The sequence below is a fragment of the Dermochelys coriacea genome, chromosome 9 (assembly GCF_009764565.3).
Source record: "Dermochelys coriacea isolate rDerCor1 chromosome 9, rDerCor1.pri.v4, whole genome shotgun sequence".
NCBI classification, from domain to species: Eukaryota; Metazoa; Chordata; order Testudines; family Dermochelyidae; genus Dermochelys; species Dermochelys coriacea.
The window spans coordinates 80,995,704-81,139,882 of record NC_050076.1 but is presented as its reverse complement, the minus strand read 5'-3'; the positions used below and the strand labels follow the sequence as shown (position 1 = coordinate 81,139,882).

At 43.5% G+C, this 144,179-nt stretch overlaps 2 protein-coding genes and 3 long non-coding RNA genes across 9 annotated transcripts; 2 read left to right on the top strand and 3 right to left on the bottom strand.

The window, feature by feature from the left end:
- Positions 1–7,783: 7,783 nt before the first annotated feature.
- On the bottom strand, positions 7,784–9,595 carry LOC119860989. The gene is made up of 3 exons (XR_006274173.1): positions 9,543–9,595; positions 8,988–9,291; positions 7,784–8,761 (listed from the first exon to the last, which is right to left on the bottom strand). It is a non-coding gene; the product is annotated as an uncharacterized LOC119860989 (long non-coding RNA).
- Positions 9,596–33,357: 23,762 nt separating this feature from the next.
- On the bottom strand, positions 33,358–83,893 carry LOC119860977 (heat shock factor protein 3-like). Of its 4 annotated transcripts, none has more exons than XM_038415246.2 (17): positions 83,661–83,893; positions 80,992–81,100; positions 78,410–78,537; positions 76,294–76,418; positions 75,312–75,387; positions 73,901–73,962; positions 72,985–73,066; positions 72,602–72,729; positions 65,748–65,996; positions 62,282–62,387; positions 61,095–61,160; positions 59,680–59,743; positions 42,611–42,967; positions 41,552–41,833; positions 40,488–40,601; positions 37,347–37,368; positions 33,358–35,680 (listed from the first exon to the last, which is right to left on the bottom strand). In XM_038415246.2, exons 1-17 carry the CDS (start codon positions 83,886–83,888, stop codon positions 35,467–35,469), a joined length of 2,412 nt encoding a protein of 803 aa, XP_038271174.2. In that variant the 5' UTR covers positions 83,889–83,893; the 3' UTR covers positions 33,358–35,466. The 4 variants fall into 4 exon arrangements, with proteins under 4 accessions (XP_038271174.2, XP_038271176.2, XP_038271175.2 ...); XM_038415248.2 differs by having other exon boundaries at positions 42,773–42,967; XM_038415247.2 differs by lacking the exon at positions 40,488–40,601.
- On the top strand, positions 49,820–51,004 carry LOC122455953. The gene is made up of 2 exons (XR_006274495.1): positions 49,820–50,599; positions 50,774–51,004. It is a non-coding gene; the product is annotated as an uncharacterized LOC122455953 (long non-coding RNA).
- A 3,374-nt stretch (positions 83,894–87,267) lies between the features above and the next one.
- On the top strand, positions 87,268–119,408 carry HEPH (hephaestin). Of its 2 annotated transcripts, none has more exons than XM_043493075.1 (21): positions 87,268–87,606; positions 90,085–90,299; positions 93,613–93,857; positions 94,681–94,893; positions 95,592–95,771; positions 96,211–96,465; positions 97,112–97,280; positions 98,533–98,672; positions 99,789–99,920; positions 100,597–100,808; positions 102,587–102,737; positions 103,207–103,419; positions 104,354–104,567; positions 105,223–105,362; positions 106,137–106,268; positions 108,027–108,133; positions 109,515–109,734; positions 110,913–111,052; positions 111,473–111,635; positions 113,341–113,373; positions 117,167–119,408. In XM_043493075.1, exons 2-21 carry the CDS (start codon positions 90,124–90,126, stop codon positions 117,409–117,411), a joined length of 3,480 nt encoding a protein of 1,159 aa, XP_043349010.1. In that variant the 5' UTR covers positions 87,268–87,606; positions 90,085–90,123; the 3' UTR covers positions 117,412–119,408. The 2 variants fall into 2 exon arrangements, with proteins under 2 accessions (XP_043349010.1, XP_038271169.1); XM_038415241.2 differs by lacking the exon at positions 87,268–87,606 and adding an exon at positions 88,268–88,714.
- LOC122455952 lies at positions 89,341–100,886 on the bottom strand. The gene is made up of 5 exons (XR_006274494.1): positions 100,703–100,886; positions 97,419–97,523; positions 96,241–96,458; positions 89,577–90,227; positions 89,341–89,474 (listed from the first exon to the last, which is right to left on the bottom strand). It is a non-coding gene; the product is annotated as an uncharacterized LOC122455952 (long non-coding RNA).
- Positions 119,409–144,179: the final 24,771 nt, after the last annotated feature.

Sequence of the window (144,179 nt, the reverse complement as noted above, 5' to 3'; positions counted from 1 at the left end):
CTTAAGGAACTAAACTCAGCAGCAGCTGTTTCTTGTGCCTCCACCACACTCTTCTCTGATCTACACTTTTCTTCAGGAATGTGCATGGTTACATCCATTTGAGATGGAGATATGGATGCTGCAGTAGCTGCCAGGTCACCTGCACTCTGACTAACTGGAAGATCAGGCATCTCCTCACCACTCACATCTTCACTGGGGCTAGAAGGCTCACCGTGAACATTTGTGTCTATGTATCTCAGGAGAGCTCCTTCCTGCTTAGATATAAAAGCTTCTTTTGCTTTCTTTCTTTTTCTGAATGCTGCCCCAGAGGGGCGTTTTTTTCTTTCACTCATGACTGCTGTTCTGTGCCAGCTATAGTGGCTCTCAACACTCCATTGAAGGGGACAAATAAGCAGGCTGGTAGCAGGACCTGAGTGAGGGAAGATATCACCGTCTTAAGGGCCTAACTGGCTCCTACTACTTTAGCTGACTGTCTGTTTTCCTCAAGTAGGTTCAGGGAAGCAGCAGGAAACAGAATGCTCCCTGAGGCCTAGTCTACACTACGAGTTTATGTCGGATTTAGCAGCATTACATCGAATTAACCCTGCACCCGTCCACACAACGAACCCATTTTTTTTTTACATAAAGGGCTCTTAAAAACGATTGCTGTACTCCTCCCCAATGAGGGGATTAGCGCTGAAATCGACATCACTGTTTCGAATTAGGGTTAGTGTGGATGCAATTTGAAGATATTGGTCTCCGGGAGCTATCCCACAGTGCACCATTGTGACCGCTCTGGACAGCACTCTGCACTCGGATGCACTGGCCAGGTGTACAGGAAAAGCCCCAGGAACTTTTGAATCTCATTTCCTGTTTGGCTAGGTGAGCTCATCAGCACAGGTGATCATGCAGAGCTCATCAGCACAGGTAACCATGCAGTCCCAGAATCAAAAAAGAGCTCCAGCTGAACAGGAGGTACGGGATCTGATCACTGTATGGGGAGAGGAATCCGTGCTATCAGAACTACGTTCCAAAAGATGAAATGCCAAAACATTTCAAAAAATCTCTGAAGCCATAAGGGACAGAGGCTACAGCAGGGTCGCAACACAGTGCCGTGTAAAACTTAAGGAGCTCAGACAAGCGTACCAGAAAAACCAAAGTATCAAACGGACACTCCGGGATAGAGCACCAGACATGCTGCTTCTACACTGAGCTGCATGCAATTCTAAGGGGGGGGCCCCGCCACCACTACCCCACCCCTGTCCATGGATGGGGTACTCTCCACCATGCCTGAGGATTTTGAGGACAGGGAAGATGAGGAGGAGGAGGAGGAGCTTGAGCATAGCACACAGCACACTGTTCTCCCTGACAGCCAGGATCTTTTTATCACCTTGACTGAAATACCCTCTGAAACGAACCAAGTCAGAGAAGGGACCTCTGGTGAGTGTACCTTTTAAAATATAACACATGTTATAAAAGCAAGCGTTTTTTTAATGACAGGTTTCAGAGTAGCAGCCGTGTTAGTCTGTATTCGCAAAAAGAAAAGGAGTACTTGTGGCACCTTAGAGACTAACAAATTTATTTGAGCATGAATATCATGAATTATCGTGAGCTACACTTCCGATGAAGTGAGCTGTAGCTCATGAAAGCTTATGCTTAAATAAATATGTTCATTTTTTTAATGATTAATTAGCCCTGAGGACTTGGGATGCATTCGTGGCCAGTACAGCTACTGGAAAAATCTGTTAACGTGTCTGGGGATGGACTGGAAATCCTCTAGGGACATCTCCATGAAGGTCTCCTGAAGGTACTCTAAAAGCCTTTGCAGAAGGTTTCTGGGGAGAGCAGCCTTATTCTGTCCTCCATGGTAGGACACTTTACCACGCCACGCTAGTAGCAAGTAATTTGGTATCATTGCATGACAAAGCCTGGCAGCGTATGGTCCCAGTGTTTGCTGGCATTCAAGCAACATCCGTTCTTTATCTCTCTGTGTTATCCTCAGGAGAGTGATATCATTCATGGTAATCTGCTTGAAATAGGGGAATTTAATTAAGGGGACATTCAGAGGTGGCAGTTCCTACTGGCCTGTTTGCCTTTGGCTGAAAGAAATCCTCCCCACAGTTAGCCACATGGTTGGGGGTGGGGGGCATTGGAGCTAAGCTGTTCGCATTTGGCTAGCAGGGATCTTCCCTGATACCAGCCACGCAGTATGGGGAGGGGTAAAGTGATCATCCCAGATAATTGGATGTGGGGGGGTTAGTTTAGTTTCTGCTGCTGTACGTAGACAGGAAAACTGCAGCACTAAATGGCCAACTCAATGGGCTTTGCTTGGTATGGGAGAGGAGAGCGCTGCTGTTATGAAAGTTGCAGAAGCCAAAAGACTATGGCTTACCATGGCTGCCTGCAAGCCGAATTCTGTTGCCCAGCACTGCATGTGTGATCTCTAACACCAAAGCCACAGGCACTCAATATAAGATGCAAAATGCGACCTTGTACCAAAATCACATGTGCTACGTAATGTGAATAGTGTTGTTCACCATGAAAGAGTATAGCCATTGTTCTGTAAAATGTATCTTTTTAAATACTTCACTCCCTTTTTTTTCCTCCAGCAGCTGCAAATGTTTCAAGCCTCCCTCCTCTGTCCCAAAGGCTATCTCAGATAAGGCGGCGAAAAAACGCACGCACGATGAAATGTTTTCTGAGCTCATGCAGTCGTCCGGCACTGACAGAGCTCAGTAGAATGTGTGGAGGGACACAATAGCAGAGTACAGGAAAGCGGCCGATGAACGTGAGGAGAGGTGGCGGCAGGAAGATCAGAGGAGACATGATGCAATGTTGGGGCTACTGCGGGATCAAACGGACATGCTCTGGCATCTGGTGGAGGTTCAGGAATGGCAGCAGGATCACAGACTGCTGCTGCAGCCCCTGTTTAACCGCCCTCCCACCTCCCCAAGTTCCATAGCCTCCTCACCCAGACCCCCAAGAAAGTGGGGAGGGGGAAGCTCCGGGCACCCAACCACTCCACCCCAGTGGACAGCCCAAGCAACAGAAGGCCGTCATTCAACAAGTTTTGAAGTGGCCTTTTCCTTCCCTCCTACCCTCCTCCCACACCCCACCCGGCTACCTTGTGAATTATCTCCCTATTTTTATAATCAATTAATAAAGAATGCACGTTTTTTAAATGATAGTGACTTTATTTCCTTTGCAAGCAAGCTGTGATTGAAAGGAGGAGGGCGGGTGGCTTATAGGGAATTTAGAGGCAACCAAAGGGGTGGGTTTTCATCAAGGAGAAACAAACAGAAGTGTCACACAGTACCCTGGCCAGTCATGAAACTGGTTTTCAAAGCTTCTCTGATGCGCAGTGCTTCCTGCTGTGCTCTTCTGGTGTCTCGCTGTGCATATTCAGTGGCCAGGTGATTTGCCTCAACCTCCCACCCCGCCATAAATGTCTCCCCCTTACTCTCACAGAGATTGTGAAGCACACAACAAGCAGCAATAACAATGGGAATATTGGTTTCACTGAGGTCTGAGTGAGTCAGTAAACTGCGCCAGTGACCCTTTAAATGTCCGAATGCACACTCTACCACCCTTCTGCACCTGCTCAGCCTATAGTTGAATAGCTCCTTACTACTGTCCAAAGTGCCTGTGTACAGCTTCATGAGCCAGGGCATTAAGGGGTAGGCTGGGTCCCCAAGGATAACTACAGGCATTTCAACATCCCTAACAGTTATTTTCTGGCCTGGGAAGTAAATCCCTTCCTACAGCCATTTAAACAGACCAGAGTTCCTGAAGATGCGAGCGTCATGAACCTTTCCTGGCCATCCCACATTGATGTTAGTGAAATGTCCCTTGTGATCCACCAGTGCTTGCAGCATCATTGAAAAGTACCCCTTGCGGTTTATGTACTGGCTGTCCTGGTGGTCTGGTCCCAAGATAGGGATATGCATTCCATCTATAGCCCCACCACAGTTAGGGAATCCCATTGCAGCAATGCCATCTACTATGACCTCCACATTTCCCAGAGTCACTACCTTTGATAGCAGCAGCTCAATGATTGAATTGGCTACTTGCATCACAGCAACCCCCACAGTAGATTTGCCCACTCCAAATTGATTCCCGACTGACCGGTAGCTGCCTGGCATCGCAAGCTTCTACAGGGCTATTGCCAGTTGCTTGTTAACTGTGAGGGCTGCTCTCATCTTGGTATTCTTGCACTTCAAGGCAGGAGAAAGCAAGTCACAAAGTTCCATGAAAGTGCCCTTATGCATGTGAAAGTTTCGGAGCCACTGGGAATCATCCCAAACCTGCAACACTATGTGGTCCCATCACTCTGTGCTTGTTTCCGGAGCCCAGAATTGGCATTCCATGGCATGAGTCTGCCCCATTAACACTATGATCTCCAAATTGCTGGGGACCGCGGTTTTAGAGAAATCTGTGTTCATGTCCTCATCACCGCGCTGCCGTCGCCTCCTCACCTGGTTTTTCAGGTGCTGGCTCTGCATAAACTTCACGATAATGTACGAGGTGTTTACAATGCTGCAGTGAGCTGAACGGGCTCCATGCTGGCCGTGCTATGGTGTCTGCTCGGGCAATCCAGGGAAAAGGGTGTGAAATGATTGTCTGCCGTTGCAGTCATGGAGGGAGGGAGGGTTGACTGATGACATTTACCCATAACCACCCACAGTCATTTTTGGCCCCATCAGGCATTGGGAGCCCAGAATTCCAATGGGCAGCGGGGACTGCGGAAACTGTGGGATAACTACCCACAGTGCACCGCTCAGAATGTCGATGCTTGCCATGGTACTGTGGATGCACACTGCCAAATTAATGTGCTTAGTGTGCACTCGACTTTATACAATCTGTTCCCAAAAATCAACTTCTCTAAAATCGGAGTACTTTTGTATTGGAGACATGGCCTGAGAAGCTGGTGTAATCAGACCAGGCTCCTGGGGGTGCTAGGGAGGTACATAAGAGGATCCTCCTTTCTCTCCCTGCAGCTCCCGCTGCTTTCTGTTATTCCCTCTCACCTCTTCTCCTGCCAGCCTGTTATGTCTCTTGTGCCCCCCTTCATCCAGCACAGCACTCCACCATCTCTGTGCATCTAGAGCAGAGAGCCTACATATGCTCCAGCAGCAGACACCATTTTCTACACCCTGGGTCCTAATGGTACCTCCCCTCCCCCCCCCCCCCGTCTGGCACCTGAGGCAGCCAACTCAGTTCACCTCATGGTAAGGCCAGCTCTGCTTGGGGGTTAAAGCAAGTTGCTGGCAGCTATCTAAGAGCATTGTGAGCCAGCCTCATGCCCGGTCTCTGGTCACCTGCTGAAGCAGATTTGTCTGCCCTGGAAACAGGTGTTTTTTTTCAGAGTCCAGCAGATGCCCTATCAGCCACTGCATCAGGTGCTGGGATCACAGCGATTCTTTGGAAGCACCATGGGGCCTAGCTCCTATTCTGGAGAGCACTGTTTAATCAGATACAAAGCATTCTGGGATGCAGAGGTGGCGGGTAGGGTGCAGATGACTGAATGTGGGGTCATGTTCTGAAAAAGAATGAAAAATGCTGATGAAAAGGACATTTGATTTGTGTTTCTAGCTCTCTGCTCTGGACTTACTCATACTTGGGTGTGTTCCCCCACCGCTAAGTACATCATGAGCTAGAATTCAGGGAAGTTCTATCTGTTCCTTTCCTCTTCTCTTGTGACATGTCTATGCTGAAAAGAGAAGACTACGACTTTTGGCTCCACATTATTGCTGCTGGGGAAGGAAAGAGACTTGTACTCTTAATGAGGCAATTGTGGGTTTTAGTGACCCACTCCCCACAGAGCTGGGGAATTTTAGAAAACCGTGCCTTGTATTGTTAGTAAATAGCAGAAATGATTGCCCAGAGAAAGCTGAAATTCACCAGCCTCCCAACCAGATGCCACTGTTGTGACTACAGTTATAGATACCTGCAGCTATAATAGAGAGGGAAGGATTTCTACAGCATCCAAACTTCTTTTTTGTTTTAACTAAAATCAAATTACAAAGTAACTACACAGTCATTTGAACCTAACATTCCAAGATTCCTTAATATTTGCAGGCAGAGCCAATCATTAGTTTCTGATGTTCAAATTCACGCAGCATCTCAGATTGTCTTGGTACATTAATATTTTTAGGACGAAGGTCCCACTCAAGATAGTAATTCCATCATGCTAGGTGCTGTACAAACATATACATATATTCTTTGGGAAGATTTATGACAGGTTCCCCATTCCATTAATAGGTATTTTGGTCACACTATAGTAAGGGTACATTTATAAATAGGTTAATAAATGATTAATAGATGTTCTTACCATGTTACAAACAGGAGTAATATGTGCTATAACCGGCTATAAACACATCAGGAAAAGGTATTACAGATGATTAGAAATCATGGCTATGGACAATCTATTATTATTGTTGGTCACTATAACAAATGATGAACCATTTATTAACACATCTTTTAATAATTTATTATGCCTTTATAAGCTATTTATAAATGTGCCCTTAATATAAAGTGTGATCAGCACCATCCTGTCCTACTACTTGGGACAATTGCAGGGGTAAAGACAGTACCCTCAGTTCTTGTCTAGGGGGAGAGGGCTCAATAATCTGCACCCTCCTGGCTTGCCTGAATGGAAAGAGAGCAGAGAACAATAGCCATCTATCATCCAACCCTTCCACTCCTTAGGCAATCTCTCACTGATTACATTAGGGATGTTTGGGGTCTACAGGGAATTCAGGATAATACCCTGCTGTACACAAAACCAGAAGCTGCTGGAGAACATTGGCCCTTTTCAGTTGGGGTTAGAGGGTTAACTAAAGTGTAATGTACCATAATTCAGACCCTGCCACCAATTGTCTGCCTAGTGTCATTATTAAGTGGTCTTCACTAAAGCTGAGCTCAGACTGGTCACTGAAAATACTGTGAACTGCAAACAATGGATCATTCCCGCTCAGCACAGGATGGCGAGAGACAATGGGACATTTTTCTTAGCTGAAAATCAGCCATTTGGTGAAAGTAGCTGAGGCCCAACCCTCTCATTTTGATCACCTGGAGGAATGTGCTTGTTCAGAAGCACCACACCTGGACCATTGCATTTCGTTTAATTTAATGATATGTGGAGTTCACTTTAAAACTTGACTCTTCAGTGCACTGGGTCCCAGAGGAAGGAGCTGTGTATATAGCATGGTATGGTGTAGATGAGCTTGTGCGAGGTTCCAGACTGATGGCCCTGGAGACTGAAATCCTCTGTGCATCTACGGAAAATAAATATTTTAGACAGCTGCACTTCAGCATTCTCTCACACTCAGAGGTGAAAGTGGACCGGGACAGTGAACTGGTAAGAAGTAGCCGCTGGTACTGGCCCGTACACAGCCGATGTGAAAGCACTGCCACGCTTTTATCAAAGTTTTTTATCTTACTTTCACCCCTGCTCACACTGCACCCAGGCCAGTGTGCCTAAAGCCTGACTTAGAGGGATAGCTGCACAACCCGTTCCCTTCTAAACCTCTCTACTGAATGAACTGAACTATAGTGGTGGTTTTTAATCACACAGACAATGGCTTGCTACCAACTGGACCACTTGAAATAGAGTCACAAAGCAATAACTCTATATCTGAATTATCAGTCCACATCTTCAAAGCAAACCAGCACACACACATTCAAAAGATGAGTCTGGGAGCCTAAAGTCATAATTTTGCTAGACACAAACAATGATAGACTGAAGAGAGACACTGGATTTATGGCTTATTACAACAGTCTATAACCTACTAACAATCCCTCCCAGCTGCTTCCCCCCTCCCTTTCCTCCCTGTGACTGGAGGAGTATTAACAAGCCATTGCACCTTGAATGATCCCTTGAAATATGCGTTAACTACTTACACTAAACAATCTGTTCTATCTTGTAGTTAGCTGTGACTCTGAGTAAGTTTCCTAGACCTGTGTAAGCTCATAAGCTTGTCTCTTTCACCAACAAAAGTTGGTTCAATAAAAGATATTACCTCACCCACTTTGTCTCTCTAATATCCTGGGACCGACACAGCTACAACAGCACTGCATATAACATCTGCATTTCAGTCATTTCCAACTCAACGGGAATCAAAATGCTGTTATCTGGGGGAAGCTTGCTGCACCACGTCTGCCTCGTAACAGGATTTCATTCGCATTAGGCCTCAGATGAGGAGTTGAGCCTCTTGTTGCTTTGGAGGATTTCTGCCCACTGATCCCAATTATCAAACGGGCTAGCTCTTTTCCATATCTCTTTGGAGCAGTGGGCGTTGTCTGGGATTCTTCGCTCAGTGTCCCCTCGGTTCCCTTTTATTGAACCTCTATTCTCACTCTCCATTTTCATGTTCATCGCTGTGTCTTTGTGGCCCCTCCCCATTCCTGAAGGGGGTGCCATTGCTGCTGCTGTTGTGATGGTGCACCTTCACAGAGGTCAAATAGGTTCTTTTAAAAAATAATAATAGGTCTGCAGCTTGGCCCAGAGTGACTCTAGAAAATGGGACACTAACTGGAGTTGCAAAGACATGAGCATGCAACACCTTCCTGTAAGCTTTCAACACTCCAGAAATTATCATGTGGCAATACATTACCCAGTCATGATTTTCAGTTGCCCTCTGGAAAATCCTGCAGTCTGATTGTGTTTTGCAATATCACTGTCATGTATAATTTTGTCCCTTACATGTCCACCATGCAAATAATTCACCATTAATAGCTTCATAGAGTTTTAAGGCCAGAAGGGATAATATAGTCTGATCTCCTGTATATCATAAAAAGAAAAGGAGTACTTGTGGCACCTTAGAGACTAACAAATTTATTAGAGCATAAGCTTTCGTGAGCTACAGCTCACTTCATCGGATGCATCCGATGAAGTGAGCTGTAGCTCACGAAAGCTTATGCTCTAATAAATTTGTTAGTCTCTAAGGTGCCACAAGTACTCCTTTTCTTTTTGCGAATACAGACTAACACGGCTGCTACTCTGAAACCTGTATATCATAGTGTGACATACCGGGGCACAATCCAGATTAAGGAGTAGCTGCATCACCCCTGCCCTGTAACCTGGGGTACCCTTTACAATGCCCTGCTGCTATAGCCTCTAGCCTGGAATGCTCACAAACAGCCTCCAGCATGTAAGTCACTCCCAACTATGTCTGTGTGTGCTGCAGCCAGCCAGCCACACCTTGGCTCTTACCAGTCTTGGTTATGCTGCAGGGTGACCCCAACGTCCACCTCATCCTTCATCCTGGATCTTCCCCCAGAAATGTAAGTCCTGTATTGCCCAGTACTCTCCTGGACAGTACAAATATATTTAGTGTGTTATTCCTTTAAGGGAATAATATGTCAGCGTATTATTTTAAAATAGCTATTCAGATATTTCAATTTAAACACACAGGATTAGATAAAACAATACAACTACAAAGAGACTGATTTTAAGCGAGTCCAAGTAATAAAAGTCAGAAATGCTTACAAGAAAAATAAAGATAAAACTCTTTCTGGTGCCTGACTTAAATTATATTAGAGTCAAAGAGAAATTCTCTCACCACATGCTTTCAGCAGTCTTACTGACCAAATTCTTTAGGTCAGGACCCCACTCCCAGAGTCCATCAGCTGCTTCCTTTGTCTTTTCAGGTGCAGAGAATGCAATGAGCGGAGGGAACAGGGAGGGAGGGAGAGAGAGAGTCCTGTCCACTCTTTGAGAAGTATTTCCAGCTGGGAGCAAGGTAACAGGTAGTCTGTGTGGAAGGAAACTCCATGCTGTTTCTTTTCCAAGATGTAGATTTTTGCCCCTGACCCCTTTCCTGCCAAAGAATGGCCACTTAGCAGGTAATAGTCCATCAGCCTTGTTTACACCTGGCTAAGGCATCAGCTTGCCCTTTGTTTCTGAGGAACTGGTTTGACCACTCCCCAGGTTTATCTGGAAAACATATGTTTAGTCATGATCTCAGCTTGTTTATAACTGCACAGATAATGCTGCTATGTGCATTTTGCTATGTTATTACTGATCATCAAATTATGAGGTATTTAAATGATACCTCACAAGGCATACCGAACACAGGGGTATATTCTGTCACATTTCCCTCTTTACAAAGCTGCAGAAGGGTTAGCCACTGGCTGACCTGGAGACACCAGGTCAAGACCCTCTTTCCTGGGTAGGGCATTTGCCACCATGTTTTTTTCCCTCCTTTATATACACAATTTCCATATTAAACTCCTGTAAGCACCTAATCCAGTGTCTGACACAGTGGTACACAGTTCAAACATCTTTTCAAAATCTGGACTGGCTAGAATAGGCTTTTTAGACAAGATTTTTTTACCTTATCAAAACCCTCTTGCCATGCCTTTGTCCATACAGCTTGGGGTTTTCTTACATAGATCTGTGCTTGCAGATACAATGTCACTGAACTGACACACAAACCTTCTGTAATAATTTACCAGATCTATGAAAGATTGGACCTGTTTTTTTGGATGGGGATATAGGCCATTTTACAATGGCTTCAACTTACCAGCAATCAGGGGATATTTGACCTTCCCCTACCCAGTGTCCCAAATAAGGAACTCTGGATGATCCAATTTTACATTTGGAGGCTTTTATAGATAGGCCTGCCTCTTTGAGCTTCAACAGCACAATTTTAAAGTATTTTTTGTGATCAGTCCAAGTATTGCTAAACTCTCCGATGTTGTTGACTTACGCTTTTGCGAAGTTCTGCAAACCATTTAACACTTGGTGGACCAGCCTTTGAAAGGTGGCTCCTGCATTAATTAACCCAAATGGTAACATTGTGAATTCAGATATTTCGTTTTGCTTAAAATGCCGAGCATATCATCAATTCTAGTTATGGGATAGACATCTGGTACAGTGACAGCATTAACAAATTTATTAGAGCATAAGCTTTCGTGAGCTACAGCTCACTTCATCGGATGCATTTGGTGGAAAAAACAGAGGAGAGATTTATATACACACACACAGAGAACATGAAATGTGTGTATATAAATCTCTCGTTTCAGAGTAGCAGCCGTGTTAGTCTGTATTCTCAAAAAGAAAAGGAGTACTTGTGGCACCTTAGAGACTAACAAATTTATTAGAGCATAAGCTTTCGTGAGCTACAGCTCACTTCATCGGATGCATTTGGTGGAAAAAACAGAGTAGAGATTTATATACACACACACAGAGAACATGAAACAATGGGTTTATCATACACACTGTAAGGAGAGTGATCACTTAAGATAAGCCATCACCAACAGCAGGGGGGGGAAGGAGGAAAACCTTTCATGGTGACAAGCAGGTAGGCTAATTCCAGCAGTTAACAAGAATATCAGAGGAACAGTGGGGGGTGGGGTGGGAGGGAGAAATACCATGGGGAAATAGTTTTACTTTGTGTAATGACTCATCCATTCCCAGTCTCTATTCAAGCCTAAGTTAATTGTATCCAGTTTGCAAATTAATTCCAATTCAGCAGTCTCTCGTTGCAGTCTGTTTTTGAAGCTTTTTTGTTGAAGTATAGCCACTCTTAGGTCTGTGATCGAGTGACCAGAGAGATTGAAGTGTTCTCCAACTGGTTTTTGAATGTTATAATTCTTGACGTCTGATTTGTGTCCATTCATTCTTTTACGTAGAGACTGTCCAGTTTGGCCAATGTACATGGCAGAGGGGCATTGCTGGCACATGATGGCATATATCACATTGGTAGATGCGCAGGTGAAGGAGCCTCTGATAGTGTGGCTGATGTGATTAGGCCCTATGATGGTATCCCCTGAATAGATATGTGGACAGAGTTGGCAACGGGCTTTGTTGCAAGGATAGGTTCCTGGGTTAGTGGCTCTGTTGTGTGGTGTGTGGTTGCTGGTGAGTATTTGCTTCAGATTGGGGGGCTGTCTGTAAGCAAGGACTGGTCTGTCTCCCAAGATCTGAGAGAGCGATGGCTCGTCCTTCAGGATAGGTTGTAGATCCTTGATGATGCGTTGGAGGGGTTTTAGTTGGGGGCTGAAGGTGATGGCTAGTGGCGTTCTGTTGTTTTCTTTGTTGGGCCTGTCCTGTAGTAGGTGACTTCTGGGTACTCTTCTGGCTCTGTCAATCTGTTTCTTCACTTCAGCAGGTGGGTACTGTAGTTGTAGGAATGCATGATAGAGATCTTGTAGGTGTTTGTCTCTGTCTGAGGGGTTGGAGCAAATGCGGTTATATCGTAGCGCTTGGCTGTAGACAATGGATCGAGTGGTATGATCTGGATGAAAGCTAGAGGCATGTAGGTAGGAATAGCGGTCAGTAGGTTTCCGATATAGGGTGGTGTTTATGTGACCATCGCTTATTAGCACCGTAGTGTCCAGGAAGTGGATCTCTTGTGTGGACTGGTCCAGGCTGAGGTTGATGGTGGGATGGAAATTGTTGAAATCATGGTGGAATTCCTCAAGAGCTTCTTTTCCATGGGTCCAGATGATGAAGATGTCATCAATGTAGCGCAAGTAGAGTAGGGGCATTAGGGAACGAGAGCTGAGGAAGCGTTGTTCTAAGTCAGCCATAAAAATGTTGGCATACTGTGGGGCCATGCGGGTACCCATCGCAGTGCCGCTGATTTGAAGGTATACATTGTCACCAAATGTGAAATAGTTATGGGTCAGGACAAAGTCACAAAGTTCTGCCACCAGGTTAGCCGTGACAGTATCGGGGATACTGTTCCTGACGGCTTGTAGTCCATCTTTGTGTGGAATGTTGGTGTAGAGGGCTTCTACATCCATAGTGGCTAGGATGGTGTTTTTAGGAAGATCACCAATGGACTGTAGTTTCCTCAGGAAATCGGTGGTGTCTCGAAGATAGCTGGGAGTGCTGGCAGGCATTGGCACCCTGACAGCAGGATTGTCTGGCTATGTAGACTCCCTCCTCAGGCCCTTCGTTACCAGCACTCCCAGCTATCTTCGAGACACCACCGATTTCCTGAGGAAACTACAGTCCATTGGTGATCTTCCTAAAAACACCATCCTAGCCACTATGGATGTAGAAGCCCTCTACACCAACATTCCACACAAAGATGGACTACAAGCCGTCAGGAACAGTATCCCCGATACTGTCACGGCTAACCTGGTGGCAGAACTTTGTGACTTTGTCCTGACCCATAACTATTTCACATTTGGTGACAATGTATACCTTCAAATCAGCGGCACTGCGATGGGTACCCGCATGGCCCCACAGTATGCCAACATTTTTATGGCTGACTTAGAACAACGCTTCCTCAGCTCTCGTTCCCTAATGCCCCTACTCTACTTGCGCTACATTGATGACATCTTCATCATCTGGACCCATGGAAAAGAAGCTCTTGAGGAATTCCACCATGATTTCAACAATTTCCATCCCACCATCAACCTCAGCCTGGACCAGTCCACACAAGAGATCCACTTCCTGGACACTACGGTGCTAATAAGCGATGGTCACATAAACACCACCCTATATCGGAAACCTACTGACCGCTATTCCTACCTACATGCCTCTAGCTTTCATCCAGATCATACCACTCGATCCATTGTCTACAGCCAAGCGCTACGATATAACCGCATTTGCTCCAACCCCTCAGACAGAGACAAACACCTACAAGATCTCTATCATGCATTCCTACAACTACAGTACCCACCTGCTGAAGTGAAGAAACAGATTGACAGAGCCAGAAGAGTACCCAGAAGTCACCTACTACAGGACAGGCCCAACAAAGAAAACAACAGAACGCCACTAGCCATCACCTTCAGCCCCCAACTAAAACCCCTCCAACGCATCATCAAGGATCTACAACCTATCCTGAAGGACGAGCCATCGCTCTCTCAGATCTTGGGAGACAGACCAGTCCTTGCTTACAGACAGCCCCCCAATCTGAAGCAAATACTCACCAGCAACCACACACCACACAACAGAGCCACTAACCCAGGAACCTATCCTTGCAACAAAGCCCGTTGCCAACTCTGTCCACATATCTATTCAGGGGATACCATCATAGGGCCTAATCACATCAGCCACACTATCAGAGGCTCCTTCACCTGCGCATCTACCAATGTGATATATGCCATCATGTGCCAGCAATGCCCCTCTGCCATGTACATTGGCCAAACTGGACAGTCTCTACGTAAAAGAATGAATGGACACAAATCAGACGTCAAGAATTATAACATTCAAAAACCAGTTGGAGAACACTTCAATCTCTCTGGTCACTCGATCACAGACCTAAGAGTGGCTATACTTCAACAAAAAAGCTTCAAAAACAGACTGCAACGAGAGACTGCTGAATTGGAATTAATTTGCAAACTGGATACAATTAACTTAGGCTTGAATAGAGACTGGGAATGGATGAGTCATTACACAAAGTAAAACTATTTCCCCATGGTATTTCTCCCTCCCACCCCACCCCCCACTGTTCCTCTGATATTCTTGTTAACTGCTGGAATTAGCCTACCTGCTTGTCACCATGAAAGGTTTTCCTCCTTCCCCCCCCTGCTGTTGGTGATGGCTTATCTTAAGTGATCACTCTCCTTACAGTGTGTATGATAAACCCATTGTTTCATGTTCTCTGTGTGTGTGTATATAAATCTCTACTCTGTTTTTTCCACCAAATGCATCCGATGAAGTGAGCTGTAGCTCACGAAAGCTTATGCTCTAATAAATTTGTTAGTCTCTAAGGTGCCACAAGTACTCCTTTTTTTTATAAATCTCTCCTCTGTTTTTTCCACCAAATGCATCCGATGAAGTGAGCTGTAGCTCACGAAAGCTTATGCTCTAATAAATTTGTTAGTCTCTAAGGTGCCACCGGTACTCCTTTTCTTTTTGCGAATACAGACTAACACGGCTGCTACTCTGAAACCAGTGACAGCATTGAGTTTTCTATACTCAACACAAAACCTTACCATGTTGTCTTTCTTAGGTACCAAGACCACAGGTGACACCCAAGAGCTGTCAGACTCTTTAAATTACTCCCAGTTCTAACACTCTTTCTATTTCTATATGAATTTGTTCCTGCACCTTGCCAATGGCTCTGTAGAGTCTGCTGGCAGGCAGCTGTGGTCCTTCTGTAATGATTTTCAGTCAGCAAGTGTGTCTTCCCTGGCTTGTTAGGGAAAACACCTCTTTGTGTTCTTGCAGCACTGACAACAGCTCTGCCCTTTCAGATGGAGTTAAGGCACTGCAGATATCAATGCTTTCCAGAGTTGAGTCAGTTTGGCATTCAGCCATGAACTCAAAGAGGCAACATGCCTCCATTTCCCCTTCTGCACAGCAGATGATAACCCTGTTATCCCTGCTGTGATAAACTTTAAGCCTGTTTACATGTACTGGGTGTGGGACAGCATTACCATGAGACTTTTTAACATGATATGTATCTTCAACTACCTCTATCACCTCAAGAAGTCCTTCCCAAGAATTTTGCATTTTTTTCCACAGGGCTTACTACCATTACTAAAAAGAAAAGGAGTACTTGTGGCACCTTAGAGACTAACAAATTTATTAGAGCATAAGCTTTCGTGAGCTACAGCTCACTTCATCGGATTATGCTCTAATAAATTTGTTAGTCTCTAAGGTGCCACAAGTACTCCTTTTCTTTTTGCGAATACAGACTAACATGGCTGCTACTCTGATACCATTACTAAGTCTCTTATTTCAAAAGAGCATTTGCAAGTATGTTTATCAAACTACACCTTTTCTTTGGACTGACATCTTTGGGGTTAGTTTATCTCTTCTTTCTTTTCTGAACCTTTGTACATATTCAGTTACTGGCTCTCCCTCTGCCTCAGAAGTTGCATGTCACAGGCTGAGAACAGGAGAGACCAAGATGCCACCAATGCCCACGGCACTGCAATGGCAGGGAATTGATTAGACGAGACATTCCCAGATGACACCAGCATGCAAACCATGCCTCATGCTGCTGAGGAAGACTAATAAACCCTAGAGTCCCTGCAAATCTGATCTGGGAGAAAAATCCTCTGACCCCAGATCTGGAGGTCAGTACAATCCTGAGCATGTGAGGAAGACCTACAAGCCAGGCATCTGGAAAGAGGACTCTCTAATCCACCCTATACGGTGTTCTGTCTCCTGCTGTGGCCAATCTCTGATACTTCAGAGGAAGGTGGAAATGAACCAATCCCAAGACATGTAGCCAACTGAGCATTGGGGGGAAAATTTCCTTCCTGACCACTTACTAGTGACTGGCTGAAGCCCTGAAGCATTAGATTTGATGATAGACATTATCTTAATGAATACCTGCAAGTGTTATAAGTATGCTGAAGGCAATGCAAGTGGTTCCATTCTCCACTTGGCCCCTGAAGGCAGAGGATGAACAGGAGGATTCAGATTCACAGGTTCCAGGCCCAGAAAGGACAGCCACAACCATCCAGTCTGCCAGCCACCCCCTCCTTCCCAACCACACAGAGGCCATTGAATTTCCCCAGAAGCTGGATTAAGTCATATGTTTTTAAAAGATATCAATGCTTGGAGTCTTTGACATGAGAGAAGGTAAGTCCACCACCTCACCTGCACAAGAACAAATCCGCACAGACACACCCCTGGAGCCCCGACCTGGGGTATTCTATCTGCTACCCAAGATCCATAAACCTGGAAATCCTGGACGCCCCATCATCTCAGGCATTGGCACTCTGACAGCAGGATTGACTGGCTATGTAGACTACCTCCTCAGGCCCTATGTTACCAGCACCCCCAGCTATCTTTGAGACACCACTGACTTCCTGAGGAAACTACAATCCATCGGTGATCTTCCTAAAAACACCATCCTAGCCACTATGGATGTAGAAGCCCTCTACACCAACATTCCACACAAAGATGGACTACAAGCTGTCAGGAACAGTATCCCCGATAATGTCACGGCTAACCTGGTGGCTGAACTTTGTGACTTTGTCCTCACCCATAACTATTTCACATTTGGGGACAATGTATACTTTCAAATCAGCGGCACTGCGATGGGTACCTGCATGGCCCCACAGTATGCCAACATTTTTATGGCTGACTTAGAACAACGCTTCCTCAGCTCTCGTCCCCTAATGCCCCTACTCTACTTGCGCTACATTGATGGTATCTTCATCATCTGGACCCATGGAAAAGAAGCTCTTGAGGAATTCCACCATGATTTCAACAATTTCCATCCTACCATCAACCTCAGCCTGGATCAGTCCACACAAGAGATCCACTTCCTGGACACTACGGTGCTAATAAGCGATGGTCACATAAACACCACCCTATATCGGAAACCTACTGACCGCTATTCCTACCTACATGCCTCTAGCTTTCATCCAGATCACACCACATGATCCATTGTCTACAGCTAAGCTCTACAATATAACCTCATTTGCTCCAGCCCCTCAGACAGAGACAAACACCTACAAGATCTTTATCCTGCATTCTTACAACTACAATACGCACCTGCTGAAGTGAAGAAACAGATTGACAGAGCCAGAAGAGTACCCAGAAATCACCTACTACAGGACAGGCCCAACAAAGAAAATAACAGAACGCCACTAGCCATCACCTTCAGCCCCCAACTAAAACCTCTCCAACGCATCATCAAGGATCTACAACCTATCCTGAAGGATGACCCATCACTCTCACAGATCTTGGGAGACAGGCCAGTCCTTGCTTACAGACAGCCCCCCAACCTGAAGCAAATACTCACCAGCAACCACACACCACACAACAGAACCACGAACCCAGGAACCTATCCTTGCAACAAAGCCCGTTGCCAACTCTGTCCACATATCTATTCAGGGGATACCATCATAGGGCCTAATCACATCAGCCACACTATCAGAGGCTCCTTCACCTGCGCATCTACCAATGTGATATATGCCATCATGTGCCAGCAATGCCCCTCTGCCATGTACATTGGTCAAACTGGACAGTCTCTACGTAAAAGAATAAATGGACACAAATCAGATGTCAAGAATTATAACATTCAAAAACCAGTCGGAGAACACTTCAATCTCTCCGGTCACTCGATTACAGACCCGAGAGTGGCTATCCTTCAACAAAAAAACTTCAAAAACAGACTCCAACGAGAGACTGCTGAATTGGAATTAATTTGCAAACTGGATACAATTAACTTAGGCTTGAATAGAGACTGGGAGTGGATGGGTCATTACACAAAGTAAAACTATTTCCCCATGTTATTTCTCCCCCCCCACCCCACCCCCCACTGTTCCTCAGATGTTCTCGTTAACTGCTGGAAACGGCCCACCTTGATTATCACCACAAAAGGTGATTTCCTCCTTCCCCGCCTCCTTCCTGCTGGTAATAGCTCATCTTAAGTGATCACTCTCTTTACACTGTGTATGATAAAACCCATTGTTTCATGTTCTCTCTGTGTGTATATAAATCTCCCCACTGTATTTTCCACCGAATGCATCCGATGAAGTGAGCTGTAGCTCACGAAAGCTTATGCTCAAATAAATTTGTTAGTCTCTAAGGTGCCACAAGTCCTCCTTTTCTTTTTTCCAATACAGACTAACATGGCTGCTACTCTGAAACACCTCACCTGGTAAGTGTTGAGATTCCCTCCGAGACCTTTTTCCACTGGACTTCTCAAGAACTCACTTGTACTCCAGACTTTGTTACTCTGATATCTTTATTTGGCATACAGCAATACTATGCTGAGATGGTCAGACTCAAATGCAAAGGGTGGATGCAGGGTACATCACAGCTCCAAAGTTACACAGAAACCCTCTCCCTTTGCAGGTCTTATTGCACTTACTATACATTGCATCTTATTGCACTTATTGCACATTGCATCACACCTTTTGGATTGGTTGCTTTGCAAGAACCAATCCCTGTGCAGCATGTCCTGTCCACCCATTGTCCACACTCATTCTTAACTTATCTTGTCCATTGTTATCTTGTTTGTAGTAAATGGTTCCCTCTTATCTAAGCTGACTCAGACTTTCAGTCTTTTAGCCTACTGACCTATTTACTTATCTGCGTTGCATAAATGTTCTGTTTTCAGCCTAATGATCTGTTTCCCTCCCTAATTCTATCTTCCAAGAAGTGCTCCCCACATCTGTTACTCACTCATGACAGGCCTCAGCTACACTAAACTTTTCCAATGTTTAATTAGCCCCAAAACTAGGAAATTATGTCTTATTTTAAGGTTGAATTTATCTAACTTCATCTTCCACACATTGGATCTTGTTATGCCTTTGAAACATGACCCCTGCTCCGCAATCAAATGTCTCTTCTATGTGTTTTTTCCACCAAATGCATCCGATGAAGTGAGCTGTAGCTCACGAAAGCTTATGCTCTAATAAATTTGTTAGTCTCTAAGGTGCCACAAGTACTTCTTTTCTTTTTGCTAACACACAGTGATCAAGTCACCTCTCAACCTTCTCTTCAGCAACCTGAATAGACTGAGCTCCTTCAACCTCATATCAAAGGCTTGTTTTCTAGCCCGGGGATCATTTTTTGCCTCTCCTTTGAACTCTCTCCAGTATTTCCTCAGCCTTCCAGAAGTGTGGACATCAGAACTGGAGATAGTATTCTAGTAGTGATCTTACTAATGTTGTATACAGATGCAAGATCACATCCCTACTTCTACTTGATATTCCCCTTTTAAAATATCCAAGGATCTCAGATTTATCCTTTTTGACACAGCATTACACTAAGAGTTAACAGTGAGGTGATTATCTATAATGACCCTATAGTCCTTTTCTGAATCACTTTTTTCCAAAATAGTCTCTCATTGTGTAGGTATAACCTGCATCCTTGGAACCCAGATGTATTACCTAGCATGTGACTGTATTAAAACACATTTTGTTGGATTGTGATCAGTTAACCAGGTGATTCAGATCCCTCTGAAATAGTAATCCATCCTCCTCCTTATTCACTACCTCACTAATCTTTGTGTATATATACTATCTCACACAGTTGCCTTTATCAACCAGACCTGTAATACTATCCTGTTTGACAAGACCTACCTTGCATGAAACTATGCTGACTAGCATTAATTATATATGTATGTTTTTGACCTTCCTTATTGCTTTAAAATCAGATAGCTAATATTTTGCATCTGCTGGAAGTTGCAAAAATGAAGTGGGTCCTATCCATCTCCACAAAATGATCCTCTCTTCTATCAGGTGCAAAATGTCTTGTCAGTGCACTAGCTCCCATCACACACTGGTCCCATCACACCAGCTAAGTCTGTTGCAACAGTTTTTTGATGCTCTGCTGTATTCCATCAGTAGGAGCAGATGTAGCATTGCCTTTTCCCTTTCAAAAATATCAAGTGTCAAAATATCCTATGCGAAAGATCACCCTCAACACTTGGGTTACACCTAAACATCCAGCACATGCATGATAATACTCTGCAGGGGAAGTTAACCTTCTTTATACTCTTAGACGTCTTGGAACATTCCCTCAGGCTGAGCTATTTGCACATGCACCTTCTTGCATGCAGAATAATGAAAGGCATGACAAACGTGCTGATTTTACAGACCTAGAATTTAATTACTTCATTTCATGTTCCTCCTTTGCTACCCAACCTACCCACATCCGGAGCATGCTGGTGCCAGCAAGCCTGCACATTTCCAAGACCACATCACCAATAAAAACACTGTCAGCATTTTCTGTTTCCATTTTAAAACCTAGGTTTCGTAGCTCTAGATTTTTAAAACCGTTCTCAAGAAAAGAAATGAAACTTGGAGGGGAAAAAAGTGAAGGAACTGGATCTAAAATATGATGGGGAACAATGCTTAACCACACTGCTGCAGCCAGATACATTCATTCTTCAAAAGAGATCAGTAGCTGGAAGTGCAGATATTGAAATCAAACCTGTTCAGACTGGAAATGATGCAAGAACAACCACATTTCCTGACATATGTGATTGGTTTGAAATTGCATTAGAACTGCTGGGTCTGCACTATATTGCTGCTCCCAGCAAAATCCAGACATAGCAAAGATATGTGAAAAATTAAAAAGCAAACTAAAACAAACAAACCCAAGTATTTTCAAAACCCAAGAAATTGGCTCTATTCAGCTACTCCTAAACATCAGCCAGGGGCACTGCATATCCAACAAGTAGCAATTAAAGAGATACAAATGTGAAAGAAAAGGAGTACTTGTGGCACCTTAGAGACTAACAAATTTAGTCTCACATCTAAAGGACAGTTACAAAAGTATTGGAATAATTAGCATTTTGAAGGTACTCACCTGTTAGAATATAGATATTCAGGCCTGCCTGTAAAGGTCTATACTTTAAGAACTTAGGTGTAATTTATCACTTAGCTAATTATAGAGGTATAAAACAAAGAATCAAAATCACGGTCTCACGGTCCACCTGTGTATGGGCCTTCTCTCACTAGGATAGTCTGAAGCCTTGTTCTTAGGCTAAGGTCTTTGGCTAAGCAGCAGGGACAGCCGTATGGTCACATCCTCACATTCCAAACCAGTCACATTGAAATAAGGTGCTATTGGGCTGTTAGGAGGACAATCCTGTCCTGATAATGCCCATCACCACCAGAGAAAGAAACAGATCTTAAGAAAGCATCCTGTCTGGCAAGAAATCACTTATCAATGGTTCTGGCTGTGAAACCCTCATTTCTGTATTGTTTTATCTTTATGGCCCCCACTTTTCTATTGTTAATCTATCTGGTTCTCTAATTGTTTCTGTCTGCTGCATAATTCATTTTGCTAGCTGTAAATTAATTAGGGTAGTGGGATATAATTGGTTAGAGAATTATGTTACAATATGTTAGGATTGCAAAAAGAAAAGGAGTACTTGTGGCACCTTAGAGACTAACAAATTTATTTATCTCTAAGGTGCCACAAGTACTCCTTTTCTTTTTGCGAATACAAACTAACATGGCTGCTACTCTGAAACCTGTCATTATGTTAGGATTGGTTAGTTAAATTTCAGCAAAATGATTGGTTAATCTATAGCTGCAAATATAACTATATAAACTGGGGTCAAACAGGAAGTGGAAGGGGAAATTGGAATCATGCTTGCTGAGGGTGGGGGACATTGGAATAGGGACCAGGGACACAGGCAAGACTCTGTGGCATCAGAGCTAGGAAAGGGGTCAGATAAGGTGTCTAAGACAAGGTTATGGTTTGCTGGTTATGATTATGTTATCTGTGTGCAGGTATCATTTTTGTATTTAAAGTTATAAGTATTGGCTCTATACTGTCTGTATTTCAAACTTGTGCTATGCTTCTGGGTGACACTCCAGACAATTTGGTATCAGCACTGCCTAGCCTGCTTGATGGCTGATTAAGGACCATCAGCTATACAACTGATCCACTGAAAGAAGGAAGATACACCTTTGACTCAGTAAGACATGCAGGGACATGCCTATGGACAGAACTCTAAGGATTTTTTATGCCATGTGCTGGAATGCTTGTCTTTGGAACCAAGAAAGAAAGGCCACATGACAAGAGACTATAAAAGGCTGCTGCAGTTCCTCCATCTTGTCTTCAATCCTGCTTCTTACTTCTGGAGGGACTTTGCTACAAACTGAAGCTCTGAACAAAGGAATGTTGAATGACCCGTCCCAGCTGTGGATGTACTCCAAAGGCTTGATTTGAACCTGCAGTTTATTCTATCACTGCTACAAGCCTGAACCAAGAATTTTGCCATTACTATATGTAATTGATTCCATTTAACCAATTCTAGCTCTCATCTATATTTCTTTCTTTTATGAATAAACCTTTAGATTTTAGATTCTAAAGGGTTGGCAATAACATGATTTGTGGGTAAGATCTAACTTGTATATTGACCTGGGTCTGGGACTTGGCCCTTTGGGATTGGGAGTACCTTTTTTCTTTTACTGGAGTATTGGTTTTCATAACCATTCATCCCCATAATGAGTGGCACCGGTGGTGATACTGGGAAACTGGAGTGTCCACAGGAATTGCTTGTGTGACTTATGGTTAGCCAGTGGGGTAAAACCAAAGTCCTCTCTATTTGGCTGGTTTGGTTTGCCTTAATAGTAAAGGAACTCCAGCTTTGGGCTGTAACTGCCCTGCTCTAAGCAATTTGTCCTGAATTGACACTCCCAGAAGTGTCCCACGAAGGGCAGCATCATTACAGGGGCACACAGGGTAAATGCTCTGCGGCATCAGAGCTGGGAAGGGGGGACATGGGGTAAATGCTCTGTGGCATCAGAGCTGAGAAGGGAACACTGGGGAACAGACTCTATCAGCGTATAGAGACAAGCCTGACTGGTGTGAAAGGCCTCAGAATGTGCTTGCTTGGAAACTTAACCCCACTAAACATCACATTGTTTGCACTTTCTGGTCTTTTGCTGCTTGCTGTCTGCGTGACAAAAACCAGGGAAGTGAGAGGGTTGAAGGAAAGCCCTCTAACATCTTGATGCCATGACTTGGATACATCACATTGGATAGGTGAGTGGCATCCAGGTAAGTGTCCCTCCCCAACAGTCCGTGCAGCTGCTTGGAGGGGGTTATGGCGGACTCTCATAATGGTAATTGTGGGTCCTTGCAAGCTGGGGTAATGGTCTTTTTGGATAAGTGGATAGGAAAGAATCAGGCCCCATGCCAGGCATAGGGGTCAACCTGGGATGAGATTAAGGAGGAACTGGGAGCTGTGTTAGGGGACCCAGAGGGATGGGGGCTGGCTGAGAAGCCCACCCTCCTGGGTAAATGGGTAGCAGAAGGAGGTTCGTGCCCATGGGGACAGGATGCCTTCCAGGGAAAGAAGGCCCTTAAGTCTGCTTGTAAGGGGTTTGAAGTAAAGGCAGTATTGTGGGAAGCTGCCAGTAATCTTTCAAGTTTGGTGCTACTCCAGCGAATGCTACGGGAGGATTATAAATCAGCATTTGGGGTGGTTAAAGATGATTTGGCACAATAGGGTTTGGAGTCAAAAGCAGAGTTAACAAACCACCTTAAGAGACAGGAGCTGGGACTTGGTCCTAGGGGAGTGGAGGGAAAAAAAAAAGTTTCAAGGTGAAAAACAGCAGGGTTTGCAGGAGCAGATAACAACCCCCACTCTTCTCCCAGAGCCAGGATAAAAACCTGGGGGTAAGGGTTCCCAAGTGTTTAAACTTAAGGAGCCCTACCCTTTGCTCAGAGCTAACCATGTCCTTTTCTTCTCCTCCTCCTCCGTTTGCTTAATTTGCTGCTGTTAGCCTGTACTTTAAAATAACTTCATTGGGTTAATTGGTTGCTTTCCACAACACCCCCCTCTCTCACACTTTTGGTTTTGTGGAAGTTTTAATGGAGGGCACTTTAGATATTTCGGTGAAATGTTTGTTCATTTTTGGAAATTTTTTTTTTTTTTTTTGGAAGTCTACTGGATTCTGCTGAAATGTTTAGAGTAAAAGATCCAGGGGTGACCCTGGAGATAAAAGGTTTTTACTGCCTTTTTGAACAATCCCAAGGTAAAGACAGCCCAGGGTAAAAGGCAGTTGTTTGCAGAAATTAATACTACCGTGTGTGTGTGTGTGTGTGTGTGTGTGTGTGTGTGTGTAATTTGGAGGGAAGTAAATGGTTGGGAGTTGTGGAAATGTTAAAAGGTAACGGCTGTGAAGATATTAAAGAGTAACAGTTGCAGTGTTATAAGAAGGAAGTTTCTCGTTTGATGATAAAACCTAGTTATGTAAATGTAATTATTTGTGCAACACGGTATAGTCACATTGGGTTGAATCGTGGTAGTTAAACAAATTACACAAGCAGGTAAGGTGGCTTCTACCACCACCAGGGCCATCCTTAGGCATATGCGTAGGCATAGGTGCGTAAGGCACCTGAAAATTTGGGGCATCCCTGGGTCTTGCTGTCCACCAGCCCATCTCTTCCTATCCCTGTTCTGACTCTTCCTGCAGGCTCCCACAGCTGGCTGCAGTAGCCTGGTGAGTCTTCCTCTGGAGGGGATCTAGTAACTTAAAAGTGCAAAAGCCTTCCAGCCTGCCAGACCTATTAGCACAACACTGAAACTGTTAAAGAGCCATTCAAGTGGTAGTGAAGCCATTTAACAGGCATTTGCCAACCCCCAGGTATATACTGTCAAGACCTTCATTTAAAATTTGTTTTTAAAATATTTCAGTAGAACACTGCTGAAGATTATAAAATCACATCTCTAAAAAAATCCTTGCATAGATTTTTAGATGCATAATCTGAGTATTCATCTTTAGCCTTAAATGCTTGGATCTTCAGACATATAGGTTTTTTTTTTTTAAATAAATCCTTCAAAAGACCACTCTTATCTAAAATATGCATTTTAATTGTAATTACTATAGTACAAAAAAATTGCTCCCAAAGTCTTCCTGTCCTTTCGGTCCATCCCTTTCTCCCTTCAACCCCCCCAATTGAAGAGAGCCTTTAAAGGGACAACACCCCTATCCTTCCAGATAGGGCAACTGTTTGTTCAGCTTTCTTTACTTCTATTTGATGAAGTAGCTTTAAGAGAACCCTCCAGCAAAATCAGTACCTTAGTAAGACATAAAATCCTTTGTTATGCCTAAAATCTTTGGAAACGTTTTTTAATGTTGGTGAAATTTCATAAACATGTCTATTGTTATGGAGATCACACAATGTAAATTAGTGTTCCCTTTTTCTAAAAGCAATGAACATTGTTATGAACACAGTAAACCTCTGTGACTGATTAATTTGAAATAATGTCTTTGTTTCAGTGAGTTAGATATGTAGTAATCTTGAATGATTACTTTATGAAGGCTTAAGAGTACATTTAAAATATAAAATCAGCTTAGAAATACCAATTAAGAAAATGTAAAACAGAGAAGAGCTGCATCATGTATTCCATAATATTTAATGTTGTATTCAGCAGGACAGCTGACTTGCCCTTAGTAGAAAGTTTTTGCAAATAAATCTCTGACAAACTTCAGAATATATAAAAACCTGTGACTGACATTTTTTTATTCCCAAGTTTAGTGCTTTTAATTGGGTACCTTCTGCATGTCCAGTCTTCACCAGCTGGCATGCAATGGAAAATATGCTCTATTCTCTTTTGGGGGAAAAAAACCACTCTTCTGCAATTTCTTTATAGTTATTTGCTTAATTTGGGTTCAGAGATTGACTTGGAGGGGGAGGGAAGAGAGGAGGGGGACAGTGGGGAGGGGATGGGGCCTGGAGCAGAGCATGGGTGGCATATGGGCGGGGTCACAGGTGGGCTGGGGAGCTAGCCTCCCCAAGTAGCAGCTTCACCCATTGACCATGACCACAGGTAAGAGGGGATTGGCTCCCGCACAGCCAGTGTGTACTGCAGCCTCCTTAGGCAGGGGTCGTATTCACAGAGCCGAATGCGTGGGCACCGCACATTCTGTATGAGGGAGAGGGCATGGGGGTCTCTGCGGGGAACTGTGACTCTCTGCCACTGTGAGGTGGGCTGGGTGGCTCAGTATCCTTGCTGCCTCGTCCTGCTCCCACCAGGCTGCAAGCCTGGGCTGCCTTCGGACATAGGGGCACCAGTTTAACAGTGCATAGGGCCCCATAAATCCTAAGAACAGCCCTGACCACTACTATGTTTTTGTCCCCAGGAGCCTTTAGAGCTATTCTGTGGGAAAATGGGCCCTTTTCCCACAGAAATAGTCTGTAAAGGACTGCTGCAGGCAGCCAGATACTCTGATCTATATTATTGGATATTAGGAAAAACTTTTTCACTAAGAGGGTGGTGAAACACTGGAATGCGTTACCTAGGGAGGTGGTAGAATCTCCTTCCTTAGAGGTTTTTAAGGTCAGGCTTGACAAAGCCCTGGCTAGGATGATTTAACTGGGACTTGGTCCTGCTTTGAGCAGGGGGTTTGGACTAGATGACCTTCTGGGGTCCCTTCCAACCCTGATATTCTATGATTCTATGATTTGACCACAGGACGAATTATCAAAATCACTAAAGGAATGTAAGGGGTTTCCATTAAAACTTGACTGTCTCCGATTGTATGTACAAGATGGGAATGTAATCTGGGTACAGTTGTGTAAAAAATAATAGAAGCAGTGCAAGGGGTGTTGAGTAAGAGAATTTTTGCGTGTGAATCTTTTTGTGTAGTTATGTGAGGTTTTAAGGACTAAACCAATACTCGTGGCTTGTAAAATCCTGTTTATAGGTTTAAGATGAATTGGTTTTTGTTTGTTTTTTCTTTATTTAAAAGAAAAAAAAATGGCACTAAATCTATTTGAATCTCTCATTCAAAGTTGCAAAACTGACAGACACTTTTTGCCAGACACAGGTAACTAGTGGTGTTTGGTTTTGGTATTTAACATTTAACCCTTAAGGTACCTCAATGTCTAATATGTTTTTAAACAAAGACCAAAGTCGTGGCTGTGGTGGGAGGTGGCCGGGGCCAAGGGATGAGGGAGACATTTAGGATCTTTTTTCCTGTGAGGGCACACAAAAAAAAGTGAAGGAAAAGGGGAGGAATGAAGGGAACACTGAGCCTTGGGGTGGCTCTGGGTGATCGGACTGTCACTTTGCTGGGGGTGCATGAGAACTCTGGCCACAGGGGAGACAATTTCACCTTGTGTGAAAATTGATGTGGCTAATATAATGTTGTAGAGTTGAACTGTGGAGGGGATATGCATTTTCCCAGAACATGTGCAGTGTATATTGTAGAAGAAATGCAAACAAAACATGCTACTTAATTAAAATCCTATTAGGGCTCCAAAAGGAGCCACAATAGGTTGTATTTTCTTTTTCAGATGGCTGTGTGTTTTAGAGGCAGGAGTTAAAAGTGAAAAGTAATCAGAACTCTGGTGGAAGTTAATTGTGTCCCTTTTAAGGCAGAGTCTCTGAGCTGCTAATAGCTTTGGATCCAAAAGCAAGCCAGAAAGGTAATTTGCATCCACACAGAGGCTAGGCGATAGGGGAAGAAGAGCACTGCCCATAAATGGCAGTTCAAAGGAGTTGCAAATAATAAATATACCTGGTCAACAAACAAGCTACTTGTAAGCAAGAAGACTCAAATTGTGGCCCTCCAGGAAGGGGAGGTAGGAAAACAAGTCAAGCCTGAAAATAAGTATTCTTGTGTGTCTGTCTGTCTGCACAGTACTAAAATAGATTGATAGATACTAAGGTCAGAAGGGACCATTCTGATCATCTAGTCCGACCTCCTGCACAACGCAGGCCACAGAAACTCACCCACCCACCCACTCCTACGAGAAACCTCACCTATGTCTGAGCTATTGAAGTCCTCAAATCGTGGTTTAAAGACTTCAAGGAGCAGAGAAGCCTCCTTCAAGTGACCCATGCCCCATGCTACAGAGGAAGGCAAAAAACCTCCAGGGCCTCTCCAACCTGCCCTGGAGGAAAATTCCTTCCCGACCCCAAATAGGGCGATCAGCTAAACCCTGAGCATATGGGCAAGATTCACCAGCCAGTTACTACAGAAAATTCTTTCCTGGGTAACTCAGATCCCATCCATCTAATATCCCATCTCAGGAGATTAGGCCTATTTACCCTGCATGTTGAAAGATCAATTAATTACCAAAATCACATTATCCCATCATACCATCTCCTCCATAAACTTATCGAGTAGAATCTTAAAGCCAGATCTTTTGCCCCTACTGCTTCCCTTGGAAGGCTATTCCAAAACTTCACTCCTCTGATGGCTAGAAATCTTCGTCTAATTTCAAGTCTAAACTTCCTAGTGTTCAGTTTATACCCATTTGTTCTTGCGTCCACATTGGTGCTGAGTTTAAATAATTCCTCTCCCTCTCCTGTGTTTATCCCTCTGATATATTTATAGAGGGCAATCATATCTCCCCTCAACCTTCTTTTAGTTAGGCTAAACAAGCCAAGCTCCTTAAGTCTCCTTTCATAAGACAAGTTTTCCGTTCCTCGGATCATCCTAGTAGCCCTTCTCTGTACCTGTTCCAGTTTGAATTCATCCTTTTTAAACATGGGAGACCAGAACTGCACACAATATTCTAGGTGAGGTCTCACCAGTGCCTTGTATAATGGTACTAAAACCTCCTTATCCCTACTGGAAATGACTCTCCTGATACATCCCAAAACTGCATTAGCTTTTTTCACAGCCATATCACATTGGCAGCTCATAATCATCCTATGATCAACCAATACACCAAGGTCCTTCTCCTCTTCCGTTACTTCTAACTGATGTGTCCCCAACTTATAACTAAAATTCTTGTTATTAATCCCTAAATGCATAACCTTACACTTCTCACTATTAAATTTCATCCTATTACTATTTACAGTTTACAAGGTCATCTAGATCCTCCTGTATAATATCCCGATCCTTCTCCGAATTGGCAATACCTCCCAGCTTTGTATCATCTGCAAACTTTATTAGCACACTCCCACTTTTTGTGCCAAGGTCAGTAATAAAAAGATTAAATAAGATTGGGCCCAAAACTGATCCCTGAGGAGCTCCACTGGTAACCTCCCTCCAGCCTGACAGTTTGCCTTTCAGTAGGACCTGTTGCAGTCTCCCCTTTAACCAATTCCTTATCCACCTTTTGATGTTCATATTGATCCCCATCTTCTCCAATTTAACCAATAATTCCCCAAAAACTGAAGACAGATTCAAAAGGAGTCTGCTTACATACACGACACCCTGACCTTGTAATTCACAAAACCCCAAGCCTATGCAAAGATTTCAAGAGGGTAATGAATACACTGGCTTCAAAGACAATTTGTCTAAATAAAAGGCATGGTATAACAAGATACTTATAAACTCCTGTTGGTAATAGATTTGATGTTAATGTTGTTAGTTCATATGGCAGTAATGCTTCTCATCTGTTACCTGTGAATAAACTTAAAGCTAGGCACAACAGAAAAATCATTACAAACATGGTCTGTTGTACAAGAGGGGAAACCTGAAATACACCACCTCATGAATAAACAGTGGGATAATTCACTAGCCTATGGAACAAAACAAGGAAAGTAGGGAGGTAATTCTTCTGTTTTTTCCTCCAGTCAGCAAGATTTGGAAGGGGTATTTTTAGGCAATAATCTGTCCCCATCCAGTGGGCTGGGAAATGTTCCTTTTGTTTTTCAGACATTCTACAAGCAAGCTGGTGGAAGAATAACCCAGAGCACCATATGTTGACTGTTGTGATGAAGATTGTGTTGTGTATTTGTCTTATTACCATTATTTTGGTGGATAGTGTTCAAGGAGGGCTAACACATATAGCAGGAAAGGTCAATGCATGGTATGACCTGCCTGGGAAGCACTGTCTACCCAAACTGGGCAATCAAGTGCAAATAAAAAGGCACAAAATGGGGGTTAAGAAAGAGGACATATAAATTGTTGCATCCATATTACAGGTGAATCTACAAAGGGGAATCCAAGGATTCCATGGCCTGGAATGGAACAATCATTGTTGCTAATCACAATTGTAAACCCTGCCTAGATCCCCCGATGTGAAGTGGCAAAAGGAGGGAACAGGTGGACTGCTACTCCCCCCCAGGTTGTGGTAATAAGGCAGATAAGGACCTTAAGGATATACCCATAGAAAATTGTACCACTGATCCCCCCCATGGGAATTTGGCAGTGTTGGTATGTGGTATACTGATTGGAAGGGGGAGGGGTCCTAACCCTGTGGAGAATATCAAATTTATCAGGAAATAATTGCATGGTATTCCGTAGGATACAGCGTGAATGACAGTGGGAAACACAATCATCTGAACATGTGGTTTCTCACAGAGGGCCCAAAAAACATATACTCTCTGGTCTCCTGGGGTGTTTGGGTTATGGGGTCCCGCAGTTAGGGTGTGATGTTACCATGTGTATTGGTACCTCCACAGAGGAAAATCCCTGAACGTGCAGTTGTTATGTACACATCACACTAGGCATACAGTCTCCCCCTGAGACGCTGGGTATGACAATTTAACCACTTTGCAGAATGTAACCCTATAGGTAATATGGATGTCAAGCTGGAAGAATCCTGATCTAGCTGGCCACAGCTTGGAGCCAGAAATACTTCCTGACAGGTGAATGTGTGGGAGGGGTGCAACCAGCACTTTTCAGCATCTTTCTAGTCTATTACCTGGGTGGTACACCCCAAAGAATGGTGGGCGGACCAGGTACATCCCAACTGCAGTACATACAGAGAAGGGTTGAAGCAGCAATTTAATTGGTGGGTGAGGGGACTTACATGGAATCATTGCTGGAAAAGGCATTTGTGGGCAGCAGGAAATACAGGGTTGGGTGTAAGAAATCTGGGGGATCGTTGGGTAACTAAGTAGTTGATAAGCCAAAATGTGAAATTGCAGCAGCAAATCAATGAGCTACTGACACAAAAGCTGACTGCAATCGCAATGGGATGGGAAAGGGTGGCAAAAGTGAACCTGCGGCTAACTCAATTGGCAGGAAACCTCATGACATGGGTGGAGGATGGCTTCAAAAGGCTAATTTGGGAGGGGGAGGTGTGTACGGGGATACAAAATGCTCAACTCTAGGGCTAGCACTTGTGTAATAGTTACTGAGGCACCTTGGAATTGGACAGCTACTAAGGTGGTCCCCATGAGCCCTATGGCAATAATGAGAAAGGGAGGAGCTTGCGGGGAACCACTGGGAGATAGATGGGGAGGATGGAATGGTGTAAAATGGACAATGATTCAGTTAAGTAATTGTTTGTCCAGAGCAAATATTTGAATGTGCCCCTCCTCAATGGCCATGGACAGGCAGAATTAATGGCCTGTTGCAAATAGGGGCCATTTGGGGTGATTGGGATGTTTGCTGGGAGTGTACACAACACTTGGGGACATACGTGCACCAGCATCTGGAACAATTATGCACATTTACACACTGCCATTGGGACTTCGGTGCACAAATGGATCTGTGGAACTCTTTGCTGTGGACAATCGAACCAGTGCATACTACCCAATTTCATACCAACTGGTCGAGCTGGTTTGGACAAAACCCCATATTTCTGTGAATATCCAGTGGACTCATGATATGGACAAAACCATGCGAAGACTGCAGGAGCAGCTAACTGCAACTGGACACATTTAAAATATATTTTCCAAAAGGGTGTTAAAATTTTTAACCCTGTCAAAGGAGGAGAAGCAGTGGTTTTGGTGGTGGCCAGGATGTTGCACTATATTACAGTGAGCAGGACTCTTGGTGTTGCTCTGGATTATATCATAGTATTGTTAAGTACACTTGTGTTACGTTGTATATGGAAACAGTCAAGATGGGCACAACCCTCTAAAGAAAGGCCACTAATTATAACCTACAAATAATGTGGTAAGCCCCCCTCCAGTGTACTAGACAACCCGGACTCAACCTTCTTGGGCCCATTATAATGGGAAGCGTGGAACACTAATTGCAAGAGGTGTGGTATGCCCATATGAGAGAAGGTGTAGGACATTGTAATACACACAAGGGGCAGTGGAACAGATGGAACATCGACACCTTCTATCTTGATGCCTGGCCCTATTAGGAAATGTGTCGCCATATGTCCTATGCTTTTCCAGGGTCAGGGATACCTGGGCAGGAGGATCCCAAAAGAAAAAAAAAAAGGGTGGAGTGTTAAGACTATAGATATTCAGGCCTGCCTGTAAAGGCCTATACTTTAAGAACTTAGGTGTAGTTTTTATCACTTAGCTAGTTATAGAGGTATAAAACAAAGAATCAAAATCACAATCCACCTGTGTATGGGTCTTCTCTCACTAGGATAGTCTCAGGTTTCAGAGTAGCAGCCGTGTTAGTCTGTATTCGCAAAAAGAAATGCATCCGATGAAGTGAGCTGTAGCTCACGAAAGCTTATGCTCTAATAAATTTGTTAGTCTCTAAGGTGCCACAAGTACTCCTTTTCTTTTTAGGATAGTCTGAAGCCTTGTTCTTAGGCTAAGGTCTTTGGCTAAGCAGCAGGGACAGCCGTATGGTCACATCCTCACATTCCAAACCAGTCACATTGAAATAAGGTGCTATTGGGCTGTTAGGAATACAAACCTGTCCTGATAATGCCCATCACCATCAGATAAAGAAACAGATCTTAAGAAAGCAAGAATTCACTTATCAATGTTTCTGGCTGTGAAACCCACATTTCTGTATTGTTTTATGTGTATGGCCCCTACTTTTCTATTGTTAATCTGTCTGGTTCTCTAATTGTTTCTGTCTGCTGTATAACTAATTTTGCTAGGTGTAAATTAATTAGGGTAGGGGGATATAATTGATTAGAGAATTATGTTACAATAGGTTAGGATTGGTTAGTTAAATTTCAGTAAAATGATTGGTAAGGTATAGCTGAGAATATGACTATATAAACTGGGGTCAAACAGGAAACGGAAGGGGAAATTGGAATCTTGCTTGCTAAGTGGGGGGAAGAACGGGGAACAGGGACACAGGCAAGGCTCTGTGGCATTGGAGCCGAGAAGGGGGACACGGGGTAAATGTTCTGCGGCATTAGAGCTGGGAACAGACTCTATCGGCATATAGAGACAAGCTCAACTGGTGTGAAGGATGTGCTTGCTTCAGAATGTGCTTGCTTGGAAACTAACCCCAATAAACATCGCATTGTTTGTGCTTCGGACTACTGGTCTTTTGCTACTTGCTGTCTATGTGACAAGAAACAGGGAAGTGAGAGGGTTGAGGGAAAGCCCTCTAACATCACCCTCTAGGGAAAACAGTCTCCGCTCTTTAGTCAAGGCTTTGACAACAGAAGGAGATACAAGCCAGGTTCAAACCAGTTGGAGCTGCAATTACTGTATTTGAAAATGATGCACCTGGTGTCAAGTCAGTTGCCACTGGACTATGTGAAACAGTTCAGTTTAAGCCTATCAAGAAAGTACCTTGGCTCCTTGATTAGGCAATTTCATGGTTCAGGGCATTTCAAGAGTTGGGAATGCAAGTTAACTACAAACAATACCAAGTAAGTGATTTCAGAGTAGCTCCACAGGAAAGAATGGTAATTTTATAAACATGGAATTAGTTCTTTGCCCATCTCCAGCTAGGCCCCAGCTGCTTTGCATCAGTACTGCAGCTACAGGATATTGTTGGTTTAAAGACTATGGGCCACATCTAGTTCTTGCACAAGCAAGTTACATGTTTGAATTCAATAGGATAGTGCTAGGTTATACCAGGAGCTAAAAGTGTCTTTCTATAGCTGACCCCAGAGAGTGGCCAGTAGGAGAATACAGGAGGGTTGTTTCAGTGCTCTAGGGAAAGATATTTTTGAAAGAAACACCACCATTGTTTTTTTAATATCCAACATGTGAACTGGTTTAAAAGGTACAGAACACATTTTTACAGGTGAAAATATAGTCTTGTAATTACAATCTTCAGGAAGGGATTTAGGAATAGATGACATCCGCTAAGGACAAAGTTCTGCCCAAAGATATGCAAATTCCCTAACAGGGAGGGCCCGGATAAAACTGAGAGCAGAATCAGGCCCAACATCAGACTGTGGGCTTGTGAACAGGAGTGGGTGGAAGAGAGGCAGCTACAGAATAATTTTGAGTTAATGAAAATCACCATGTGGTTCTTTCATATTTGTCCCAAGCAAACCAAGGCTGAGCTCAAGCTTTGTAACTACAGCGGGGAGGAAAGAAACTGCTCGGTCCTCAGATGAGTGCAGTTGCTAGATGTCTCCCATTGCCTGCTGGGCTTCTCAATTCCCCACCTATGGAGGACATATGACCTGTGTATATGCTGTGTGCACACTATACCAAAACAGGTGCCACGTGCATGGGAAATCAGCTTTATACAGAATGGAAAGTTTTTCTTAACAGAACACTTAAGAGCTGTGGCAAGGGAGGGTTGTTAGCATATGATTCCATGCTAAAAATATTGTTTTGCCTAGGAAAACACTATATTAAAGCCTAAGGGCAAAGCAAAGAGCAGGAAAAAAAAAAGTTACAGTAGGAGATGCCAATACTCCTCACCCCAGACTTATCTTCCATCTTTTCCAAATGTTAAAAATGCAATTCTAGCAGGAGACAAAAAGGAAGGGACGCTTTGAAGGAATAGATCCCAAGTTGCAATTTGAGATACCATATGATTGGATAGCGAACTAGCAGCCAAATTTTACTACAGAATACATACAGATTTCCTCTTGCAGTATGGTATAAAGACTATTTGAGATATGGTATAAAAACTATGACAGAGCAAGATACGGATATAGAGTTTGTTCCTTTCTGCTGGTCCCTTCAGTACTAGGCAGTTCTTATTTTGGCCTTGCTCTCAGGTTCTCTTTTCCCCTGAACTCTCCTCGCATTATTAAAAAGGACCTTCCATTGTCTGTGCTGAATGTTAGACCTGGGGGGGAGGGGGGAGAACCAAACACACACACACACACACACACACACACACACACACACACACACTTACTTTTCACTTTGTATCATTCCTGGATAGTTTACAGCAGGAAGCTAATCTTAGGAAGTTTTCATGCAAGTTCTCAAGCATGAAAAACCAGAGGGTGATGCAATTGCCCTTCAACAATTAAACAACAGAGCTTAATATTTTTATGAGAAGAAGATGGAAAGGATGAAGGGTTTCCCTTCTTGAATGGTGACCATTCATTCTCTAGAGCCCTATCTTCTGCACTGCTGCTGGTGTGTAAATGCTGGTTTTCTATGGAACATCCCCCAGTTCATATTCAGACGCTGTTGCTTTCACAAGAGTCGCATAGTCATTGTTTTTCATTGTGCCAATTCTCTCATATTCATTCTCTTTCACAGGCTGTGATGTATAGTTGTTTTCACCTCTAGATTTTGCTTCCTCATACGTGCACTTGTCATTAACTCCTAAACAAGTCTCTCCTCTTGTGTGGTTCTTGGAGTTAGAACTGAAACAAAAAGTTGAATATTAATGGGAAGAAAGAGCCAGGGAGACTCATCACCCGGTTTCAAGATCCTGGGCAATGGTCCCTCTAATTTTTCCTATCCATGTGTGGAATGAATTTTGTTATGTTCACTAATATGGAGGTGATGTGTGCTGGGGGTGGCTGAGGGGTTCAGTGTATGGGAGGGGGCTCAGGGATGAGGGGTTTGGGGTGCAGGCTGCCCTGGGGTGGGAGGGGGGGCAGAGAGAGGGAGAGAGGACTCCCCCCAGCCCTCTCTCCCTGCAGCAGCCTCTGGGCTGGGGTTGAGCGTCTCTCCCTGCCACAGCGGCTGCGAGGCTGGGGGAGTCCTCTCTCCCAGTTGCAGCCCCAGAGCTGGGCGGGAGAGGCATGTCTCCTTGCCGTGCCGCAGCCCCAGGGCTGGGGGAGTTAAGTGTGCAGCCTTTGGTGGCCTCCTGTGCGGCCACACACCTTAGTGAGAATTTAGGTCCTGGGCCTGATTTTAGTCTGCATTGCACCAGCATAAACCTGGAGTCATTCCACTAATGTCAGTGGAGTGACACTGAAATTACAGCAGGGTAGCAGAGATCAGACTTTGGTCCTCTGCTTTTAAATGACAGTTGAATATTAGCTATGGAACAACAAGACCCTGGATACTAACCCAAGCACATTATCAGAGGCTGAAAAAGTTGTATTAAAAGGAAAAGCAACAATAAGAGAGAGACAAAATCTGCTAAGTTTGGAACCAAATTCACTGCTGATGTTATGACACCGACCTCAGTGGGGCTATGCCAGCTGGAGATTTGGGCCTTAGAAAATAAAGGACAGAATAAATAGTGGACAAATTGCAACACAAGGGCCAAGTACAGCTGATAAAGTTCTCCAAGGTAGCATGTGGCTGGCCCCATTTTTTTTTTTTTACAATGAAGGTGCAACCAACGAAGAGAAGTCCCAGCATGCAGTGAACAACGTTGATCAGAGTTAGACCTTATTTTAACATACTGCTGTACAAATCTCACTTGGACAAATTTCATTGGCAGGATACCACACTGCAACATACACTCTTATGATCACTTTCAGTGGCATCTGGATAAGTAGCTCCCACATTACATATTGTTTTATTGTCAGGATCTTTAAATTGACAGCGTGGCTTGTGTATGTGTGTTAGTAAATGGACTAGTAGGACACAGGGATTCAAATTTAGGATTAGGATGGTTCCAGGAAGAAATACCAGGAAGTAATGAAGGAGGTTCAGCAAAGGACAGTTTTGGATGAACATCAGGAAATGGTTCTCAACTGGGAGATCCATTCAACTGGGATACTATCCCAAGGGAAGAGCTAGAAATTCCTGTTCTTTAGATTCTGGACAAAACACTGGGAATTCACTACAGAGGACAATCGTGCACTGGTCTCTTTGGTGAAGGAACAGAGGATCCAATAGGTCTTTTCCAGTTCCAATTTTGGTGATTCTAAGATATTCACAAACATTTCTATCGCTATCCCCTGTGTAAATATCTAATGCTGTCAATCACAAATACCATTAATACCCCGTCCTCCTGTATAACCAAAGAGGACATTCATTCTTCACTTGGCAAATAGCTTTCCTGCCCCAGAAATCAATATTACAACCCCAGAAGTTCTTTCAGCATGACAGATGAAGAATCTTACTCACCATGTTACTTCATTCGGATTATCTGAAAACAAGAAAAATAAATATTTTGTAGTTTTAGTCTTCCAAGTGGAAATCAGATTTTTATTTTTAAAATCTTATCATTGAAAGATGTAATAATAATTGGCCCTTACATTACACAGTATGTTTTTATAACACTGTACAATTAGAAACTAGTGCGTCCATTGCAGGATCCTGTTTGGTTAGTGTTGTTCTCATTTTACTCATTGCAAAACCAAGGCACAAAGTGGTTGAGAGAGACTTGCCAAAACCGGGAATAGAAACAGCCTTGTGTTCAGTCCATTACATCTTGCTGCCCCTCCCTGGATGATGGTTCTACATAAGAATGGCTGTGAAGGGTCAGACCAATGGTACATTTTAGCCCAGCATCCTGTCTTCCAACAATGGCCAATGCCAGGTGCTTCAGAGGGAATGAACAGGAGAAGCAATCATCGAGTGATCTAATTCTTTTTTGAGCCATGTGACAGTGATAATTTCCAAAAGGCATCTGTCACTGAAGTGCCTTATGCTGCAATGAATGCAGAAATGTTCATTTCAGCTGGATGAACGCTGGATGTATTAGGCCTGTCCAGCTAGCGAGTAAACACTAAAGTTGATTCAACCAGAATGAAAAATTAAAATTGCAAAATTAGCACCAAGTTTACAAAGTGATTCAATTACATTTATCTGTGAACATACTGCAATGACAAAATATATCCATGACATCCAAACTAGTAATATGTAGATACTTGATGCTTTGAAAAAAAAAAAAAAAGTCAGTTTTACAAAACTGAAAACAATCACAAATCAGCTGGGTGGAAGTATTTAAACAGAAAAGTGTGAATGATAATTGGGAACAATTTAAGATGCCCAATAAGCTACAATTGCACCATTTAACACTGGGGGAAGCAGATAATAACGAATAAAAATAAACAGCTAAGAACTGTAGAAAATTGATTAAGGAAGCAAAAGAAATGTATGCCCAGCAGAGTTAAGAACAATAAGGAGTTTTTATTTACAAACAAGGAACAAAAGGAATCCAGACAATAGTATTGGTCTACTATTAGATGAAAATGGAAGTATGGTCAATAATAATGCGGGGGGAAAAAGGAATAGTGTCCAATAATAACTAATAGAATAATAAACTACTTATGCTAAACAATCTGTTCGACCTTGTATTTAGTTGTGACTCTCTCAGTTAATTTCCCACACGTGAAGATTTTTGCAACATTAGAGTGTCACAGTTAAATACAAGGTAGAACAGATTGTGTAGCATGAGTAGTTAACACATATTTCAAGGGATCAGATCTGTGTAGCTTGAAAGCTTGTCTCTCTCAGTAACAGAAGTTGATCCATTAAAAGATATTACCTCACCAGCTTGTCCCCCAGAATTGTTGGCATTTGACTAGAGGCAGCTGTAGGGGTTAGGTGGTTTTCTCTTCTCTCTGCCATGTGCTCAGTGACAAGCTTTCTTGCTGCTTTATAAAACTCTCTCTCTCTCCCTTTATTTTTACTCTTTCTGTAACAGGCTAAGAGACTTGCTTTTCTCAGCTGTTTTCTCTCACTTTGTGTCTTGTTTATCTTCTCTAATATACATGCTCTATTCTTTATTTCAAAAGACATACTTTGAAAAAAGTGTGAAAAATAATTGTAACCTAAATGCATAAACAATATTTTCTAAAAACTAATATTTAATACCTTTATTTAAAAAAAAAAAAAAGGATAAAATAAATTTCTCTGAAAAGACCTCAGCATATTTAAGGGACTTTCTTTTTTGCAGTTTTAAAACACTCTTGACATTTTTCCTTTATCACTGTCATAATCTAAGTTATTTTGTAAATTATCTAAAAATGCCTATAGAAGTATTTCTTTAAAACGTGAGTAAAATACCCATTTTCTTCTAACCTTAACGCGTAAAACTCACACAAACAGCCCTAAAGTTCCCCATGAAAAAAAAAAATTCAAAATGGCCAATTGCACCAAAAGCACACATAACCCAATAGGAGACTGGGGCAGAATGTAAACCAAAAAAGGGGCGTGGAAACTGGTCAGAGTTATGTTGTGAGAAACGCTAAAGAGTGCTTAACTATGTAGATCTGCATTATCCCAACACTGGGGCGATATTTGATCTGGGAGTTTATTATACATTTAGGGGAAAATATGGGTCCAGATCTGATTTTCATGTCTGTTCAAATGCGGGGTTTGGGCCTTTCTCCAGAGTGATGCAATTCATTGCCTGCTCATGTCCTGCTCAGTTCTTGGTTGCCCGGTGACTGCTTTGCACCAGCTATGCTAGTACAATATGGCTGCCCGGAATACCCCCAGCACAGACGGCTTTCTTTGGCAGATGCTGAGCTCTCTCTCTGCCCTGTCATATTTGCTCACCACCCATGGAAGGAGTTGTGACGAATCTGCTAAGCAGGAAACTACCTGTTCCCATCAACCACCTCCCCACCACACTTCATCTTCCGCAGGCCAGGCAGGAGAAGGGGGCAGAATTCTATTGAAAGAATGGACCAAGGAAGTTCTCTGGCCCTTCTTTGGAAGCAGTGGTGGCATGGCCAGTAGCAGCAGCGAAGCCTGAGGCAGAGGGAAACCTCCAGGAACTATGTACGGAAGAGGCTGCACAGAACCCAGGAAACCACATGTGGAACAGGGGATGACTTGAAGCAGGAATTAATTCAGAGAAGTTCTATGGCCTGTTTTCTGCAGGAGGGCCAAGGCTAGATGATTACAGTGGTCCCTTCAGTCATCTACTCTTTCTACAATCAATAGGAACTGTACTGAGATGTCAATTGGAAGCAACTTTTACAGAATGAAACCATGTTGACTTCCCAGCAAACATCTCTGGGGCACACAGCTGCAAGAAGTGCATTCACGCTATTGGAATGGATAGATAAAATACTGTAGTTCAGCGCTCAAAGAAAATGAGACTAGCACAGTGGATTATGATTACACTGTCAGTTCCTGTTCTTGATAAGATATGCCTACCCCTTAGCATTCCATTTCAAGAAGTGATCTAGATTGACTTATTTTCTTTCATTGCACTGTAGCAATGTTTTTATTTGGCTCCTCTCCAGAAATCTTCAGAAACAAAAAAAGTCAGCCTGTTCACCCGGAGAGTCCCCAGCATATCCCACTCACCCTTCTTGGTCTCTCTCTTACATAAGACGATCGCAATGACAACAAACACCACAGCCACAGAGAGCACAACAATCAGGATGATGATATAGAGGGGCAGGCTGGTCCCCTGGTACCCTAGATCAAAACAGCACATGGTGAGGTTTCAAATAAGGAAGCAATTGTGCTCTGCTGGGCTCCCCAACATACTGAATTCTCACAAACCATGGGAGTTATGGAAGCAGGAATTTTGCTCCTGATGACTTCATGACCAACCACATGAAACTACGGAAATCCATGACTCCTCTAGGCATGTCCTTCCAAGTGTTAGGACAGCTGCCATCCCATGGAGCCTGCAACCAAGTAGCCCAACGGCACAAGGTCATGCTTCACAGGAGAGCAGAGGAAAGGGGTGTAGCAGCTAGAACCACATAGGGCAGCAGAGGTCATTTCCAGCAAGTTCCATCAACCTGAGGACTAACTTCTAAAATGGCAGCAAGTGGACGTGTCACATTCAACCCACCCTTCTCCATCATTCACGCAGAACTGCAATGAAACCACCACTTCACTTCCTGTCTCCCAATTGCTTCCAATTCAGCACTAAGCAGGCCTCACCTCCTTCTGATACCATGGTGTGCACCTTGGTCTCAGAGCAGGGCACCATGGTTGCTGGTTTTGTGAGGTCTAAGAGAGAAGTGACAAATGTGTCAGATTCTTCCACCCCTTCACTTGCGAATTTATAAATTGGATAAATGCAAAAGTTGTGAGCTCCCATGTCTTATAGAGCACTTCTCATCTGTAGATCTCAAAGGACATGACAAAGAGAATACCTGTTATCTCCAGGAGTAAACTGAGGCACAGGAAGTGGACTTGCCTAAGATCAGCAAGCTGGCAAGTGGCAGAGCTGGAGGACTGAACGTTTTTATGACCCTAGCCAGTGATCAGCTGTGTCCTAACTAGGAAGGCTGAGAGTGAGAGCTAGCGAATGTCACTATGTGGTTTACATTCATTCTTAAACCTGCTAAGCCATTTGTCTCATTATCACCCAGCGTCTCAGAGATCACCAAGCACTAATTTGGGGCACTTACCCCTCACAGTCAGCTCCACTGCATCACTCTGCTGTAGGACTTGTGAGCTTGCTCTGTTTTCTGCTTCACAGTAATATTTCCCCGTGTCAGACGTTTGCAGAGAATCAAACAGGAGTACGGAGTGATTGCTCACAGACACTGTGTTTCCTCCTGGCTCTCCCTTGAACCATCGGTAGATGATGGGTGGGGACCCATTGGCAGAGCAAGTCAGGGTTGTCCTAGCCCCTTTTGGTACAGTGAATCCCAGAGCGCCTGGTCTGATGATGGGTTTGGTCACTGCAACTGAAAGACAGAGGGAAAAGGGATTTGGGTCTAAATTGTCCTGAAGTTGCAGGGTATTTGATCTGGGAATATGGTCATCATAGAGAAAGGTGCAGCAGTCAGACTTCCCTGAATTCCAGGGCTGTTCACCCTTCTACAGAATGAATTCATTCATTACCTGCTTATATAATCCCCTTCTATACAGAGTTTCTGAGCTCCATTCATGGTTTCCTTGTTACTGCTTTGCACCAGCTATGTCAGCACAATGTGGCCACTGCAGGGAATACCCCCTCACCACAGGCTGTCACTGTCAGAGGCAGAGCCACTTTTCTGTCCCTCCATAAGCCTTCCACACCAAATGCAAAGATAGAGTTCTGGGGTGCGTTGGGGATGTTCTTGAGTATGTAGCTGGGGCAATCCTGTACTCCAACTCTTCTGTAACTTCTGCAAGGCCCATAGATATGTTCAGCAATGAGTCACCTTAAAGTAGTTGTGAAGGCTGTTCTAAGTAGCACTAGTGGCCAAGCCACACCCCAAAATCAATGTTGCAGGCCTGAATCCCATCCTTTGGTTCATTTCCCTCTAATTAGGGCGGGGCTAGTGTCAGTGTAGTGAAGCCAACACATGGCACTCGAGAATCCATGGGAAATGCTGGCCTCAACCCTGTGGATGTGGGGAATCAGTGTGGAGTGGAAGTCCCTCTGCATAACCCCATCCGAACCAGATCTAAAGCCAGCTCGGGCAAGTGCTTTATGAGTGAGAAATGCCAAGTAAATCACGTTTTATTATTGGATTTACCTTTAATGACATTAACTGTAGTGGTTCTCTCCCTTGTTAGCAGGCTCTTGTCCTGGGCTCTCCAGGTGACTTTGCAAGTGTAGTGTCCACTGTCTGAGACTTCAAGCTTCTCAATTTCAAGAGACACATCCCCTGGCGTGCTATTTGGCACGCTGACCCTACCTCTGTACTGTGACAACAGGATGTGATCGCCAGAGCTATCCCTTCGAAAGATGGTGGAAGGGCTTTGATCTCGTTCCAGGGTCCAAATGACTGTTTGCTGCACAAAGTCCTGGGAAGGCACATAGACACATGGCAAGGTGATGGAACTCTTCCATGTCCCTTCAATGTCATAGGTGCCAGTGAGTTCCAGGATGGCTGTAGAGAGGGAACAGGAGATGAGGGGTAGAAATAAAAGAACAGAGGAGAGAATGTCAGTAAGACCAAACAGTGCTAGAGGCACATCCAGGTGGAGTCCACTAAGCTGCAAGCACAGACAGTTGTTCTTGACAAATACTACGGCTCGATTTCTCTAGTCACACCTAGTGGATAGGGTACTGGCTTAGGATGTGGGAGAACTGGCTTCAGTTCCCTGCTCCACCGTGGAATTCATGTGTGACCTTGGGCAAGCCCTTATTATTTCTGTGACTCAGTTCCCCCTCTGCGAGATGCAGATAACGCCACTTTGCTGTCTCACAGGAGTGTGGTGAGGAAACATACATGAAAAGATTGTGAAGTGCTTTGAGCTCTACTCATGAAGAGGAATTATGGTTATTGCCTCTCGGATCCTGTCATAACTTAATGTGGCTGCTTAGAAAGTTCCCCCCCCCCTTCCTTAAAGTACCCCACAGAGCAGAAAGATGTTCAGAGGCTGATGCACACCAAGGCATGTTGTCCTAATTAGTTCAAACACTAGTTATGCGTTCTCTTAAAACGTCACTGGCCTTTGGTCTGTGAACTGGAACAATGGATCCGAAGTTCCTTGAACTTTGGGGAGGTCCAGATCTGCATCTGATCTTCTTGGTTCATGGCTACCCTTATAAGACAAATCCCAACCAGAGCACTGGATCAGAACTATGGGCAGGTTTGCATTTGGAGCCACAATCCTTATCTCGAAATTCTGTGAAACTAGGCTCACTCTTCCAGTATATCAGAAGGCCGTCCAAATTTCAGCCTCATAAATTATCTGAACTGCTGAATCTCATTAGCAAATGACTTCAGAATTTTCCTCAAAGTCTAGCTTTTACTTTCATCCCCCTAGACCTCTTTTCTGAAAGCCTCCTGTTACTTTTAACTCCGTTTAAAATGGAACTCCAAGTAAGCAACTGAAATAGGAGCTCACATACATCTAAACTTTTACTTTTGCATCAGAAACCAGGACTGGTGCCTTACTTGACATCCTTTGCTAAAACATGGGAATAACTGGGTTTCCACACTCACCTTTCAAAGCAGTTTTCAACATTTTCCCCTTATCCTGTTTTCCAAGTTCGTTGTCATTCAGTGCAGATTTACTGATAAAGTGCTAGCACATTTCATTTGAAACTGCAGCACGATGTAAAATGACAGCTCAGATTCTGATCTCAATTACACAACTGTAAGATATTCTATTTACTTTTATGGAGATCAGAATCTGTTTGGAGGAGAGTTGTGTGTAGAGCCATAGCTAGCACTGTAATTACGACACCCACTAGTACAGGGGTGGGCAAACTATGGCCTGCGAGCTATTTTAAGCCAGCCCGCAGGCTGCACCAGCGGCTCAGCCCCACTCCAGACGGGGCACTTGGGTGGGGCTGCACCACACGGCTCAGCCCTGCTCCGGCCGGGGTGCTGGGTCAAGGGCTGTACCACGCTTGAGGCAAGTGCTGCCTGGAGCCTGCACCTCATAGCCTCTCCCTGCGCCAGCCCTGATCCCCCTCCTGCTCTCCAAACCCCTTGATCCCAGCCCAGAGCACCCTCCTGCACCTCAAACCTCTCATCCCCAACCCCACTCCAGAGCCTGCACCGCCATCCAGAACCTGCACCCCTGCCCCAGCCCTGATCCTCCTCCTGCCCTCCAAACCCCTCGGTCCCAGCCCAGAGCCCCCTCCTACACCCCAAAATCCTCATCCCCAGCCCCACCCCAGAGCCCACACCCCAACCCCAATTTTGTGAGCATTCATGGCTCACCATTCAATTTCTATTCTCCGATGTGGCCCTCAGGCCAAAAAGTTTGCTGACCCCTGCACTAGTATGATTCTGAAAACCTAAATTTAAAAAGAATGAACATATTCCAACCACAACATGAATTCTGAAGAAGCTAAAATGCCAGAGGATAAACTCTCCCAGTACCCTGGACAGTCTTATTTTATTCTTAGTCTGAATACATTAAATCTGACAAATTGCTCAATACTGGGCTGTTTCTTGCATCACATACAAGGAGAATGTAAGTGACTGAACTGGAAATATATAAGCTACATTTTCACTCCAGGGATAAACAAGCTGCTACTTTCTACATGGTTTGAATTTGAAGCGACTGAAAACCAAGCTGGTAGAACAGAAGAGATACTGGTTTTCACAGCCTTTTAAAGGTTTAAGTCTTTTTATCAAGTCCATACTTACGTGAACTTAGATTAACTGTCTCTGAATATGGAAAATGTTTTCATTTACTCACCACTGCAGAAGGTGAAGGAATTCACAAACACCACCAGCAACACTAACTTTTCCATTCTTCACAGAACTGCAGCTACTTCTCTTACCCTGGACCTCCTCTCCTATCATCAGATGCCAAGTCAGCCATACTTCCTTTGAGCACTCACTCACTCAGCTAACATACAGAGTTGCTGCTGCTCTTTTCCTTCCTCTCTTTCCCCACAAAAAAACCACAAGTATGTCTTACTGAAAGTGTTGTAGTGATGGTTCTACAGATAGGATGGATCCTAATGAAGGATGGAGTTAGGAAAAAGGACTCAGTTTTTTTTTTTTTCCATCTTTTTCCATTACATATTACCTTTACTTTGAGTTTGCTTTGCTTGCCATTCATTTGATTGACCAAGTAATTGCTTCCTTTATCTTTTTAATTGGACATTTTTGCCTTCTTTTCATGTTTTGCATTCTTCTCTCAAAGGCCATATTTTTATATCATTATCACACACGTAAGTTCTGTTAAAAAGTACATTATGGTTGCAAAGAGAAGCACTCAATAGTTAGGAAGTGCCAGAATTAAGATAGACTGGGCCAAATCAATTTAGGGCCCTTGTGTATATGCATTAAGGTACAGTATTGAATTATATGAGCACATTTTTTTTTCCACAGGACCCCTGCCTCGTTCAGTGCACAAAATGGCTGGTGAATGAACAGTTGTTTGATTTTGTTTTCTCCTCATTGTTCAATGTGTGGACTTTGGCTGGTTGAGGAGCTTGCTGGATCATTAAAAACTGGGAAAGTTCCAGAAGACCAGGAGAAAGTAAGTGTTGTGCAATTTTTATAAAGGGTAAACCCTGGGTAATCATAGGCCTCTTGGTCCGACATCAATCCCAGCCAAGATAGTGGAGCAACTGATATGGGACTTGGTTAATAAAGAAGTAAAGAATGATAACATAATTAATGCAAATCAATATGGGTTATGGGAAATAGATCCTGCCAAACTAACTTGATAGCTTTTTTATTTATTTATTTATTTTTTTAAAAATGAGATTACAAGTTTGGTTCTTAAATGTAATAATGTTGGCTTAATATATTAGACATCTTCAAGGCATTTGACTTAATACCACATAGCATTTTGTTAAACAAAACCTAGAACAATATAAAATTAACATTGCACACATTAAATGGGTTAAAAACTGGCTAACAGATAAGTCTCAAAATGTAACTGTAAACAGGGACTCATTATCAAGCAGGTTTGTTTCCAATGTGGTTTTCCAGAGATTGGTTCTTGGCCCTGTGCTATTTAGCTTTTTAATCAATGACCTGTAAGGAAACAAAATCACTGATAAAGTTTGCAGACGATACAAAAATTTGGGGAGAGGTAAATAAGTAAGACGACAGGTCACTAATGCACAGCCATCAGGATTGTTTAGTAAACTGGGGGCAAGCAAGCAAGCAAGCAAGCAAGCAAGCAAGCAACATGGGCTTTAATGTGACTAAATATAAATGCATACGTCTAGGAACAAAGATGGTGGCCAGGCTCATGGGATGGAGGGCTAGATCCTGGGAAGCAGAGAATCTGAAAAAGATTTGGGGGCTGTGGTGGGAGGGAAAATAAAAATCAGATGAACAAAAGCTCCCCCATTGTGACTCTGTGCCAAAAAAGACCTAATGTGATCCTTGGATGCATAAGCAGGGGAATCTCAGCTAGAAAAAGAAAGGTTAATTTACCTCTATTTGGTACTGGGGCAACTGTTGCTGGAACCCTGTGCCCACTTTTGGTGTCCACACTTCAAGAAGGATGTTGATAAATTAGAAAGGGTTCAGAGAAGAGCCACAAGAATGATTAAAGTTTTAGGAAACATGGCCTATAGTGAGAGAGTCAAGGAGTTCAATCTACTTAGCATAACAAAGAGAAAGTTAAGGGATGACTTGATCAACAATATATTTGATAATGGGCTCTTCAATCTAGCAGACAAAGGTATAACAAGACCTAATGGCTGGAAATTGAAGCTAAACAGTCATACTGGAAATAAGGTAAATTTTTGAACAGTGAGGGTAATTAACCATTGGAACAATTTTCCAAGGGTCCTGGTGGATTCTCAATCACTGGCATTTAAAACAAATCTAATCTTGATTTTAAAAGTTATAGTCTAGTTCAAAATGAATTATTTTTGGAAAGTTCTGTTGCCTGTATTATGCAGAAGGCCAGACAACATGACCACATGGTCCCTGCTGGCCTTGGAATTTATCAATCAAGTTACTAAGGAGGCACACCTGAACAAGGATCAGCTGATTCCCCTGTAGGGAGCATTTGGTGGCTACAGAGAAGGAGATGATCAAGGAGACCAGAATGGAATATACATGATGGTGGGACAGAGTAGGCTCTGAAAGAGAATCCTGGGACTTGGGAGTAAGACTACAGGCAAACAAAGACTGGAAGTTAAAATGGAAGGACTTGAGAACTTTAGTTTGAATATTTGTTAATTGAATAAACCAGCACCTGAGAAGGGCTGTCAATGGACAAAAGGATTTATGAGTTATTGAAGAAGCCCCTTGACGGGAGAAACTGAGGCAGGGAGATGCTTACACAGTGCCCTGAGGCCAGGAGGGGGCACACAGGAGGCAACCATCTGATGGCAGTGCTCTTCTTAGTGCCAGTGCTGAGTAGCATACAGCCATATGGTCTCAGATCCTCGGCCAAAGGGAATCATCTTCCCTTGATCTAGAAGGCTGTGAGCAGTCATTCAGATACCACAGACCAAGTGCCAACCATGTGAAATCACAATCCAGGAGAAGTGACCAATATCACAGCTGTGGCCAGGATTTCTCCCCCAGCCTCCCATTTACTATAATTTTAAAACTTGAATTTGGGGCTCAAAGTACCGAGACTGACGTTCTCCATGTCCCCCCAACACTGTACCTCAGTCACCATTATCCCTAAGGAACACAGGGAAGTTCAGTCCCCAGGACCCTACAATCCTTATCCTTGCAGCTGAGTCAGAGGGCTCAATAAGTGTCCATTACACCTATTGTTTTTGTGATTCAGGCACCACTTTGGCTCTGGAATGGGGCTGAAACCCTCCCATTTGTTTCACACAGGCCAACAAAAGGGGGGTAACGAATCAGGAGAAGGTTGTTGTCAAACAATCTGCATGCAGAAGAAAGGGCAAGTTATACAGCAAAACATTCACACTAAATCTCCCTACTGCCTCCCATCACAGCTGACTTCTAGAACAGACTAAAGAGCGGCCATGAAACCCCCAGTTTTAGTCTAGATTTTGGCTGTTGCATCAAGAAACTGATGGCACTAGCCATAACACTAACAACTATCACAGTCTCCCCCACATTTAGCAAACAGTGACGCAGAAAATCATAAAACCATGGCCTTCATTCCCGTTAGTGAAATAAAAACCTAATGCAAATCAGCTTGATTTTGGCCATGGTTTCAAGGCCCTTTGGGCTGCTTCACGCAGCAGTGACATATCAACATTCCTCCTAAAAATCAGCTTTCCTGGCTGAGAACCTCCAGGAGACCGACATGAGTTTTCCATCTTTCATTATCTGAGTCAACCTCCAGTAACACAGCTGGAGCTTCTTTAAACAAACCGATGACATTATTCTCACAATGCATCCTGCTGTAGATCACAACTTGGGATAGAAGAACCTGTTTTATAGGGTTAGGGAATGGTTTCCCAGGTCTGGGCATCTCTGACATTTTGAGAAGTGTCTTGGCATCTCTACTTTCAATCTGAACAGCTTCTAGAGCTGGGCAGAAGGGACACTAGCATGAAATGTTCAAAACGAAGGAAGGAAAGGTGAAGAGAAGCCATCTCCCCGAATTAATTTATCTCATAGTAGCCTGTTATGAGAGATCACTCCATATTGGGAAGCTACCTTACTAGTTGATGTATAAGCTTATGTATAGGGCAATGTCTGGGAACCTATAGAACTACTTTAAGGAGTGCTTAATGAGAGAAGACTGTACATGTGGAGGAAGGAACATAGCCTGAATATTTCACCTGTCTCCACTTTCTCTCTTTGTAGGTATGAACACTGAACATGGTGTCAGAAGAGAATTGGCCCCTCCAGGTTCATTCATTCAGAAACTAAGTATATCAAAAACTCAAAAAGAAAAAAGGATAATTATGGCAGCAAGCAAGGATTCTTATCCATGAGCAGACAGAGAAGACAGACAATGCATTTTGCAATTGGACATTCTTTAGATCAGTGCTACTCAAAGTGGTGGTCCATGGACTGGTGCCGGTCCGTGAGCCATCGGCTGCCGGTCTGCGTGCACATTGGGAAAAAAAATTGCCGGACCCCACATCAGATAGCTTGAGAAGCAGTGGTCTAGATCCTTTAGATCACAAAGGGAAAACTATAAAATTGCAACAAACTGGCTAAAAAGGAAAACAAAATAAGAACAGCCTCGCTATTAACTGTGGGAGACAAGGCCACCACATGCTCCAAATACTTCCGGACATGTCAGTAGCAGACCCACGTAAAATACTAGAAGTGCTCCAAACGACATGAAAGATTTCTCTTCAACAAGTGTAATCATGAATCTGAACAAACAGATCAATAGTCATTTTCACAGCTTGGCAATCTGACTCACACAATTGTCAAAACTTAAAGAGATAATTACTAATGGGACAAAAAAGACAAAGGAGCTTGAAAGAGAATGCTCAGAAAGCCCACACTAACTCTACCAAGAGCGAGGGACATGTGCAAAGCTAGTGTTCAAGCTCATATTCAAATGCAGAGCATAAGTGGAGCAGACAGAGATTAGTTTACCAAGTAGCCAAGGGAAAGAATAAAAACTACAAGGAAAAATACGCCAACATATGTGCAAAAGCAAATGTACAAATCACAAAGCAGAAGAGAGAAAAAATGCTAAGGAAGACCTGGGGGTACTGTAGAGAAAAACATGTTAATGGAAAATGCCAAGCATCTGGGGTCTTGACAAAATTATGGAATAAGAAATTATGCCAAGGCTTGCAGAAAAAAACAAAACAAAAAAGTAGTATACCAGATCAAGGAAGCAAGCAGTGACTCAGAGGAGGGGAGTCTGCACATGACTAATATATTGCGAAAGAGCAAAATTAAATGATTTGTGAAGCTCAGACTAGCAGCAGATGCAAAGAGAAGGCAGCAGCATACATGCAGGAAACTGAATGTCAAATAGATGTGGAGGCATCGGTGAATGTGCTAGGCTAAAAAGATTGGTATTATGCAAGAGAAGAAAGTGAAATTTCAACCAAGTGAAGCCAAATTAAAATTAGGCAAGGCGTGATCATAATACACTAGGACAGTGAAAATTACGTGCAGAATACCCAGGAAAAGCAAATCAGGCAGAAATTTCTGGTAGCACAAACATAGAAACAGGTTTCAGAGTAGCAGCCGTGTTAGTCTGTATTCGCAAAAAGAAAAGGAGTACTTGTGGCACCTTAGAAACTAACAAATTTATTAGAGCATAAGCTTTCGTGCATCCGATGAAGTGAGCTGTAGCTCACGAAAGTTTATGCTCTAATAAATTTGTTAGTCTCTAAGGAAACATAGAAACCACTGCTTTGAGCTAGAACAATTGAAGGCTGAAACCTGGGACAAACCATTCATACAACAGACACAAGCAAAAACATACCCAGAGCAGACAATGAACCATGGCAGCCCTGCAGCAAAGCTCCCAAAAGATTATCAAGCTGGTTTTGAAGGACTGGGATGTCATAAAGGCATGTCACACCCAGAAACAAAACAATTCAGCCACTATCAGCCTCACACAGTACAGTTTAAGAAAAAAGAATAGAAGCAACAAAACAAAAAAACAAGTCATAAAGCCCTCAAGTTAGATAAACAGCATGACAGCCATTGTGAAGCCCTGCAAGCTGCACATTTGTACAGATCCAAATAGTTTAAACAAAGCACTAAGAGCAGCTCACTACAAAATGCTTACAATTGAAGAAGTGTTACTTGACATTGTAAAGCTCAAAATAGCCTTAGTATTTGCCAAAGACTGATACTGGCAAGTGCTATTTGGTAAGGAAAGCAGCTACCTCACCACATTTTGGACATCAGCGGGAAGATACAGAGGGCTGAGAATGCTGTTTGGGATCAAAACCTGTAGTGAAGGACAACCTATGCTGCCAGCAAGCCACACTAACAAGACTTGCAGGGATAAGCGTCGCTCACAGTTGAGGACATTCTAGTATGCAGATGCAGACACAGCATTGCAGAAACTATGGCCGGTAAGGATCTCAACCTCGTCTCTCTGCTAGAAAGAGCCAAGAAAGTAAATCTGAAAGTGAATTAAAAACAAGTTGTGATTGTGGTTCTCTGCAGTGTGATACAGGAGACCCTGGCTGACCTCCCGAGTGCAAACCACAGAGGCAAGTATTGGACGTGGTTACCTTAAAATAATGCAGCCATCACGCACAAAGAACTGGTGCCCAACTCTCCCATCCTGGCATGCTGTGATGTGAACAAAGAGGAATCCCCATAACGTGATGACAGTGAAAAAGGGGTTGGTGCATGTCTCCTACAGAAGCTTTCACATCAAGATCACAATCACCAACGGGGGGAGGAGGGGGAAGAAGAGGGAGAAAAGATACACCCAAATTGAAAAGGAACACCTTGCTAGAGCTTCAGAATGAAGTCTATTATTGGAACAGAACATTTCTATTCTTTTCAAAAAGAACTTTTCATTTTGAAATTTTTTTTAATAAAGAGGTTTTGATTTTCTCTCAACAGAATGTTCTGATCAACTGAAAATTCCACTTCACAGACAAATTTCACTCTCCCTACATTCAGATATAGAACAAAATAGAACTTTCAAATCCGAACATTTTTAATTGAACAGAAAGTCCAGGTACCCAACGGCTCTAATACTGTGTGTGCTGGGTAGAGTGGCAGCTACATTAACAAGACAGCAGTTATTTGTCATCACATTGTACTACATTCAGTGCATCAATGTTGTCACTCCTTGTTACTAGGAAATAAGCCACATTAATAAGATAGGTGTCAAAACAGAAGGAAATACCCATGTAACTAGCTGCGCCAGCATTTCATTTCTACCTTTTCTCCTGCAGTGTCCCTTAATTTAGTACAGAGATCTTAACTTTTAAGAAAATCCAGAGAAATACAAGTGAAGGGAGCTGGATGGTTAAGGAGACTGTAAACAAGGAAAGTGCTGCTTAAAGGAGGGGGTAGGGCAACAGCCTCTCGTAATCTACCAGATGGAGTCTTTCAACTTTGGGTCAGAGGCAAAATGGGAACTGAAATCTGGGGAAGCTTGCTGTACCACTACAGTTGTATGACATCACTTCTGCCTATTCTTCAGGGCTGCCACACTAGGCCCCACTGTCCCTTGCATGGGAGGATCCTTCTGTTCTGGTGCTCTCTGCCCACCAATTCCAGTTATTAAGAACATAAGAATGGCCATACTGGGTCAGACCAAAGGTTCATCTATCCCGATATCCTGTCTAACAGTGGCCAATGCCAGCTGCCACAGAGGGAATGAACAGAACTGGTAATCAAGTGATCCATTCCCTGTCACCCATTTCCAGCTTCTGGTAAACAGGCTAGGGATACCATCCCTGCCCAACCTGGCTAATAGCCATTGATGGACCTATCCTCCATGAATTTATGTAGTTCTTTTTTGAACTCTGTTATAGTCTTGGCCTTCACAACATCCTCTGGCAAGGAGTTCCACAGGTTGACGGTGTGTTGTATGAAAGAATACTTCCTTTTGTTTTAAACCTGCTGCCTATTAATTTCATTTGATGATCCCAAGTACATGCGTTATGAGTAAACATCACTTCCTTATGTACTTTCTCCACACCAGTCATGATTTTATAGACATCTCTCATATCCCCCCTTCCTCATCTCTTTTCCAAGCTGAAAAGTCCCAGTCTTATTAATCTCTCCTCATACAGAAGCCATTCCATACCCCTAATGGTTTTTGTTGTCCCTTTCTGAACCTTTTCCAATTCCAATAGATCTTTTTTGAGATGGGGCAACCACATCTGCACGCAGTATTCAAGATTTGGGCATACCATGGATTTAAATAGTGGCAATATGACATTTTCTGTCTTATGATCTATCCCTTTCTTAATGATTCCCAACATTTTTTTTTTTTTAATTGCTTTTGCACACTGAATGGATGTTTTCAGAGAATGACTCCGAGATCTTTCTTGAGCGGTATCAGCTAATTTAGCTCTACATATAAAATGATGGGGTCTGGTATTGTTTTCCAATGCACATTACTTTGCATTTATCAACATTGAATTTCATCTGTCAGTTTGTTGCCCAGTCACCCAGTTTTGTGAGATCCTGTTGTAGCTCTTTGCAGTCTGCCTGGGACGTCACTATTTTGAGTAGTTTTGTATCATCTGAAAATTTTGCCTCCTCAGTTTACCCCTTTTTCCAGATCATTTATGAATATGTTAAACAGTACTGGTGCCAGTACAGATCCCTGGGGACACCACTATTTAGCTCTCTCTATTCCGAGAGCTGACCATTTATTCCTACCCTTTGTTTCCTATCTTTTAACCAGTTACCAATCCATGAGAGGACCCTCCCTTTTATCCCATGACAGCTTACTTTGCTTAAGAACCTTTGGTGAGGGACCTTGTGAAAGGCTTTCTGAAAATCTAAGTACACTATATCCCCTTGTCCACATGCTTGTTGACCTCCTCAAAGAATTCTAGTAGACTGGTGAGGCAGGATTTCCCTTAACAAAAACCCATGTTAACTCTTCCCAAATAAGTTATGTGTCTGACACTTTTGTTCTCTACTACAGTTTCAATCAGTTTGCCTGGTACTGAAGTCACACTTACTGGCCTGTAATTGCCGGGATCACCTCTGGAGCCCTTTTAAAAACTTGGCATCACATTAGCTATCCTCCAGTCATTTGGTACAGAAGCTGATTTAAATGATAGGTTACAGATTACAGTTAGTAGTCCTGCAATTTCACATTTGAGTTCCTTCAGAACTCTTGGGTGAATACCATCTGGTCCTGGTGACTTATTGCTGTTTAGTTTATCAATTTGTTCCAAAATCTCCTCTAATGATACCTTGATCTGGGACAGTTCCTCAGATTTGTCACCTAAAAAGAATGGCTCAGGTTTGGGAATCTCCCTCACATCCTCAGCCATGAAGACGAATGCAAAGAATTCATTTAGTTTCTCCACAATGGCCTTATTGTCCTTGAGTGCTCCTTTAGCATCTCAACTGTCCAGTGGGCTCACTGGTTGTTTAGTGAGCTTCCTGCTTCTGATGGGTTTAAAAATAAATTTGCTATTACTTTTTGAGTCTTGGGCTAACTGTTCAAGTTCTTTTTTGGCCTTCCTAATTATATTTTTACACTTCATTTGCCAGAGTATATGCTCCTATTTTCCTCACTAGGATTTAACTTCCACTTTTAAAAAAGGATGCCATTTTGTGTCTCACTGCTTCTTTTACTTTGTTGTTTAGCCACAGTGGCTCTTTTGTGGTTCTCTTTTTTTAATTTGGGGTATACATACAAGTTGAGCCTCTATTATGGTGTCTTTAAAGTTTCCATGCAGCTTGCAGGGATTTTACTTTTGGTGCTGTACCCTTTAATTTGTTTAACTATCCTCCTCATTTTTGTGTAGTTCCCCTTTCTGAAATTAAATGTTACAGTGTTGGGCCGCTGTAGTGTTTTCCCCACCACAGGAATATTAAATTTAATTACATTATGGTCCCTATTACCAAGCAGTTCAGCTATAATAAACCTCTTGGACCTGATCCTGTGCGCCACTTAAACAGTCCGTAAACAGGCTAGCTCCTTTGCACACCTTTTCAGAGTACTTGTGTAGGATCATTTGCTCATTGCCGCCTCCCCCCCCCCCCAATTCTCTTTCGTTCTACCTTTGAGCTCACTCCCCATTGTCATTTGTCCCACATACTTCATCTCCATGTCTTTGTGGCCCTTGATCTTTCCGTGATGGAGCTCTTTCAGAGGTCAAATGGACAGGCTTCCTTCTTAACATACTTTTTGGGGGGGGCAGGGGGGGGGGAAGAGAAAGGAGAAGGGAAGTAGGTTAAACAAAAGGTTAGGATCTTACCCCAAAGTGACTCCAGAAACAGAGTCCTTGAGTAGAACTGCAAAGACAGGAGGATGCAACAGCCCCCTGTAAGCTTTCAACACTTCAGAATTACTTGACAATGCATTGCCCTCTGGACAACCCTCCCGTGTAGTTGTTTTGCAATATCATTACAATGTGCTAGTTTGTCGCTTACACCACCACATACAGAAACAAATACTCAATGTTAACCCTCATTACTTAAAATCAGAATGCTAATGTCCTGCATCTGCTGGAAGTTGATAGGACTCACTTCATTTTTGCAGTTTCCATAATAAAATAAATTTTCCCTAATCACGTGCAAAACATCTCAACACACAAGCTCTAATCCTGGCTGCTCCCACACCAGACCAACTCTGCTGCAATTCTTTTTTCCTCCCAAGAACATACTTTTACATGCGAAGTAACAAAAGGCATGACAAACTTGGTACTGATTCTACAATCCCAGAATTGAATTACTTCAGCTCATGTTCCTCCCTTGCTACCCATCCTCCCCACACCCAGTATATGCTGGTGCCAAGAAGCTTGCACACGCTCACACATTTCCAAGACCTCATCACCAACAAAAAGGCTGTCAGCATTTTCCGTTTCCATTTTTAAACTTAGGTTTTTTGGCTCAAGCTTTCTAAGCACAGTCTCAAGAAAATAAAAATGTGGAGAACAACAAAAAAATAACTTGATCTAAACCCTGATTGAATAAATGCTGGCACTGCTAATGCAAGGTACATTCACGATGGGAGATCTCAAGAGATATCAGTATGGGAAGTGAAGATGTTCAAATCAAAATGATAAAAGAACATTGACATTTCCTGAACTGTGTGGTTTGAAATTGCACTAGAAAGGTCTGGTCTGTACTATTTTGCTACTTCTGGCCAAATCTAGGGATTGCAAAAATGTGAAAACTGAACTAAAACCAAAAACCAACCAACCAAGCTTTTTCAAACCCAAGAAAGAGTTTAATGGGCCAAAACCTTTCTAAAAAGAGCTTGGGATACTGCACACCTAACAACCAGCAGTTAAAGAGATACAAACATGAAACATCACCTAGGTAGAGGACAGTTCAAAATGTTGGTTTAGGCCAGTCCTTTTGTAAGTTACACAACCTTTAGAAACAGCCACTTCTTCATTTAACTCAAGACTCTGAGAACAGGAGCTACAAACCAGGTTCCGACAGGCCAGAGTTGCAAATTACTCTATCTAAACAATGTATCTGGTGTCATTAGCCACTATCCAAATAAATGTGGAACAGTTGTGTTTAGGCCTATCAAACAGCTCGGGTTCTTGATCAGGCAAACACTTAAGATTCAGGATATTATAGAATGTTGGGAATGAAAGTTAGTTACAAACTTAACACAAAGTAAAGTTATTTCACAGTAACTGCCATTCCTTCTAATGGAATTATATCATATTATCGAATTGGTTCTTTGTCTCTGGCTAGCTCCCAGCTGTTTTGCTGGTTCAGGATATTGTCCGTTTAAAGCCTATGAGCCACATCCAGCCTGAGCACAAGCAGGTTAAAAGTTTGCTATCAATGGAGAAGCATTAGGTTATACCAGTGGCTAAATGTGGCTCTCTACATCATAGCCGATCACAGACAGTGGCCAGCAGGAGAGTACAGGATGGTTGTTTCAGGACTCAGGAGAAAAATATTTTTTGACACCACCCTTGTTTCTTAATATCCAACATGGGAACTGTTTTAAAAGGTTCTGAATACGTTATTTTTATAGGAGAAAATACAGTCTTGCAATTATAACCCTTAGGAAGAGATTTGGGAATAGAGGACATCGGCCAAGGACAAAGTTCTGCCAAAGATGTGCAGATTTCTCAGTACACCATGCCTCAGATATAGCTGAAAGCAGAATCAGGCCCAATGTAGGAGTGCAGTTGCACGAACAGAGAGATATCTTGGATGGAAGAGAGCAATGTACAGGAATTTTTTTTAAATTAGTGAAAATCACCATGTGGCTCTTTCAGTTTTGCCCCAAGTGAGCCAAGGCAGAGCTCAAAGTTTTGTAACAGGTGCAGGAAAATGTCAAACTGTGCTCTTTGCTCAGGCAAGGTCAATTTCTGGACTTTGTTACCTTCTGGACTTCTCAGATCCCCAGCTATTGAGGACAAGTGACCCATGCGTGTGTTATGTGCAAGTTACGCCAGAGGAGCTGGCATGCATTGTGCACAAGAAATCAGTTAACTAGCCGAACACTTAAGAACTCTGGTCAAAGGATGGTTGTTAGATTAAAAATATTCCATGTTAAAAATACCGTTTTCCATAAGAAAATAATCTTGCCTATATTAATACCTAGGGGCAAATCTAAGATTAGAAAAAAGTGACATAGGCAAATGCAAACAATTGTAGCAGCAGACAAAACAAAATATATTCCATCTTTTCAAATGTTAAAAAAAAATCTAGATCCAACAAGAGAGACAAGCCACCTAATGAAAGAAACTCTCAGAACAAGTCCCATGTTGGAGTATTCAATAGGATGCGACAGGACAGCTAAAAAAAAATACAGCCCGACTTTACAATAGGATACAGATTTCCCTTTTGCAATATAAATTTTTTTTTTACATATTACAGTGCAATATATTTGTGACATTTGCTCCTCTTCCAAGGGCCTTCAGTGCTGTGCAGTTCTTGTTTGACATTGCTTTCAGCTTCTTGCATGAACTGCTCTTGCATTTTTGAAGAGTCCTTTTATTTCTTTCCATATTAGGCCCGGGGGGAGGGGGGGGTGGGAAGAGAAACTTCTCACTGAGCTTTGTACCATCTCTATATTTTACACCAGGAAGCTGACCTTACGAAGATTTTGTGCAAGTTCTCAAGCCGTTTCTATCTCAGAGGCCTCTTCTATAAAGTTAGCAACAGGACTGAGAAGCAGGAGGGGAAATAATTTATACTCTCCATTTCCGTCTTCCGAGAGCAGAGGCTGATCATACAGTTCCGATGCATCGAGGGATTCAGCCTGGTTTGCTGGAGCTGCCAGTGGTGAAGCTGCTTCGTTTCTTGAGGGAAAAGAGAGAGCGGGTTTCTCCTCCAGTGAGGACAGGAGAAGATCTTTAGGATCCTCCGTCTTCCCTGCACCTTCAACAGAAGGCAGTTCTTCGAATAACGAAAGCAGAGGATTGCCCCTGTATTGTATCAGCTGCATGTCTGTAAAGAAACAGACATTCTAAACTCAGATTCATGACAGGTGTGAGAGCAAGGAGGTCTTATTCAAAAAGGGAAATTGGGCAGGGGGGAAAGAATTGCTTCAAAAATTCCTTCACTTCAGATATCAGAGGTAAACTACCTTTGGCCAGCTATGGGCCAGAAACAAAGGATCTTAAGGACTGCACTTAAAAGCTCGTATGAAATGGAGCAGACTTGGTTGCCTTCATCTTTAGGCTGGAGACAATTTGTGGATGCTACAAAAATCACATCACAAATGCATGCAATTAACTTTTTCCAAAGTGGCCTGCCCTGACCACTGTAATGCTATACAAATGGCATGCACCAGCCTCTCAACAACTTCTCTCTCCTCACTCTGCTCCTGTTAAAAGTTCCCCTGTCACTCCAAACATTATTCTCTCCCTCAAATCCCCTCCGTGGCTTTGTGTCTTCACACTTCAGCCTTTCCTTATCACACAGTGCCTTGAAGGCATTATTGAATCTTTCCTGTATTTCCTCCTAGTCTGCTTCTAGAGCCATACACTTGGCAGTGTCTTTACAACTGCTCCAATCTCATTCATCTGCCACTCCCCAGCTTGAACCTTTTGCCATGCTGCATCATCTGTCTGGAGCAACCTCTCATGTCTCAACATGCCTCCTTTCATGAAGCCTTCCCTTGCTGTTGCCTCAACCACCTTGTGTTTGAGGCTCCCTTGCGTTTCATATTCATGCCTGAAGTAGAGCACAAACTCATCGGAGCTGGGACCTCATACATTACATGAAGCTGTATGTATACTTACCACGCTCCATAAATAAAGCGGACAGAGCATTCTGGGCGCTGCAGTCTATGTGGGCCACACTGCCACAGTAAAGGGGGTGCAGCTGTGAACCCTAATTTGAAGCTCTCTGAATTCCACTTGCTCCCATGACCGCAATCAGATTTAAAAATGCAAAGTCTCCTTGGTAACATTAACACATGGCCAAGGGAGACCAGGAAAAATTAAATCCAACAGCTAAGATGATGGTGCTATATTAAATCCTTCAGCTCCCATTAAAGCCAATGGAAAGTCAGGGTCAAACAGGAATTGGACTGGGCTCTCAACTATGGAAGTGAGGTCATACCAACACCGTTTGGGAAAGCTAAATTCAAACCCCAGTGATGTATTTTTAGGGTGGTCTAAAGACTGGGACAATTCCCAGTTTTCCCTGCTGCCCACCTTTGTTTCCTGTTTTCCGCTCACTTGTTCCTAGCTCTTCAACGCTGTCCGTCAAGCCCTCAATCTAGAGGGAAAGTGAAAACAAAATAAAGGCAGCACATTTAGCTATAGAGAATTTTTAAACTCAATTATTGGGACTTCCAGCTTTCTGTTGTTAAGTTACAGAGTCTTAGGGTGGGGGTAGTCATTAACCAAAATCTCCACCAAAAAAAGGCCAAAATGGCATGCATGCACTCTATCACCCTCCCCTCCCTCCTTTCTATTACTAAACTGCACAGCCCTGACTTTAAGGACTGTTGCTGCTTCTGAGGGTAAAAGCTGGCAGGGCAGCAAATAGGAGCTTTCAGATATGCTTCTTTTAATTCAGGTAATTAATATTCTCTGTACAGGTTTGCTGCAGTTTTTAGCAGATGTTTCCCAGTAAATATTGATCTCAACCAAAAGCTCTGCTAGTTCTTTTATTCCAGCAGGGAATAAAAACTGTTTCAATGCTTACAAATTAAAATCACACCTGATGAAAGCTGCCAGCATTTTACTCTGATTAACGTGATCCAAAGCAGGCTGACAGAGAAGCGTATTTAACTAAAGTATATTATTTCAAGATTTGCAAAATCAGAAGCCATATTTTCACCAGTTTTCTGTTTCAAGAGAGGAATTTAAGAACTGGATTAAAGAACAGCTATTAGCACTGAATTCTGTCGTCTCATGTCTCCCTTTAAGAAGCTGCTATGGAGGGGTGTTTGAGAGAAGTGTATTTTACTCAAGTTTTTACATCACTATGAAGAACTGGTGTCAATTCTTAATGAAGACAAATATTCATCAATGCCCCGTTTACAGAGTTGAGTGAATAATTCATGAATATATGAACTGAAAGTATTTCTGACTAGGTTTCCCCCTCCCCATTATTCCCCACCTCTATTGACAAAATCAAAGAGTACGTTACCGAAGGCAAAATAAGAATGGGTGAAAAACATTTTCCAAAATAGGTAGGAATATTACAAACTTTAAGAGTCAGAGGGGTAGCCGTGTTTGTCTGGATCTGTAAAAGCGGCAATGAGTCCTGTGGCACCTTACAGACTAACAGATGTATTGGAGCATAAGCTTTCGTGGGTGAATACCCGAAGTGGTACAGGACTCTCTGCAAACTTTAAGAGGACACTCAAGACAACTTTCTCTTATTTGCTGCACATAGTAACACCTGAGATAATTCAAACAAATCTAAAGTTCAAGCTTTCCCCCCCCCAATTTCTGCTCTTCACTCACTTTGGACAGTGAAAAACTAGAATGGCAGTTTTCATGTTGCATCTCTAATCAATTTCACTTGTCACATAGACAACTTGTTGACTAAGGTCACACAAAATTCAGCTCCTTCAGTACCTTGTCAGTCCTTCCCACCAGAAAAATTCCTCACTTACATTTTCCATATTGGATGAAGCATCTGTCAAGTTAGCGTCCAGGGCTGGAAACTCAGGATTGAAAGTCTAAAGGTAAAAAGAGAAAGAACATACTATATAATATATATTTATGGGAAAAAAAGTCACAAGGACACACACATAGCATATGCAGATTCACAAAGGAAGGAGGGAAAAGGAGGCCAGGCAGATTGTGGAGTCCATTCCTCCCCTCTTCAACGGAAGGATAACACCTTTAATAGAGGATGTGTTACGTTCAACAATATATAGGGCCTTCCATCTGAGAATCTAAGAGCACTTCACAAGCTTCAGAAGATGCCTGCGAGATAAATTATGGAGAATACTAAATGTACAGAAAAAGAAACTGAGGCACACAGGCAAAGTGTCTTGTCCAGTATCACAGAGCATGACAGCAAGAACTGAAAAGAATTCTGATCTCCTATGCCTCAGAACTGCACTGTTGCTAGAAGACGTGCCTTATAAACGGATGCTGCTCTTAATCTCAGCCAAAAGAGCCAAAATACTCGTGGTCTTTTTTCCCCCCCTGAGGAGCTGAGCATCCATAGTTCTCACCGATTACAATGGAAGTAGCAAGCGCTCCACTGCACTCAAAATCAGACTGTTAGTTTCTTGCATCTTATGTTCACTGTAGACTCTCATGACTTTCCAGTCAATAGATACAAAAAAACCAGATTGTAACAATGATGCAATGGAAAGTCCCATCACAGTTTAACATTACACATCTGACCTTAAACCCTTCATATAGTGCCTCTAAAGGCAGTGAACACCAACCAAAAAAATATTTAACGCTGCATCATCTCAAATTCCTCAAGAGTTAGGGCAGCAAACACAAATATCTAGAGGGTACACAGACAACCAAGGCATTGCACGAAGGGAGAATGTGCTTGGTTATCAGTCTGTGATGCTGACAGGCAGGGCATGTTATATTTCTTGTTCCATGTAAAACGGGAATGTGTACATGAGGGTAACAAACCATAAGACGGTCTGACAGGAGTCCCTACAGTGACGATTTATAACTTTGTACTATTTCATTCATTACATCTGTATTTATGAAGATCTTCTCCTCTACACATCCCTATGGGATAAAAGCTAACAGGAGGAAAAATAAACGTAACTGTTTCAATTATTACATTTGAGAAATCAAAGTGTGCAAATAAGGAGACACTCACATCACTAAAGGATTCAGAGCCAAAGTTAAATTTCTTCCCAGACAGCATCGCCTGGAGCTCCTCAAGACTGGCATCAATACAATTTAGAAAATCCTGAATCTCTTCCCTAAAAGAAATAAAATGACGATGTAAAGTAAGATGCATCAGAAAAACCAGATATGTGGATTGTACTGCAGGCTGCGAAGAGTCCCAGGGATAATCTAGTGGCCAAGTGATAGCAGGAGAAAAATATGAAATGGACAGGACCCACAGAGGGCCACTGCAAGTACAAGGTAGGTCTCATTTCCATGCCACAGACCCCATTAAACTGCAGTGTTGACATATACAGCACTGTTTACTTGTCAGATAGCCTTCCTCCTCATGCCAATATACCAATACCTATTGCATCAAAAAAGTGGGAAAACAATCTTGGATTCTCCCCCTTTCTACATGTATTTTCCTCTCATTTTTAAATTTCTTCCAAATACTCTCAGGATCCTGCTGTGGTCTGAAATACATGACGTTTCTCTTTATTTTATTCAGGATGAGCAGCTCTTGCCTTTTAAACGGTAGTGCTGAATGCAGCATGGGAAAGCAAGTCTGTACGGTCACTGCTTATGCTGTAACACAAGCAGCCAGATTCTTGCCAAGCTGTACCTGCTTCCTATGGTGGCTGGCAGAACACAGAGCCTGACCTCAAAGGGAAAGGAAATATGAAAAGCATGCCAACTGGCATGTAAGCCAAGAAGGAGACTGACTGCAACTCCTCACTGTACATTGAACTACTTTCCACAATTGAAAGACACATACAGCTAAACAAAACTATACAACTGCAATGCAATACTCCAGGCCTTGAGGTCTCAGTGAGGTGATATCCCACTGGATATTGGAGATTTGCACCCACCACTCCAAAAACTGAATTATTGCAGCTATTTATCCCTAAAGGATAGCACCAGGGTCACTGTGAAAAGGAGTTTGACAAGATTGGTTACTGAAAAAAATGTCTATATGGCTGTCGTCTTATGTAACAGAATAAAGGCGCATTCAACCTAAAGCAAGAGTTAATTAAAAGAGTATGTGCTGCTAGAGGACTGGATGGCAGAGAGAGACCATCACCTCTAAGTCGCTGATCCAAACCTAGTCCATGTCAGTAGTGAACAACAGTCACTAATGGTTTTCCACGTGGCTTATGTGGAGTTAGTCTCAGTCCAGCTTCTACTGGATAGGAGTCCACATTAGATAAAAAGAGAACCCACAAAAACGGCACTATTTGGTCCCCTTATTAGCAATCCCAGCTAAGGCTGAATGGACCATTGAGAATCAACTCTCCACCTGCTCCAGAACTTGGATGTGTAAACCTTCATGGTCGTCACTGAGATACCCGTTCTGTAGGATAAAGCACCTCAGTTTGTGGGGCTGGTCAGCCTAACCTCTTTTCCCAGCAGCATATAAATTCACTGCTGACAGCCTCAAACCCCTGCCAGAGGCAAAGGATTTTTTGGGGTGGTTGGGAGAAGTCCAGCTACATGTTTATTGCTCCCCTCATCTATGCTAACATTCACTTTTAGAATAGGTATTTGCCATGTTATTATATTGACAGATCCAATTAAGTTATAGATTTCTACCCAGAATATACAATGCTCAGTTTCAGGAAATGAAACCTATTTCCACTGGATCCTGCCAAGTAGTATTAAGCATCACCCTCATCTCGGGCTTATTTTGAGAATGCTGGCACAGATGGAGAACAGACAATACCTGCTTTCCATTCGCCACACATGAACAGCTTTCTGTAGGATTCAGCAGAAAAAAAATTTAGAGGCTCCACCTATTTTTTCCTATTAAACCTTGAATAGTTTGTGAAACAATAACTCAAACCACTTATCAATTTGAAGACTGAAGAATTGGAGTGGGTATGTTACAAACTATTGTGTTGAGGAAATTTTTTTTTTTTTTTTTTTTAATTTAACAAGTGACAATACTGCTATCCTGTCTTGCAGAGTTTACTGAACACAGCCTACTGTAGCATTCTCCTTACAGCTATCACATGCTTTTTTTGCCTGGGTTGTTGTCTTAGAATGTTTTGATCCCATGTATCAAAAGGCTGATCCGAATGTGTTGTTTTGGACAGTTACTCCTTTTCCAAGAGGACTCTTTCATGCCAGATTCCATTCAGTCCTGTTCAGTGTGTATGAGGAGCAAGCAGAAGAGATAGAGAGATTGATTTGGGCTGGGATACCATCAGGATACTAGAGAGACAGATCTGTGTCTAATATTCCCATCAGAGCCAGAGGGTTTGGCATTTTTTACTTTCCTAGTGCTTGACCGAGAATGGCATTTGGAGGGGAACAAATTGGCTAAAACTAACTCTAAACAAGATGCAGTATATGATAGAGGGTTGCAGGCAGAGAATAGAAGTGTATGGTTCCTACCATAACTACTTTGCTCAAGGGGTTTGCAGTTGGAGAGTACTTCCATATCACCAATTACTACTAGCAGCAGTGATAAAGACACCTGCTTTCACTTTAAAGTATTCAGGACCATGTCTCTGATCTGGACTTCACTAATGCTGTGCATACCTTTGTGACTTGTAGACTGGATAACTGCAAATGCTCCACAGGGAGCCAGCTTACAATGTCCCTTAGGTTATGTCTACACTACCTGCCAGATCGGTGGGCAGCGATTGATCCAGCGGGGGAGGGGTCGATTTATCACATCTCGTCTAGACGTGATAAGTCGACCCGAGCGCTCTCCTGTTGACTTCTGTACTCCGCTCCTGTGAGAGGCACAGGCAGAGTCGAAGGGGGAGCGGCAGCAGTCGACTCACCGCAGTAAGTCGATCTAAGAACGCTGACTTCAGCTAAGTTATTCACGTAGCTGAAGTTGCGTAACTTAGAGCGATCCCCCTGCCCTCCCAAGTGTAGACCAGGTCTTAGAAACTGCAGCTGCCTGCCTCATAGCACCAGCTGCATGGAACTATTACACAAAATCTTCAACAACTCCACTGGCTTTCCGATTTCTTCTTGGTGCATTTCAAGTTCCTGACTCTGATTTTTAAAGTCCTACCATATACAGCATGACTCCTGACTAGCAGAAAGTCTGCCTCTCTCTCCACAAACTGCCATGGTAGTTGATGACAGCTGGGCCATTTGAGGGGACAATCCTGAGATTTTTTTTAGGATCAGGAGGGCATGCATCCTCTGTGAATGAGTCACAGCTCTGGAATTCACACACCCCCCCCGACCTAGTATAGATTGTGCTGACCTTCAACACAGGGAGCAAGACCCATCTCTTTTCCAAAGCTTCTAAATGAAGAGTGGGGAAATCATGATTAACGGAGGGAAGAGGGAGGTCTAGGCTTTTCAAAGGTATTTGCTGTGTTCCAATATGTACATACGTCTGTAATTAGAAGCATTTTGTAAAAGTAACAATGTAAGGTCACAAAAATACTAGTATATAGGCTAGTCACCAGAATCAAGATATTCTGTACCTCTCCAGAAAAGCATCACTTTGAGTTGTGGAGTTGCTCTCATTCAAGATGGAGTCAATCACTGATGCAGGATCTTCAGGAGCATTAACTTGTGCAGAATGCAGCTCTACGGCATGATTTCCTACTGCACTGGACTTGAAGGGATGGTCAGCAACTTGGACTGGATAGTCTGGTTCTGTAGGACCTAACTCAATGGGCTGTGATGCTTCACAGACAGGCAGATCATGTTCTTGAGTGGTCTGGGGTTCTCTAAGAAATAAGACACATAATGAAAAGTCTCAGGAGAGCTCAGCTACTACAATACTTCATAAAAACATAAGAACATCCATAATGGGTCAGATCAATGGCCCATCTAGCCCAGTATCCTGCCTTCAGATGCTTCAGAGGGAATGAAAAGAACAGGGCAATTAATGAGTGACTGCCATAAACTGAGATTGGACAACAGAGGATCAATCAGAGGTTTAGGGACACCTGGAGCAGGGGGATGCATCCCTCACCATCTTGGCTAACAGCCATTGATGGACCCATCTTCCATAAACTTAATTCAATTCTTTTTTGAACCCAGTTATACTGCTGGCCTTCACAGCATCCCATGGCAACAAGTTCCACAGGTTGGCTGTGTGTTGTATGACAAAGTACTTCCTTTGTTCGTTTTAAACCTGCTGTGTATTCGTTTCATTAGATGACCCCGGTTCTTGTGTTATGTGATGGGGTAAATAACACTTCCTTAGTCACTTCTTCCACACCAATCAAGATTTTATAGACCTCTATCATATTCCCTCTTGTATGTCTCTTTCCTAAGATGACCAGTCCCAGTCTTTTCAACCTCTCCTTGTATGGAAGTTGTTCCATATTCCTAATCCTTTGTTGCCCTTCTTTTTACTTTTTCTAATTCTAATAAACCTCTTTTGAGAAAGTGTGACCAGAACTGCACCCGATATTCAAGGTGTGGGTGTGGATTTTTATAGTGCATTATGATATTTTCTGTCTTATTGCCCATCCCATTCCTAATGGTTCCCAACATTGTTAACTTTTTAGGCTGACAGCACAATGAGCAGACGTTAGAACTACTCACGATGAGTCCAAGATTGTTATCACTCAAGAAAGTAGTTAATTTAGACCCTATCCTTTTATATGTATAGTTAGGACTATATTTTCCAACTTGCACTACTTCGCATCTATCAACATTGAATTTCATCTTCAATTTTCTTGCCCACATACCCAGTTTTAGCAGATCCCTCTGGAACTCTTCACAATCTGCTTTGAACTTAACCATTTTCAGTAATTTTGTATTGTCTGCAAACTTTGCCACCTTACTCTCTACTCCTTTTTCCAGATCATTAATATGTTGAATCGTACTGGTCCCAGTACACATTGTTCGGGGGCAGGGGGAGGTGCCATTATCCATCTCCACTCTGAACACTGACCATTTATTCCTATCCTTTAACCAGTTACTGATCTATTAAAGGACTTTCCCTCTTATCCTATTACTGCTTAGTTTCCTTAAGAGTCTTTAGTGTGGGACCTTGTCAAAAGCTTTCTGAAAGTCCAAGTACACTATATCCACTAGAAGAGCAGCAAAGAGTCCTGTGGCTCCTTATAGACTGACGTATTGGAGCATAAGCTTTAGTGGGTGAATACCCACTTCGTCAGATGCATGTAGTGGAAATTTGTAGAGGCAGGTATAAATATGCAAGCAAGAATCAGGTTAGGGATAATGAGGTTAGTTCAATCAGGGAGGATGAGGCCCTCTTCTAGCAGCTGAGGTGCGAACACCAAGGGAGGAGAAACTGCTTTTGTAGCTGGCTAGCCATTCACAGTCCTTGTAGAATCCTGAGCTGATGGTGTCAAATTTGCAAATGACCTGAAGCTCAGCAGTTTCTCCTTGAAGTCAGGTCCTGAAGTTGTTTTTTGCTGCAGGATGGCTACCTTTAAACCTGCTATTGTGTGTCTAGGGAGATTAAAGTGTTCTCCTACAGGTTTTTGTATATTGCCATTCCTAATATCCAATTTGTGTCCATTTATCTTTTTACGTAGGGACTGTCCAGTTTGGCAAATATACATAGCAGAGGGGCATTGCTGGCACATGATGGCATATATTACATTGGTGGACGTGCAGGTGAATGAACCGGTGATAGTGTGGCTGAGCAGGTTAGGTTCTGTGATGGTGTCGCTGGTGTAGATATGTGGGCAGAGTTGGCATCGAGGTTTGTTGCATGGATTGGTTCCTGAGTTAGAGTTACTGTAGTGCAGTGTGTAGTTGCTGGTGAGAATATTCTTCAGATTGGTGGGCTGTCTGTGGGCAAGGACTGGCCTGCCTCCCAAGGCCTGTGAAAGCGAGGGATCGTTGTCCAGGATGGTTTGTAGATCACTGATGATGCACTGGAGAGGTTTTAGCTGAGGACTGTATGTGATGCCTAGTGAAGTTCTGTTGGCTTCTTTCTTGGGCTTGTCTTGCACTAGATCACCCTTGTCCACATGTTTCTTGACACCCTCAAAGAATTCTAATGGACTGGTGAGGCATGCTTTCGCTTTACAAAAGCCACTTTGGCTCTTCAACGTATTGTGTTCATGCTATGATAATTCTGTTCTTTACTACAGTTTCAATCAATTTGCCTGATACCGAAGTTAGACTTACAGGCCTGCAATTACATGGGTTGCTTCCGGAGTCGTCTTTTTTTTTTTTTTTTTTTTTTTAAATCAGTGTTACATTTGTTACCTTCCATCTGGCACAGTGGCTGATTTGAGTGATAGGTGTAGTTCTACAATTTCATATTTGAGTTCCTTCAGAACTCTTGGTGAATATCATCTGGTCCTTTTGACTTATTACTGTTACATTAAGTCAATTTGTTCAGAAACCTCCTCTACTGACATCTCAATTGAGGACAGTTCCTCAGATCTGTCATCTAAAAAGACTGGCTCAGATGTGGGAATCTCCTTCACATCCTCTGCAGTGAAGACTAACACAAAGAATTAATTTAGCTTTTCTATAAATGGGTAGTCTTCCTTGAGTGCTCCATTAGCACCTCAATTGTCCAGTGGCTCACTGGTTGCTCAGCAGGCTTCCTGCTTCTAAACATACATAAAAAAAATTGCTGTTAGTTTGTGTCTTTTGCTAGTTGTTCAAATTCTTGTTTGGCCTGCCTAATTTTATTTTTACACTTGACTTGCTAGAGTTTATGCTCTATTCTACTTTCCTCAGTAGGAGCTGACTTTTTTTTAAAAAAATTTCTGTTTAGCCAGGGTGGCATTTTTTAGTCCCATTACCGGTAGGGTTTTTTCTTAAATTTGCAGTTAGTTTGAGCCTCTATCATAAGGTGTTCTTTAAAAAAAGAAAAAAAGTTTCTATGCAGCTAGCAGGCATTTCACTCTTATGACTGTTCCCCTTAATTTACATTTAACCAACCATGTTATTTTTGTATAGTTCTGCTTTTGACATGAAATACTACTGTGGTGGGTTTCTTTCATATTTTCCACCCTTTAAAATGTAATTACATTATAGTCATTATTGAGTGGTTCAGCTACTGTGAAACTGATCAATGAAATTAATTGTCCATTTTATTAATAGAACTTCATAAGCAAAGTTTTATGAATGAAACATTCATAAAACCGGTTACCCTAATAACTGGCTAATTGAGTTTCACTTTCAATCCAATTGCTGCTTAAATCGCTGAAACTTACATTGTTTCAACATTGTAACTTCTGCTCACTGTTTGCCACTCCTTATACTTGTCCATATTGTAACTCAAACTCCATTTTAAACTTGCCCCAAACTCCATTTTAAAATGCTCACTCCATTGTGTAAGAGCTTGCTGCAACCTTCATTTTTGCAGAACCCTGCTGTAATCTTATTACTTTAGATGTGCGAATGAGGGATGGATGGATGGAATCAACCTCTAGCCCCAGCCTGTCCTGATGAAATAAAGTGTAAACACCCAACGGCTGAAGATACAGACAACAGCCCTTACAAAGCAAGAAGAGTCTACCCTAAAAAGGAAAAGGACAAAAAGTACAATTGAAGAAACATCAAAGCCAGGTCCTAGGCTGAAAGTTATGTCTGCAATTGACAGGTGATCAATCACACCGAACCCAGAGGCAGAGTGACACAGCAAGACCTATAGACTCTTGATTCAAACTAAAGCCTACAAAAAGGATGGGAGAGATGGAAGACTTTGGAGGGTAACATTCTGCTGCTAACATGGAAGGCCATCGGTGCATGCCCAACAGAGACCCCAGCCCTTCCTTGTGCCTGGCTTTCCTGGCCAGTTAGCTGCCACTAGCTACGAACCCAAGCCACGAACTCAAGCTACATTCAGGACTGGTAACTATATATTTATTTATTGTGTGTGTGTGTGTGTGTGTGTGTGTGTGTACGTACATAGGTATTAGTTATTGGTCATAAATCACATTAATTATAATAAACGTGACATCTTGTCTTGTCCCCTAAAACGATCCTGTGTAGTTTTATCTGTGTAACACTATTAGACCAAATCCTGTTCTCCACTTAAGACTAAATCAAGAATTGCTTCCCCCCTTGCTGGTTCCAGGACTAGCTTCTCCAAGCAGCAGTCATTAATGGTGTCTCCTCAGGATGGGACGCAAAGATAAAATTTCAAGACATGTACCCAGTCAATACAGGGCCAGTCAAAATCCGCATTGTGCTTTCGGCTTTGCAGCCTCACTAATCTTCCTGATTCACAATCACACTTCCTAATCAGCTGGCTGGTAGTATATGCCTACTGTTACACTTATTATGATACAGTTTGAATCGTTCATGATTTTATTATATTTGACTCTACGCTTTCTTTCATATATTGCAACTCCCTCACCAGCACGACCTACTCTGTCATTCCTACATGTTTTATACTCTGCTATACTCATATCCCATTGATCATCATTCCATCAGGTTTCTGTGATGCCTATTATGTCAATATTTTCATTTAACAAGCACTCTATTTCATCCATCACAGTATTTCGATTTCTAGCATTTGTATATAAGCATTTTTAAAGTTTGTCAATATTAAGTTGTCTGCTTCATGTAACATAATAGAATGGGACTCTGCCATTTGACTGTTTCTCTTCTTCAGTTTATATCTGTACGTTATCATCACCTTTAATAAATCCTCCCCTAAGGGAAGTCTCTATCTGAACCAGGTACTCTTCTGCACATGTTGACTTTCCCCAGCCCTTTGTTTTGAAAATTTCTCTACCACCTTTTAAATTGTACATGCCAGCAACCTGGTTTTGTTTTGGTTTAGATGGAACCCATCCATCCTGTATAGGCTCCTACTTTCCCTGAAAAATTCCCCCATTCCTAATAAACCTGAATCCCTCCTCCCAACATCATCATTTCATCCACCTCATTGAGATCCTAAAGTTCTGCCATCTAACTGGCCCTGCATGTGGAACAGGAAGCATTTCAGAGACTGCTACCACAGAGGTCCTGGACTTCCATCTCTTACCTAGCAGCCTAAATCTGGCCTCAAGGACCTCTCCCCTACCTTCCCCAACTATCAATATTTCTACTAATCAAATCACCCACTACTATTACCTGTCTCTTCCTAATAACTGGGGTTCCCTTGCCCAGAGGGGTATCCACAGTGTGAAAGGTTACTGTGACATCACCTGGAAGGGTTCTAATTATGGGATCATTTCCCTCCACTCCAGTTGATGGCCTTCTTCCCTGAGATTTTCATCCTCCTCAACAACACAGAGGCGGTCAGATTTCCCATTAAAAGCTTTAATATCTCAGTTCTCAATGCCTTTTATTTAAGTCTGACAGATGAATTGAGCACTAGAAGGATTTAGTCATTCCAGTCCCTTGTAAAATTAGTGAAAATAACTTTATAAAAGGAGGGGGGAGAATCACTTATAGCTTAGATAATGCACTATAATAGAACATTCTATTTCGAAGAACTGGAGTAGTGTCTGAAGACATGAGCTGAAAAAATCCTCCTCCCTAAAAATGGGAGATCATGCTAGACTTTAACTACAAAGCTTTGAAGGGAGACTGCATTTGGTATTGGTTGCTGACAACTGCGTGGCTTAGGACTTTGTAAGACATGCAGATTGAGAGAAAGAGAAACCATCTGTTTCAAAGACTCCATGCTCTACGTGGTTCCTCATGGAGAAAACCAATTCAGATAAGAATTCAGTATGCAAGGACAACAGATTTTCTTTGGGAACAAAGATCTCTTTTCCCTGGGCTAACAGACACACAAGAAACACTGGCCTTCCTTTTACTTTTGGCATCGTTTCTAAAGACTAAGACTTGCCAAATTTACAAACATTTGTTAGGCGACTACATTGGAGTCTTCAGCCAATACAGTAACTGAGTCCCATCTTCAGATCATGGTGGCCCTGTTTAGGCGGTTTTATATTGTAGAATATTTGGGAGGAACAAGAGTCTGAGGCTGCAGGCTGGAGGTTTTTCCTTCACCCCACTTATTTAACTGTTATGTAGAATCAAGGTAACTGCCCAGACTTGGGCAACAAACTCTAAGGCTTGCTTTGAATATTATCGCACCAGGGCCTCAGCATGTAAGAACTTGAGCATGTGCTTAATTTTAAACAGGTAAATATAGTACCACAGAATTCGACTCAAGGTGTTTACTGTGATTCAAATCAGACCATTTCCATGTTTAAAGAGAAGAACCCACTTAAGTGCTTTGCTGACTTAGTGTCCAAATGACCTTCATGTTTTCTAACAGCTTTTAAAAACAAACCAACCTGTAATGCATTGAATATATTTAAAGATTTGTATAGGCTGTTACATTTTTAGATTCAAGAAGTGCACTTATTTAATACTTGTCATGATAACCTATGTCTGAATACTTTCACATTCTCATTCATACCCATCACTTCTGCTTGTATGCACTAGGGTGAGCAGCTCATCCGTGGCATCATCCACAGTGTTGGTGATATCTTGAATAATGATGCCTGTATCATTTTCACTGTTTGGATCATGTTCAGAAATAGCCACCTGCATGCCACAGGAAACATTATAAAGAAAAGAAATCAGTCTTTAATTCTTGTTGCAATTGGTGTTCCACATTTAGACTTTTTTTCACATCAAACTCTATTTCCATTGTTTTGAGGACATAGCAATAGCTTTAACATTTTCTATATCAGAATCAGAAATGTTTCACCCAAAGTTGAGCAATCTTGCAGCCATAATATCTCAACAGACCACACAATGACAAACATCCATTATCCTAAATGCCCCCTCAAAATTTACCGCATTGCCATGCTCCACAGGTAGGTGAATATACTGCCGGCTGAATTTGGAAGGTGAGGCACCTGAGGCATCTGTTAGAGATCTGAGAAAAAAAAATATATATATATATATTATAGCTGTAACGCATAGTTAAAAGTAGGAACACAAGTCATAGTAATGCCCGATTTCACACACTTACTTATGTAGAATAGCAGCAGCAGTTGCTAAGGGCACCTAGGAAGGGACTAATATTTAAGAGATTCAAAGCCATCAAATAGTTGGTGTAAAATGCATGCTTTCATTACTGTTATCCTCATCTTTCCTATTTTTGTCACACACACACTTGTTTTATTTAATAAGAGGGAAAAAACTCCTGGGGGCAGGCATAATTTTTTCCACATGCTTTGCCCAGCATAAACTGGGTTCTGACACTGCAATACAAATGATAAATAAATAATAATGAGAAGGAATTTGCTCATATTTGCTTTGAAAAGAGTCTGGACCGAAAAACTTGGACAGCAACTCTTAGGACAAGTTCTTCATAGCCCCACAACATAAAAACCACAGAATCACAAAACCACATTTCAATTAGCAGAGCTACAATTTTAACAGTAACAAAAAAAAAAAAAAAAGGCACATGCAAAATTCAGAAGCAGCCTGAGCTGGCAGCACAGTTAGGAAGCCACACGTCCCATCGTTGTTTCTTTTTCACATGCATATAGACAGACATGTGCCACCCGTCTTTCTGTGAGAGAGCAGTGGTGCTATGGTCCAAAAAGTAAAATCTTTCAAAAGTCTCCATTTAGGAAGTTTGATGACTGTTTTAAAAAAAAAAAAAAAAAAAAAAAAAAAAGCTAGGAAAGGAGGAAAAAATAATAAAAGTGTTTAAGAGACCTTTACAAGAGCTCTTTGGCCACCAAATAGTCAAATTAGTTACCTTTTTCTCTTGACTCCCACAATGTAGTTTCCTCTCATCAAACTTAGTATAAATTGAAGGATCTGAGAAAACAGAAAATGTGATCAAATGGATGGATACCAAGAATTGACTCAGTATCAATGTATAGGCTTCGCTACAAAATTATCAGTGGAGAGTAGATGTGTTAGATATAGATACACACTACCAATTGGCGTGACAGTCTTTAGATTAAGAAAAAAAATAAAATAAGAGGGCCTCCAAAATTAAATCATCCCTCGTAGGTGAATTAACAGTTAAAAAAATATACACATCTTTCTTTGAAGCATCGAATATTAACCACCATAGACAGGATACAGACCAGACAGACCATGAAGTTCCTTCAGCAGGACAACTCCTAAATTTTCATGTTTCAAAAAAGTCTTCATTGCCAGAATTCAGCAGTCTCGCTCTCCTTGTCTTCAAGATCCCCCATAGATCTTGTAGCCCACGAAAGCTTATGCTCAAATAAATTTGTTCGTCTTTAAGGTGCCACAAGTACTCTTGTTCCTTTTTCATAGATTTAGCTGTACTCATTCACAATTTCATGATTTTCTATTCTCCACCGAGGTCCCTGCAGTTCCCAAATCCCACATTCTGGCCTGATGTACATTTAAAAGCTTTGATTGCATAGCCATCTATGCCAGTTAGGAGTGTGGGAAAGAACAAACACAAAACCACACATATCACATCTCTAATCGACACAGCTATGCCAGCAAAAGTCTTAAGGTAGATGCTGTCCTCCTACTGGCATAAGCTGAGGGTGTGCTGGTAGAACTATACCAGCAAACCCTTTCTGGCGTAAGCAAAGCCTCTGTTCTCCCCATTTCTACTGTGAACAGCAATATTTTCTCCCGGGTCCTGTATGGGACAGGCCCAGTGCACCTCTATGCACCACACATACTTCAAATCCCTGGTTTATGACCTAAACAATCCACTTTCATTCAGCCTCCTAATTTTCCCCGTGCTCAATCATTTTCCCTGAAACTTTCCCTTAACACTCCTCTTGAAATTCTCTGCCCCACTTCTCGCTGGATGTATAGTAACTGATTGCTTTACCTAGGGTGGATTAATATGGCCTGTCTCTTGCAGAGTTAAGATGGGGGGGGGGGGCGGGTTAATATCTTTTATTGGATCACCTTCTGTTGGTGAGAGAAAAGAGCTAAAGAAGAGCTCTGTGTATGCTCGAAAGCTTGACTCTTGCCAACAGAAGGTGGTCCAATAAAAGATATTACCTCACCCACCTTGTTTCTTGAATATCCTGGGACCAACACAGCTGCTACAACAACGCTCGTATAACAGCATCATCTGTCATTCTACATAAAGAAAGAATGCCACGGAATGTCACTGACAGGCAGGAATAAGGATAGCAGCACTGAAGAGGCTGCAATGGTACCTTAGACAGCAGCTTCTGTTGTTGGCTGTGCTTCTGCCTTAGAACAGCCACTTCTTTCCACAGGGCTTTATTTTCCCTGCAACAGAATAAATCAGGTGGGAAGGATGAACAGAGTTTACTTCCTATGCTCTAGTTGCACAGTTTATACTAGCCTGAGGGACTGAAGACAACATTCCTTCCCTGGGTAACTGTGAATTAGTGACTCAGACCCACCAATCCAGACTCTGGGTTAAACTCGCTCCATCCTCCATCAGGCTGGACCAACCAATTGGTACTGGGGATTTTCACATCCTCTGCTGCTCAGCCACTCATTTTGGTCTGAGATGTCCATCCAAAGCCTCCTGAGGTACCTAATCACATAGTGATGACCAGTTAGAAGAAAGCTATGTGATGCTCAGAGAAGGAGAGGCTCAGTGTAACAAGGACCATCTCGGAGCAACCTGAATGGCTACTTCAAAGAAACAAAAGAATGTTTAGCAGGGGATGAAAATACTTACCAACTTTGGTTGGTGCTGCTTGCTTGTCAGAGGTCAGAACGGGATAACCCAGTGTCCATAGGAATGGATCTGCAGGAACAGAGAGACTAGGACATGCAAATTCAACTTACACCTGACCTTCTCTCACACAACCACAACTGACCCTGTTTTGTATTTAGGAAGACCAAGTAATTTCCTGCTGCAATCATCATCAACTAGAACACAAACACTGGCATGGATTCTGAGACTAGTAATCAAATTGAAATCGCATGAGTGTTAACAGATTCACAGTCCCAGCCTCTGCATACTGGAGTTGCTGAGCCATGTAGGTAAATGAAACACAAAAAATGGAACATGGATTATTCAAAGGAAAGTATAGGACAATAATTAAGCTATATACTTTTGATTAATATGAAACTCCTAAGCTAGGAAATTAAAGTTTGGTTCCATTAATTAGATACAATCAATGTCCAAAATATAAATTCATCTGAAATATAGACATCTACCTCCTCATACTAGCCAGTCTGACATCCATGTTGTTCTGTTGCTCTCTCATTTCCTGGACTTCAGAAAGCACTTTCTGTAAGTCTTCCGAACAGACTCTGAGATCCTCTGCTCTCACTGCAGACACCTAAAATGGAATTGGGTTACAGGTGCTTTATTAAGGTCTATACTTCATGCATTTCATGTCTACAAGAAACAGTATAATTTAATTATTGATTCTGCAGAAGAACAGTGTCTTGATTGCCTCAATGGATTAGATAAGATTGAAAAAAATAAACTCATACTTCAGTGCATGAGAGATCACACCACTGCAGACACAATCTACTACTGATCATTCACACTTGTTTCCTAAAGAAACAATGCTCTACAATCTTTAGATCCTTTTTAGCCTTAAATGTGCACAGAATCAGGAAGCCAAAAGGAGTGTAGCTATCATGGTAGGATGGGTATTTAACACCATGCATCATGCTGAAAGTTTAGCACAGATTCAGTCTTCTCCCCCTCAAAGACTCTTTATATTACTGAGATGAAAATTTGCCAATACTGCTAGAGTACAAACCTGCTGTAACCAGAAAGCTAGAAAAAAAACCCTTCTTATTGCACAAGTGACATTATAGACTCTGAAACCAGCCCATATCAAAACAACAAGGAAGCAAGGTAGAAGTTTACTGGGCTCTAGATAGTTGTATTTAGAGTAGCAACTAGATAATCCAGAATTACCAGGTGTGGACTAGAGACTTAATTCTTTCCCATCTCTATGATTCTATGCTAATAATCAATAATACACTAGAGATTAACATGCATACTTAGTATCCTGATCAAACGGCATTTTGATCCTGCCTGCTTCATCATCAGCACAGCACCAGTTCCCAGAGAACCTCCCAGAGCATGCAGACAGCTAGAAGGTAAATTCAACTGCCAGCCTGTCACTAAAAACCATTAGGCATCCAGCTGGATGAAATGGGATTTACCCCATTTAGTCTGTATTTAAGTGGCTGGGCCATAAGACTGATCACAGACAGAGATCCTATAGGAGAGGGTGCAAAGACTCCTCAAAAGCCTCAGTTAGGAGATACTCTTCACTCCAGCCCGCTTTGCCACTGGAAGCCTGAAACAGAGTTTATAGCAAACACTGCAATTAGGATTCCCTCCCAGCTCATAAAACAGGAAAGGCTGACAGCCATTTTATCCGCTGTAAGAACCATTCACATTTGCCACACAATGAAGACTGTGCTTGCCAGCCTATTCCATGGCTCAATCTGAGTTTTCTTGGCATTAATTAAAACCTTGCGTCTCCAGGCTAGAGGACTCCACCTAACATAATGGTTTTAGGAGACAATGTGAGCCAACTATTCCAATATACTTGCTCTGTAGAACCAGAAAATAGGTTTTGACCCAAAAAAAGCTAACAATTGTAGGATATAGGGAGGGCAGGTGTGTTTGAAGGAAGGGAGGAGATGGTGGCATCAGAACAGCATGTATATTTGGTACACTTGAGCTACATGAACTTGAAGTCACAAGATAGGGCATCGAGCAAAATAAAGTTGTAGCTTCCTAACTAGTCCTCACATCTACATCCTGGTCTTTAACAACTCAGGTAACACAACAGCCAAAAGGATCTTCCACAGAGCTCAATACATGTTTGCACACTGCTGAATGTCCACACTATACTCAGCACAATAATGTTCTGGGTACGCACAGCTTGGTAAGGAGGTTTTGACATCTAATGATCAAATATTGTTTTTAAAAAGCAGCTGTTACAAGACAGACTCAGTGTGTAAGTTTAGTACATGGAAAAGTGCACTAGATTGATGGCCCTGGAGACTGAGGTCATCTGTTTTTCCTCAGGAGAGGTACATAAATGGGGCAAGCGTTCTTTACATTACACCAGGATAACTTGAAGAGGCCATATGTGGAATTCAGTCTATAGTGCAACACCCAATCCTCAGATTATGTGTTGAACAGTGCAGCAGAAAAAAAAAAAGCCATCTGTGCACAAGTGAGACTGCTTTTTTTCGTCATGCAGAATGTGTCAGCTAGGAAGTGGACTAAGATCCAACAGCTTATTCCACATAAACTACCTTTGATAAAAGAATGAATATGTTCAGTGCACTATACCTTTCGTTTGATGTTTTCCAGTAGGTTTGCTTTCCCTTGTTTAAAGAAAGGGTGCTGGAATTCAACAGCTGCACTCTTCGCTGCTGTAATCATACCATTCTCCAAGGCAATCACTTTCCTGAACCCATCTGTTGAGGAAAGATTAGAACACTAATTTCTCTCAGCAGCCAAAAGGAAATTCAAAACATTCAGTTAAACAATGAAAACCAAATCCAAGTAAGATGATAATATCTGTAGCATGCAAGAATAAAGTTAACAAAAGGAGGACCTGAAGAAAGACCAAATAACCTTTTCCCAGCCCTCAGCCACTTGACCGATGCTGAACTTCATGGCCAGAGAATGCACCTGCAGTACTACTGAGTGTAACGACATGGGCTAACAGATTCCATTCCCAGGGAATGAAAGTGGATGTTGTTTGGAAAGCAGGCATGGTATAGGACTGGGAGGAAAGAGTTGAACAGTGATTTCCAAGGAATCATGGAAGTTAGAGAGAGACATGACCTACTAGGATACCTTGGGTAAATACCTGGCCCAACTGAAGTATATGGGAGTTTTACCATTGACTTAAAATGGAGCCATGATTTTACCCATTGTTCATCTCTCGCTCTTACCCTCACAGGCAACTGAATGCATCAGAAACTGCATCTCCATGTACTACCCTCAATTAGCAAAATGATGTAGGGAAGGGAGAGGAGAACAGCCCACACAGGGGGAGTGGAGAGTTCGACTCAGTTTATGTAGGAACACACACACACGTGCCGCTCTCCCCACATCACTCAGCAGGAAAGCAGCATTAAATAGCATGTCTGCTCTAAAAATAGCATGGTGGCATTGTGTTCTACTTCCATCAGTGCCATAAATACTATGAGGAGGATGCAGAGCACACTCTTGAGGGGTAATATGGGTTCTTACTACTCCCAACCTAAGTTTCCAACGTAAACAACAACATTGTCTGGTTACCAGGATACAGCTCTCTGGGTAACAAGTCTGAAAACTGCACTCAAAGCCTGGCTGGGCCCAGCAGGAATATCAAGCCCCATACATCTGTGTTTCTTTGTGGGACAGGGGAGCTTTTACATGTTTAAATCCAGTCTTGCCACAAGATAACTAGTAACTGTTTATTTAATCCTTGGATGCTCAGAGGTCATCCACTTCACCCTAAATGCCAAGAGATTAACAGATCCCCTCATCTCCTACATCCAATATAGAATCTAACAATCAGAAATGTGGACAAGTCTGTGCAAATCTACTCAGCCAAGGACAGAGTTCCTTCTTCACTTCACAACATAATCCAAGGGAATGTTGTGAAATAATTAAATCCCAGTATCATTCTGTCAAGCCACTGCAAATTTGTTTTTTCTGCAAGTCTATATGCTGAACCTACTTTTTAATCCTCCTTTCCCTTCAAAAAAGGATCTGAAATAATGAAATACCTTCCTTTCATTAGTGAAAAGGGAGGATCTCCCAAGTAAAGAGTGCTTTTGTTTGCAGTGATCAGGAACATTCAGCAGCTGACTCCTCCAGTTCACTGACATAGTTCCTAAAGAATTATACCCCAGGGAAGGGTCACAGGTAAGCAGAGCTAAGTGAGTAACTGATTTTTTGGCTCATTGGCCAAATTGGACTGGGGAGGAAGAAACACAATCAACCCCCTCACCCCCTTCCAAAAAACCCCACACAAACAAAAATAGTTTGTTCTTGGGTCAAACATGTTTCATTGGAGGGGGCAGAGGATGGGGGGGAGAGGGGGTAAACCTTTAATGAAATTGAAGCAAAAAATTCTAAATGAAAAAGTTGTTTCGAATTGAGAGAAAAATTAAAAAAAACAAACATTCTGAAAGCTTTGACATAAAACATTTTGATTTTTGTTCTTTCCAATCGAAACAATAGCGAATTCAACATGAACTTGTGGAAATGTTTCTATTGACCCAAATTTGCATTTGCTGTCAAAAATAATTTCATCCAGCTCTTCTGATAAGTCTGGGACTTCCCCATGGTACCCTACTTTTTTTTTTCCTGGGGTTACACATACACAACATATTTTGACTGAAAATTTTAAGTGATAAACATCGGAAGTGTCACTAAAGGGTAGTTTTTCTATGTAGTTTCCATCTCCAGTTGTCCCATGAAGTATTCCAGCTACCAGACAACAACCTGTTTGTTCTGCAGCGTAGAACTGTATTGTATCTTTGGAGTAGAACCTCATTCAGCCTTGGTTGACAAACTGTACAGGGCATACATTTATGTTATAAAAAGAACAACGCACCATACTTTCAAGGAGGGTGTTAAAAAAAAAAAAGCTGTTTATGAATGAGGAACTTAATCCAGTTGATCAATGTGACTAATGCTGTTTCAAAATAACCATGCAACACGGACTAGAACATTTTGTCTTCCAAAAGACAAATCCATGTGTGTACATATGGCCTTTCTTCCTTTCAAATATTTATAAGTTTAGTACTCACAAAAATGCAGTATTAATAGCACTCAACCCCCAGTCAACTCCATTCCTTTGTTTAAAAATATTCCATATTTTGTGGTAGCAAACTTAGCAGCATTGACACACAAGAACAGCCATTACTTACACATATTGAGCTGACGTATGAAGCTGCAAATATTGTTGTGTTTGAAGTATTTGGGAAGTAGCTCTTTAGCAAACTTCTGCTCATTCAGAATGCAAAAGCTCTGGCCATCCTAGAAGCAAAGTAAGAGTACAAAACTAAAGCACAATACATTTCCAAACTGCTTACATGCAAATACCTTCTAGGCTGGTAACTACCTGAAATGGCTTCTTTAAGGAGCAAGTAAAATAAATTCAGATAGATTTTTAAGTTGATAGGGTCCCTTTGAGTTCCAGTACTACAAAGGAAAAGTTTAAAGCCAAAAGATATCTACAGCAGCATTTCTATTGACAATGGGGTGCTGTAAACTCTTTTCAATTAAATGTTGAGACTAAACCATTTAAAAGCATGCCTCCTGAATAAGCTGTGATAAATATGGCACAGTCTTTCTAAAAGCAAGTCTCAGCTCCTCCAACAAAATATAAGCATCACTTGTGTGTGTTGGAATTCAGTCACGAGAGGGCTCTCCCACTTGCCCCAAAGCCAAGCCTTCTTTCTGACTTCCTTCTTCTGAGGAGGTTTCTCTGCACTCCATTGCTTTGCTCACAATTGTCATCACATATAAATACACAAATAATCTCAAAAGAGATACTGGAAGTACAAAGAGCGTAACCCAGCAATAAAAATAGCCATTTTATGGTAGCTGAACTATTTTTACATTCATTCTATTTCCAAGTTAGACTTGCTGGGCTGGTCTTTCACTATCCTCCTGCTAAAAGAAAAGCAGTACTTGTGGCACCTTAGAGACTAATAAATTTATTTGAGCATAAGCTTTCGTGAGCTACAGCTCACTTCATTAGATGTATTCAGTGGAAAACAAGGTGGGGATATTTATATACATAGTTACCATACACACCCTAACAAGAGTGATCACTTAAGGGGAGCTATTACTAGCGGGGGGGGGGGGGAGGGGAGAGAAGAGGGGACGACTACCAGGACCTTTTGTAGTGATAACCAAGGTGGGCCATTTCCAGCAGTTGACAAGAATCTGAGGAACAGTGGGATGTTACAGCTCCTCCTCACCCATGCTTCTTATCCTCCCAAGGGCCAAACACAACAAAGCGCTAGCACAGCAGGGATTTAAAAACAACATGGGATGAAAGTACTGTACCATTTGTGTTACCCTCAGTTTCTTGAGTCTACATTTGTATACAATATCCAGAGCCTGGCGGAATCATAAGTCAGTCCTACCTCCCTACTGTCAGGTAGATGAGGCACAAAATTAGATTTCACTTAAAAAAGTTGTACAAAACCAGAACTAAATACGTTTTTGTAAGTTGTTTTTTTTTTTTCTTTTTAAAAAGGGTTTGGATTTCAAAAATTTTCCTGCTGTGTCTGGAACTCACATTGCAGCATCATACTATTGCATGAGAATAAGTGAAACCCATTAGTGCACATTCACTGTTCAAGATTAGCCATCAGAAGTAAATAGCAAGAAAGTTAAATTAGATCCTTTAGAATTTGATGTTCTAAAGCACTAATTGCAAAGTGAGAGAGTTGCTTTTAAATTAAATTGTTTGTAATTTTGCATCTGGCTGATCAACACATTTAGGGTATGTCTATACTTACAGTTTATAGCGCTCTAACTTGCAGGCTCAGGAGTGAGAAAAATCACCCCCGAGTGCAGCAAGTCTGAGCACTTTAAAGCGCTAGTATGGATAGGCTCTAAGCGCTGGGAGCCGCGCTCCCAGCTCTCGGAGCCAATCCCCTTGTGGAGATGGATTACTAGGAGCACTGGGAGAGCTCTCTCCTCGCGCTTACACGCGACCACACTCGCACTTCAAAGCGCTGCCACGGGAGCATTCCCATGGTAGTGCTTTGAAGTTCCCAGTGTAGACATAGCATAGTGCAACTAAGGGTAATCCTAGCAACATGAAGGCACTCGCATAGTATATGACAAAAAGAAAAGGAGTACTTGTGGCACCTTAGAGACTAACAAATACATTTTTGTTAGTCTAAGTTGCCACAAGTCTTTTTTTTTTTTTTTTTTTTTGCAAATACAGACTAACACGGCTGCTACTCTCTGAAACCTGTCAGTATATGACAGTGGTGCTCAACCTTTCCAGACTACTGTGCCCCTTTCAGGGATCTGAAACCCAAGACCCACCACCGGAGGCTGTTTTCCTGGCATATCTACCTACAACTATGTGTGCATGCAACATATACCCAGACTTTATACATGAAGTACTTAATTATTTTTTGTCAGGGTCCAGACTCCAGAGTAAAGAATAAAATTTCAGGGTCCAGTCAAGAACGTCTGGTGGCCCAGATTTGGCCTACAGTCCACCTATTTGACCACCCTGTTTTACACACCCACCCCTTCTCACTTAGTGAGCATAAGCTGCATAGTGCACGTGCACACACGAGGACTACTCGTGCACTAGCTCTAACCCCTGCAAACGCTGCCCCTGTGTGCTGCTGCACTACTAACGCACCATGTCGTACATACTGGGCATGATCTCCTCCTGCCCCTGCCTCCCCGCACCGCCCACCTCCCCGGCATGCCCGATCTCCTCCTGCCCCTGCCTCCCCGCACCGCCCACCTCCTCTCTCGCACGCCCCAGGATGCTGAGGCTAGTAGCGCTGCCACGCATGCGCCTTGACCCGCGGGGGGTGGGGGGGGGGGGGCTTACCCGGCCCCAGGCGATCACATCGTCGCTGCCCGGGTCCTCCACCAAGGCCCAGAGCTTCGCCAGGAAGCCGGGCACGGGGGCGGCGCCGGGAGCGCCGGCCGCCGCCGCCGCTTCCTTCATCCTCGCGCACAGATCGGAGACGACGCACCACGCAACGGACAGCCGCGCGCAAGGGCCCGCCCGGAAGCCAACGACGCTACGTGAGGGGCGCTTCACGAGCCTCTTCATTGGCTGGCGCCGTCGCCCCCCCCCCTCCCCCCGAGCGTGGCGGTTGTTATGGCTCGGAGAGGAACGAGCCGAGGGGCGGGGCCTCGCTGGAATGTCCTTGAAAGGGGCCAAGCCACCTAAGGCGCGACGTTGCGCAGCTTGGGGGGTGAATGGCCTCGCAGCCACGGTTTAAACCTGGCCCCGGGACAGGGGCTAATCCACCGGGGCAGGGAGGGGCCGCTCGTGAGGGGGAGGGGGAGCAGGTTTAGGTGGCGACAGGCTCAAGTTGGGGGCGCTCAGCGCCTCAGCCTCCCGCAGCTGGCCCCCACTTGGGGGGGGGGGGAGGGGTAGCAGCCCACCCACGTGCACATGACCTCGTGCCAAGGGTCAGGCTTTTACTGGATGCTCTTTCCGAAAGCGGCTGCTCCCTGCAGACCCGTCCTAAGGGGAGACTCCGCTTTCCTGTCACAAGGGTGGGAGCCACCCAGGGATGGGGCTGGGGGGGCAACTGAGCAGCTTGGCGGCTGCCGCTTCAGCACACGAGGGCGACACGCGAAGCCCGCGTTAGGCGCCTAGGCTCCCTTTTCGGCGAATGGCAGCAACAGGCCCCTAGGAGGGCCATGCGCCCAGCCAGCGTGTCTAAGCTACCTGGCGAGCCGCCTAGCCGAGGCAAAGGGCAATGCCAAGGAGCAGGATGCGTGCTAAGCGTCTCTCTGCTTAGCCATTCACACAGAGGAACCCAACACCTGCAGTCAGGCAGATTAGGTGCTTTTTCAGGGGCAGCTACCTCCCGCCATGCAAAACAGCAGGAGGAGGTCGTGACAATGGTGCTGTCCTCCTTGTAGGCTTTAGCCTAGCGGTTAGAGCACCTCCCCTGAGAGGTGGGAGATGGACCCCTGATCAGATCGTCCCCCTACCTCTTGCTGGGGGCGGGGGAGAATGATCCTGGGTCTCCCACTTCCCAGGTAAGTACTCAAACCAGTGGACTAAATGTTATAAGGGGGGCACAACTTTTTCCTCCATCTAGATTTTGAATGGGACTTGATCTACGAGATAGCTTCTATGGTTGCCAGTTTTGGTTGGATGTATTCCTGGAGATTATCACATGACAGTCTTTAATCCCTGGGGATTCCAGGCCAATCTTGGAGGGTAGGCAACCCTACCTCCGAGTATAGCTACCACATCACACCCCACCTGCAGCTTAGGTAGCCAAATGCCCGTCTTCCCTGGTTGGTTACTTGCTTGTTGGCTTGAGTGAGGCAGCACTGTGCATGCCCAGACACAGAAACATAGCTGCTTAGGGAACTTTGAAAACTTAATGCCTAAACTCACTCAATGCCTTACAGGGTTCAGCAGGAATTGTGGGTTGCCATGGTGGGATTTAGGCATCCTAATATCTTTGTGGATCAAGGCCAAAGTTTCTAGTCTTCCTTGTGGAGAGCCAGAGTGTGCCCAAAAGACAGACACACACACACACACACACACACACACAAACTTTTAAAAAAATTCTCCATTATTTTTTCCATGTGTTATTTTTGGGGGACTGACTTATGACTTTTCAGTACTTACACTTAGCAATACTTCACGTCTCACAGGTGCATTCTTTTTGGGCTGAGTCTAGCTGCAATGCAGAGATAAAGATAGATAACATGTTTGAAACAACCCTACCAGATCTTTTCTAATAGGTCTGTTTTTATAGACATAATTAGGACAGGAGTCAGCTAATCTGCAGTTGCAACAGTAGACAAATATTATAAAAACTTCTAGCCTTATAGGTATTTGAATTCTCTACATCTGTAGTTTCTCTATGAAGCTACACCATTTTCTTCATGTTCTGCAGCCAAGGCTGTGCTAGGGAATTAATTTAAAAACAAACGTTTGGGACCCATTACTAGCATTAGCCAAGGGAGTTCCGACAGCTCAAGTGGTAGAAGCCTGTGTTTTTGCAGCTGAAGTACCAGGTTATTTAGTCCCAGCTGCCCAGGCTTATGTGCATTATTAATATAATTGTTTCTGTTGCTTGCAGCAAATTAATTTAGCACACTGGGACTCACTGAGGCATTTTAACAAGTACATGCATTTGTATATTTTATTTAAAATCCTTGCATTAAAAGCATTTAGAGGCTGACGCCACGGGATATATACTCCACTGTCCCAATGGAGATCAAATATGAATTTCTGTTCCTAGGCTCAGAGCCTTGTGGAGAGAGCAGCATGCTTAACCCCCTATCACTCTGAAGTGATCTCTCCTCCTCTGTCCAAGGCACAAAACAATGCAGTGGTGTTCAGTCCTCAGATGGAGAGTCACCATGGCAGGGCACCTGATGGCAAAGCAGGAAAGATGAACGAGGGGCAGAGTGGAAGAGGCCCCCCTACCCAGTTGGCTTCTAAATGAAAGCATGAGAAAGAACGAACGGGAAGTGTCTATTGTGTGGTATCTGATATCTGCACTGCATTTCTCCTATCATGTAATTAACAATATTAGTATCATTTGCTTCCTCCCTGTCAAAAAAAATAAAGACCTGATTTCCTGTTTCATAATTAATCCTCAGACGTGGCACCGCCTGGAGAGGTTGCGATAGCTTTTAAAAGCTCAAAGCAAAAACAAACATGGATGTGCAGATATTATTTTTAAATTATGGGTAGGGCCCTACCAAATTCCCAGCCGTGAAAAACATGTCACAGACCATGAAATATGGTCTCCCCTGTGAAATCTGGCTATTGTAAGCAGGTTGCAGTATTGCCATCCTTACTTCTGAGCTGCCTTCAGAGCTGGGCAGCCAGAGAGCAGTGGCTACTGGCCTGGAATTCAGCTCCAAAGGCATCACTTGGGGGGGCGGGGGGGCAGAGCCAGCCTTACAGGGGGACAATGTGGACAACCACCTAGTGGTCACACCTTCCCCACCCCATAAACACAGCCAGTTCAAGGCCTCTTTAAACACACACACACACAGGAGCTCCGGGAGGGGCAGGGCTAGGGGGACACCCCAGCCGGGGCTCCTACCCTGCGCCAGCTCCAGCTGCTAGTCCCAACTGGACTGCAGAGGGACAGGACTTCCTCTTCCCCTGCATGAGCTGCTCCCAGTGCCAGGTCAGACCCATCTCCAGCAGCAGCATAGAAGTAAGGGGGCAGGGGAGTAGTACCATACCATGCCACCCTCACTTCCGTGCTACTGCTGGCAGCAGCACCCCCTTCCGAGCTGGGTGCCCAGCTAGCAGCCACCACTCTCCAACCACACAGCTCTGATGACAATGCTGCTGCCAGCACAGCACAGAAATAAGAGTGGCAATACCACAACCCCCCTACAATAGCCTCGATACCCCTATGGCCCCCTTTTGGATCAGGATCCCCATGTTTACACCACCATGAAATTTCAAATTTTTAAAATCGTACAACCATGAAATTTACTAAAGTGGACTGTGAATTTGGGAGGGCCCTAATTAGGAGTGATGCCTATGTGGGCATCTATGTCTATAGACTATGTCTATAGTATTTGTGACCTGAATATAGCCAGTCAGGCTGCTCACATGGGGACTATTCAGTGTCTAGAACATTCCTGAGACAACCCACGGCTCAGACCTATCAATTAAAGGCCAGGCATCTCTCTTTTTTATGACCTGGACTTTGCCCCCCTCTACATATGTGGATATTATTTCTACATGGCTCTAGGCAGTTAAAGAGAATCTCAGGAATGACTAACCTGTTCAACCTTGCCTGTTTCTAACCCAGCTCAACAGAGTAAGTAAAACAGCAGATAAGTTAATTTAATACTTTCTTCTTTTTCTTGGGGAGAGGTTTCTTAGTGGTGGAAGGGTGACAGTCAAGACAAGGAGTGATTTAAACGTGATAATATGGAGTTTCACATGCCACAAGGAGAGAAGTAAAGTATAGTAGTTTTCTTCCTGTATATGCATTTCTTATAATATCAGAGAACAACATCTGGCTTTAAGATGTTTAATGTATGTTTTAGCATCTAAACAGATGCATCTATTTCAAAGGTGATTAGAATAAGGGAGTTGAAACATCTGTTTCCTCTCCTTCAGTTCACAGACTCAATGCTGATTTTTTTTTTACCGGAGTATAAAATCAGCAATAACTCCTTAGAAGTCAATGGAGTTGCACCATGGTAAAACAGGTGTGAGTTATAGCAGAATCAGGCTCTATGAATCTTAGTTAAGATAAGCTGCTTCACCATTTCATAGAAATGGAGCACAGGAAAGTGTAGTATCCTAAATCAAACTCCTACTTTGCTCCTGACCTGGTCTTTGAGATTACCTCTCTTTGGGATCTTTCAAAGATTCCATTTCAGGTTTTTGCATTAGGCCTGGAAAATTCACTGGAAGTTTAGTTTTGGGTGGACATCCATGCAAGTAAAATGTATTCAGTAAACCAGCTAATGCTATCATATTGGATTGCTAGAACAAGTGACTCACCTGTAAGTGGCTCCTTTCCCAGTCTGCTTAAAAGCCACTATCCATACTTGATATAAAGTCCAAACTCACTCCCTTCCTGAAATCTGGTTTTGTGAACCAAGTATGAAGATTAGCCCACACCTTCTCCCCACATTTGACTGCTCTTAGATAGCCTCCTTCAGGACTACTGAATCACATCCCAGAAATCCTTTCCCCCAGAGGGCCCCTGCCACCTCATTTATATCCAGGTGGCTAATGAGCCACTTCTTAGAGGAGTCAACAGATTACCCTTTCTCAGCGATTAATGTTAATAGGGTAAGAGGTTTTAGGCTAATCCATCTTTTTACACCATCTATTCCTCCTCTTGACTGGTCACTGCTGCCTCTCTCTATTCAACATGATATTTGTGTGTGTGTTGAATAACACATGTACAGGTTAGTTAACAAATTCGTTTGAAACCTATTTTAAAGAACAGCATGAGTGTATGTATACACAGTCCTTTTATTTCCAAGTAGCTAATAATTACCCTAATTGTGGTTTAGTGGATGGAGTAGTAGCATGAGACCTTTGTTCTAGTCTTATCTCCCCTAGTAGCATGCTGGGAGGCCTTGGGAAAGTTATTTCACTTCTCTATGCCTTTGTTTCCCCATCTGTAAAATGGGTATGATACTTATCTCCTTTGCAAAGTGCATTGAAAGCTACTGATGAAAAACACTAGGAGACCTTCATATTATTGGATTGTAGAGTAGAAATTTCTCACGAATTCAGAAACTGCTCATTTGGAGCAGAGGAGTTTGTGGGAACAGTTCACGCATTTGGGTATACCACAAAGAGGAGTTTTCCAAGTTGAGTACCCAGGAGTGGAAAGCTCAGCCTTGTAAACTGAATGACTATCTGGGATTGATTAACAATGCTGTCTTCCAGTTACCATTAATTACTGAGGACAAATGAATTGGTTCAGGATTCTATCCATTAGCTCTCTGTGTTAGCACAAGAGATAGTTGGAGGGCTAGTAAAGGCAATGATAACTTATAGTGGTTTTTATTCAGAAGGACCCCAAAGCACATTAGAAACAGATTTATAAGGACCTACTTAACCCACCATGGCAGTACAAACACCCACAGTGAAGCACAGTAGTTTTACAATGCACAGCGACATGACCCAAAACTACAGGACAGGCAGTTTAGGAGAATACTATATCCAATGAAAAGGAGTACTTGTGGCACCTTAGAGACTAACAAATTTATTTGAGCATAAGCTTTTGTGAGCTACAGCTCACGGCTGCTACTCTGAAACCTATATCCAATGAAACAGTTGAGAAAGTTGGCTAGGTTAGCATGAGAGATAGTCAGGATTTTTTAGGCATGCCAAGCCCCTCTCCACCCTATAGGAATTACCCCATTATGACAGGCCAATTGTCAATAGTCCATTGCCCTGTCTCCGTTAGTGGCCAGTGTCAGATGCTGTTGAGGAAGGTATAACTCCTTCAGTACACTTTGTGGTACATTAATAGACCGGGGGTGTGTGGGGTTGGGGGGTGGATGGAGGATTTTTTTCTCATCCTGGAGCCAGTGACAACCTTATGCTTGAAGCATGGGAGCTGAGAATCCTTGTTAATTTTCCCATTCATTCTGGTATAATTAAATGGTGACACCAGAAGTTTTTACATGTTGATTCCTTCCCATGTTCTCAGAACATCCCGGACCTTCAAACCACACTGCTTAGGATTAAGGTACGAGAGTGAAAGCCTGATTGTTGTCCCATTACTTCAGATTCTTTTTTTTCTTTTTCTTTACCGAAAAAGCAGTTGCCTGCTCCTGAAGAACCTTCGCCTTGAGCTGGGATGGAATCTTGTTGGCAACTGCTGCCTCAGTCTCTGTTTTTCCTTCACTTGCTACTGCTGCCCATCTTTGCTGAAGGTGCCACCAGAGTCTATTACCTGGGTATCTGTGAGGTGGAATGGAATTATGCTCCAACAGGGAAGAACATAATCACAGATCGAAGCATTGAAGATGAACCGTATGTTTAACAACTATAAGTATTTGAGTCTAAAAAAGCTAAAGGGTCAGGAGGTTTATGCAAGAAGTTTTATTAAGGAAGCAGGTGACGTTGTGCCGTGTCTGATCTTTATTGGCTTAATGGTTAACCTGTTTTTATCATCGGAACATAGAAATTACCACGTTGGGACAGGCCAATGATCGATCTAGTCCAATATACATTGATCAATTCCAGATGATTTTGAGGAAAGTGCAAACCCTTTAGAATGCACCCCATTGCACAATGCTGTATCATAGGGTTTATTTCTTCCTGACCCTAGCTGATGATCTGTTTATGTTCCTTGAAGCCTGCACATTTTATGCCATTATATACACAAGCAGTTAGAGCTAGTCAAAAATGTATTTTGACAAAAAATACCTTTTTGACTAAGTGGAATTTTTTGCAAGAAAGCTTATGTTTTCATCAAAAATGTTCAGAGTTTTGTTGAAAACCCCAAAGCCTGAAAACTGAGAAAAAAATTGTTTTCAATAATAAAAAACAAAAACATATTTGGTTTCTGGTTTTCAAAAACAAAAAACTAAATCAAACCAACCAAGTCTTTTAAATGGCAACTTGAGAAAAATTCTGAAAAAAGCATTCTCTGAAAATGAAAACTGCATTTCCTGTTAAAATTTTTCATGGTAAATAAAATCCATTTCCTGGCCAAGCTTTCTCAGTGCTACACTGTCACCATGAATTCTTTATACAGTTGGGTCACTTATTTCAAAAAGTATATAGCAGAAATAGAAATGGTTCAGACAAAGGCAACAGAAATGATCAGAGGCCAGCAAAGATTTTCATATATTGAGATATTTAATAGGTTGGGACTAATTAGTTTATAAAGAAGACAAAGAAGTAGGGACATAATAGAAAATACATATAAAATAATGAATATTTTAGAGAGGGTAAATCTTGTGTTTCTATTTACCTTCTCTCATAATAATACAAGAACAAAGAAACAGTCACTGAGATTAAACATAGAATTAGTCTGTGGAACTCATTTCCACAGGGAAATAAATAATAAAACTAGTTAAAACATTATGAAGGAAAAGTTTTTTAGTTGAAAATATTGCCTTGGTTTGAAAACTAAACTAGATTTGCAGTAAACAGATTATTTTAAATAACTATTTAGATCACGTGCATCGGGCTGGCAAAATGTCAATATTTTTCAGACACATTTTGAATATATATATATTCTAAAATAAATCACAAAAATTATTGAAAGAACTTCAGGGCTTTAATTTTGAAATGGAAACAGCTTCAACCTTTTGAGAACGAGAGAGAGAGAGAGTGTATGTGTTTGTGTGCCTGTGCTTTTTGCCAGGCATGTCCCTTTCCCTCCCTGTGCCTCTAAAACAGGGATAATGATACTGATCTCCTTCATAAAGCACCCTGAGATGAAAAGTGCTAAATAAAAGCTACCATTTATTACAGTACATTATATCATTTTTATAAGATTTCATAAAATTTAAGTCACTGCCAGGTTCTCTTATCCCTTTTTAAAACATTTGCTCTAGCCCAGCTACATAGAAGGGCTGGCTGCAGGAGTGATTTTGTGGATGTAGTGCCGCTCTGAGCTGCATACCTAGAGCCCCAACCTTCTGTATTGCAGTGAATGACAAAGCTCGGGGTTGACTTCAGTGGTACAGCACTGAGCCCATAAAGAACAGTTTTTCTATTTGCCCATGTGCCTCGACTATTTTTATTGCTGCAGCAATGATGATTCCTAGGAAAAAATATCTTCTCCTTCCATTATGACCTGATACACTACTACTTGAGCCAAGATTCACCTCTCATCTAGTAGGAAATGATTAAAAAAAAAAAAAGCAATCCACTGTTGTATTGAGCTTTGGACACTTGTAAGAGGTTTAAACTCTGAAGGTTAGATATGTACTGGGGACACTTCAGCCTGAGCTGACTGATCTTTCCACTAATATTTCACATCAGCTTTTGACTAGAAACTCATCCTCTTTTCTTGTGTTAGTCTTTGTGAGAGAGCTCAGGAGATTTTTTTTCCCCTTGCAACTCACAGAGCATAGCTCCCATCTGCACTAGAATTAAGCACTGAAATAGATTTAAAGGACTAGAACAATAGGTAGGATAGCAATCACTAGGGCTCTCGACTTCATTCTTTAGTGCATAAAATGATCACCAGATAAGAGAAATTTCCTCCCATCCCACCACTCTATAGCATCCACAGTTAAATACATTTAGGGGGACAAAAAGAAAAGGAGTACTTGTGGCACCTTAGAGACTAACAAATTTATTAGAGCATAAGCTTTCGTGAGCTACAGCTCACTTCATCAGATGCATGAAGTACTCCTTTTCTTTTTGCGAATACAGACTAACACGGCTGCTACTCTGAAACCTGTCATTTAGGGGAACAGTGTCAGGTCTTTCCCTGAAGCATTCAGCACTGACCATAGCCAGAGACCAAGTCTCAATCTAGATGGTCTGCTGTGCTGATCTATTATATTGTGTCAGTTCCTCTCATATTTTACAACACTCAAAAACCAGATAAGAGTAGAGAGGCCAGTATTATTGTCCAGTCGGATTGCATTCCCAGAGCTGCTATAGGGTCCTGGAAGAGGAAGCACAATGCTGGACTAGGAGTAGGGATAGAGCGCTGGCACAGCAGAGGCTCTAGGAGTCAGCTGAGGGAGCTACATTAGGTGTCTCTGTTATCACTAAAAGAAAAGGAGTACTTGTGGCACCTTAGAGACTAACAAATTTATTAGAGCATAAGCTTTTGTGAGCTACAGCTCACTTCATCGGATGCATTTGGTGGAAATAACAGAGGAGAGATTTATATACACACACACAGAGAACATGAAACAATGGGTTTATCATACACACTATAAGGAAAGTGATCACTTAAGATAAGCCATCACCAGCAGCAGGGGGGGGAAAGGAAAGGAATTAGCCTACCTTGCTTGTCACTATGAAAGGTTTTCCTCCTTTCCCCCCTCTGCTGCTGGTGATGGCTTATCTTAAGTGATCACTCTCCTTAGAGTGTGTGATAAACCCATTGTTTCATGTTCTCTGTGTGTGTGTATATAAATCTCTCCTCTGTTTTTTCCACCAAATGCATCCGATGAAGTGAGCTGTAGCTCACGAAAGCTTATGCTCTAATAAATTTGTTAGTCTCTAAGGTGCCACAAGTACTCCTTTTCTTTTTGCGAATACAGACTAACACGGCTGCTACTCTGAAATCTGTTATCACTATTCTCCATGTTATGCAGCTGTAGTAGATGGCACATTATTCACTATCTGTTACCTGTTTTGAATTTAACAGAGAAGCCTCTACATTCCTCCAGCCTGGCAAGGACAGGGTGGGAAGCACTTACAAAAAATCTGTGTATAAGCAATACTCAGACTCCACATATACAACAGAGATCCCCAAACCTGCCTGGCTGGGATTTCTTGGGCCCATCATACGAGCAGAAGTGGGTGACACCATTACCGTGCACCTAAAAAACTTTGCCAACCGGCCACATACGGTCCATCCTCATGGCGTCTTCTACAAGAAGGACTCAGAAGGTAAATGAGCCCCTGCTGAGTTCAGATTCAGTTTCCCCACTGTGAATTTAGGAGAATATAAGAAAGCAAAGCCAGCTGAGAAGGGGACATGTTTGGGTTGGCTCAAAGCAATATCACCTGGAAAACTGCTATAGTTACGTAGGCTTTTAGCAATACCACCGGATGCAGGGTTAGTGAGTTTCTAAGCAGTATGGTACCATCTGAGTTGGATGCACTTTTTCCAAACATGAACTCCTTAACGGAATGTCCAAAGTCCTTCCTAAAGAACACAATATCAGTAACATTCTCATTGCCAGAATACAGGAGCTGAGGACCGGCAAGGTAGTAGCTAATGAATGTTTATATTATAGTGCTACGCATATTTAGAGTCTTTAACGTGATGAATCTTGTAGGTGCCACAGGAATGATAGAATATCAGAACAGAGAGTCACTGTTTGAAATAGTCCCAGAGAATTTAGAAAGGAACTATTTCTGGCATACTGCAGATTTGAACTGAACACTTAGCACAGTTCTCTGTTTTCCAATGAGACTATAAAAAAGCAATTATTAGAACATGGGACCATGAGTCACCTTTCTGGCTCAGCCACCAGCATACTGGGCAAAGTCACTTAACAACTTCTCTGAGCCTCAGTTTGCCCATTGGAAAAATGATGATTACATTACTTACGTGGTGTGAATCTTAACTTGAAAGGTGCTACAGAAGTTGAAAAAGTAACTTGCAGCTATCTGTGCTGTATCTAGTGTGAGAAATGCAGTACAGCTTTATATGTTATATATTCTCTGCCAAACTTGAATGGATGCTGTGATTGCTCAATTATTCCAGGGTCCCTGTACCCCGATGCATCCTCACAGAATCATAAGAAGGACGATGCTGTTCCACCAGGAGGGAATCACACATATACTTGGACTGTCCCTGAAGATCACAGCCCGATGGCTGATGACCCAACCTGCTTGACCTGGGTCTACCACTCTCACACTGATGCCCCGAAGGACATTGCTTCTGGGTTGATTGGGCCATTACTGACATGCAAAGAAGGTAAAACCTCAGGGGAAAGACAGCTCAGAGTTACAACTTCACACAAACTGAAGACTTTGCAATGATCTCAGTTATGGTAAGGCAAGCAGTGATGCTTTGTTAGATAGCTATCTAGTTAATGTGGAATTTATATGTAATCTGAGATAGTTCTCAATTTCTAGATTGATTCTGATTGTTATTGTGGCTTAGAGAGTCAGTACATTAACTTCTCAGCTCTGTGGATCAGTTCAAATGCACAAGTGGAAAGTAGTGCAGGGATCTCATTCAAGACCCCATTTGTACATAGAAAGAAAGAAAGAAAGAAAGAAAGAAAGAAAGAAAGAAAGAAAGAAAGAAAGAAAGAAAGAAAGAAAGAAAGAAAGAAAGAAAGAGAAAGAAAGAAAGAAAGGCAAATCCCTCAAACCTCCTCCAAACCCTACAGGATTTCAGCAAGAGTGACAACACTGTTGAAAGATCCAGGACAGCAGGGAGTGCTGTAAATCAGAAGCGAGACACATTGGAATTTAGGAATGGAATAGCAGGGAGTATTGAAGGTCTAGGGTGAGGTGCATTGGCAGACCTCAGTGATAGTCTGGCCTGGAAAATCAGGGAGAACAGGACTCTCATGCTGTTGGTGAATTAACAGCAATCATCTCACTTAATCCATTGATAGATCTCTGCTTTACAGTGGGAGTTACTCATCCTCTCTCTTGCCCTAGGAGCTCTGACTGGCACAGCTCAAAGACGGCACGACGTGGACCTTGATTTCTTTCTCATGTTCAGCGTGATTGATGAGAACCTGAGCTGGCACCTGGATGACAATATTGCATCATTCTGCACAGACCCAGAATCTGTTGATAAGGAAGATGAGGAGTTCCAAGTGAGCAACAGAATGCATGGTGAGTGCTACCTTTCACACTGGCTTTGCCCAGTCATTCCATGCCTGGGGATCTCCTTCCCTGATACCCTGAAGTGCCGACTCATTTGATGTGTGCAGGGATGGTTTGAGAAGCCAATGAGACCTTGTGCTGAAAGATGCACCATCATAGAAGCAGCCACATCAGCACCATCAAAACAATCATAATTTTTGTCAGGGTTTTGGCTTTTACCTTCAGTGAACGTGTGGCCATTAATCTGATATCCAGAATAAGATCCATCTTAGAAAATGATTTGTGGAAGCAGGCTCCCCAGGATTGGGCAGGAGAAGAGAAAGGTGTTCTGTTGAGACCTGTTTTCTGAATGTCCAGTGTTTCTGTAATGGGACCTTGCAGGATGGAGCTGTGAACTCTACCTCCACCCCATTCCTGATCTCTGCTTCTGATTCACTTGTTTTTACAGCTATTAATGGTTATGTGTATGGAAACCTACCTGAGATGACAATGTGTGTTGGGGATCACGTGGCATGGCACCTCTTTGGGATGGGCAGTGAGACTGACACTCACACAGTCTTCTTCCATGGACAGACACTCACCGTCAGAGGCCACAGGTCCAATGTGGTCAGCCTCTTTCCAGCCACTTTTGTTACAGCTGACATGATCCCCAGTAACGCTGGGAAATGGCTTCTGAACTGTCAGGTCAACAATCACCTGCAAGGTAAGGCACAGTCTGGAATCTGTCCTGCACTCTGTGGCCCCCATTCACTTCCCCACGGTGGCCCCTTGACATTACAGGATGAAGCAGAACAGTCTTGTGGGCAATGCCCATGGTAAAAGGACTTCCCCTGCTGTGTAATCAATGATTTGATCTTATGGCTCCCCCTATATTGCATAAAACTGGTGAGTTACAGCCACCGTGGTCTTTAATATGCAGGTGCAGCCTCCAGGGATTACAGATGCCAGATATGACATCTCTTGTTCAGCACTGAATATCACAGGACTGGAGCAGCTGCAGAAGGCGCTTTACATCAGAGTGGAGCACTGCATGCTGGGACCTGTAGTCTCTCCAGGATGTACCTGTATGGTACACATGGGAGTGGCTGAGGGCTATTTTTGTCCACCAACCACCCTAATGCAATGTCCTGTATTTATGGTATGAACCCAGGCCTGCTGGAAAAGAAAACTCTCCTATGTGAAGCAATTGCCTAAACACTCACTCCCAGCCATGCATACTTTGGGACAACTGGGCTCAATGACTTGTGCAAAGAGAATGGGTGGTGCACTGTGGAAATACTTCCCCTGTCCACCTTCCATTCAGAGTGGCAGACAGGAGTTAAGTGTGCATTTGCTTCTTCCATGTACAGCTGGAATGGAAGCAGTCTACGAAGTCAGACTGTGTTCTCAGAAAGCTCCGGAGTCCTCCCTGAAAGGGATAGTTCGGAGATACTATATAGCTACAAAGGAAGTACAGTGGAATTATGGCCCCTCAGGTCTTGACCAGAGCACCGGGAAAAGTCTTCAGGAGCCAGGCAGGTAAGAGGATTTTTGCATGCAAGGCACTGTACTAAAATCTGTAGCCATTGTCTGGAATACAAGGAATACAACACTCTCAAGGAAATTTGGAATGCCTTTTTCAATGGAATGGTTTAACATGCAATTCACATAACATACATTCACAAAGCTTCCAGGTATCCCAGCATGCTGTATGGTTGAGGGACACATCACAGTTGCCTCCAAGTTCCATCTCCACTCACTGTACCTGACTTAGCAAGAAGCCTGCAAGTTTGATAAAAGAAAGTAACTACAATTAAAAAAGCAAATCCTGTGGCAGACACAGGGTGGCATAGATGGACTACGGATTTACATTCAGCTTCCATCTAGCCTTCTTCGTGAAATCTAGCCCCAAATGCAGAGCGATTTAAATGAATAGCTCTCTTGAGAGTTTTACATACTTTCATTCCAAACAGCTGAAATAATACTTAGCATATATAAGGGTGTTTAATATTTTCAGAACACGTTGCAAATAGAAACTAATGAATTCTCACACTCATCCCTGGGAGGTGGTAAATGTCATGCCCATTTTACACATGGGAAAACTTGACATGCACAGAGGTTAAGTGACTTGCCCAACACACCACAGAGTGAGCCAGGAGCAGAGCCACAGTTTGATCTCAAGAGTCCCAGGCTCTGTTCTCTCTCCACTAGACTCTGCTGTTTCTCCTGCAGGGCACATTTTGAAATGCAGGGGAGGGGACGGCGAGAAGGAACTAGTCTCTTTTCATTTCATGTGTGTATCTTTTAGAGTTAGGATTGCCACTACCCAAAACATCCCAATTCTCATAGTGCTTTCCTAAGACCTCCATGGAAAGTGTTGTTGAAGTGGTGTTGATTCAATAGAGGGCATCTTTCCTTCTGAGTCAGTACTGCAGTTTCATTTGGATATACTATTCTGTGAATCCTGAGCCCAAACGGTTGTATATACTTGCTGTGTAACTATTAAACAGTGGCCATGTTCCAGCACAGAGTTGGCTGCATTCCTGGGGAGAGTGAGGTGATCCCTACATAAAGTCTGCCTATCAGTTTGTAAAGGGCTTTGTCACACTCCTGGATGAAAAGTGCTACCTAACGGCATTACAATACTTGGCACTGCTGGATTTTCAAAATCAGAGGTTTAGACTCAATTTGAAGGGCTGCAGAGCTGAGAGCTGCTGCTGTCACTGCCCTGATGGGGGCAGGGGAGTTTGCCTCTTTGTAAAAGAACATGAAAATTGTTCTTTGTGTTTAGTTCTTCTGAGCAGTTCTTCAAGCATAGCGCCAGGCGGATTGGGGGAACCTACTGGAAGGCCAAGTATGTGGAATATACTGATGCAACGTTCCGGCTAGAAAAACAACGGTCAGAAGAAGAGATGCATCTTGGGATACTTGGTAGGGATTATCTGGCAACATAAACCTATTACAGCACCTTCTAGAATGATCTATCAGCACCAGAGAAATGCTGATTGGCTGGCACTGTCCAATAATTCCTAGAAGTAACGTCCTCTGTGGTGGAGGTGCTTCCTGGATGACATTACACTGCAGCTCTTTAGAGCAAGGAAGACCTATACTGGGGGGGGGGGGGGGGCTGTTGGTCTTGTGACTGGGGGGACCCAGTATTATTCTGCCACAGCAACTTTTGGAAGCTACCAGGAAGGGGCAAGGAACACATTATACCCCTATCTCTGACTAAACAAATCACAGCAAAGAGCTCGTCTGCCTGAGCTTCTGATTATGTGTTTCTGACTGTGTCTTCAGGGCACAATACGAACCCCACTTTCTACTTAGAAACTTCTTCCCGGGAGGAGCTGGCAGTGCTCTTTGTGATCAGATAATAATGAGACAAAAGGAGTGGGACTTGGAGAGCAAATGAATCATGCATGGAGGGGCACAGCATTAATTCCTTTGAATAATTTTAATACCATCTATAATTTGAGCATTTGATGCCTAGATAATCCTCTGGTGAGAGACACAACAGGAATGTGATAGATCAGATTAGATTAGATTAATAGATCGATTAGTCTGGCTGGTTGGGGTTAGTTCTCATACAGGCCATTAGGGAGATGAAAGGCCTGATCTGATCACGCTGAAGTCAGTGGAACTTTGGTCATTGATTTAAAGTCGGATCAGGGTGATGAGTAGGCACAGGACATAAATCAGGATGGGGAATTCTCACTGCACCAGCTAAGGAATAGGGGGTAGCTCTCCCTCTCCCTCCCATTTAATCCCAGCCTTTTGGACCTGGAGTAACCTCTTCACTGAATTCTCTCAGTCAAACTTCAAGCTATTTTACTTTTAAATAGTTTTCCCCTCCGTGCCCTGAATGCAGTCTGCCTGAAGGGCTAGCAGTCCTACTTAGCATGGCCAAAACCAGACAGATGGCAGTTTTGCTATACTCATTGTTGTTAGTCATCTGTGGCTGTGAACTCTGGGTAGAAAATGACCATTGATAGCCTGCTTTGTCCAGTTATCTTGGAAATCACTCTATTATCCTCTCTCTCTCTGCAGGTCCAGTGATAAAAGCTGAAGTGGGGGACACCGTCTTGGTGACATTTGCTAACAAAGCCTCTTGGCCCTTCAGTATCCAGCCCCATGGTGTGTTTTATGGAAAGGAATGGGAAGGAACGCGGTACCATGACGGTTTGTTACTTCATCCCACCCCCTCTTTCTAAACTGAGGCAATGACAACCCCTGTGGTATGGTTCCACAGTCTGTAGCCACACCCCTCTGGGTGGTGGTCCTCTCCAATCTCACTAGCTGAGTAAAGCGGGGCCTGCTTGGCTAGCGTACCATGAGAAGTGGGGCTGGTGATGCAGTAGGGGATGTTCTTCCCTTTGACCTGTGACTGAACCACTGACCAGCGTGGCACTGGAGAGGAGATGGTGCTGGAGCTACTATCTCTTGGAGGAGAGATGAAATCACGGTGCTGACAATTTCTGGCCCCTAAAGATCCTGTGATGGTTGTTTCAAGAGCAGAGGTTTATATCCCTGGTCACACTGTAATTATAGCTATATTCCACCTACCAAAATTCTCCTGAGGATTTAATTGGATATATTTCTTTATTTCATGCCATGAGGCCCACCTCTGTCATGACACCTACACTAAATTTGCGCACACATGTATGTCCAATAATCTGCAAATATGCCCCTACTGTATTTCTGAGATATATATAATGGCTGCCCCATTCTACCCCGGAGTTGGCTGCCCTTTGGTGGTGAGTGAAATGAATCACAGTAGCAGATGACACTAAAGAGCTGCAGAGCTTGCAAAAGGGGCTGTATACATGAATACATATCAGCATCTTGTGTTTTAAAGGTCTGTCATGGAATGGGGCTTCAGTTGAGCCTCTCCATAATTTTACATACCGCTGGACTGTACCACAGCACGTTGGACCCACAGCGAATGACCCTCCTTGCCTGACCTGGATGTACTCCTCTGCGATAAATCCCATCCAAGATACCAGTTCCGGCTTAGTGGGCCCTCTGGTGATCTGCAGACCTGGAACTCTCAACACCAGCAACAAGCAGGTAGAGTCAGCTCTCCCACTGCAATGTTTCAGGTTCTTCGTCTTTGGGGAAGAAATAACTGGAGAAAGGAGACCCCAATAAAACTTTGGTAACTGAAATGTAATTAAAAATATACGGGTGAGGGCGCCCCACAGATGAACATAAAAGCATCTAGGCAGAATATGGGCGCTGCCTCAACCATGCAGACTTCATGCATTGAAGTGTCTTATGGGAGAAGCCTAACACATTGGATTCCTGAGGTCTTTGACTAATCTAATTTTGGGGTTTAATTTAAGGGAAAGAGAAACCTTTTGCATTTAGGTGGATTTTGTCAAAATCCTTGGTCTGATCCTAAATTGACAGTTATGGGATTACACAGGGATACGTTTGTCCTAATATATGTAGGGCAGAATGCCCTATTCTTTTTCTTCCTCTTCTTCCTATTATTAATGAGAGCTGTGTGAAAAATTCACCACAAAATTGAAAATATTGAAAATCATTTTCATTTTCATACTAAGTTGAAAACAGTCCCCTTTTTGCTAAAGGTTTGTGAATTTTTTGCTTGAAAGATGGAACATTTTGAGTTTCAAATGGAGCTAGGTTCTACTCTAAATTCAGCCCATTTTGAGAAGAACTCAAATGAAGGGGTGATTTTACAACAAAAGCACATAAAATGGATGGTGTTCTGCAGGCTTTTGTGATGTGGAGATAAGTGAAATCATAGGTCGGACTAACACTTTCCCTTGGAATTTAATGAAGAAATGTTCAACACTTTTGCACAGGTTTTGCCAAGATAGCACAATGAATACGCAAGAGAACAGGAAGCACTGGCAGCACTGAAGTAACAGACCCACATATGACAAACAGAGGCAACAGAAGACAAAACTAGCTGCATGATTTTGAATAAGTTGTAATGTGGATTGGGGAGTTGCTGGTAACTCTGCAAAGCATTTGCTTTAAAAGCCTCCCTGGAAGATCTTGCTTTCTGGATCAGAATGATGTGGCTAAACTAAATAGAGTTCAGAAGAGACCAATAAACCCAGTTAAGGGGCACGAGAGTTTGATTTTGAGGAAAGATTAAACTATGTATAACTTGGCAGGTGGAAGGGAGGTTATAATGATAAACAATTTACAGGTATTTGAGGGTGTAAATAAATCCTAGGGTCAAATAATTAAGAGTGATCCACGGGGGTATTAGTAAGAATAAGGGGAGGAAACTGAGCAAATGGAAATTGTGGCTAAATATCAGCTAAAGATCTCCTAATAGGGAAACATATTAGTGTGTGGAATAGGTTCCTGAGGAAAAGTTGTGGAAGTCTCATTGCTTCTGTCAGTTCAAACTGGACTCGACAAAGTTTTCAAGTCTTGATGGTAGGAAACAATCCTGGATTGTGATCTTGTATTAGGTGGGCCCAACTCCAGACCCTGCATAGTGGGGGGTGTTCGGATTTTGACCCTATTGGAAACTAGTGGGGAGTGTCCAGCACCTGACCTTATGGATTGTGGGGGAAGGAGAGAATGGCTTTTCAGTCTGGGCAAAATTCTGATCACTTTACTCATGCTGAGGGGTACCTCTCTGCACATATGGTCCCAGTGCTGCTCTGGGACCACTTGTAAAGTAAGTGCTACTCAGCATGAATAAAGACATCAGAATTGGGCCCCCTAGGAGGTGGAAGTAGACAACTTAAGAAACAAAAAATTAGAAATTGCCATCATGCAAAGCAGCCTGTACTTTAACAGTTAATGGGTGATCCGAGTGTTTTTAAAATGAATGACCATTATTGTGATTATTATTGTAGAAAGGGATCGACAAGGAATTTTATCTTCTGTTCAGTATATTTGATGAGAACCTCAGCTGGTATTTACCTGCAAATATAAAATACTATTTGAGGACAGAAGAGGCTTTCGTGAAAAAGGATGAAGGCTTCAAGGAGTCCAACCGGATGCATGGTATGGCCCTGTTCTCTCTTGTACGTAGGCAGTGAGAACAGAATTATGAGCTTTGGGTCCAGAACTATGAGGCCTAGGTCCATCTTTAACTGGTCCTAAAAACTCTGGAATAGCTAACTACTGCCATGGCACCTAAGGATCCCAGTACAGGTACCTTCGACATGCCATGGGGAGAGAGAGAGATCAGGTGGACTTGGGAATGAAATTTCTGATTTGCATCAAAAGGCACCTCTTTTGAAAATTCTCTACATAGCAATGTCTTGGAGAATGGGTCATGGGACATGAGGTCCTGCTGTGCCCAAAAGCATGTCTCAAGCAAATACCAGGGGTGAATTGCTGGTGAGCTGTACTGAGGAACATAGAGCAATATGCAATTCCCATAGGTTGCCCTATACTGTAGGTATGTGCATATAGAGGTGACCTCCTAGCTAGTGTGTAACTGTGTGGTTTTAATTCTTTTCTGTTGCAGCGATTAATGGATTTATGTTCTATAATTTGCCCAAGCTGGAAGTATGTAAAGGGGACACTGTGTCTTGGCACTTTCTGGGTCTGGGCACTGACACAGATGTGCATGGAGCTGCGTTCCAGGGAAACACTGTTCAGATGAATGGGATGAGGAGAGATGCAACCAATCTGTTCCCTCACACGTTTGCTACCGCCCTCATGCAGCCTGATCATGAAGGTAGATGCCTGCACAGCTGACTGGGCATCAGAGAAGTTATCTCAAATGTTAATATTTGTTCTCTCGTGCTGATTTGTCTACAAGCGGTGTCACAGTTACAGGGCGAGCTGCACTTTAGACCCCTGTCGCTTCCTCTTGAATGCACCCCTCCAGGGACAGCACTGGCTTTCTGCCCCTCACTCTGGGTGGAACCACCCAGCCATACCACTCATAAACTAGATCTTTGGGCTGTAGCACTCATTTCCCAACTGTTAACCTGATAGGCCCAACTAGATTTGACACTGGTAGGTCCTCTCACTCCGGCAGCCTGTGACAGGATAAATTTGCAGTGACACAGAAAGAGCCTCTTCAAAACAAAGTACTGTATTGATTTGCCAAAGGGAACACCGCATTTAGGAAAATGACTTTAAAACAAAAGGTCATATATGCATCTCATCGTACCTAAGCTTAGCATCTCTAGCTATAGCTCAGGCAGGTCCAGTTTATCCCAGACCTCCTTTCTGAATCTGAGGGTTTGTTTTTATCCCTGCAGACCCTCTCACTGTGTCAATCCTTCCTTCCTCTCCCTTTCTGCAGGATGAATCCTTTACCTGTCCAGTGTCTTTTGATCTCTCAGTTTTCACGCTTGGCAAAACAGCTGTGTAACTTTGTTGGCACCAACCAGGTAGCTTCTTTACAGCTAATAACTTGGCTGGTGTGTGAGTGCTTGCTGGGATGTTCCTTATCTAGGCCATTATTTTGCCTTCCTGCTTGGCTACTCTAACAACAACTCTCAATTTGACCCCACAGCAAGAGACACATCATAAACAGACACACAGAAGTATGCACCATTGTCATAAGAAATAATACAGCTATTTCCCAGTTCATCTCACGTGACAAGGAAAGGACCTACTTAGATCTTTAGAGCTGACCTTTTTGTTTGTGCTGCCCCTAGGCACGTTTCAGATCTACTGTCAGACTAGCAACCATTACCAATCTGGGATGAAGGCACGTTACTCTGTTTCAAAGTGTGGCAAAAGGGCACCTGCTCCTGACCCCCAATACGAGGAGGTGCGGACACACTACATCATGGCACAAGAGGTGGAGTGGGATTACTCACCAGATCGCAGCTGGGAGCTGGAACACCACAACATCTCTGAGAAGGAAAGGTAAAGAGGGCAGCTTCGGGAAGCCTGTGGCACCTTCAGGCAATGCTTTGTAAAACCCATTAAAACAGGGGAAGTGGCTTTTTACTGGAGAAAGCCAAACCTCTGCTGATTGGATGAATACTGGCTGCCCACACCATGGTACTGAAGACGGCCCTCATTAGTGCTTGGGGGGCAATTGTCCCCTTTAATCCAAATGTTGGGAGTGTTTTTCCTCCCTGTATGCTGCAGCTCCTTGCATATCTGTATGTGAGAGGGAAATTCCACTTCTGTGCCCCATTTACATTACTGGCCACCCATTGGTGCCTGCTGAGGTGGTGGTTTTTTGATGCAGACATCTGTCCACTGCCAAATAGACTGATCTTCCCCTAACACCCTTCATGTAAGCCAGTGGGCAGCTATCCCTCATAAGGGAGTGAGGTAACTTTGATCACTATCATCCCAAGACAGATTCCAATGGGTGGCTTGGAAGTGTGTGGCTCTGTATCCTCTTATCAACTCCCAGAGTCATTCAGCTCCCTCAGCTGATGTCATATGAAACTGGACTCTTCAGAGAGGAAACTGGTTCAGTTAATGAACCCTCTGCCTACAGAGAAGTGCTGTTTCTTTAATGCAAACCCGGCAGTGTTAACGTAACACAGCACTCTGCATTTCTTAGCTATGGCAACCAATTTCTGAGCAATGAGAACGGACTCCTGGGCTCCAAGTACAAGAAGGCAATTTACAGGGAATACACCGATGGAACATTCAGAATACCCAAGAACAGGACTAGCAATGAGGAGCATTTAGGGATATTAGGTAAGCAATTATTTGAGTGGTGCATCTTTCCTCAGACAGGGCTGAAACTTAGACCTGAAGAATTAACCAAGGAACTGGGACTTGGGAGAGCCGGGTTTGACTCTGCCTCTGCCTGGCTGTGTGACTGTGGCCACGTCATTTCTCACATCTGTTCCCCCTCATCTGTATAATAGGGATAAACCCTACCTTCGTAAAGCACTTGGAGAGTTATGGATGGAAATCACCAAGTGTGAAAGAAACCCCTCTGTGTAGAATCATTAAAGAAAGAACTAGGCACTGTGAAGCAGAGGAGCGGGCTGTGGATTCTTATGAGAGTCTAAGGAGGCAACAGCTCCAGGATATTTCAGTACAGCACAAGCAACATGAGGCAGCACATCCAATCTAAAAGAGCAGGCGATGGCTGTGAGCCGTCACTGCGTCAGGCCATTTCACATTGTCAGGGTTAAAACAGACCGTTGGGGATTGTAATTGGATTATGATATATCATTTGCATTATGGTAGCACTCAGAGATCAGAGCTGGGTCCCGCTGTGCTGGGTGCCGTGCTCATAACAAGACATGTTCCCTGCCCTGAAGCATTAACAGAGTTTTCAGGATCATCTTGAATGTGGGTTTAACTCTGATTCTTTACTTTGGGGAATGGAGGAGGGATACGGTGATGAAGAATTCACCTCCCACTCTCACGTTAAAGTGATTTCAATAAATGAGAGATAGAAATAGTCTCTTTTGGTCATTGATGGGAGCTGCACTCACAATATGATCTTCCTGTCTCAAGGTCCTTTTATATGGGCAGAAGTTGGCGATATCCTCAACATTGTGTTTAAGAATAATGCTACACAACCCTACTCCATTCATGCACATGGGGTACTGGAAAGGAATGATGGACAGGTGGAAGCTGCAAAGCCTGGTGAGTCCATAATTAGCTATTAGTTGGGCTAACTTCTGTTTCCACAGGCAATGGCGACTCAACCCATTAAAAAGACCCAGGTAGGAGGGTAGAAGTTATTCTGCTGTGTTTGTTTTAATGTGATAAGTAATTGGAGCTGAAAAGAAACCAGACTTTCATGTGCAATTTGTTTTTATTGTTCATCTAATGGGCTGGCTTGGCAGCCCTGGACAGTAACATCCTCTCTTTATCCACAGAAGGCACTCAGCCTGGGTAGAGGCAGTGCAAATTCCCTCCCATAGGTTACTCACCACCAGTGCACCCCTACCCTGGAGGGTTCACCTCTAGAAATGAGAGGGACTGTGCACTCTGGCCACTATTAGCATCAGTTAGGATCCTCTGGAGAAGGCCTGAGTGGTCCAGGGTGTGCCTGATTATTAGGCCCCACTAGGACTAGAAAGCAAATGAGCTAATTAGCACATGAACAGGCAAGCAAGAGCTATTTCTCTGCAAGGGCAGGGAAAATCACTGGAAGGTCTTCAGGAGCTCTCTTTGCCATTGCAGGGCTCCCTCCATCACCCAGACTGCCAAATCCCTACTCTATCCATTCAAAATGGATACAGGCAAATCTCAGACAAGCCCCCAGTTGTAACTGGGCAGCATGCTACACTCCCACCTTGTCCACAAACACAGACCGCTCTGAGACTCTCTTCTTGTAAACACCACCATGTCTCTGCTCTTTTGAACTGTATCCAACCTTCTAATCCCTTCTCCAGAATAGTAGGGGTGGGGGGCAGGGAAAATAAGGCTGCTCTGTTCTGTAAATGCTCTTTGTCAGTCTCACCTTGCCTTCTGTATCTCTTCCTCTCTTTCTGCTTTCTTAAGCTCTTTTTAAACCACTTGTCTGTTAATGGGCTAATCAGCTCATTAGCTTCCTAACCCCAGTATGGCCTAATAATCAGGCACACCCCGACCAATCAGGCCTTTGCTGGGAACCTAAGTGGTGCTAATAGTGACTGGAGTGCTGGCTCTCCATCTCTCAGCACTCTGTCACTGGGATGTTTAGTGTCCAGAGGTTAGTCATTGCTTGGCCATGAGACTGCCAATAAGGAGACCAACTAGTGACATTTGGCAGTGATAGTGTTTTTTTACGATGTGGACAACTGTCTGCTAGGACCTGCTGAGACCACCAACTCATTTCCCTGCACAGCCCTCACTCCAGGTAACAACTTTTGGTCTCTGCCACCATGGGCTTGTCTGGAGCTGGCATCTCATAGGCTCTGTATCCAGACTACGCAGCCCCTACAAGCCATCCAGACTCTCAATCAGCTTCTATTTTTAAAACTGTGTATAATATATAACAAAAAGTTGAATCTGGATGAGAGTGGTAGGCACCTCTGTCAATATACTTCAAAGTTTCCGAAGGTCACCCCACATCTCCAAGGAAGTGAGCCAGAATTTCCCTGTAGAGCACTAGTCCTGGGTGATGCAGGTAAAGATGAGGTGATTTTCCAAAAGTTGGAGTTCAGATCCTTTTCCACTCCCCATCCCCATCACGCCACCTCCTTTGTTTGTAAGAGGAGGAAAGAGTCTCTAGTCTATTGTACGCAACCAGGGAAAGAATCTGCAATGCCCATGAGACGGCCATAATATCACTCTTTGGGACAGGCACCATGTTTTTGTTCTGTGTCTGTATAGCACATGGGGGTCCTGGCCCAGGGCTGGGGCTGCTGTAACAAATAGCAACTACTACTACTGTCACTCCTTTTTGTCTCTCAGGTGACATTGTAACTTACCGCTGGGACGTTCCTGAAAGATCCGGTCCAGGACCAAATGATTCTGTCTGTGTTTCTTGGGTTTACTACTCTATGGTAAATCCTATAAAGGTAAAAGGTGGTTGGAATCTTAGAATAAAACAAGTTAGAGATGAAAAAGCCTCAGAGATCATTTAGACGGTCTCCTAGGAAACAATCTGGGATTGTTCCCTGTAGGATATATTTTAGAGTTTGGTCCAGTTTAGAATGCGATGTCCCATGTGATGGAGGTTTCACCATTTCCCTTAAGGAGACAATTAGACAGGTGGATAGATTTCATTGTTGGGAAGTTTATCCTTGATATTAAGCGTAAATTCTCCCTTTCTTAATATAGTCTCTCATAAAATAATTCCTTCCGCTCCTTGGCATTAACACGCTTCAAATATTTATACAGTGTTATCACATCCCCCCACCCCATTAGTTATGGCTTTGCCTAGCTAGACAGCTCAGAGCTAAATTTGGAAAGGCAGAAATCATCCAGAATTAGTCAACCTAGATAATTCAGGGAGCTTTGAACATTTATAGCATTTTATGGTATATGCATGTATTTAACAAAGAAAAAGCAAAGCCCCCTAAACTTCAAAATACTTTAATTAACTGAGAATCCTGCCTGGAGAAAAGAAAAGGAGTACTTGTGGCACCTTAGAGACTAACAAATTTATTAGAGCATAAGCTTTCGTGAGCTACAGCTCACTTCGATGTAGCTCACGAAAGCTTATGCTCTAATAAATTTGTTAGTCTCTAAGGTGCCACAAGTACTCCTTTTCTTTTTGCGAATACAGACTAACACGGCTGCTACTCTGAAACCTGCCTAGAGAGTATCTCATTTAGCCACAGAAACCATTTGTGTTTTATCCCCAAACCCAGGTCTTTTTGCAGTCAGTACATTAAATGGAAAATATTTTATTATTGCGCTAATATTATGTCTGTTGATTTGCATACCATAAAGCACCTATCCTTGGCTCTGTTTGGGGGTCCAAGGAGCCCTCCCCCAATACCAGGCATCATCTGTGCAGGGGTCAACTGCAGTTTCACATTTTGCTATTTTCCCCCCACCCCAGCCCCGGGACAAATAACAGGGCAGGGAGGAGGTAAGGCCATTCTGCACGGCCACATAGAGCTGGCCAGCTATGGAGCAGATGCATGTGCCTCTTAAGGGGTGGCTTAATGTCCCCATGTACCGTCAGTAGGGGAGTCACAGCTCCACATTGCACCCAATGCAGTAATTAATTGTTAACATTTGGCCCTGCACTTGTAGTCTCTGTTAACTATTTCCAATAGACCGTATTTCACACAGAGGATTGATTATTCAGTGGCTTGCAATATATTTTATGGAGAGTACTGCAGGGAGCAGCAAGCCAGGGTGCTGAATGGTAGCAGAACTGTGTGCAGGAGGGATGGGAGGAAAATCCCCATCTCTGAACACCTTAGACTTTCTTCTCTTTCCTATTAGGATTTGTACAGTGGCCTGATAGGCCCCCTAAAGGTCTGCCGTAAAGGGGCGCTGGGCTCTGATGGGAGGAGGAAGGGCATCAACAGGGAGTTTGCACTCCTCTTCCTGGTTTTTGATGAAAATCAGTCCTGGTACCTGGAGGAAAATGTGAAAACTTATGCACATGGGAATCAGAGCAAAATGCAGGATGAAGAATTTGTGGAAAGCAACAAAATGCATGGTGCGTGGCCTTCACTTCACATATTTTACTGGGCCCCATTCAGAGCTGCCCTTGCCATTTGCATGGGCCTAATCAACAAAGGTGCAGAGATAGGGAAAGTCAGTTCTCGACCTGCATCTCCTTCTGGCCCCACTACCAGAATTAGAAATCCAGCCAGGAGCCATTTCCTTTTGGATGTGTAGGTGTTATTTAGATTGCTAACTGTGTAAGGTACATTGTACATTGGCTGACAGATGTTAAGGGCCCGATTCTTGCTGGGTGTTTCCTTTGGCTTTAGTGGTGCTCAGCACCACACAGAATCAGGCCCTGTGTTGCTGTTATTACTGTGGCATTTATAAGGCCCCAGTCACAGATGTATGTAGGTGACAGCTAATCATTACTATTGTCCAAGCAAAAGAGACGGAACAGAAAAGTACAGATGCCAGAAGTTCCTGGCCTCAGAACATGTACCCTCTTCCATCACCCTTAGTGGAGATTTCCCTGTGTGCTGTCTTGCTTTATTAAGCTGTTCTTTCATTGTTTTCGATGCTTATTTCATTTGCAGACAAGGTGCTGCTCTCATTATTGCTGTGCTAATTGTGAAATGAAATCCCAGCGAATAGCAGTTCACAAATGACCAGCACCTGAGAGTAATGTACGACAACATATAGGATGCTGGAATTTGCCTGTTGACGGGGACCTGTAATGTTTCCGCTGCTCAATAAGTGTGTGGGCAGTGGATTTTAAAAATGTAGTTAGGCTACAAAGACTATATTTACATGTCCTGATCTTCAAAAGCACCCAGCTGCTCCTGCTGACTTCAGCTCTTGGAGATGGAATGTTCTTCAGTAGTAAAAGCAAACGAGCAGGAAGGAGGAGGGTTCTGAGATTTCACCAAGATACATCACTGACATAGTGTTCCCTTGGGACAAGTCACTTGACCTTTTTATGACTCAGTCAACCCAGCTGAAAAGCAGGTGCAGTAGCTGAGTTGGTAGGAGACTGACAAAACGTCAGGAAATCATGTTGTGTGGGAATCTCACAACATAAGAGAAATGTCTGATTTACTTGACCCTAGTTGAGCTTTGAAAAGTTTAACCTGCCTTGAGGAAAAGTGTTTTTGTACTGACATATTGTGAGGTCCTTATTATCCACATAACAGCCATTTCTGCTTTCTCAACATGTTGTCTACCTCATAGCCATCAATGGGAAGCTCTACGCAAACTTGCATGGATTGACCATGCACCAAGGAGACTGGGTGAACTGGTACCTGCTGGGAATGGGCCAAGAGATCGATGTGCATCCAGTCCATTTTCATGCCGAGACCTTCACATACAGGGTGAGAATCTCCTGCTGATAGCAGAAACCAGCAGCAAGGGAAGGCTGGGGCTGGGATACCATTACATTTATTTGACCCCTTAACTAACTTCATGCAGTTGGATGTATTTTCAGCACTGTCATGTAACCAGCAAGAAGAGATGATTTTACATACCCAAAGCAGACCCAGGGGATCCCGGTATTGTGTTGATCTCTCTATCTAACCAATCTCAAGATTAGCCTTTAGCAGGTTACACTCCTTTTCCAGTTTCCTGGGGTTGCTTTTTGTAACCTTTTGTTACAACTCTTATGAACTACTGTAGCATCACCAAGGTTTCCAGGCCGAGGGATCCTGCCCCCTAGATCCTTGTTACTCTAGACCAGAGTTCTCTAAAGATACATGAACCATTGCATGCTAACATCTCCTTTCCCCTTTTGACAGAATGGCAGGAGTTACAGAGCAGATGTTGTGAATCTGTTTCCTGGGACCTTCAAAATGGTGGAGATGGTGGTTGGGAACCCTGGGACGTGGTTGCTTCATTGCCATGTGTCAGATCATATTCATGGTGGCATGGAGACACTCTACAGAGTCTTACCCAGACCAGGTAGGGAGAGAGCAGCAGCCATCTCTATGCAGTCATCTTCATAAATAACTTAAGTGTACTTGCAGACAATGATAATGCTTAGTGCTTCAAAGTGCTCTACACACACAGTAATTAACTAACTAACTAACTAAAGTATCATTAACTTAAGCTGCTCCTTGTTAACACCATATAAACAGTATTTGGGGCTAATAAACACTTTGGACCCAGAATTTACATGGCCCTAGATATTATTATTAGCTTTATGTTGTTGTCTATCCTGGAAGCACTGTCCAGTGATCCTCCAGCTATTGTTATTAGTAGAAGTGCTAGCTACATTACAGATACAAACTGAAAGTGTTCTGATCTAATCACAAAACATTAGAAGCTATTTTGTGATGAACGGTGCTTAAGGGCATCTTGTCATGCCCTTCCCTTCTCCAATCAAAGGATTATGTACCCCACTGGAGTCTCTGGAGCCCTATTTGGCTAGCTCTGGTGCCTGAAATTAACAGAGACTTGGGAGTGCAAAGGTGCTCTCCTGGATGGATGGGAGGTTGAAAGAAAGAAAGAAAGAAACAATCTAGCAAGTGCTGAAAAATACTCACCATATTTTAATAAAGTCAGGGTCTGAGTTGGAACCCAGGAAACAGCCTGAAGTAGTATGTGACATTCACCACAGAGACATAATACTAAAAAGGATTAGGAAACAGATTTTTAGAGGCAGATTTTGCAAGGACATTCTGCTTGGCCTCTTTTCTTTTGGAGGAACAATTTTATGCTCACCATGATCTGTGGATATACAATTACATCTGTAACAATGGCTTCCATTTTTAAAGTGGTACTTTTCCCTTCACAAAACACAAGAATCAAAGATCACCCAATAAAGTTAAAAGACAGCAGGTTTAACACAAACAAAAGGAAGTATTTCTTCACACAACACACAGTCAGCCTGTGGAACTCGTTGCTAGAGGATATTGTAAAAGCCCAAAGTATAACTGGGTTCAGAAAAGAATTATATAAGTTTATGAAGAATAGGTTTCAGAGTAGCAGCCGTGTTAGTCTGTATTCGCAAAAAAGAAAAGGAGTCTCTAAGGGGCCACAAGTACTCCTTTTCTTTTTTATGAAGAATAGATCCATCAGTGCTCTTAGGCAAGATGGCCAGGGATATCAGACCTTGCTTTGAGTGTCCCTAAGTCTCTGACTGCCAGATGTTGGGGCTGGACAAGAGGGGGCGGATCACTCAATAATTTCCTTGTTCTGTTTATTCATTCTGAATCATCTGGCATTGACCACTGTTGGAAGACAGGATACTGGGCTAGATGGACCATTAGCCTGACCCAGTATGGCCGTTCTTATGTTCTTATTATTAATATTTGTTCTTGCTATCTAAGTTCTTGCTCTAACTATCCAACTGGTGCTGATGCTGGTTTCCACTCTCTTCTACTAGCCTTGTGCTGTAGGGGTCAGAAATGGCATCACTGATTAGCGTGCATGGCATTCTACAGGCATTTACAACAGAGTATATAGAGGAGCTAACTTTTTCAAAAGCACCTAATTGACTTAGGAAACTAACTCTCTCATTGAAAATCATTGAGACTTTAGTCACTAGGTGCTTTTGAAAATTGTACCCAGGATAGATAACAATAGCCTTGCCATATAGTCTACACCAATTGCTTTTTTCCTATGCAATATAACAATTTATCACTAATTTTTCATTCTCTTTCAGAGCCAGTGCCCATAACTTTAGAGACGAAAGGAGGTATGATTTGCATTACACTGCTGAAAAAGCCTCTTGCATTGTGTATTGGTGCTGGTTGAACTTACCCTTCAGGCAGAAGATTTGGATTAGGTTGTGGTTGGATCTGTGTGTGGGGCAGGGAGGCAGGGAACAAGAAACCATATCTCGCCCCATTTCCATGTGCCTCTGGGCTGGGATGTATCCACATCCCAGGCTCTGTGTTCCCCAAGTATAAATATGGGGGGAGTTGTGTTAGTGTGGGGTATGACTATAAAGAACGTGAATGGTAAGGGGTGGGCTCTGCCTGCGTGTGTGTTTCATCAGTAGACTTGCCCCTCCTCCATAACCTCTCTATCCTCCACGTCTGTGCTTAGTTAAGACACAATCCAGCAGATGAAAGTGACCTGCAAAAAAAAGGGCTTGTACCTTTTTTGCTTCTTTATGACCACTTAAAAAGAAGGCTTGAAAGATTTCTTTGTTTTTTAAAAAGGGTGTTTTTCCTGTTCTGTTATACATTAGAATTTCTTACTTTATCTACCTGGTAGACTGTGTGGCAACTTGAGAGCTAGTGAAATTGTACACTGACAAGAGTGAAGAGACAGAGTAAGCAAGGAGAGAGGAGTTCAGTCGGATTGTCTAAACCTCCTTGGGTTTCTTTTGTTTGTTTTCAGTAACACCTAATTAACTCAAATGGCAAATGAACAGCTTGGAGAAAAATAGTCTTTGTTAAAGATTCAGCACTCTCTCCCTTCAGTCAAGGTGTAAAAACTCACTACACACATGCTCTTAAACCCGCTTCTCCAACAATCCAGGGGATAAGAGACTTGATATTTTGCAAATAAAACCCAAACAGAAAAACACAAACATTCCTTCAGGTGCTCTTTAACTATCATAAAGAAGCAAGGAGGGCAGAAGCCCAATGCTCTGCAGTCCACCTTTGATTACCAGGTGTTTAGAGTATATTCTTAATGGAGATTTTTGACTCACCTGAATCATATTGCTGGAGCATTTGAGTTTGTCTCTTGTATTTGGGAAGGTATTGGTTTATAGTATCTCCAAATATATCTGCTTTATGCAGTTATGAGATTGAATTGCCTTTCACTTCAGAAAGGGTCAGCTCCTCTTCTTGACTACTCTGTCCTGTGGTTTCACAGGCCTCTCCACCAGCGGCATATAATAACTTCCAGCTGGAAGTTACTATTTAGCAGCTCTTGCATTGTGTAAGATGCTCTTGCACTAGGAAGGTGTGAATTATCTTGGCTGTGCTGCCCAGTCCTTGAAATGACAAAGGAGCAGAGTGAGATGATTTAAAAAAAATTCAGAGGTGCTTTAGCACCTGTTTTCATTTTTGCTTTGCATTTTCTGTACATCAGGACTAGTAACAAGGTGGCTTTTTCAGAATCTCACCATGTGTGCTCCTCCCCCACCAATGAACCCATTTGATTTACAGAATCACAGATCAATCATACAGTTGGAAAGGGCATTTCAAGCCCTCAGGTCTCATACACTTTAAGGCCAGAAGGGACCATCATAACAATCTAGTCTGACCTCCTGGACATCACAGTTCACAAAATCTTGCCCACCCACTCCTGTAATAGACCTATAACCTGTGTCTGAGTTATGGAAGTCTTCAAATCATAATTTGAAGACTTCAGGTTACAGAGAATCTGCTGTTAAATTAGTTTAAACCTGCAATTGACCCAGGCCCCATGCTGCAGAGGAAGGCAAAAAACTACCAGGGTCTCTGCCAATCTTATTTGGGGGGAAATTCCTTCCCAACCCCAAATGTGGTGACCAGTTAGATCTGAGCATGTGGGCAAGACACCTGGGAAAGAATTCTCTGCAGTAACTCAGCGCCCTCCCCATCTAGTGTCCCATCACCACCTTTGGGGATATTTGCTGCTAGCAGTTGCAAATCAGTTTACACATCATTCTAGGCAGTCCCATCATACCATCCCCTCCATAAAATTTATCAAGCGCAATCTTGAAGCCAGTTAGGTTTTTTACCCCCGACTGCTTCCCTTGGAAGGCTGTTCCAGAACTTCACTCTTCTGATAGTTAGAAATAGTCATCTGAATTTCAAGCCTAAAATTCTTGATGGCCAGTTTATATCCATTTATTCTTGGGTCCACATTGGTGCTTAACTTAAATAACTCCTCTCCCTTCCTGGTGTTTATTCCTCTGACGTTTTATAGAGAACAATCCTCTCCCCTCAGCCTTCCTTTGGTTAGGCTAAACAAAGGTCAAATTCATGCCTAGCACAGTGATGCCCTCAATGAGGTTGCACCTCAGATAAATTTGCCTCTGAGGCCAACCCACTGAACAGAGAACAGAAGGATCTCCCACTAAATTGTATTTATCATGTACTTATTCATCTGCACAGGGATTTCAAGCTTTCAACCAGTATAGAGTAAAGATAGGAAGTTGGGGTGAGGATAACTTCCCTTACTCCATCAACCAAACCCAACCGCTTTCGCAGACACATTTGTAAAAGTCTCACGTGTCTCATAAATGACCACAAGAGCCCTCTGAGGGACACCGTCAATGTCAAACATGAGCTTTATTTCCCCATTAAATGTACAGTATGTATTTTCTTGTCCATTTCTTCCAAAAAAGGAGCCTAAACATCCACCATCACAATTTCTAACATTAGCTCAGGGAAATTAACTGCTCGAACCAATGTTTTCTGAAGTGATTCAATAGAACTAATAGGGGAAAGAAGTATTTAAAGGTTCAGAATCATCTTATGTGTGAGCTGCTTTTAAAATTGCCTGCCACAGGGAGTTCATTGAAAATTGACTCTGGGCTGCTCTCTCCCTTCCCTTTTCATACTGTATCAGAATTACCACATCCAAAATATATGGGCCAGATCTGTAGCTGGAATGAATGGACAGAGGAGCTCCATTGTCTTCCGAGGCAATTTAGACCAGCTGAGGATCTGGCCCTATATTTCCAACTTCTCCCTCTTGTGCCCACCATCATTTCAGAGCTATCAATTTACAAAGAATATTTTTCTTGCTCAAAATGAGCACCAAGAGGAAGAGAAATAGAAAACCTGCCAGGAGTTATAGGAGTAAGCAGTTAATTTTATACCAGTCTCAAGCAGTCTTCCTTTTGTTAATCAACCCCTATGGTCTACAGTTGTTCTTCACGCAATTAGCCAAGCAAGTCTTGCTTCTCAAAAGCTTTTCACATCCTTGCAGAACAAAAGCAGCAACAGCAATATTGGGAAGCATAAGATCTTTAATGGCTCACCATGGTCATTTAGCTGCCAGGGGCCAGTGACTTGGAACAGCAGCAAAAAATGATGCAGGATGAGTCTCGTGTACCCCAGTGATACCAGCACTAGCAGTGGGATTAGTGAGCTGGCAGCAGCAATAGCTGTGAAATGTTTTCTAATGCTTACTGCATAGTGACCAAGGGACAGAACACCTGGGTTTTATTCCCATCTCTGCTACTGACTTGCTGTGTGACCTTGGGCAAGTAACTTTTCCCTTTTGTGCCTCAGTTTCCTTATTTGTAAAAAAGGGGATAATGATACTTGCTAATAGGGATGTGTGAGTTTTAATGAGTGAATGTGAAGTACTTTGAGATCCTTGGATGGAGGGGGTTACAGAATGGCAAATTGTTGCTCACTCTGCAAATTCCTTCACAACTTGAGGGATGAGGGACCTGTGGGATTGAGCAACAATTGATAGGCCCCTCCTGTATATTTGAATCTCTCCTTCCCCTCTACTCCCCTTTCTCAGATGCCTTAAATCATCTCCCCACCACCCCCCGCCAATAGTCACTTTCTCCTTTCGTTTGCTCTCAGAGACCTCTCCTGAGGATGAGGATGAGTCCCATAAGATCATTGTGTTTGGAGCTAAGATGGCTCAGGAGCAAGTGGAGGTCACAGTCATCGTTCTGGCTGTTGCAGGGATTGTGCTGTTCCTCGTTGTCAGCTTCCTGCTGGGCGTGATCATCTACCTCGAGAGGCAAAGGAGGTTAAGACGCAACAGGAGGTCCATACTGGATGACGGGTTCAAACTCATGTCTAAAAACAATCAAGTAATTTAGGAGCTGTGGAAGGCCTTTTACCCACAAGCACGGATCACAACCCACTTCATAAAGCCACGCAAGGAGCCCTGGAGCTCAGCTCCCTCCATAAACACCTCAATGTTTTGTCAACAAAAATTCCTCCCATAAGCGTTGCTCAGGGCCCTTTCAGCTAGCTGAAGAGAAGCAGTGGGAGTGAAAAGAATCTCCAAGTGCTTTCCTTTTCCCAAAGAGGGAGAAGCAATTATGGAGACTGTTTTCTGACAGCAAATTCTCTCTCCACTGAAGCAGCCTCACTTGGTCGGGTCTTCTCTTTCTAATGAAGGAGAGAATGAGGAGACAAGAGCTCTCAGGCTGAATTCTATCTCTGCCCAGCTACCAGAGTTGGGCTGGACATTGTCTCCCTAAATGACTATGAACCAGGACCTTGCACTGAACCCAAGTAATTTGAGGAAAAAGATAATCATTGGTGCTTGTGAATACACAGGAGAAAGCACTTTATTTAGATCTGATTTCTCTGCTTTTTATGAGAAGCTGGAAGAACACATAGAGTGCACTGTGTCACAGTGTCTAAAGAAATTCATCAAGAACATAACAGTTGCTGTGCTTCAGCCTTCAGCCCTGCTGACACATCACAGTGCATATGCATGCTACAGGGAACACATTTGAGTATCGGGCTTTTAAGGGTTTGCTATAAGTGGTTGGGAGTGGAGCTTTTACACATGCTGCAAAATGCCTTGACAGTTCCTTGCATTAAAACTCTGTTAATCTGTAAGTGTATATTAAGGTGCAATATTCAAGTGTTTGTACAGTTCCTAGTAGAGTGGGGAGCTGATATGCTACGAAGCTTTGTGATTTATTTTCATGGCCATTGATGCTCTCTCTCTCCACTCTTCATATCAAAATACATATTGTTTTATTTAAGTTACCCTAGCATTTTTGACTGTTTCAGAGTTATCGCTGTGAGCCAAGCTGGGGGAAAGGCCAATATGCTCTCAGCTCTGAGGAGAAGCCACAGGAGCATACTTGAAGTGGGATTTATATTTTAGCTCAGCTAGGGTTGTCAGACAAAGACACGGATCAGGTATTTCATCCTGTGCCATGAAGTTGTATTGAAGCACAAGTGAAGCCTAAACACCATGAAAGGAGAGACAGGTTTTCACATGCTAAAGTGCCAGCAGCAGAGTTTGTTGAGAACATCAATGCAAGTTTATCTTTCATGCTCCCTATGGTTAATGAGGTTTGAGACTGCCTGGACCTTGAGATTAAGGGAACTACTGAAGCAAAGAAGGTGGCAGTTGCAAGTAAAGTGGGCAGGATTTACCTTACCTCCTGTACATCTCACTCATAAACTACATGGAGTCAAAGATATTAGAGATGGAAAGGGCCCTCTAGTGAATCCCTTTCCATACAAATGGGGAGTTATTCTGTACTGGACACTCTGCTATTATCACAACTCTGTGGTTTCTGTGGGTTGAGGGGTGGGTAATAAAGTACTAGGCTGATAGCCTGGGAGATTCAAGCCTCTGTTCAGACACAGAAGAAATACAACTTGGATGCTAGCATGGCAGATTTCCCCCACATGCTGCCATCCACCTTTCTCCCTCAGTTCTGACCAAGAGGGGCTGCCTTTGGGATGAGAGGAGTCTCATGACACTTTCAGCCTCTCTGCTTAGACAGCTGGCCCCCTGTTTTGCCAAGGACTAAACTAAGACCACCAAGGCCATTTTACACAGGCCACTGAACAGCTCTCAAGGGCAAGAACTTTGATTGCATACTATCTGGTTGTGTTTAAGCTACTAACCTCTCTTCCATTACCATTGCTCTGAGCACTCAGACCCCAAGTGTCTCCTGTTATCACACACATGGACCTGGCAGGGAAATTGCATCCAGAGAGGATCCCATTGACAACACATGTTTAAAGGATGGGGAGTGGAGGAGAATCCTTTCTGATGAGTGGCTGTCAGATGTCAGAGGCAGAAACAGCTAAATGGACCTAATGCCAGGTTATTTATGTTGTTTAAGCACATCAGTTCAGTTTTATTCAGAGCAACAATTATAACACAATCATGTTCAGCTCACGTGGAATCCCTGCTTTTCTCTAATGCTTCTTTGCTTTGGTGGTGATCTTGTATCTGATGATTTTAAAGCACTCTACACCCATTAAGGATTTAGGCAGGTAGGTACCTTTGTATCCCCATTACACATATGCGTGTTATGGGATACATCTTCTAAAGGTATTTGTGGGGGCAATTTGTTTAGCAGGGGACAGGGACTACAATGGTACCCAGCTGCTGCACAGGGAGATACGGGGAGGGAAAACTCCTAGCTGTCCTCCCTACCTCTCTGCACACCCACGTGGGTCAGACTCAACCTAATCTTAATGTTCGTCCAGCACTTGAAACATAGAAATGGCGGCATTCATTTCTCTAGCTTTCTAGGACAGCATTGAGTGTGGAGGGTGTGTTGGCATTCAGAGCAGTATTGTGATGCCTGGAAAACAGTGTTCATACCTCAGAGGAATCCTATTAGTTGATTTACTGCAATGGAAACTTTCAAAAATAAGTATAGATATTTGCTGCATTCTCCTTTTGTTTACACCAGTATAAACCCTGAGTAGCTCTATTGACTTCAGTGCCAATGAGAGGAGAATTTGCCTCCTTGGCTCGTTACATTTCTTTTGGCATATACCACCATCTTATGCACCAAACATAAAAAGAAACTAGTAGCAGAGGTTCCTCTTACTTAGGATACTGCATTTTGCTTGCAGTTTAGAGGTCCCCCTGACTCAGCAAAGCACACGTGTAATTGTGAGTAGTTCCACTGATTTGTGTAAAGTTCTGCGAGTGCTTTCCTGGAACAGGGTCATCATCCGTAAAGAAAATTCAACTGTTCTGTCTAAGCAGCAGCACCTAACTTTTGCTGAATGTTTGAAATGAAAAGCTCTCTCTTTATTTTATTAGTGCTCTGTCAAATTACTTCCTAAAATCCATAATCAAACACCACATTTCTCCAAGTAGGCTGATATCTACTTTCCTTCTTATTAACCATGGTCTACACGCCCAACAACTGAGTTCTTTTATATTGTTCTTAATGGCTTTGACATATAGTCAGCCAAAATGCCGGTTTTGTTTTTGCGCTGTTTAACAGCGACGTAGATTATACTTTGGTTTAATTTTTTTTAAAAAAAAAAACAAACACTACTGCCAAATAACCTAAGGCATAGTATAAAAGTGTCAAGGTAATGGCCTCCTCTACTAGTGAAGGGAATTTGTGTTGTATATGTCTGATGAGTAATTAGCTCTGTGCAGTGGTTGTAGCTGCTCAGGCACATCATAATAGCTGCTGACACTAAATCCAGAGGTACATTGGTATTTGTAATTTGCATGGGGGAAAGTACCTTTAGCACAATGGATAGGAAAACCAAGAGGATGTGAGGGATCACAGTCTACTGGAAGTTGAAGCGGAGACCTCCAAATCTAATAATTCAGCCAAAGGCATATCCTCTTTTAGAAAAGGAGGGAATATATATGTGACTCAGTTTCCCCACTCACTTTTGTTTTGCTAACCCACCCCATATTAAGGGATTAATTTATTTTCAGAGACAGGGGAATAAGTGGGATTGACTGGGTGTAGGTCACACATACATACCTGGGTTGGTATGAATGGACTGTCAAGAACTAACAGCATGTGAACAAAGGTATCTTTGAGATAAAATGGAAACCAATTTTTATCAATCAATTTTTAATTAGTGCTGGCCAAGGAGAGCAGATAGGCAACTATAAGTCTGACCACAACCCCTCCCCAAACATGGTGGGGGCAGTGGGTAGGTAGGGGGCAGTACACATGCAAACAAAGAGAGTGGAACTTGAAACAAAGGAGTAAGGTGTTAGGGGAGTGGGATCAGAAGCCTGCTGTCCCAGAAGAGGGGTACTTGAATCCAGGATAGTTCAGCAAGGCTTGGGTGGTTTGCTACCTTCCCACCAGGCCAGGACACAGAGAGGCCCACCTCACTAGGCAAGAAGCTGACAAGTTAGGCGAGAGATGTGCATTTAGGCTTTGCTTTACCATTTTAACCTACTGTCCCCAAATACTGTATTCCTGGCAAAGGCCACTCTAGGCATAGTCAAGCTCGGCAGCTTCCTTAGGCAGCAGATACACAGAAAGCGTGGGGTGTGATCTATCCTGCACTAACCTGCTGCACTGCAGACTGTATTATCTCCCCATTGTTCCACTCATGTATTGCTTGGTCCCCATCCTTCCCTCAGCCTATTGGGACCCCGCACCCCTTGCCTGCTGCAGCTTCCCCCACACCTTATAATGCCTTTGGGGTTTGCTCAGGATGGGTAGCCAGGACTAGATGGGGGACTCACAGGAGAGGGCGTTCCATGCCACGAGTCCCCACACATGGTGCTTAGAGGTAGATCCCTAATGCAGGGCTGGGCAGGGCTGCTCGGGGTAAGGGACTCCAGTGGCGTCCTTCCAGGGAAGACTGTTTATAGAGGGGCACACGGTTATATATCTGTTAAGGAAGCTGAACTGAGGTAGGGTGGGAGGGGGGGTTGGGTGTTGGTCAGGAAGCTGCAGAGGGTCAATCTTGTCTGTATGGGGCACCCCTTTTAAATGTGAGTGCTGTTTTAAAGGAGTCACTTAGGTCCCACATACATTTTATATCAGAACTTGGTCAGGGTGCGGTGGGGTCATTTACCCACCCAGGCCAGGGCAGTAGCTATCTTAGCACCACAGTTCTATTCAGTCCGTGTGGACCAGACTTCCCCTTGCACCCTTACTTTCAATTTTTCTCCTATCGGGGGGGGGTTCACTTCCCCCCACCCCCTGACTTATCAGTATAGGGGGCTCTTCCTTGCACCCCACTGGGGGCTTTCCCCCAAACCCAAGCCACACCAAAAATTTTACAAACCCAGAGCCTATGTTAAGGAACTGTTAATGGGCGCAGGGTGCATGCCATGTAGCAGAAAGCGGCTGGCCTGATAATGTTCTGCCTAGGGAAGCAGATTGTGTTGAGCAGCCTCTGATTCCACGTGACTATTAAATAGAAAAGCCCATCCACTGTTGCTGCAAACGTCTCTTGAAAACCATGGAACCAGCAAAGTAACTCTCAAGCTGGGTCCAGCTCCTACTAAAGGAGCCACGGGGAGAAACAAGTTAAGCGCTGATGCCAAGGACCGAGTCACAGCTCTTCCCTCCACCTCTCATGGGCTAACCAGAGGCCCAGAAAAACCTGTATAAAGATTTTCGTCATAGCACGCCCTGTGGATCCGTAACAGTAAATTCATAAATTAGCCCTTTTCTTTAGTCTACCTGATCTGCTTTGTCCGAGATTATTATTGTTAAATTATTCTTAGTCTGAATAAATCCTTTTAGCTTTTCATTCATCTCTGGGCCGTAACAAAGAAACTACATTTGAAGGAACTCAGTGGAGGCTTATAAATATGGAAATAAATGACAGAGCAGTGCTGTTGCCCAGTTTGTTGTTGCTCACTGGCCACAGACGCATCTGGGCGATTTTGTTGCTATACAATTACAAGCTAGCGGGGAGGAGGCAGAGCTGGAGGAATATATACAAATAATACATCAAGCCTCCATAAAACAACTCAACAAAAATTGATTAACAAAGCCACAGACTATTGGGGTGATACAAGAACAGCAAAACCGCACAGCAGATCGAGCAGCTTTTATTGGAAATGAGCATTTACGGCATTCAGGTTCAGTTACTCACAATTACAGAATGTCTCAGATCAATTTGGCTGCTATTTTTCTTTTTTCGGACAAGCAAATCTATTACACAGCTTGTATCCTTAAAAAAACCTCACACCCTCCACTTTACTTGCTAAGTCAGAGAAGGCCAGATTCCGTTTTCCATTTACACCAGAAAGAAAGAGACCAATAGAAAGATCAAATATACACAAGGAGCTGAGTAAGGGAAGAAGGTAGATCAGCAGCAGTATGTACATGGCATTGATGCTGGCACAGGGAGCATTGTGTGTAACAGAGTTAAATGGAACTGAAGCTGCACTGCAAGCATGGTGGAGCTGGGGGTACGATGGAGGGAAATTATGTCTCCACTGCAACCAGGAGTGAGCCTCCCAGCCCAGGTAGACAGACTTGCACTAGTGGGGCTCAAGCTAGTGTGCTAAAAAGAGCAGTATGGACATTGCCTCTCCAATGGAGACTCAGGCTAGCCACCTGAGCTCAAACCCAGGATGGGGTCAGGTGAGCCTGAACCACAACGTCCATACTTGCTGTTTTTCAGCACGCTAACTCGAGCCCCGCTAGTGCGAGTCTGTCTACTCAGGCTGGGAGGCTCATTCCCAGCTGCAGCTTAGCCATGCCCTATGCTGCTCTCAGTAGCAATTCCTCCCATAGCAGTGAGAAGATCAGCAATGGTGGGCTGTGAAAGAACCCCATCCAGCCTTTCCCTGCTGAAGAAAGATAGTGATTGCAACATGAGGCCTTGAGATCAGTCTGCTCAGCCCTGTCCAGAACTCAAACCTGGTGCCTGCCCCTAGATACTTTCAATCTAAAACCTTTTTTGTACAATTTCAAATTTAATGTTCTTTAAACGAAAGCTTAAAAATTCTGCAGGCACTGACACGGGTTTCCTGTGCACAAAGAGCAGCCACAGACTTTCAGTCAGGCTCACCTCTGATTCATATTAAACGACACAAACAACAGAAAAAAAAATACTCCACAAGACAGAGCACAGTGTGCGTTTCCTGTGCATAACAGGCTGCCACTGAGCACAAAGTGCAAACGGGAGGAGAGTCTCCTCCCCAGTTAAAGGTACAATGTACTGAAAACATTTCATAATAGTCATCAGTGAAATAAACTACCCCGATAAGTCCCCTGGTAATGTGTACGGCTGAGTCATGGCTGAATCCAAACTCTGCTAATTGGAAGCAGGATATTTTTGGGAACTCTTCCTTTGCCAAGTACCGGGAGATAATTGAATAAATGCCGCGGATTTAAATTGTATTGTTTTTCTTTTCTTTCAAAGAATGTGGTTAAAAGTAAGAACTGTGACCCATCCAAATTATGGTCTGTAGATTTGTTTAAAAAAGTAAATAAAATGTCTATAATGAGAATATGACTTTCAAAGGAGCTAAATTGCTAATTGGATTATATTTAATTGGAACCAGTGCAATGTTTAGAGGACCTCATTAGTGGCTATTGAACTCCTCATGTTCTCTACCTTCCATCTTCAATACTTATCTGACTAGTCACAATAAAGAGACCAGAATGAGCGTGCTGTGCAGGAAACATTTCCTTCTGTTTGCTTATCCTTTGCCTGGCGCCAAGATTTATCTTCTTTTATTGTCACTTGCTCTTCAGTTTGGCCCAAATGTTCAACAATATGCACATAAAAGTGCATTCACACAAGCATAGCATCTGGTCAGAACAGTCACAGGGCCTCCTGCTGCCTCTCTCTGTGCTGCCCCTAACCCTCCTGGATGGAGGAATCCTCGTCCATGGAGCACTTTGAGGCATGAAGGCCGTTCCAACTCCCTGCAAGAGGTTCCTAAATTCTACCCCGCCATGCCGTCATTACGACTGTTATTTGTGTTACAGAGCGGAGATCAACCCTATCATGAGCTGTACAAATAGTAAGAGTAGATCTGACCCTGAAGTGCTCACAGTCTAAACAGACAAGTTACAAATGGGGAACTGAGGCACAACAAACCACATGACTTGCCCCATATCACAAGGGGAAACTGGTAGAACCAGAAATTGAACCTAGATCTCCTAGGTTCCACTGCCTTAATCACTATACCATCCTTCCTCTCTTGGACCACTGTGTCGGGGCCCTCTATGGCTATACAGAAAGTAGGGTTGCCAACTTTCTAATCGCACAAAATTGAAAATCCTTGCCCCACCCCTTCCCCAAGGCCCTGCCCCGCTCGCTCCATCCCCCCATCCCTCCGTTGCTCACTCTCCCCCACCCTCGCTCACTTTCACCAGGCTGGGGCATGGGGTTGGGGTGCAGGTTCCAACTGGGGGGGGTGCGGGCTCTGGGGTGGTGTCAGGGATGAGGAGTTTGGGCGGTGGCAGGGGGTTGTGGTGCAGGTATGGGTTCTGGGCTAGGGTTGCAGGCTCTGGGTGGGGCCAGAAATGAGGGGTTCAGGGTGCAGGAGAGGGCTCTGGGCTGGGGCAGGGGGCTAGAGTGCAGGACGGGGGGGAAGGAGGACTCCAGCTGGGGGTGCAGAGAGAGGATGAGGGGTTTGGGGGTCAAGAGGGGGCTCCGGGCTGGGGCAGAAGGGTTTGGAGTGCAGGAGGGGCTGGGCTCCTACTGGGGGTGTGGGATCTGGGGTGGGACCAGGGATGAGGGGTTTGGGGTGCAGGAGGGGGCTCCGGGTTGGGGCCGATAGGTTTGGGGTACAAGACGGGGATCAGGGCTGGGGCAGTGGGTTGTGGGCTCAGGGAGGGAGTTTGGGTGTGGGAGGGGACTCCGGGCTGGGGCAGGGTGTTGGGGTGCGTGGTCCCGGCGGCACTTACTGCGACTCCCAGGAAGTGGCTGCCAGGTCCCTCCAGTTAGCCCCTAAGTGCATGGGCAGCCAGGGAGGCTCTGCGTGCTGCCTTCACGCCTGCAGGCGCTGCCTCCACAGCTCCCTTTGGTCACGGTTCCCAGCCACTGAAAGCAGTGGAGCTGGTACTTGGGGTGGGGGCAGCGCGCAAAGCCTCCCTGGCTGCCTATGCACCTAGGGGCCACAAGGACCTGGCAGCCATTTCCGGGAGCTTCATGGAGCTAGGGCAGATAGGGAACCTACCTTAGCCCTGGGCCCTTGCTGCGCCGCTGACTGGACTTTTTACGGCCCGGTTGGTAGTGCCAACCGGAGATGCCAGGGCCCCTTTTGGACCATGCATTCCCGTTGAAAACCGGATGCCTGGAAACCCTAACAGGAAGGTACAGGATTTAGCCCTAACTAGATTTTAACACAGTGAGCACTTTCACTTTGAGCTCTGCTGTTCAACCAGAAACTCCTCTTTGCACCTGATAGGTTACTCTCCAGCCAGTAACGAAACAAATAATGACTCAAAGCATTAAAAGGGACAGTTAAACCTACTGTGTCCTAGATGAAACCCCCAGACAATGGTTGCAATACTGGAAATGTAGTTATACTACTACTAACAAACTGAGGTCCTCAGATAAAAGGTGCAACAGAGAAGGCCAAAGTACTTTCCTCAGTAAAATCATGGACTATTCTAGTTTTTCCCTCTTGCAGCCCTCCTCCCGCAGCAACACAGAGAAAAATCGACACCGCCCAACTCAGTCTCTGGCTTCAATATCCTTTTTCTGACAGCCAGATACCTGCAAGTTGCACTGTAAAGAGAAGAAGTATATTCTTCCTATTAACTGTCATTGCCAGTAACAGGTGATAGGGCATTATCCATATGTATCAAAATCTCCCTGGAAACAATTTTATCCTTATGCCTCTTTCCATACTGCCTTGCTAGGTGTAGAAGGGCTTCCTGATCACAGCTCACCAAGTTGCCACCTTCTCCTCATTCTAATCCCTCCTACAACCTCACTTGTCAGACCTCCACTAAGAAGCGAGTTACCCTACTTTCCAAAAAGAGCCGACGGATTTCTGAGCCATCTAGATGTGCCCATGGCAGACCTAAGTAACACGGCAACATTAGCACTATAACCCTCAACCAACCTCCACCCTACCTTCTACTGACTGTTATCCTCAAGCTACATTTTATCTAAAATGGAGTTGCAAACTCTTCGGAAGAGGGACCACGCCATGTCTTCATTTGCTCTCCGCAGCACCGAGAGCACGTTTTTCAGTGGTCTGTAAACAACACTTTAACAACTGTTGCACAGCCAGAATGAGTGGGAGAGAATGCAGGCTCCACACCACCTACTATCTGGGCTCGCTTGCTGGAGTGATTATCAGATGGCTTCTTTTTGCTCCGTTAGGTCAGAAATATCCTGGTTTTCAGGGAGCTAAAAAGTGTCTGGAACCATTCCTTTTCCTCACCATATTTGATGTGGCTGTCTGGGTGGGCTGGATTGCTTTTAGGCAGGGCTGGAATGCTTTAAGGAAGCGGTGATTTTGGCTACTGGGTAACCAGTAAGCTATTGTAGAAGCTGTTTTGTTGCTGGTTTGGTGAATCTAATCATTAGAATAACCATCAGTTTTGGGGATTGTCTACCCCATTCTCTGCCGTTTGCTCTGATTTAGCAATCTCAGTGTGCCCCACCCCCAAGTGAGTCACAACTATGCAGTTCAATCCCTCTCTCCCCTATTATACACCTGAATTTTAAATGTCCTTCCTCCTCCTCCTCGCGGCTTCTTATCCTCCTCATTTTCTTGTGTTGGAGTGCAAGCCAGAATAAGTCCAAGACACCAACTGGAAAGACAAAATGAAAGGAATTCAACAAAGAGCTGTACAAATGATGAAGGAGCCAGAGGGACTAGCTTATGGAAAAAGATCAAACTGTGAATAATATGTAGAATTTGGGTAAACAACTAGGGATAGCTAAACCATCTCTAGATAGTTGAAGGAAAAGGAATAGCTTAGCTCCAAGGGGGTATAATTAGGAGAAATGAATGGCCTGAAATTCAGCAAAGGAAATTTTACACAAGAAAAGCTTCCCAGTGGTCTATTAGACCGTGGAAAGCTCTCGTAGGAAGTAGTGGAAACTATGTCCCAAGTCAGTTACAACTAAAGTGGACAAAGCATTGCAGAATGTAACAGAAGGAATAATATTGCTGGAGTTGGACTTTACAACCTAGAGGCGAAGCCATCCTGGGCCGAGAGATATTTTCCATCTCTAGTTTTCATGAAGCAATGCTGGGAGAGAGAGCAAGGTCTCCCTGCCAAGATGAAGTCCCTACTGCAGGAATTGCTGTGTAAACCGTACCATCTGTGCCACTCATTTTCATGCTGTTTATTCTTTTAATGATATCCCAAATCAGTACATTGGAAAATGCTTTCTTTGCAGGTAACAAAAGTTTAATCTTTCTCTCAGACCAAACCAGAGTCACATGATGGAGTTAGATTTGGAATTTTAAAGAACATGGGGGGGGATGTCTATTTTTATCATTGTTTTGTAAGGAGCGTTCTGGGAAATCTGCTGCTGGTGCCAGAGATGAGGTGTCCGATTTCCCGCACGCTGCGCCATATAAAAGAGCTCTGGTAAAATTGATTGCAATGCTTCATTAGTCAGCATGCCCTAGGGACTCATCATCTGTCACAGCATTGATGCAATGATAGTCAATAATAATGGCGATCATGTGACAAGAACAACATCTTCCCCCTCCTCAAAACCTGAATAAATCACTCTGAATATTTAACAAGTGGTCCTAGCAGAACTCAATCCACAGAGGTAGGATACAAGGCTTTGATGGGGACTGGGGCAAGCCAGTGGGGAAAGGTGTCTTGAGTGAGACAAGGTGATAGCCAGAAATGTCTGGGTGAGCCAGTTTAGATAAAATTGCTGATGCCAAAGTATTAAGGGATGTTAATGAGGCATCTTGAGGAGTAACATGCACTGGCCACCTTGGGGCACCCTGCCTCCCAGGGAGCCGGGAGCACAAGCGTATTAAAAAGAACTCTAACTATTCTAGGAAAAGAAAAAATGAAGTATTCTACAAAATAAAATTGAAACAATCCTTCCTCAATTGTCTCTATTACTCCATGCTGATGAATGCATTGCACAGGCTGATTTCACAGCGGTTGTTCTCTCTGACTCAGCTGATCTTGAGCAGCAGGTGTTTGGAGACCTTGGTATTGATTGATCTTGTCATATCTTGGTATGGATTTCTGCAGAATAACTTCTGATCAACCTTTAAAATGCAAATACAGAGAAAGCCCCCTCCCCCGGAAATCAGTTCTTTCCCTTCAGGGTGTCCTTTGAAAAGCCACATTTCAGTGAGAGTCAGAAGAAGACTGACAGTTCTAACAGGTGTTAGGCCATGCCAGTGCCATAAGCTCATGAAATGAACATGCTTGGAATGCAGCTCATTCATCTTTATCCTCTGAGAGCTGAGAATAATATTTTTCCTTGGAATGGGGAAGAGAGCGGTTTGTCCTCTCTCTCCTGAAGAACCCATTTTTATCATTGAAAACCCCATGATGTTGAGAGCTCAGGAAAAACAGCCCACTTGGGGCCTGTTCTCATCCAAGGAACTTTACAAAGAGCATCTCATCCTTGTTGTTCTTCATGCAAGTCATTAAACATGATTAAGGCTGCGAGTGTGTCATGGAAGTCATGGATTCTGTGACTTTCCGGGACCCCCGTGACTTCTGCAGCCGGCAGGTGTGACAGATCCCAGGGCTGCCTGAGCTACTCGGGCAGCCCTGAGGCCAGCTGCATTGGCCCCTCCCCGCAACAACGGCAGTCCCAAGCCACCCCCCACCAGCAGCGGCGGTCCTGGCCTACCCCCCTCCAGCACCAGTAGTCGCCCCAGAGGTCCTCCCCCTCAAAACACTAGCAGGTGCCCCAGAGGTCCCCCTCCAGAACAGCAGCTGCACCCCCAGAACCCCAAAAATTTAGTCAGAGGTATATAGTAAGTCATGGACAGGCCCCAGGCTGTGAATTTTTGTTTATTACCCATGACCTGTCTATGACTTTTACTAAAAATACCCTTGACTAAATCTTAGCCTTAAACATGATGTCCTTGTCTTGCCTCACTTCTAGGGCCTCATTGTGCATGTTTAAGCTCGCTTCTCTCAGACTATTTCTAACCCAGTTCTCGTAACCTTATGATTTAAGTGATGCATAGGCTTACAGTGTGAATTTAAGTGATGCGGATGCTCTTCCCATTAATGTAGATGATACCAAATCATTATCTGAAATCCCTGAACTTTGCATGTTCAGATGAAAAGGAACCCAGATCTAAACCTCTCTTGGTTTTGGTTTGGCCAAACCAAACCTGATCAAGTCAAAAGCCTTCCCTAATTTGCCCATCTTTACTCAGCACTGCAGGGTTTGGTACCATATCCATCACCTTCCTCCTCCCTGACCCATTTTACCATTGCAATTGGCCCTTGATCTCCTAGCTAGCTCATTGTTTAATAAAAGATAGTGCCTTATGAGTCATTCTTGTTAGCGCCTATGTGTTAGGGTACTGTGCATTGCAGTATTTGAATGCTTTTCTGAAATGCCTGTATGTTAGCACTGAGTCACCCTTGCTGCTATGTTATTGCCTCAATCCCTGCATCCCCACCAACATTTGTCAGACAGAATGCATCTGCCATGAACCCAGCTGGCTTACGTGATCTGATTCCATTTGTCTTCAGACGATTTATGATCTCAAACGTTATTGCCTGGTTTTACTAAATTGTGAACCATGTATAAATTACAGCATAATTTGTTTTAAAAGTGAGTTACCTTGACAACAGCACATCTGGGTCTTTCAAAGATTCAGTGAATCTTGGAATATTGGTCTCAGAGGAAAATGAGGCTCAGCCCAGTTACTTATGAGGTGAACAATCATAACTGGCCTTCTTCATCCAATAGAAATGGTTTAGAGTCATCAGATATCAGTGATAAACCCTCAGAATTCACATCTTCCCATAATGTCTAATGTCCTGTCTGATAAACTGTCAAAATAGGCACATTCCAAGAAAGCAGACATGTGCCATGCGTTTGATGCCATGAATGTAAACCAACTCTATGAAGGACTGAAAGGGATATGAATAATTGCACAGCACTCGGTCATCCAGCCCATCATTTGGGCTCACTCATGAATCTTTTAGGTCACAAACTGGCTTCTTTTGAAGCTACTGCACAGAACTGTCTTAATCGCTCTCTGTGTCAAAAACAACCCTCTCAAACTTGCTTCTCTCTCCAGCCTCCTCAGCTGGGTGTTTGATTTGGATTCAGGCTTCAAGGGACAGCCGCAATGTGCTTACCACAGATGGACATTGACTTTGCAAAGCAAATGATGCTAAGGTGTGAAACACCTGCAGCCACCCACCATTTATGAATAATTTGATTTATTTCTCAGTGCTGAAAGAAAAGCCCAGGTGGATATCTCTGACAAACTCTTTTTCTTGATCATCAAATCCCCATTTAAAATTTCCTTTATTTTCCATCATCTTTTCAGAGCTCTAGGTGCATTTTCCAATGGTGTTTGTAAAACAGATTGTGTTTTTATTCTTGACATATTTTCCACACTCATACACTTTCTCCAGGTCCACTGTGTCTGGGCAAAAGAAACAAAATAGAATATAAAATTCATGACCTATACTGTATTGTTTCCTCCCATATCCCAGAAACACACCTGTCAACCAACGGGGCAGCTGTAGGCAAGTGGATTATATTGCTGTAGGCAATATAATCAAGTAATTACTTTGATTTTATAGAAGGAGTGGAAATTGAGGCACAGATGTTAACTGACGCAAGGCTACAGGAGCAAATCAATTTTGTAGACAGGATTAAAACCTCAGAGTTTCTGGCTTTCTTTCACTCTCTCACACCATTTTCACTGAAATCTAGAGCTATGGTCTAAGATTTTTCAAAACAGCCTAAGGGAATTAGGCACCCAGAACCCATTAATTTTCTGATTGGGTAATATTCTTCCTAGATTTAAAGGACCAAATTCTGCTCTGACACCCATGCGACTCCAATGAAGAAAATGGATTACAAAGGTGTAAGTGAGGTTAGAATTTGGGTCAAAGTTTAGCTCATTATGATTTAATTTATAAATTAAATGTATAAAACAATGATTTACACAACAGTTTATGGATATTTCAAAGCACACCAGGAGGATTCATTAAAGCCGCATGTTCAAACTTATTTGGCTTTTATGTCAGCTGAACGATTAATTAAGACGTCTGGCCTGAAAGGTTTTTTTCCATTTTTTTCTAGTCGGTTCCTTATACTGCTGAAGTGAGAGAGACAAGCCACCTGAAGCTGTGCCCAAACCATAGGGGCCAATTATTCTAGTTGTACTAGTCTGAAGTGTTCTACATTTATGTAATTTTGAAGTCCTGGTGCAACTGATTAACATTTATCTTTATCCAGTCTGAAGGTGGTAAATAACTCACACAGTCCCAAGTTAAACTATAGTCCAAAAAACACAAAATAGGGAAATTTTCTTTTAAGGCAGATATGTAAACTAAGTATCAGCATTATTTTTCTTTACATGATAAATACTCTTAGTGATACATCTTATCCATTTGATTGCTGTCCCTCTCATTCTGAGTAGCTCAAAGAAATGGAGCAATTATTGTTCAACAATAAATGGACCATATGCTGTTCTCATACACCAATATAAATTTGGCGCATCTCCAAAATCAGAATTGGTCTGGATTTTCCTGGTGTAACTGAGGGCAGAATCTAGTCCATGGTCTATAAAGCAGAGGCACATAATCAATCAGGTGAACATACTTCCTGCTGTGAGCATAGATCAATCTGACTTCAAACTCAGTGCAGAAAGTAACTGACAAGTTATCTGAATGGTGCTTGTAGACAATTTCAACTACAAACAAGGGAATTGCACCAAGAGGAACAGAACTCCATGTTTTGTTTTGATTTTTAAGTTCTTCATTTTGGAGTGTGACATGCTGAAACACATTGTTTATATTCTTGGGCCAGCTAAGTCATCTTTACACAGGTCTAATGTTACCAGCCCGGTGCTATAGAGAAATTTAGTTGGCATGTACTGGGGCACACAATTATGTTGTATTGGCACATGTAACAGACTGAAGTATAATGCCAACATACATGCCGATTATAACAGGCACTCTCTCTCAGTTTCTGGGCTTTTATCATACAATAAGATCTGCCAACCTCAGAAGCTTCTGCAGACTTATCCCTACATGAACCCATAGGTGCTGCTTTTCCAATGATCTCAGGACACACACACACACACACACACACACACACACACACACACACCCCACCCCCCCACACACACCCAGAGTTCCATCCCTAATCCCATCCATGACCCCATATAACCGTAAAAACAGAAATACGTTTCTTAATTGGCCTTCCCATCTATCTACTGCCTCAGGAAGTTGGGCTGTACCCCCACTCCCTGATTTGCCAGTCTGTGAAGGAGGGTCATCAGTAGCTGAGGAGCTGCACAAATAGGTATATCTGGTTCCGTCATGGCCTAGGGATGTGTCAAAGGCAAGAGGAGAGTGGGGTGTCACAGGTATATGGATGTGAGGTGGGAATTGGTTGGGGACCTACACTTGCCATTTCATACGGAGGTCCCACAAAACCTACTACGAGTCCAGGCACTGCAGATGCTATCCAGATTCCTATAATTGCTTTTTTATGAATCTTGCAAAACTATTTATGTCAAAAATGTCCTGAGGTTATTTTTTTTTTTTTTAATATAACCTGCCTTCTCAAAGTAAATCAGTTGTCAATCTCTACCGGTATAGACGAGAAGTGGGTTTCCTATAGAACCTTGCATATTGTAGGGATGCTTGTGCCCTTCATAAAACAATGAGTTCCAGTCCTGGAATGCATTGCTTGGACAGACAAATGGCAGAGACATTTTGTTATCAACAATGGCTCACACAAAACCTTGGGCTTTAGAAACAATGTTATTGAGGGAGAAGAATGTTGGACCAGGATACCACTAGTATCCTAGAGTCTGTTTTTGCTGAGAGTTCTGGGGATATTTACCAAAGACAGATAGTAAGAGTCTTAGATGATGGGAATGTCTCTTCAGGTACAAAAATAATAATACAATTGGCATAGAACCAGTGTGGATCATCCGAGACACTTATCTGAGGAATTTAGAAGAACTTAATTTTCCTGTTAGATTCGGCCAAGTGAGACTAGGTCCAACCCAGCTGCTGTGTTTTATTAATCTCTGCCATAACAAACGGACAGCAGCTCAAATGGCTTTGTCCTCATCTAATCTTCAGATGACAATATGTCAAGGGAGCAATTACTACTCATCTTAGAAACAGGTTATTTAATTTTCAGTCCTCCTGGGTCTATTAAAGAGCTTTTCTTGAGTGATAGATGCAGTGCATTGGAAACATGGCACTGAAAGCAGCTTGATCACCACTTGGAGTATTTTCAGAATGAATATTAAAAAAAAAAAAAAACAACCAAACAACTCCTCCCAATAGCTGCCAAACAATCTACAACAAATGAAACACTAAATCCTAATCTGCTTCCTATTCTTGTTTGAAATGATTAGATTAGATACGCTAGTCCACATTTTATTTGTGGACTATGGTACCATGCATACTTATGGTGATATATAAAAATATACCTGACACTTGAGTGGTTAAAAACAGCCGATTTATTAGGGCATAACAGCTTGCATTCACACCTTCATGGAGCAGAAACCCTAGAGTATATGACTGCACTATAATGCTTTATTCCTTGGTCCAATTTCTAAATGTTTTTAACTGCACATTAACAGCCACATTCTTCACTGTGGCTGGGAGTGAAGAGGAGTAGCAGCCAGAAAAAAAAAAAAAAAAAAAAGCTGCCCAAATCACTAGCTGAAAGTATTTGCCATCTTGTGTGGCCAGCTCTTCAAGTGATGAGGGTGTGCTCAGTTCACATTTCCTGTGCAAAGGAAGCCAGCATGCACATGCGTGTGCATGTGCGTGCACACACACACACACACACACACACACACACACTTACCCTCACTTTGTTCCCAACTGGAGGCATTTGCAAGGAGACTTGCTGGACCCTCTTATATTTCATATTTTAGCCCAAATTTACAAATATAATTGAACACACCACATTTGTCTGGAGGATGGAAAGTGATTTGATGGCCACAGCTCCATTCTGTTGCCCTCTTAGTGAGGGGCATAATTATGTTCACCCGTAAGTGGCCCTTGTTAGCAGATCCAGCAGGACCTGAACAATCTGCATGAACACTGAACTGCCCTTTTTCTGTTTGAGTAGGTGACCCTTGTCTGTGAAGAAGAGGCGGATGTCAGTCTCCAGGGCTGTCACATGGAACCTTCACTGTATATTAAACTTTACTTCAAACTTCCTATATTTCAGGAGATAACTGTGGTAGCAGGTGTGACAATTTTTATAATAATATTATTTAATTATTTAACTTCCATCTGAGGATCTGCAAACAAACTGTACCAACATTCATTAGTTCAGACTCACAACATATCTGGCTCAGTGTATGAATCTGTATTATTTTGCTATATTTAAAGGGGAGAGACTTTCTGGATAAAGGCCAACTCTAAGTACTCTAGGGCAGGGGATCTCAACATTTTTCTTTGAGGCCTCTCCAACATGCTATTAAAAACTCCACGACCCACCTGTGCCACAAACTGTTTTTGTGCATATAAAAGCTACGGCCAGTGTTAGGGAGTTGCAAGCAGGGCAATTGCCCAGGCCCCTTGCCATAGGGGGCAATGTTCCCTCTAAGTTTTTACATCCATGTGCGGAATGAATTTTACTATGTGCACCAATATGGAGGTTGTGTGTGGCGAGAGTGGGGCAGAGGGGTTCAGAGTGTGGGAGGGGGCTCAGGGCTGTGGCAGAGGGTTGAGGTGCAAGGAGGTAAGGGCTCTGGCTGGGGGTGTGGGGTTGCCAACTTTCTAATCACACAAAATCGAACACCCCTGCCCCAAGGCCCTGCCCCCCCGCTTGCTCCATTCTCCCCTCCCTCCATCGCTCGCTTTCCCCCACCTTTACTCACTTTCACAGGCTGGGGCAGGGCCAGTATAGGCTCTGTCCTGAAGATGCGGGCTCCTGGTGGGGCCAGAAATTAGGAGTTCAGGGTGCAGGAGGGCTCTGGGCTGGGGTTGGGGGATGAGAGGTTTGGGGTGCAGGAGGAGGCTCATAGCTGGGGCAGGAGGCTGTGGTGTGTGGGGGTGGGGGTGGGGACGGGGTGAGGGCTCTGGGAGGGAGTTTGGATGCGAGAGGGGACTCTGGGATAGAGCACGGGTCTGGAGTCCCGCCAATGCTTACTGCAACTCCCAGGAAGCAGCTGCCAGATCTTTGTGGCCCCTAGGTGCATGGGTGGCCAGGGAGGCTCTGCATGCTGTCCTCATGCCTGCAGATGCTGCCCCCACAGCTCCCATTGGTCGCAGTTCTTGGCCAATGAGAGCAGCAGAGCTGGCACACGGGGTGTGGGGCAGGGCAGCCAGGGAGGCTCTGGACACATGTGCCTAGGAGCTGCAGGACCTGGCTGCCACTTCCAGGAGCCGTACGGAGCCAGTAGAGGCAGGGAGCCTGCCTTAGCCCCGGGCCCCCGCTGCACTGCTGCCCGGACTTTTAATGGCCCCATTGGTGGTGCCAACTGGAACCACCAGTGTCCCTTTTCGACTGGGCATTCCTGTAGAAAACCGGATGCCTGGAAGCCTAGGTGGGGCTGGGAATGAGGGGTTTAGGGTGCAGGCTGCCCCGGGGCTGCAGCAGGGAGAGAGAGGACTCTCCCCAGCCCTCTCTCCATCATGGCAGCTATGGCGCTGGGGCTGAAGCTGGGAGAGAGGTGCCTCTTCCCGCTGGGGCTGGGGGAAGAGGCCCCTCTCCCTGCCACAACCCTGAAAACCCCCTACCTCTCTCCTCTCCAGTGCAGGCCCCTGGGGCTGCATGGCCGTGCAGCTTAGAGGGAATTTAGACAGGGTTCCCATGAAGGCTTCAACTTCAGACCTGGGTGGCGAGGCTCAGGGCCCTGGGCTTCAGCCCCATGTGGTGGGGCTTTGCTGGAGTCAAGGGCAGAAAGCCAAGTCTAATGCAGGCCTTGCTTGGCAGCACCCTTGAAACCTGCTTGCAGGCCCCTGGTTGAGAACAACTGTTCTAGAGTAATGACAGGACTGGACTATCTTCTCAGTTGTACTGGTGTAACTCATGTGAGTAGTCAATGAAGTTAAACCATTGTAAGGCCAGTGTGAGGAGAACTGGACCCAAAGACCAGTATCACATCCTAACCTTGTACTTATAGTTTTTCTAGGCTATAATAATTATTTCCCCCTCCCCCGTCTCTCCTCTTAAAGTATATAGTCAGAGTTTGCTTACATCACTTTAGTGACTATTTCTTAAGCTACTGCTGTCTTTTCATATTTGTATTATTAAAACTAGTGTTCCAGGTGTGGTGTCTCCAGAGCAACCTAATCTGGCAATATAACCTCTGTTGACCTGCAAGAAAGACAGCTCTATATAGACAATCCCAGAAGTGAATTGGTTTGGCTACAGAATTACCCTATGAATGCATATGGGCTTTCCTTCCCACCGTTAACCTGACATCCATCTTTTAATCTCTGCTGATTGGAAAACAAATTGTCCCTAGTTTCTCTCTGCCATGTGGTATTCACCCTTTCCCCATATTTACCATTAACACATCTATATTGTGTGTGGCCTGATGGGAGATGATTAAGATTTTTTTGAAAATATTTAGTAACATCTTCTCCTGCAAACTGTAATTCATTCATTTCTAAACCACAAACACAGTTCTGTAACCTTGCCAAGGCAAAATTCCTAGTAAAGGCAAGAGGAGCATTGCTGGATGAAACACTGTAGGATTAGGGCCATTCAGAGCCATTACACATCCTCTGTACAAACTCAACAATCAACATCTCAAAAAAACCAAAAAGAACCCCCACACACCGATGATCACCCCTTTATTGTTTTGTATTTAATTACTAAATAGCACATAAATATGACTACATGCAAGCATACATCCATAGCAAGAGAACTACTAGATCTGCATTCATACACACAGGAACCAATCCAGCAAAGTACTTAAGCATGTGCTTAATTTTCAATATATGAGGAATCCCACCAAAGGGACAGCCAATCCCCTTACCTATATTTATATCAATTCTCACCTGTGGAGACCCAACTCTAAGGGGGGAAAAGGAGTTTTAGTCAGTGGGAATACTCACAGGCTTAAGTGCTTTGATGGATTGGGGTCTCAGCCATGATTATTGCAGCTCCCAGAAAGTGGCTGTCAGGTCCTTGCAGCCTTTAGGCACGTGGGTGGCCAGGGAGGCTCCATGTGCTGCCCTCCTGCCCACAGGCGCCACACTGCAACTCCCAAGGACTGCAGTTTCTGGCCAATGGGAGCTGTGGAGCTGACACTGGGGCGGGGGCAGAGTGCGGAGCCTCCCTGGCCACCCATGTGCCTAGGGGCCACAAGGACCTGGCAGCTACTTCTGGGATCCACGCAGAGCTATGGCAGTGCTGACCGGAGTCACCAGGGTCTCTTTCAACAGGGTGTTCCGGCTGAAAACTGGATGCCTGGCAACCCTAAGGCTAAGGGTGAGTGCTTTTGGAAAAATCTTACCTGGAATGGTTGAGTGAGGCTAAGAGAGGAAAAGGCAGCAAGGGGGTGGCGGGGGGAGGGAGGGGGCAAAGGTATCAGACTGCAAGAAACCCTCTCTGACAGCAAGATATCCACAGTAGTAAAGATAAGCATGTGCATGAGTGTTTGCAGGATTGGGGCCTAAATGATGCCAGCAGCAGAAATGAACCAGAGCTATGACATGCCATCTGACAATGAAGCTGCTGGGGTCAATCCTAGGGAATCCTCGTCCACCAGGGCCCACTAACATGAGTGGGTGCTGTTCAGGGCTATGGTGCAAGGAGTGAGTGGAGTAGAGCAGGAGCTGGTGTAAGAGGAATTAAAGCTTGCATCAGGATTAATGGTTTTGTAGGTTACAAACTTTAGATTTATAAGGAGCAGTCCACAAACAAGCTTCCAGCATGGTGATTATCCCCATTAGCTACTCTGCTCAACCAAGCACAGACACTGAAGGTTAATTACATGAGGAAACAAAACAAAAAAAACCAAAAAGTCAAGGGGCTTTTTTCTTTGAACCCTTTTGATGCAGGATGGAGTTGCTAGGCTGCAGTGTTGTGTTTCTCCCTGTTCACTTTGCATTAGCATTTACATTTACCAAGTGTAACAGTAGCCTCGGGCTGCCCTGTTTCATACCCCAAATGTTTCCATCAAAAAGAAGAATGTTTTAATCTTTGTTGAAAGTCCCAGAGCCTCTTATGCTGAAACACGGGACTTCTGCCCAGCACCCATCCACATTCTATTATACCATCAGGTTCCTGAGCACTAAAATAATGACCCCACAAAATCAAGTACTGAAGAAAAATTGCCCTTTTAGCTAATAATCAGAGAGCAGCAGCAATTAATGAAGAAATGGATATTCAAAATAGCTAAGGGCAACAGCACCATGAATAGGGAGGGTTAAGTTACAGGTATGCTTCCTGGCAGTCTTATCAGTGAACATATAAATAGAAAAGTAGGGAACAATGTCGCCCAGGCCATGGCAAAGAGGATATTGGTCAGTCATAGAGAAACATGACTGTCCTGGCTGGCTTCTCCCCTTAGGAGCATAGACTCAGCTACAGCATACAATGCCAGTGAAGATGGGCAAACTACTTCAGGAACAAATCCAAACCATTTTCCTTTATGCCCTCAGGACAGCGCCTTATTCACAAACGGTACAATCCTTTTGATTTGTTTACTGCCTCTTAATTGTAGAAACTGCAAACCCAATGCTTAAACAGGTTATAATTTGTTTTCCAGGCTTAGAACACTTCATTAAAGTGAATGAGTGTGGTGTTTACCTCCTTTGATGTCTGTGGAGAGATTAAATGAGAGTCATTCTGAACTTTTCAGAGTTCCTAAGGATGCGAATACAAAATGTTCAGCCACAGTACAGTAGCTGATCAAAAAAAAAAAAAAAAAAACAAGAAGCAGCTCTGCGCAAGCTCAAAAGTTTGTCTCTCTCACCAACAGAAGCTGGTCCAGTAAAGGATATTACCTCACTCACCTTGTCTTGAAGTGCATTAATATGGAATCTGAGACATCCGTTCCTCCTCAGAGCGCAGATGTGATTATTTCTGCAAATGTATTATTAGTTTGTATTTTCATAATGCCTAAGAGCCCCAGTCATGGACCTAGACCCCACTGTGCTAGGTGCTGTACAATCACAGAATGAAAAGATAGTCCCTCCCCCAAAGAACTTGCATTTAGATTGTAAGACGAGAGATAGATATGGACAGAATGACAGGTGAGTACAAGGAAACTGACACAATATTGGTCAGCAGGACAGACAGTGGTCTCTGTACACCAGAAGCTAAACTATTGCTAAGTTGTTTTTTTTAGGCATTATGGCAAAGGGAAGTTTTAAGGAGGGATTTGAAGGCGAGTTAGTTTTGCAGATGTTTATAGGGAGCTCTTCTCAAGCGCAAGGGGCAGCACCAGAGGAAGCACAGAGGTGCTTGTTTGAAAATTTAACATGTGGGCAATGGAGGCTGGCATCACGGACTGATCAGAGGTGGGAGTCGACCTTTATAGAAAGAGTGATGAAAGGTAGGGTGGGGATAAGTCATGAAGGGCCTTGACGGTGAAGACATGTACCTTATGATTGATGTGATAGAGAAGAGTGAGCCAAAGGAGGGATGCAAAGACAGGGGTGACATGGTCAACGTGACAGCCTAGGAGAATGATCTTTGCAGCATAGGCACAGAATTCCCCTCTGCCTGGTGTGTGCTCAACACCCCCCACCCCCTCCCCACCCTTGGCCCACCCCCATTCCACCCCTTCCCCAAAGTCCCTGCCTACTTCCCCCAAGTCCCCACCCCTGCCCCGCCTCTTCTCCGCCTCCTCCCCTGAGCACACCATGTCCCTGCTCCTCCCCCTTCCAGAAAGTCTTAAGCACCACCCAACAGCTGTTAAGCAGCTGGGGGGGTGGGAAGTGCTGGGAGGGAGGGGGAAGAGCAGGGATGCAGCGCACGGGGGAGGGAAGAGAAGGAGGCAAGGAGTGAGTAGCTTGACTGCTAGTTTTTCCCCTGGGTGCTCCAGTCCTGGAGCACCCACAGCGTTTGCACCTATGCTTTGCAGCAGCACTCTGAATGGATGTCAGTGAGGACAGCAAGCATTTGTCCAGGTTAGATAAAAGGAAGTTGCACTAATCAAGATAATGAAAACCTGGACAAGACTTAGCTCACCTTTAAATGCTAATCCCTGAAAATCAAAACAAGTTGCTATAGGCAAAGTTTTATCTTTGATGTTTTAAAGGAGGTACCATCACAAGGAATAGATTCAAATTCTAACTGACCTAAAAATGCACGTTTGTGCTTTTAGAACGTCTCCATTTCCAGCTGGCTCATGGGACTGAAAAAAACCCTCAACATTCCTCTAAAATTAGGGCAGCAATATTGTCAAAGACTCATGCCGCATACGATGAAACAAGTCAATAAACTTTGGTCTCTACCCGAGAAATATTTGGCCAAGCTTGTGATTTTAGGTGAAGACAGTGAAAACTGCTTGGGTTGGTAGGGAGAGCTCTCTCCCATCATCTTAGAACATCTTCACCAGATTTGATGCAGCTGCACCAACACCAATGTAAATTTGTAGCATAGACCTGCTTTGAGTGAGTGGTTCAGATGGGAAAGTGAAGCAGTCACGTTCAAGTTTGCTGAAGCCAATCTGAAGATTTCAAGAAAGTGATTTGCACCTCATGCACTATTCTGGAGTACAGAATGGAAGAGGCTGCCCATTTCTCCACCTGAGAGAGGTACATAAACTATTGAGCTGTATGGAGAAGGGTCATGTGACATCTCTGCCATCCCCCAACACTAGAACAATAGGGCAGAGCTTGGTGAAGTTTAAATGAAACACATTTCAGATGTTTAATTAACAGCTGGCACTCACTGCCACAGGATATTACTGAGAAGAATACGTACATAAGATTCAGAAATGGCTTAGGTATCTGTATGCTTCATCTGTTTTGTCACTGGAAAGGATAACATTTTCAATGGTTCAGCTATCAATAGTATTTAGCATTTCTTGTCTGAAAAAAAAAAATCCTTCCCCCTAAACAATCCCAACATGATTTACAAACCCAGAAATAATTTGCTTTACCTAATCCCTGAAATGCAGCCACCTCCAGGGTGAAACCACCATTTAACAGTGCACAGCAACACTTAAAGCAGGTCATGACAAAACAAGAATACCACCACCTCCAACTAAACCTGCAGGGCAGGAGTTAAGGAGGCAGCATGCAATTACCGGAAGTGGAATTTTAATATTGTAAAGACTTTGGAATTCACACCCTCAATCATGGGGGGGGGAGGGAGGACAAAAAACCCTCCACCCCAGGCTCATTAAAGTTGTCAGGGGCTTGATTTTACAGCTCACCCAAGTGTCTTCCAGTAAACATCTTGCAACAGATGATTTAACCCATCCCCTGCCAGTGATGCTTTTTTAACATGTTTCAGAGTAGCAGCCGTGTTAGTCTGTATTCGCAAAAAGAAAAGGAGTACTTGTGGCACCTTAGAGACTAACAAATTTATTAGAGCATAAGCTTTCGTGAGCTACAGCTCACTTCATCCGATGAAGATGTCAGTTGTTAACTGGCTCCGAGAGGGACAGAGGACAGATTGCATGTGTGAAAATACCTGTTGGATCCAAATGCTGAAAGTATTGCAAGTACAATTTTCTACAAACAGTTAAATTTCGTTGGCAGGGACGTCCAGTAGGTCAGAATAGAGGCTGCATGATCTCTCTCGGTAGCTTCAAGTGTACTGCGCAGATCTCCAAACTTTGATGCCCACAATTCTGAGATTTTTCACTGAATGAGCTGCATTTCGAAATCTTCAACACCCATCCACTGAAATACAGACAAACCCAAGTCGCTTTTGTTGAATTGTTCAGGTTTAATTAGAAAAGAAAGTATGGGGCCAAATCGCTCAATCTTGAAATCTGTCAGAAAATTCCAATTCCAGTTCTTGCATGTACATTCTAATCTCAACCTCAAAGGCAGAGCACTCTTCCACTTGGTGTGATTGTGATGTAAGCAGGAAACCAGGACTTAAAAATATCCCAGCACAGAGGGTGCTGGAACAATTTTTAAGGTGGGGGGCTGAGCTGTGCCCCCTCTTGTCCCTGTCTGCACTCCTCACTGCCCCACGCTGGGGCCAGTGGGCCACAGCTCAGGATGGCTGCGGAGCCCCAGGCCGGCGGCCACGACCTCAGGCCAGCAGCAGAGCCCCCCAGACCAGTGGCTGGAACCCAGGGCCAGAAGCAGGCTGGCAGCCAGAACCCCAGCGGGCAGGGGGCTGGCAGCCGGAACCCCAGGCCAGCAGCAGAGCCCTTGGAACCGGTGGCCAGGACCCGGGCACTTAGTGCCACTGAAAATCAGCTTGCATGCTGCCTTTGGCATGCGTGCCATAGGTTGCCTATCCCTACCCTATTCTTATGTGAATTTCCATTTCTTCTGGTTTATTAAGATGGTCCCTTGAGAATTTGCTGACAGTGAATATCTTTTCCCATTGAATCAATCCACCAGTTTACAGTCAGGGATCATTTAGGGCAGTGTTTCTCAACCTTTTTTATACCAGGGACCTTCCTAAACTGCTGCCTTCCTAAGCTGTGTCAGGGAGATCTCAGGGACCAGCACTAGTGCATGTACCAGTCATTGAGAAAAACTGGTTTAGACTAGATTAAGAGGTATAACCACAAGGCACAGGGTGAAATTCAGCATAATTTAAAAATCACACCAGCAGAAATATTCAGTAGGCAGCTAGCCTTCACTGGCTCATCTGGGCTGGAAGGTAGTGGTAGAGTAGATATAAAGTATGAGATTAGAGATTTCTACCTCTCATTCCTTTGGTTAGGATGTAGTCAGATTGAGGGCCAGATGCTGATAATTAAATACTCTACATGACTCAAAGTAGGAACATTCACAGAGTAAGGTACAACTCAGAGCGAGTAAGGGGATGAGAACTTGGCTACTGATTTCTCCCACAGATTCCTTGTGATGTCACATTGCCTTGCAGGCTTCCTCTTTGAATAGGCAGCCCCCATACTTCCTCCTTGTTTGACATTTTAATAAAA

Coding starts and splice junctions, on each gene's coding strand:
- HEPH (XM_043493075.1), top strand. CDS start 90,124: ATGGAATCTTGTTGGCAACTGCTGCCTCAGTCTCTGTTTTTCCTTCAC. Junction 93,858..94,680: donor CTACAAGAAGGACTCAGAAG/GTAAATGAGCCC, acceptor CAATTATTCCAG/GGTCCCTGTACCCCGATGCA. Junction 106,269..108,026: donor GGTGGAAGCTGCAAAGCCTG/GTGAGTCCATAA, acceptor TTTGTCTCTCAG/GTGACATTGTAACTTACCGC.
- LOC119860977 (XM_038415246.2), bottom strand. CDS start 83,888: ATGAAGAGGCTCGTGAAGCGCCCCTCACGTAGCGTCGTTGGCTTCCGG. Junction 75,388..76,293: donor AGACTGGCTAGTATGAGGAG/GTAGATGTCTAT, acceptor ATTCTGTTGCAG/GGAAAATAAAGCCCTGTGGA. Junction 61,161..62,281: donor GCTCTGAATCCTTTAGTGAT/GTGAGTGTCTCC, acceptor TTTTACCTTTAG/ACTTTCAATCCTGAGTTTCC.